This window comes from Oryctolagus cuniculus, chromosome 5 (genome assembly GCF_051225735.1).
Source record: "Oryctolagus cuniculus isolate XC-2025 breed Fujian yellow rabbit chromosome 5, ASM5122573v1, whole genome shotgun sequence".
NCBI classification, from domain to species: Eukaryota; Metazoa; Chordata; class Mammalia; order Lagomorpha; family Leporidae; genus Oryctolagus; species Oryctolagus cuniculus.
The window spans coordinates 120069424-120213602 of NC_142871.1; the positions used below are offsets into that span (position 1 = coordinate 120069424).

Sequence of the window (144179 nt, forward strand, 5' to 3'; positions counted from 1 at the left end):
TTCCTTATTTGAAACCTCATGACTTTTTTCTCTATAAGAGGGGAATTGACTAGACATGTCTGTGGGCACCTATAACTCTAGTAATTTTCATATGAACATAGCTTTTTAAAATAGAGTTAATTATAATATTTTGTCTGTTTCATTTTAATTTTAATTAATTTTAATAGATTCCATATGATTTGTAGATATAAGTCTATGAGCATAAGGGTACTCCATTCTTCCCTCCCTCACTCTTCTACCCTCCTTACTTCTACATTTTTTCATTTATTTTAGTTTTTAAGATTATATATTTTAAATTTACATAGCAATAAAAAGGCTTAATAGTGTTTTACTTGTTAAGCTTATTCGGTGTGGTAATATTTTTAAAATCTTAGTTAGGCCTTAACCATCACATGTTTTCCTCAGAAATGTCTTGAGCACTTGATCATAACAGGTATCATGCCCTTACTTTCATCTCTACACCTGAGCACTTTTGCTTTACAATATTAATCTTCATTGATGGAAGATATGTGTGAATTTCTTTATCACCTATCTCATTAGACTATTTGGCCTATGAGGATGGAGGCAGGGATTTTTTTTTTCACTATTTTATGCTCACTATCAAAGAATTACTTGGTATAGCTATGCATGCATACATTATTTTCCTAATTTATTCAGTATTTACATGATTGTGCTTCATTTCTGGTTTCAGATGATAATAATTACAATTTATTGGTAGTAAATGCTGTATAACCTGTGAAAAAAGCTTAAACTCAGATTCCTAATAGCCATGATAACAACCAAGCTCTTCTCTAAGTCTGAAGTTACAAATCTTTCTAAGATATATGTACAGCTAGATTTGTAAATAGACACTTTTTGGGGGGCTGGCCCAATGGCACAATCGGTTAAGCTGCAGTCTGCATTGCCAGCATCACATATGGGTGCTGGTTTGATTCTCAGCTGCTCCACTTCTGATCCAGTTCTCTGCTAATGTGCCTGGGAAAGCAGCAGAGGATGGCCCAGATGCTTGGGCCCTTGCACCTAGGTGACAGACCCAGAAGAAGCTCCTGGCTCCTGGCTTCAGCCTGGCCTGGCACGTCTGTTGTGGCCTTTTGGGGAGTGAATTAGCATATGGAATCTCTCTCTCTCTCTCTAACTCTGCCTATCAAATAAATAATAAATAAATAGGGGCCAGTGCATTGGCGTAGTGGGTAAAGTCTCTGCCTGTAGTGCCAGTATCCTATATGGATGCGAATTCCAGTCCTGGCAGCTCCATTTCTGATCCAGCTCTCTGCTATGGCCTGGGAAAACAGTAGGGGATGGCCCATGTCCTTGGGCCCCTGCACCCATGAAGGAGACCCAGAAGATGCTCCTGGCTCCTGGCTTTGGATCAGCCCAGCTCTGGTCATTGTGGCCATTTGGGGAGTGAACCAGTGGATGGAAGATGTCTCTCTCTCTCTCTCTCTCTCTCTCTCTGTGCTTCTGCCTATCTGTAACTCTATCAAACAAATAAGTAAATATTTAAAAATAAATAAATAAATAAATTGACAAGTTTTTTCTCTCTTTTTTAAAACTCTATGGTACTATTTTTAGTATCTTTATTTTATTATTCATTATGTGGTAGATTTTAAAACAATGGTCTTCACAATACTTCATAGTTCTTCCCAAAAGAAGTAGAATCTGTTTCCTTACTCCTTGAATCTAAGAGATCGTTGAGAATTTTTATGATAAACAGAAACTGGCAATAATTAAATTATACCAGTTCTGTGTCTAGAGAGCATGGAGGTTTACAAATTTCCTCATTGCTTTCCTTGGGGAGTAAGCCCAATCATTTTGTTACTCTCCCATAGAGCTGTCACAAATGTGAATAGGATCATTTGGAATCTACCAGTCCTAGAAAACATGCCAGCTACTTACAGATTTGTGGACAAGACAGGTTAATGTAGGTAAGTCTGGCCAGACCAGAACTGCACAGGAACACCACAGGCTAAATGAGTGGTGTTAATTTCCAGCCACCCTGTTTTGGAGCAATTTTGTGATATTTTTAGTCATTCATTTCAATCCACAAAGCAGAGAACACAAAACTGTTTTTAATTTTGGTTCTGTGTTTTGTAGATTTCCTTTTCTTTGTCTTTATCAGAGTTTATACAAAGTCAGGGGGTCTTTCTCCAAATAGACATTGTCAGTGTGCAACATAACATAGTTTTGTTGTTACATATTTTATAAAACAAAAATAAATTTAAGATTATTTAAAAGGTTCACTTATAATTCAATTTGATTTGTGTGTACATAGTTTTTGTGCCATTTACTTTATATGAATGGAGTAGTTTTTTTGGTTTTGTTTTCTTTCCTCTAAATTTTGCCTTTATTCAGTGTACTTGAGGTTATATGAAATATAACATCAAGGTGTATAAATTGTGATCTTAGCTGGCATCAGGTGCTCTGTGTATATATTTCATCAGATTATTTCAACATTTCAACTTCCCATTGATGAGTGCAGAGTGAACTTAATTTTGTATACCCTTTGAACAAAGGGATTTATTAAATGGTTTTCTTTTGGTTTGGAAGGTATACTTTATGATGTATTAGCACCAAACCTCTAATAGATGAAAAAAATGAATAGACTTAGCAAAGCCATAAATAAAATAAATACATTAAATTCAAATTATGAAAGCGAATGAAAGAATTATCCTTCAATTGTAAACCATATTAATTCTGATGCTTTCTAGTATTACTTTTTTCTTTCTTTTTAAAAATTTATTTTTTAAAGATTTATTTATTTATTTGAAAGGCAGAGTTACAGAGAAACAGAGGCAGAGAGAGAGAGGGAGAGAGGTCTTCCATCTGTTGTTTCACTCCCCAGATGAGAGCAACCGCCAGAGCAAGTGGGGTGGGATCATAGGTGGGATGCCGGGCATGGTGGGAAAAAATCACCGTTTTCCTAAAGTCATAATTATGAAGAGTATGAAGGTTGTCACTGTAAAACTGTACATTTATTCATACATTCCTATAGACTTACTTCTAAGGGTAAAGCTTAAAAACTTGCTAAAGGATCCCAAGTCCCCTTAAGATTGATGATAAAAATACCATCTAAAGTGCCAAAGTGACCAAATGGATAGGATTAATTATCTAGTAATAATTAAAGATAGAATTAAAAAGAAATAAATGCTCCAACATGGAAAGCAGTCCACACAGCAGACTCAAAGAATGACAATTGCTATAAGGAGCACTCTGACCTCAGAATCAGACCTTAAAACATTCTGGTCAGGCTGAAATGCCCACAAGAGCATTTCAGGCATGGAAAGCAAAAAATGTCCTATATGAAGGATCTTGTAGGGTGAGACCCCAGTGAAAAGAAGTAGTCACCAAAGAAGGATGTACTTTCTCTAAAGGGAGGAGAGAACTTCCACTTTGCTTATGGCCTTGTCTAAATACTGACCAGAGTTTGTGGATTCAAAAGGGTCCATAACCTAGGCAGCTCATGTCAAGAGCCTCAGGTGGTCACTGATGCCATACATGAGTGTTAATTGTTAAATTAACAACAAGTGTCACTGTGCACTAACTTCCCATGCAGGACTTTTTAAGGACTTCCTTAAAGAGTTGTATTATAGTTAAATCTAAGTGCTCACAAAAGATGTATTATTATTGGATGCTTCTTAAATTAATCAAGTTTCTAAAAAAGAAAAAGTGAATTAACTTCAAGATGCAATGACTCTGAACAGCCCTTGTCTTGACTGTTGAGGAACAGGGGGTTTTTTCATGCAAATTGTTGAACTCTGTACTTAGTATAGAATTGGTCTTCTGTGCATAAAGTTAATGGAAAATGGATTTTAGTGGAGAATGGGACTAGGAATGGGAGAGGGAGGAGGAGGAGGGTGGGAAAGTGGGTTGGAGGGCAGGTATGGAAGGGAAGAACCACTATATTTCTAAAGTTGTACTTACAAAATACATGAAGTTTGTATTCCTTAAATAAAATGCTTAAAATTATTATTATTTATTTCCAGTTTATTTAAAAGAAAGAGACACAGATAGATGCCATCTACTGGGACACTCTACAAATGCCCACCACAGCCAGGGCTGGGCCAGGCCTAAGCCAGCAACCTAGAATTTAAACCTTGTCTCCCACATGGGTAGCATGGATCTTCCTGGTACCTCCGAAATGGGCAATTGGTACACATTATGGGCTGATGCTCACACTAATATGCATTGGTAATGCCATCTGTATTACATAACATTTTTAAATGCAGGTCTCAGCAAGCTCACAGCTTTTCAAATTCTATGACAGATATTTACTCTGACAGCTGACTCCAAGATAAACTCAAGAAAATGACAGGATTTCTATTAATACTTGGATACAGAATTCATAAGGGAACACAGTAGGTCAGGAAGAGACTCCTAAAGTAAGAAAACTTTGAGAATAGTCTCAATCAGTTTGATTTGGTCAAAACTAAAGGAAGAGATTGAAAAAAGAAAAAGAGTTGAATAGAAAAGATTAACACTGACATTGTTAGGAATTTCACGGATGAAGGAATACACTAAAAAATGGTGATTTCATTTGAAACTCAGGAGAGGAGAAGCATCTAGGTGGGAGATGGAGGTGAGGAGCTTAATGGATGAAGTTCAGAGGGACTGAAAGAGTGAATGAGCAGCCACATACAGAGACATGAGGAATTGTTGGCTGGATATGACTTGGCCAGAACTATGTTTAGAACCTGAAAGGCTTTCACTTCCTGCTAATGATATAACAATATTTATTTATTTTTCTCTCAATTTGGATGTGTCAGTTTGTTTGCAGTCATGATTGTGGACAAGTACCTTATCTCATAAGGCTGTCGTGGCATAAGGTAATAAATATAATTGAATATGGAAAATATAAACTGTTAAAAAGATTTTATACTAAATATGGCAAAAATAAGTGTTCAAATTGAAATTTAAGCTCTAAAAATAAAAAAACCCATGGTAGATAGAGTTTCTGCATAAGTGAAGGAAAACAAAATGCAGTCAAATAAGACAGTGACTGCTCTGTCCAGGTGACAGAGCAGACTTCCCAGCTCTCCGTACAGAAGACCTTGCCAAGTACATGTGTTCAAGTACTGAGCATTACATTTTTGTTTATGTTCCTGAATTTTGTGAATTATTTCCTCAAACCACCAATCATAAAAACAGACACTACAGAGATAGATGCTTTCATTAAAAAATAATTAAAATCTGTTTATTGCTCTAGGCATCTTTTACATTGCAATTCTCTCTCTCACTTTGGTGGTTCATATGTAGTGGTTGCTCCATTAAGACTGTGACTTAAAATAATGATGAACCTGATGGAGGGGAAAGAAGTTACCCTGATATGACTCTAGTATTTGATGCTATACTGAATGACAGCATACTTTTGTTGCAACTTCTGTGAATGAAGTGGGCACATAATAGTGCTTGGTGATGACTGGCATATTCAACAGTGGCTGTGGCATTACTTCGAAGTTGGTTATAAGCATTGTTTCTAATTTAATTTTTTTACTTTTCTACTTTAGAGGTAGAAAGGTATATAAGAGAAAGAAAGAGCTCCTATCTTCTGGTTCATTCCTCAAATTCCCTTGAAGGCTGGGAATGGGACAGATTGAAGCTAGAACTCATTTGAAGGTCTCACACATGGGTGGGCAAAATTCAGCTACTTGAACCATCACTGCTGCCTCCTAGCAGCAAGTTAGAGCCAAGAGCCAGAGCCAGGCCTTGAACCCAGAGACTCTAAAACGTGAGTATCTTAACACTAGAACAAACATTATCTCTACTTTAAAGTATAAAAAATATTTGCCCCATTATCTCTACTTTAAAGAAAAACATCAGCCATAGATAACTTAGTAAAGGCCATGCAAGAGGTAAATTGGAATGTGTAACTCACTGAAATTGCACCATTGCACCTAGGATCTAGATTGCCAGATGGGAAGTCTAGATTCCCTTGGAATTCTTTGTGCTCATATGATCTTTAAGGTTTCTCTCTGGATACAGAATATTCTCACATATGAATTAATTCACTGTATATCCTGAAGTTTAATCTTGAGCTTTGTGGAGGAACCAATCTTGGCTGCTCCACTTTTGTTACAGCTCCCTGCTAATGTGCTTGGGAAGTAGCAGAGGATGACCCAAGAGCTTGGCCCCTGCACCCACCTGGGAGACCTGGAAGAAACTTCTGGCTCTTAGCTTCAGGTTGGTCCAGTCTCAGCCATTGTGGCCATTTGGGGAGTGAACCAGAGGATCGAAGATCTGCCTCTCTCTCTCTCTGTAACTCTTTCAATAAGTAAATAAATAAATATTTTATAAAATATAAAATGATATTATCTTTATTCCTCCCTAATGTATGTAAAGTAGGATAACTATTGTGTTCTCTAAACGATATAGAATCAGGCATATCTGTTTGGTAACCTTCATTGCTTTGAATATTTCTGTTTTTCTCCATGTATGCACACTTCAAATACTTAATTTTGCCAATTCTCTCCACCTTTCTATAGTATGTATCTACAATGAATCTATACAATAATTGATTATCACAAATATTCCTTCATTTAAAGAATTTCATATCTTAGAAAAAGCTAAATATTGCCCATCTATCTTGATATTATTGCATAGTCCCTTAGTACTTTATACAGATTGAGGGCTTTCTTAAAAGTCCTGAGATAATGAATATTATGAAACAATTATGCATGGATTTCAAAATAGTTTTGCACTAAAACATCTTTAATTCCATTTCCTACATTTTGAAATCCTTTATGTATAATTTCTACATTTTACCCACTTACACCTTATTCATGTATACCATATTAGCAAAATTGCGTATAAAAATTTGCCTTTTGATTTCTTATCTTACCTTCTCCATTTCTTTTCTTTTTAAAAAAAAGATTTATTTATTTATTTGAAAGGCAGACATACAAAGAGGCAGAGGGAAAGAAACAGAGAGAGAGAGAGAGAGATCTTCCATCTGTTAGATCACTCCCCAAATGGCCGCATCTGCCGGAGCTGCACCGATCTGAACCAGGAGCCAGGAGTTTCTTCTGGGTCTCCCACGTGGGTGCAGGGGTCCAAGGAATTGGGCCATGTTCTGCTGCTTTTCCAGGCTGTAGCAGAGAGCTGTATCAGAAGTGGAGCAGCCGGGCTTGAACCGGCACCCATATAGGATGCTGGTGCTGCAGACCAGGGCTTTAACCTGCTGAGCCACAGCACCAGCTCCCATTTTCTTTTCATCTTCCCTTTCCTTCTCTGCTTCTCATTCCCTGTGGGTTTCTGAAAATAGGAAATGATGTATTCTGATGAGAAAATGTTCTTTAAAGTACAATATTTTCAGATAAATCATAAGCAGTTCAATTAATTTTTTAAGATTTATTTGTCTATTTGAAAGTCAGAATTACACAGAAAGAGAAGGAGAGGCAGAGAGAGAGAGAGGTCTTCCATCCACTGGTTCACTCCCCAGTTGGCTACAACAGCTGGAGCTTCGCCGATCGGTAGCCAGTCTCCAGGAGTTTCTTCCAGGTCTCCCAGGTGGGTGCAGGGGCCCAAGGACTTGGCCCATCTTCCACTGCTTTCCCAGGTCACAGCAGAGAGCTGGATCTTGAGTGGAGCAGCTGGGACTTGAACTGCACCCATATGGGATGCCAACACTGCAGGCAGAGGCTTTACCTGCTATACCACAATGCCAGCGCCTTGCAGTTTAATTAATTGAACTGATAACTTCTTGAAAAATGGAAAGTTTAAAGGACAGTGAAGTTACCCTGTGTCCAGAATTTCAAAATTTCAAATAAAAAAAGACAAAAACCTACTTCTGTTCAGACACTCCTAAATTTTCAAAGGGCTAATTATTCCTAACACATGACCTATACCATTTCCAAGTATCCAAGTGTTTTCTCATGCTGTTTCCTCTCTATAGAATACCTTCATTCTGCATTTTTGCTTGGCAAAAGTCCAATAAAAGTTTATTTACACAAGCAAGGTCTAACACATGGTTCATAGCTTGCCAACTTGTTTTATATTTTATTTTATTTTATTTTTTTATTTTTTTTACCTTTGAATTTTTTTTTAAACTTTTATTTAACGAATATAAATTTCCAAAGTATGACTTATGGATTACAATGGCTTCCCCCCCATAACGTCCCTCCCACCCACAACCCTCCCCTTTCCCACTCCCTCTCCCCTTCCATTCACATCAAGATTCATTTTCGATTATCTTAATATACAGAAGATCATCTTAGTATACATTAAGTATGGATTTCAACAGTTTGCTCCCACACAGAAACATAAAGTGAAAAATAATAGATGAATTTTTTTTTAAATGATGATGAAATCAGAGCAGACCTATTGCCATGTTTAATCCCAGTGAGAGTCAAGTTGGGAGTTGATAATTTCTTTTTTTTTTTTTTTACAGAGGATCAGTTTAGTATGCATTAAGTAAGGATTTCAACAGTTTGCACCCCCATAGAAACACAAAGTGAAATATATTGTTTGAGTACTCGTTATAGCATTAAATCTCAATGCACAGCACATTAAGGACAGAGATCCTACATGAGGAGTAAGTGCACAGTGACTCCTGTTGTTGACTTTACCAATTGACACTCCTGTCTATGGCATCAGTAATCTCCCCATGCTCCAGTCATGAGTTTCCAAGGCTATGGAAGCCCTCTGAGTTCTCCAACTCTTATCTTGTTTATATTTTATTGTATTCATTATTATTATTTTTAATATTTTATGTATTTATTTGTGAGCTTGAGTTACAGACAAAGAGAGGAAGAGACAGAGGGAAAGGCCTTCCATCTGGTGGTTCATTCCCCAAATGGCTACAACAGCTACAGCTGAGACAATCCGAAAGCAAGAGCCAGGATCTTCTTCTGGGTTTCCCACATGGGTACAAGGACCCAAGCACCTGGGCAACTTGGCTTCCCCAAGCAATAATTAGAAAGCAGATCAAAAGAGGAGCAATGGGACACAAACCAGTACCCACATGGGATGCTGGCACTGCAGGTGGAGATTTAGCCTACTATGCCACAGTGCCAGCCCTTGTATTTATTATTTTTTAAAGATTCACTTATTTATTTGAGGTGCAATGAGAGAAACAGGGTGACACTGAGAGAGAAAGAGATCTTCAATCTGCCGGTTCACTCCCCAAATGGCCACAATGGCCAAGGCAGGACCAGGTTGAAGCCATGTGTCTGGAACTCCATCCAGGTTTCCTATGTGGGTGGCAGGAGCCCAAGCAGTTGACTCATCCGCTGTGGCTTTCCCAGGCACATTATCAGGCACACTGAATCAGAGCCCAGCGGCAGGGACTCAAACTGGAGCTCTGAATACGGGATGCTTGGTGTGGTAGGTGGTGGTAAACTGCTGCTCCACAGTGCAAGCCCCTGACAATTTTTTTTAATAGTTTTTTTTTTTTTTCATTTGGTCTTCAAAATGCAAAGTGATTGTTGCCTTGATATATGTTGCAGTGGAAACTCCTTGCCTATCAGCAAAACTGGACTTTTTTGATAAGTGACCTAAAAGAGTTCATTGAAGAGAATATTCACTAGACATAATTATTGCTCTCATCATTACTGCTGGACTGAATCAAAGGACCTGGAAAGTCAGGACATTATTGCTTAGAGAAGCTCTGGATGGTGGAATTACAAGGACTTCATCTGAGTGCTTCCATATGTATGAAATGAATGTGTTTATAATTATCAATTACCATAGGGTGAGCTCAAAGGAGATAGAATTTTATGGAATGTAGTATTCTTATACTTTATGAGTGTTTACTTTCTTTCTAATTTTACTCCCTTGTTATATATATTATTGAGGAGTTTTGTGCATGTCATTGAGGAGTTTAATTTTTTGCGTGAGCTGTGTATTAGCTACAGAGTTTCTATGTAGTGAGCAGTCTCAATTTTTGTGTGTTGCGATTTCCAGGGCTAAACATATACAACATCTATATTTAAGTGGTTTTCCACTAATTGAAGAAAGTCTTACCACAGTTTGTATGATAATTCCTCATTTCCTAAAATTGTATATAAATATATATTAGATAACAATATTTTAATAATAATGCATCATAACAATGTTCTTGTCATGTAAATGTTGAGTGAAGTCATCTTCATACAGCCTTAGTCTCTTTGTTGTGAATTGTAAAGGTTCATTTATGTTTAGGTATGTTAACATTTTGGCATTCATTACAAACGAAATATCAAGTTTTTCTCTTTTATTTTAATGTAGTGTTACTTTTGTTTGATGGAATTTATGCATTGAAAATACAACCACATTTCTGTTGTAGTCTTTTGAGTTTTAAAAAATTAGTTTTTTTAATGTTTTTTATTTTTAAAATGTATTTATGTATTTGTTTATTTTTTAATTTTTTAAGGTAAGCAAATTTCAAGTATTTCATATATAAAGATTTAGGAACATAGTGATACTTCCCACCCTACTTTCCCTCCCACCCATGATCTTCCTCCTCCTTCCTCTCTTATTCCCTCTCTTAATATTTACAATGATATACTATCAGTTTACTTTATATTCATAAAATTAACCCTACATTAAGTAAAGACTTCAACAAATACTAAGAAGGAAATAAACACTGTTCGTCAACAGAAGAGACAAGGACTTTAAACAAATAATTTTTTGCATAAGGAAATTTGTACTACTACTTTAAAGTTTTCACCTACAGAGAATGCCTGAACCACTTTATCTTCATCCTGTCCCTGCCACTTATCTTTCAAAATCTATAATAAATCTCATCCGGTATTCTCAAATGAAAATAATTATTCCTTTTCTTAAAATTTCATACTTTTTTCTATGCTTTTCTAAACATGTTTATTACACCATGAAGTGGTTATTTGATTTTCCATCTACACTTTTGCATATAAAAAGAAAAAGAATTCTCATTTATTTCTGTACCCCAATATTTAACACATTCCTTAAGCCATAGTGGGGGCCGGCACCGCAGCTCACTTGGCTAATCCTCCACCTGCGGTGCTGGCATCCCGGTTGGGGCGCCAGATTCTGTCCCGGTTGCTCCTCTTCCAGTCCAGCTCTCTGCTGTGGCCCAGAAAGGCAGTGGAGGATGGCCCAAGTGCTTGGGCCCTGAACCTGCATGGGAGACCAGGAAGAAGCACCTGGCTCCTGGCTTCGGATCGGTGCAGCGCACCGGCCTTAGTGGCCATTTTGGGGGTGAACCAATGGAAAAGGAAGACCTTTCTCTCTAACTCTCTCTCTCACTCACTGTCTAATTCTGTCTGTCAAAAAAAAAAATCGTAGTGGGAGTTTTACACGTTGACTGCATGAAAGAATTAATGTTCAAATCAAGGTGAAACAATTAAATTATGTCGGGTGCTCTATCATATACAGCTGTAATAACTGTACAGTTTTATAGATCATTGCATCCCACAGTAAAGATATTTTAAGTGATTTGGGGGCAGAAATCATGTCATTTATTTGTTGGTTTTTGCATAAAACACCACCAAAGCAATTCTGGAGTTTGGATTAAGCATAAAACTATGAGACAGTGACACCTAATGGGATGAAGGTCAAACTATTCAAAAAATGATTTCTTTTAAAATTTTATTTTAAAGGAAGAGAAAAAAAAAGAGATACTGACAGAGAGAACTCTGACACATTGATTCCTTCTCCAAATGCCCAGGAACCAGGAACTTAATCTAGGTCTCACAGGTGGGTGGCAGAGACCGAACCACTTGAGCCATCAACACTGCCTTCCAGGATGTGTTTTAGCAGGAAGCTGCACTAGGGAGTAGAGCCAGAATCAAACTCAAGCATTCCAAAATGATATGAGGGTCTGTGAACCGGCTTAAACATTAGACCAAATGCCTGCTTCCAACTGTTTTGAATCCCAATTGTTAAAAAAAATGGTGACAAGAATGATAAATTAGTCCTCAGACAAAAGGACCATATTCACTTTCAACTCTCTGGCTCCTAAAATGTGGTTTATGTACAACCATTTTTTATAAAGATTTATTTATTTATTTGAAAGTCAGAGTTATACAGAGAGGAGAGGCAGAGAGAGAGAGAGAGAGAGGTCTTCCATCTGATGGAAAGATATAAAAACAGGATGTTGGGGGCCAAAAATACTATGAGCTCTAGAAATTGATATATGATTTTCCATGGGGCTTTCTTGAAGTGATATTTCAACAGAGTTGAAAGACGTGATCATGGAGCTCTTCTGAAATTCCTCCCAGTGAGGAATTCCTGGGAGTCAAGGGCTGCTAGAAAACAGTGGCCTAGAAAGAGAGTTACAGTGAAGAGGTTGAGACGAACTGTTTTGAGAAAGTACCCTGGCATTTTTTTAAAGAGTTATTTATTTATTTAAAAGCCAGAATTACACAGAGAGAAGAAAAGGCAGAGAGAGAGGTCTTCCATCTGCTGGTCACTCCCCAGATGGCCACAATGGTAGGAGCTGCGCCGATCTGAAGCCAGGAGCCAGGAGCTTCTGGTTCTCCCACGTGGCTGCAGGGGCCCAAGCACTTGGGCCATCTTCCACTGCTTTCCCAGGTCATAGCAGAGAGCTGGATTGGAAGAGGAACAGCTGGGACTAGAACTGGGCACCCATATAAAATGCAGGCGCTACGCCACAGCACTGGCCCATTTTACTAATCTTAAACATAGTTATTGATTGGTTTCAACATATTGTATGTTCAATGGGTGTTGTATTTTTATACTAATAAATATTTACCATTTTATAATCAAATGCAAAAATTTGGAAAACTGCATCTTTATACAGATTTTTAAGTAGGAAGTAGAAATTCTTATAGGAAGTGTTTGAGAGATTTTTCTAATTTGAAAGAGGGAGGGAGTGGGGGAGCTAGAGAGGGAGAGAGAGAGAGCACTTCAATTCATTGATTCACTTTCCAAATGCCCACAATGGCTGGGGCTGGACTGGGCCAAAGCCAGGGCCTGGGAACTCTCATGTGAATAGCAGGAAGTAAATTATTTGATCAATCAACTGGTGTCTCCTAGGACCCACACTAGCAGAAGCTACAATTGGGAACCAGATGCAGAACATGAACCCAGGCACTCTAATATGGAACATGGAGATCCAACCAGTGTCTTTACTGCTAGGCCAAATATCTACTCTGAATTTGAGATCTTCACACAGGTAAATCCAGAACAAACAAAAGTGAGAAGCCATTAAATACAAAATATATGATTAATAAAAAACTTGAGCTTCCCAATCAAGCAGAGGTCTAGAAATAATCAGGTTTATCCTACAAGTTTGGCAAATTTTTTCCTAAATTTTAATCTAACAAAGTCCACATATCTTGCTCTAAAATCCCATACAGAACACTCAGAGTTGAATGATGAATGATTTTTAATAGCCACAAACTTCAAAAACTCAACATTATTTCAACATTAAAACAAATAGTAGTATATTTATACATATAAGAGTTTGATTTAACAACTTAGTGCTATTCATAGTTATATGATGGGATCTCATAAACATGTTAGATGAAAAGAAATCACACTCTAAATATTGTATAATGTATGATTCTTCAATTATGAAATTATAAAGCCACAAGGCTAATATGTATCAATTACAGTCAAGTAGTGGTTAGTTTTTGTAGAACAGATAGGGTATGTCTCGGATGCAAATATTGCCTATTTTTGATGTTGTTAGATGGGGTCCATTTATCAAGGTGCACATACAGGATTTATTAACTTTTCTATTCTCAATATTACAAAAGCAACAACAAAATCTATTTATTAGCTATAAGATAAAATAGATTTTTCTCATATCCCTTCATACACATAGCCTTCCTTGAGCCCTCTACCTGTTATATTTTGTAGACAGGCACATGCTCATTTTACTCTTGTCACATGAAATAAACATCCTTTCTTACAGCAACTTCAAGCTCATATTATTATAAATAGGTGGGTCTGAATTCATTACTGTCAATAATTCAATTCATTCTCACTTTTCTCCCTCTCATTCCAGCTCTCTCTAGCTTCTCTCTATATATATCTCTGTCTCTTTCATCTCTCTTTCTCTCTCTCTCTCACACACACACAATATAACATAAAATTTTTAGTATTCAAAATTCAAAAAAGGAAAATAATTTTTTCTTAATGCCCTTTATAAACTTTAGTCATTGCATGCATATGAAAAAAGTGGTATAACTCTTTCATGCTTAATTTAAGAAGAAAATCTGTAAGTGATTTTAGAATAAAACTTTTGCTGATATGATAAGATTGCATTAATGCCAACCTAAAAAGTTCTTTCTTAAATCCCAGGTAAATCCAAGAGGGGAATATGTGAATACTATAAGCAGAAAGGATAATGGGGCAAGTCTGGAAAGAGGGTTTAGCATTGACAGATGATTTTGTGCCTACATAATTATTCTAATGCCATTCAATTTTCATTCAGGGTGAAGATTTGGGTCAGTTGCTCATTAATCCAATCTGGCTTTCACTTGTAGACTACTATTATTAACTCTTTTATTCAAATGTTATTCAAATGAGTTTCTCTATTAAAAGAAATGAACTGATGCAGGCAAAACATATTGTTAGTAAATCCTCCCCAGTTTGGCAACACATTAATGATAGATCTGGCATTCACAGTGTCAAAAACTCTATCGGCATCTGTTACAACAGAATTAAGATAAAATGAGCGAAATGAAAACAAGTGGAGGCGGGGAGGGAAAAGTGCTATGAAATATTTGAAATGCATTGTGGATGCTTTGTCCTTAAAAACTATCTCAGCTTTCATCACATTGATCAAGAACTTTGTACCATTTCCTGGAGTAACTTTCCTGCAGAAATACAGAGGAGTAAACTAAAATTTGTGTGGTGAAACTGGGGGACAGACAGGTGATCTCATCCTTATGCGTGAGAAAATTGTCCTTGAAAGACCTCTAGTGTTTTTCATTTTTAAATTATTTTTAAAGATTTATTTGCTTACTTGAAAGGCATAGTTATAGAAAAGAAAGGGAAAAGGAGAGGGAGAAGGAAAGGGAGAGGGAGAGTGAGAAGGAGTGGGCGAGAAGGAGAGAGAGGGAGAGAGAAAGAGAGAATTTTCCATCCACCAGTTTACTCCACAAATGACCACAAAATCCAGGGCTGAATTAAGCCAAAGCCAAATGCCTGGAACTCCATTCAAGTCTCCCACATAGGGAACATGGGCCCAAACCATTTGGATCATCATCTACTGTTTTCCCAGGCACATTAGCAGAGCAGTCAGGACTTGAACAGGCACTTGTACTGGATGACAGTGTTGTAGGTGGCAGTTTAATCTGTAATACCATAAAAGCAATCCCTGAACTTCTAGGTTTATGACTATTCTGCCTCCATTTATATGTGTTTATGAAAAGATTTATTTATTTATTTGAAAAGCAAAGCAGTGAGAGGGAAGGAGGGAGGAAAGAAGAGAGAGAGAGAGAGAGGGAGAGAGAGAGAGAGAGAGAGAGAGAGAGAGAATGTCACATGTGCTGTTTCACTCTCCAAATGCAAGTAATAACCAGGTCTGGGCCAGTCCAAAGTCAGGAGCCAGGACTTCCCTCTGGATCTCCCAGGCAGCCCAAGCACTTGGGGCATCTTCCACTGCTTTCCTGGGCAAATTAGCAAGGATAGGATGAGAAGCAAAACATCCAGGGCTGGAATCTGTGCCCCAATATTGGATACCAGCATAACCAGCAGCAGTATAAGCTGCTGCACCACAATCATCCCTTATTTATATCTCTTTCACCAAACATGTGTTGTCCTTCTCTGTGCCTAGATGTCCATCCAACAGCTTCCCAGGGTCCTCACCCAGATCCTCATCTGGACATTAAGTAAGCTCCACCTCTGCTCTGAATCCCATTTCAGAAAAGCCTTACTCTTTAAGATAATGCACTTATCAGACAATCTGACTTCTTTAAACAATCCATTAACAACTCATCCCAGTTAAAAAGCAAATAAAGATTAATGGTAATGAATATGGACTCCTGCTACTACCGGTGGAACCTTGAGGAAATCGGTTTTCCATTTTTTCCTCTTCTGTAAAATGGATGACAAAAATGGTAGCTACTTAGAGAGTTTTGCAAGAAACCAAGATAGGGGACAGCACTGTGGCATGGCGGATGAAACCGCTGCTGGCTGTGCCAGCATCCCATATGGGTTCTGGTTCGAGTCCTGGCTGCTCCACTTCTGATCCAGCTCTCTGCTGTGGCCTGGGAAAGCAGTGGATGATGGCCTGTGTTCTTGGGCCCTGCACCCATGTAGAAGACCTGGAAGAAGCTCCTGGCTCCTGGCTCCAGATCAGCTCAGCTCTGTTTGTTGCGGTCACTTGGGGAGTGAACCAGAGGATGGAATACCTCTCTCCTCTCTCTGCCTCTTCCTCTCTGTAACTCTGCCTTTCAAACAAATAAATAAATAAATCTTTTTTTAGAAAAAGAAACCAAAATAATTAAAATATGCAAATTGGTTAGTATGGTGTCTGGCACTTATGAAGCAATATTGATTATCAACTGCTATTATTATTTATTAAAAATCTCTAAGAAAATTTGTTTTTAAGAGGGATTCTTGCAAATCCCAACTATCTAAATCAAACAAGGACTTGCTAATTGAGAAAATGCCAGGGAGCTTATGAGGTACTTAGAGAGAAAAATGTAGACACGTATTTTAAAACATCTCAGGATATGTCTTCTTGTTCACATATGGCACCTGCTGTGTTACAAGGTAACTGTAGCCCAGCAAAATCCAATTGTGTGACTAAGAACAAAGATTTAACAGGAGAAGGTAGTCGAATTTGTAGTGATAGAGATAGTATGTGTGCACAAAGGATCTGGAACACAGAACTGAGTTGCTAGTTCCACTTCAACACACTATCAGCATCTGTATTTCACACTCAGTGTTTCACAACAGTCCAGTGTGACATATTCTATCCACATTTTGTGACTGGGCTACTCGACATGGGTATGGCTTTTCACGAGTAAATACTACTAAATACCCGTCTCTCTAGAACTGACACCAAGCCCGGGTTGTTTCAGATGGAGAAATTGGTAAATTCCATACTAACAAGGGGCATTTGTTTATGTTTCCTACTCAGTCAGTAACACGCTTCCTCCTTTCTGCCACCAGTTAAAAACTGTTCACATTGGAGGCATCAGGGAGCTGACGTTCGCCTCAGTGATTAATATGCCACTAGGAAGGCCCACATTTCATATCAGAGTACCTGGGTTTGAGTCTCAGCTCCACTGTGATTCCAGCGTCCTGCTAATGTGCACTCTGTGAGGCAGAAGTGACGACCAGGACACCAGACTGAGTTCCTGTCTCCTGTTTTTGGCCTCACTCAGCTCTGGCTGTTGCAGGCATTTGTGGAGCGGAAGTGAGGTCCAGCGGATAGGTGATCTCTCTCTCAATCTGTCTCTGTTGTGTTGCCTTTCAAATAAATAACAACAAATAAATTTAAAAATGTTCTAAAAACCTCAGATAAACTCACTTCTGCTTCAGAAAATATTTCTATATATTCCCTCAACATTCCCTGTCCCTTCTGAGTATTCTCAAAATCTGAGTTCCCACTTCTATCAAAACATCTACCATGCTTCATTAAAGTCTTGATGTTTTCTCTTTTCTGTTTCTTGCACCAAATTATAGTATCTTTAGGCAGGTGTCTCAGGGACTGGCTTGTGGTGCAATGGGTTAAGCTGATACCTGCAATGCTTGTATCCCATCTGGGTGCTGGTTCAAGTCCTGGCTAATCTACCTACAATACAGCTCCCTGGTAATGTGCCTGGCAAAGCAGCAAAAGATGGCCTAAGTGGTTGGGCCCCTGTACCAACACAGGAGACTGTATGAAGTTCTGGGCTCCAGGTTTGGCCTGGTCCAGCTCCAGTCATTGTGGCCATTTGGGGACTGAACCAACAGATGGAAGATCTCTCTCTCTCTCTCTCTTTCCCAATCTAACTCTGCTTTTCAAAAATAATCATCTATAAGAAAAACAGATTTTCTCTACTTAGCCTTTCTAGTTCCAGCTTGGATTCAGTCTCCCAAAGGTGCCATGAAGGCTCCATAGTAAGAGCATCTTTCTGCCAATGTATGCTGGAAGGACTGGTGTGACCCCCTTGGCTGCTGTCTGCATGGGGCTGGTGTCCTCCTGTGCTGTTTGTATAAATAAACCTGAGGTGGGGGATGGGACAGGGAGACGGGGAGCACCATGTCTTTATTTGTGTCTCTGTTACAATATTGTAGTTCAATACCTGCCCATAACATATACTGAAATGAACCCAGGAGGTGCATACTGAGAATGAAACTGTCAGTTTTCAAATCACTCCCAGTGAGGTGTCTGCTTTGCTCCCTTTCTCCCATCAAAGTGCACCTCTGGGATATTTTTCTCACAGCTAGATTCAGTGACTCTGTCATTTGAAAAACCTCCTCCTCTTCTTCCTCCCTGTGTCCCTAAGCCATGGCAAGCAACTGTGGATATTGTCCCTGTGGATATGGTTATTAGAGAGTTGGCCCCTTGCCAAGTAAGATATAGGCAACACCCCAGGAAGGACAAACTGCTTCTGCTGTTGCTTCTTCTTTAAAGATGTATTTCTTTATTTGAAAGGCTGTGTTACAAAGAGATAAAGAGAGAGAGAGAGAGAGAGAGAGAGAGAGAGAGAAGAGAGAGAGAGAGAGAAAAGAGAGAGAGAGAGAGAGCGTGAGCGAGGTCATTCATAAGCTGGTTCACTCCTCAAATGGCCACATTGGCAAGGGCTGGGCCAGGCTGAAGCCAGGAGCCAGGAACTTAATCCGGGTCTCCCATGTGAGTACAGGGGCCCAACCACTGTTTCCCCAGTCTTATAAACTGGCAGCTGGATTGAAAGTGGAGCAGCCGGGAGTTGAGAACCAGTGTCCATATGGGATGCCAGCACTGCAGGTTGTGGTTTAAACTGCTGTATCACGGTACAGGCCCTAGGACAAACTTCTTCCTTGATAACACCTCTGTTCATGGTGGTCCATCCCCACACTTAAGGCCAATGCTCTTGTCTCAGGGTACTGTAATCATCTAAGAAGACTATCCCTTTCCAAATATTTAGCATCTATGCTCTTAGATTAATGACATTCTAAGTTTTTCTTAGAATTTTCTCCTTGCAAAAATAGATAACATGAAAAAAATCTTCACTATCCAAAATTCATAGTAAATAATTATATTTCCTTTAGAGCCATAACATAGCATACTTTTCAGCAAATTTGACATATCTTTGAGTTCAATTTTTTATAGGAACCACTTTAGCCTATGAATGTGAAATAACTCAGGAAGTTAAGATATTGTTAAAAAATAGGAAATTTTCTGATATCCTATACATTTGGAGGATGTAAGCTGCTTGGGCATGAGTTTTCCTTTCCCTTGGCAAAAAATAAATAAATAAATAAATCATATATCCCCACTGCTTGACTATTAGGTACAGGTATCTGTATCTGTCTTGGGCATATCCTAATAGGGCTAGCTGTTTAGACTTCTAGTTATCTAATTTAAACTATAGGAAAGCCTGAGTAGATAGCATCTATCTATTTCTTTTTGAGCATTAGAATCTAAGACAGTGTGAAAAAGAATGATTATAATAGTAATGTTTAACATTTAACAAGCATTTTGCTTGTCCCAGGTATTACAATGCATGCATTCCTCACTCCAATGCAGTCATTCCTTAGCACCATGGAGATAAAATTGAGGCAGAGAAAACTTCCCCAAATTTGCATCACAAGGGAGTGACAGATAAGAGATTGAAGCCACCATATTTGTATTCCAGAACCTACCATGCCTCCAAGCCTAACGTGTGCCTTCCTCCTATATATTGTGCCTGTGAGTCTCTTGAGAAGGCCTCTAAGGTTCCCCATCATGATACATTTATATTCTGTCTATATCTGGAAATGAAATTTCTGAATAGTAAACACCACACCTTTGCCTGTGTTTTTCCATAAAGTTCTTAGCCCAGAGCCTTGTCATTCTAAATTATATTTTTATGTCTGAAGTGAAATAATTGATGGCAAATATTTTGAAGGTATTGCCATATACTCTATGTCTTATAAAGTACTAGAAATACCCAACTTTAAAAAGCATTAGATTTTTAGAAAGCATTAGATTTTACTGAAACAGTATGTTCAAAGGAAAACACTTTTAAAAAGGTACTCATCATTAATGACAATTTTGCTAAGAATACTTTGTTCAGAATGGGACAGCAGAGAGAACACTGTAATGATAGCTAGCATTTTCTAATATGTAATATGAGCCAAGATATCCATGATTTATCTCTTGTACTGATTACAATAATACACAGAGCCAATGGCTATTATTATCCCCAATACACAGATGGGGATAGTATCACAAGATTTCTTTCTTATTTGCAGAGCTACCAAGTATCAGAATAGATATGCATACTAAGAAGTCTGTTGTCAGAGCCTGTGCTTTTCATCATAAACCACAATACAACAGTGAGTTCCTTTTAATATGAAATGTCAGACTTCTCTTTAATTCATTTTATGTACTCTGTAAACTATACAATAAATTCCTGTGAATATGGCTGAAAAACTCAGGATTCTGGTTCTGCCTTGGCAATCAATGTACATATTCTCTGTTGACCACAAGAGGGAGACTGCCATGTATGTAGGGTGAACTAATTACAAGCTGAAAAGACTATTAGACCTAAAGGGAGATATAGACTTCAATGCAATAACAGTGGGTGAATTTAGCACACCAGTCTCATCAATGGGTCATCCAGACAGAAAACATACTATCCAGTTGAAACATACTATCGAGCATACTATGGACCTAACAAACAGAATTTTACCCAAAATTACAGAATACACATTCTTCTCACTATCACATGGAACATTTTCTAGGATAGACCACATATTAGGAAAATCCATTTAATTAGCTATGGTTTCAACAAATTTTCATGTGCCACACTGGAGATAAAGATAGAGGCACTATATATCCAGGAAAAAAATATATGTGGAGAGAGAGAGAATAGCTATGAAAGCATAGGAAACAGCTATGAAAGCATACTAAATAAGTAGATAAGTAGTGTGAATTTAGCATTTGTGAATTTAGAAGTAAATGTCATGGGGCTGGGACGGTGGTGTAGTAGACTGGGTCTCTGCCTGCAGTGCCATCATCCCATATGGGTGCGGTTCCTATCCTGGCTGCCCCTGCACCTGCATGGGAGACTCAGAAGATCCTGGCTCCTAGCTTGGATTGGCCCATGTGCGGCTGTTGCAGATATTTGGGAAGGGAGCCAGCAGATGGAAGACTTCTCTCTGTCTTTCCCTCTCTCTGTCTGTAACTCTACCTCGCAAGTAAACAAATAAAATCTTTAAAGGAAAAACAAATGCTGTTAACTAATGAAGTAATATTGCATACTAATAAAACTGTTAAATTTTCCAAACTCTTAATTCACTTTCTTTATTTTCACATCTATACATGCAAATATATAATCATTACCACCTCACAGATGATAGAGTTGAGACTTGAAGGTTAAGCGACTTGCCCCAGTCTTTGGTTTACTCTTTATTAACAGTTGTAAGATTTCCTCTTGCATCTTCAAATCCACTACCATACCATTGTTCTTTCTATGTTCGCAGAAACTATATATATATATATATATTTTTTTTTTCTTTCCATTTGTCTCAGGATAGTTTGGTGCATTTTTTGTTGTTTGCAGAGTTAAAACATAAAATGGCTGAATAGATCAAACATATGTGTGTGTGTTTTTAATTTCAGGAAAAAAAATAATAACCTAGTCCTATGCCTCCGACCTTGTTTGCCAAGTTTATACAAGGAAAGAATTTTTATGGTCAGATTATAAAACTCTGAAAATAGGACTTTATAATGGAAATGCTGATACAACCGTAACTATAGTATTGCAATTGCATCACTATAAGAAAATTGGTTTAGATAATATACCCTTCTGGAATGAATGCCATTCTAAATGATTGTGCATCTCCATAAATCTAAGCTAACTCAGTAATTCAAAATTACTAAGATTTAAGTTTAGTACCAATAAGCAATAAACTTATGGCTACTGCTATAATAACTGTTGGTCGCTACACCCTTATTTCACAGCAGGTGGTCTGCTCCATGCTGGTAGCAGACTGAATGAAAGCAAGCAACACTTTGAAACTAATTCTTGAGGCTGATGGAAGACTCTAGAGCCATTTCAACTGGTGAAATCGTGTTGCTCAGCTTTGTGGATTTTTTTTTCCCTTTTTAAATTAAGTGCTCTGAGACACTTGACCTTTTTGACAAAGCAAGGGCAAACATAGCTTTACTCTGATTTCATGTCACAATTATGAGTCTCTAGATATTTAAAACTGTCTTTAGCAGGTTGTTTTTAGTTCCTAAGCCATTATTAAAACACTTTCCCTATCAAAAAGGGAAAGTAGCTCATTTGTCATGGCAGAGATTTCTTTGAGTCAAGAACACTTACAGGGAGCTTTTGTAAATCCATCCCTACCTGACTCTGGATCCCTTGTTACCCATCTCTTTATAAAACCATAACATAATTTGCTTAAAACTTTTACATCAACTATCTAAGATCTTACAATGTAGAATGTCAAGTTTTCAATGATGATGCAGACAGTTGGAAAGGCCTTTCTTTATAGCTTTCTCAATATGGGAAATAAAATGGTTTCATGTAAATTGAGAGGTTTCAACCCTCCTGATTTTTGGTTCTGGTGCTTCCTCTTGAATAATGAAAAGTGCAGTTCTGAAATATTTTAAAATGTATTAACAAGTGCTTTTAACAACCATAGTTTACATGAATTAATGGTTAGTCTCAGTGCCTTCCTTCTTTTTTGTCTACAACATTGTCTATACAATATAACCTTACATAGAACAGCCACTGAATACACCTTTTACTTTTTTCCTGACTTTCCATAGATTGAAGAACAATGAAAGGAGAAAGCAATCTAAAAAGGAAAGAGATGATTGGCACAATATGGTGTCATAACTGAAACTATGGAAGAACATATGTTAAAAAACTAAATGAACAATACTATTGAATATGAAACAGTCATTAAGTAATATTAAATAAATTATTTTTAAGCATCATCAATACCATGAAAGCACAAGTATAGTGTGAAATAAGTTGAGAGAAACCTCAGTTGATATGATGTTCTTTTTAGAGTTTCCATTTTAACTATCATCTATTATGCTTTCTAAATCATTTCCAAAAATATAAAATGCATATTTTCCTGGACAAGGGAGTATATTTTTATTTGACAACAGTACTTTAAATGCAATAGTCATAGCAGTCTTTAACTTTTGAGATCTCAGACTTTTGAGCTATGTGTGGTTATAAAGCAATTTTCAAAGTTTCTAAACTTCAGCAGTTCGTTGGCCTGCTTATTATTGTGTTACAGTCACTCATTTACTCACACTGAATTAAATATATACATATATATATATATAAGTATAATACACATAGTGTATTTTCATCATATTTTATTTAGGAATTGGTGAGCACCGTTCTCCTGGATGATGAACTCTAGTTTGTGCCAATCCAATTAGGTAATTCAGCTCTGTACAGCAATTTAGAATGCCCTTTTTACCCTTTTACTCTTTCAGAATAACATTTGCTTTGTTTCATCACATTTTCAAATCCACACTGAGAATATGGAGAAATGAAGCAGACGTTAGACAACTAGTGGCCCTGAGTTTCACAGGGCATCCTCTTTTCCCTAGGTACCATTGGCATAGTAGAGCCTCCGAGATATAACTGCAATTGTCTTTTAATATTAGGGTCTGACTATCCTTGAGTTCAGAATCACTTTGCTCCTCTAAGTGCTGCCTTTTCAGATTCTCAATTAACTTCATTTTTCCCCTGAACACTCCCAGGTACGTGAAGAAAATTCTGGGTCTGAGATTGGCGTGGCAGCTGAGCTGCCTGAGGAAAGCTGTGTATAGCTCATTCTTGGAGTTAACTAGCCTATGCTTTGTTTATCATTGCCCCCTGGTTGACATGAAGATCACCGTGGTGTGATCTTCTCCTTAAGGTCTGAAGGGGGAATAAAATGCCTGTGCTGTTGATTGTGTCATTAATCCAGTTTGTTCACATTCTCTCTGCCTGTATTGGAAACTCAGGAGGGAAGTTTGTGACTTAGGCATCCCTTTTTGAACTGCTCTACATTGTTTCCCTTCCCACATTTTGTCTGGTGCCAGAGAGTTGACTTGTCTCTTTCTCCTCTTGCCTGGATGAGATTCTTTTGTACATCATATTCTTTGTTCTTGCAGGGAAAACACTGCATTTTTTAAGACATTAATTCATTGCAAAGTAAAGTATAGCTTAAAGTTAAGAGAACAAACATTATTTCCTTTCCTTGTTTCTTTTTTAGCCACTCAAATATAAAATCATGCATTATCAAGAAGACTAATGCAGGTCTGGTGCTGTGGTGCAGCAGGTTAAGCCACCGTCTGCAGCATTGTCATCCCATACAGTCCCGGCTGCTCCACTTCCCATCCAGCATCCCTGATGATGTGCCTGGGAAAGCAGCAAAGTTGGCCCAAGTCCTTGGATCCTTGCACCTACATGGGAGACCTGAAAGAATTTCCTGGCTCCTGGCTTTGGCCTGGCCCAGCCCCAACCATTGCAGCTATTTGAGGATTGAACCAGTGGATGCAAGATCGCTCTCTTTCTCCTCTCTCTCTGTGGTCTGACTTTCAAATAAATAACTAAATCTTTTTTTTTGTTTGTTTGTTTTTGACAGGCAGAGTGGACAGTGAGAGAGAGAGAGACAGAGAGAAAGGTCTTCCTTTACCGTTGGTTCACCCTCCAATGGCCGCCGCAGCCGGCGCACTGGGGCTGGCACACCACGCTGATCTATAGCCAAGAGCCAGGTGCTTCTCCTGGTCTCCCATGGGGTGAAGGGCTCAAGCACTTAAGCCATCCTCCACTGCACTCCTGGGCCACAGCAGAGAGCTGGCCTGGAAGAGGGGCAACCAGGATAGAATCCGGTGCCTCCACTGTGACTAGAACCCGGGGTCCCGGCACCGCAGGTGGAGGATTAGCCTAGTGAGCCACGGCGCCAGCCTAAATCTTTTTAAAAAGGGGCCTAACGCTCATACTCCATTGGCATATATGAATATAATTTTTAAAGGTTTATTTATTTATTTGAAAGTCAGAGCTACAGAGAGAGAGGGAAAAACAAAGAGAGAGCTCTTCTATCCACTGGCTCACTCCCCAGAAGACCACATTAGCTGAGAATGGGCCAGGCTGAAGCCAATTGCCAGGAGCTCCCCCTGGGTCTTCCACATGGACAGCAGGTGCCAGAGCACCTGGGCTATTTTCCTCTGCTCTTTCCAGGCCACTAGCAGGGAGCTATTTTGAATGGAAGCAGCTGGGACATAAACCGCACCCACATGGATGCTGATATCCCATGCAACAGCCTTACCCACTATGCCTCAACCCGGGGCCTTGAATATGATTTTTAAAATATTACATTGATTTTCACTTTATCTTTTCAGTTTAAAATTTTATTAATTTAACATGTTTACATTGAAGGTGAAAGTATATAGACTCCAGGTAACGTATACTACACTACATTGTCCATTTAAAAATATCCTTTCTTTAATAAGAGTGGTAAAAGTAGACATCCTTGTTCCAGATCTGAAGGGAAATTCTTTCAGTTTTTTTCCCTTTAAGTATAATATTTGCTGCTGGTTTGTGATATATAGCCTTTATAATTTTGAGGTATGTTCTTCCACATGTAATTATTGGGAATTTTTATCATAAAGTGATATTGAAGTTTCTCATATGGGTTGTCTACAAATATTGAGATGATCATATGGCTTTGGCTCTTCATTCTGTTGATGTGATTTGTGACACTTATTGGACCTGGGCATCCCAAGTATTGACATAACCACCAGGCCAAAACCCTGCCTCTAAAATGGGATTTCAAGCTATCTCTTTTGGTAAGGCAGTGTGATTGCTCTAAATGTATGACAAAGATTTTAATGGATATTTGCTGACCAGAGACATTGATTTTGCATGAGACTGCTAGCTAGTTTATAATCCATTTTTTTCCTCTTGAGAACACAATCAGGAAGATTTTCAACATAAATTGTGGTATAACTAAAAACAAATTATGCTTGTGACCAAGCCTTTTTATTATTTTCCTGGAATTAATCTGTAGTTAGCAAAAGAAGAAAAGCCTTTGGCAAACATCTTCCTTCAATGCATATGAAGAAACTACTTTCCTATCACTAGTGATATGGTTAACGGGACGATAAAGAAAGTTGATCCTTGTTGTGGCTCTTCTACTCTGAATAATTTGAAGTCTTGTGTTGGTGCATAATTCCCCTGTCAGATGCTTCTGTGACCATGAGGTGAGTGGATTTGAGGCAGTAAGTGAGGGGAATGAGGATGGCTCTCAAATAGACACTAGCTGCATCCTCTAGAAGTTCCAGGACTGCTCACTACCTTAGTGTACAGTCAGATTCCCTTTACTGATAATGTAAATATGAATGCATATATCAATTAAAGAGGTTTCATAAATGAGAGTTTCGAGCAAATTTTTTCTTTTTATTAATATAAAAAGTACAGATTTTATGTATTTCATGGATAACTTTCTAAGAATATGACCATATTCTGTCCCTCTCCCTCCTTAAATTCTCTTCCTTCCTTTCTTTTTTCTTTAACTTTTGCTGAGAAAAAATTTCAATCTCCTCTAGTCACCACTGTCCATAATATTCAACAAAAAATAAGGAAAACCACAGCTCCACATGAGTTTAAACAAGGTGTCACTCCCCGTCTTCGTGGAGGAACGACACAGGACCCTGCGCTGTTCTTTCGTCTGCTCGGCCCTTCCCGGGTTTGCTGCTGGTTCTTCCCGGGTTGGCTGCTGGTCCTTCCCGGGTTGGCTACCATCCCTTCCACCTCCGTGGAAGGGCGGTTCCCCCTGCCACATTCCCCACTTCCGCAGGGGAGCGGCACACCGCCGGCTGGCTCTCTCGGGGGCTGCACAGGTGTTCCCCTTAGATGTTCCTTGTGCATGCCGTCTCTCTCCTCCTTTATAGTCCTCCTCCGCCAATCCTAACTCGGCTGCCCACACGCCGAGTACGCTGCTCTCCTCCAATCAAGAGCAGGTCCTGCAGCTTGTCAAGTTGGTGAGAGGCAGCTGGGTAGAAGCTGTTGCCTCCTCTCCCAGCACCATACTGTGGGAGAACAGATGCATAGAATAAGTCTTAATTCCAGTAACTCAGTTCAGTCCGGGTTGCTCCCCACAGATCCCCCTTTCTTTTTATTTTTTTTGGCATTGATACGCGCCTGTCTTCGGTGTCCCGCAGCACACACTCTGCTCTGCTTGCTAGAGTTGCCACAGGTGCTTACAAGCCCTATAAATCAGGCAAACCGAATCCGGGTCCTCTCTTCGCCATGTTGTGAGGAGGTTTTTAGGCGCTGATGTGTGCCTGTATTCGGTGCCCTGCAGCGCATGCTCTACTCTGCTAGAACTGCATGCAGGTACTTACAAGCCCTACCAATCAGGCAAACTGAATCCAAGCCTTCTCATTGCCGTATTGTGGGGAGACTTATTGGTGTTGATAACGTGCCTGTCTTCGGTGACCTGCAGCCGCCCACAGGTGCTTATCGTCTTACTAATCAGGCAGACCGAATCCAAGCTCTCTCATTGCTGTGTTGTGGGGAGGCCTTATTTTTCTCTATTTCTCTACCTCCGGGCATTCCTATCTCTCCATTTTACTTCTATCTGCCAGCATTCCTATTTCTCTCATTTTACTTCTAAACTCTGTTTCTCTTATCCCCGCGGCTTCATCCTCCCTAACATATTTTTCTCTACCCGGTATGTTTCCTAACTTTTCTTCCAACAAAATTCCCCTCTCATTTCTCCTGGCTACTCCCCACAGTCCGTATCCGAGTCTAAGTTTTCTTCTAGGTTTCACTTTCACTTTCAACCTGCAGTCCGTATCTGGGTCTAAGTTTCTTCTTGCTTTCACTTTAAATCCTAGCTTCTTTCCCACAGTCCGTATCCGAGTCTATGCCTAGGCTTTCAATAGCTTCTTCTGGCACCTTTTTCGTCCGGCTTTTCCCTAGGCTGTTTGCTTAGTCTCTCTCTCCGGTATTTTCCCATTTCTTCCCTCCTAAGTTTCCTATCCGAGTCACGGCACCATTATGTCGCTCCCCGTCTTCGTGGAGGAACGACACAGGACCCTGTGTTGTTCTTTCATCTGCTAGGCCCTCCCCGGGTTTGCTGCTGGTTCTTCCCGGGTTGGCTACCGACCCTTCCACCTCCGTGGAAGGGCGGTTCCCCCTGACCACTTTCCCCACTTCTGCAGGGGAGCGGCACACCACCGGCCGGCTCTCTCGGGGGCTGCACAGGTGTTCCTTCAGATAGATGTTCCCCTTAGATGTTCCTGGTGCATGTTGTCTCTCTCTTCCGTTATAGTCCTCTTCCGCCAATCCCAACTCGGCTGCCCACACGCCGAGTACGCTGCTCTCCTCCAATCAGGAGCAGGATCAGCTCCTGGAGGTCATCACTCAAGTTGGCAATAGGCAACTGCGTAGAAGCTGTTTTCTCCTCTCCCAGCGCCATATTGTGGGAGAGCAGACGCATAGAATAAGTCTTAATTCCAGTAACTCAGTCCAGTCCGGGTTGCTCCCCACACAAGGACTTAAGAGTCATATCACAAAATGTCCATTTCATTCCTATATATTTTTTGTATTCTATATCAACTGCAACTTATTACAAAAGATACAATAATTGTCTTTTTTGGACAGGCTATTTCACTAAGCATAATGGTTTCCAGTTGCATCTATTTTGTTTCAAAGATAGGGTTTCTTTCATTCCTTTTTATGACTGAGTGGTATTCCAGTGTGTGTGTGTGTGTGTGTGTGTATGTGTGTGTGTAACTATATCTATATATAATCTCACATTTTCTTTAGAAAGCCAGAGACATCACAATACCAGATTTCAAGGCATTCTAAAGGATAGTTATAATCAAAACAGCATGGTGCTGGCACAAAAATACACATGTGAACCCCAGAAGCACAGGCAATAAAATCAAATATAGAAAGATGCGGTTTCATCAAGTAAAGAAATTTCTGCACCACAAAGGAAATGCTCAGCAAAGTTAAGAGGCAACTGACAGAATGGGAGAAAACTATGCAACTGATAAAAGGAATAATATCCAGAATCTATAAAGGGTTCAAGAAACTCAACAACAAGAACAAAATGAACAATCCAGGTAAGAAATGGGAAAGGGATATAACAGGCATTTCTCAAAGTATGAAATTCAGATGGCCAATAGATATATGAAAAAAAAACTCAGGATCACTAGCCATCACAGAGATGCAAATAAAAACTACAGTGAGGTTTCACCTCACCCAAGTTAGAATGACTGTCTTCCAAAATTCAAAACAATAGGTACTGGCAAGGATGTGGATAAATGTACCCTTATACACAGTTGGTGGGAATGTAGGCTAGTAAAACCTCAGAAATCTGAAAACAGATCTACCATATGACCCAGCAATCAAATTTATCCAAAGGAAATGAAACCAGCATATGAGTTATCTGTACTCCCATTTTTGTAGAAGCCCAATTCATAATAGCTAAGATATGGAATCAATGCAGATGTCCATCAACTGATATCTGGATAAAGAAAATGTGGTATACATACACTATGGAATACTAATCAAGTAAATATTTATATTTTCTACTTTTTTCTGTGCCTTTGTGAACTGCTCGTTTGACTTATTTTTTGTTTTTGTCTTATACAATATATATATAGCTTTCATTATTCCCACTATGTAATAAAATCTTACCACTTGTCTAATGACTAATACTATTGAAAATATCAATAGTTCATAGATTTGGATCAAGTGGAATATAGCATTTTAATGAACAATTTATTCTGAAGTGCCCAGGGGGCTGGGTTGAAAAGTTGCATGCTGTTTCATTTTTTATGAATTTCGTTTTCTGTTTTGGGTCTTACATAATGTTCTTGGGCCTTCAACCTTAGCAATTTCATCTTGTACTCTGTGTGAGTGTAGATTCCAATTTGGAGATAAAAGGAAAGAATATAATTTCAAAGTCATCTAAATTATACTTTTTCCTGCTATTAATTCTAGGCAACTCCTTTGCCTTGAACTTAGTTTGGTTACTTTTTCGCTGTATTAACTTTGCTATTGCACAATCCTCTCCCATCTGTTTTTTTTTACACATTTGTTTATTTATCTGAAAGTCAGAGTTTTATATATATATATATATATATATATATATAAAAGAGAGAGAGAGAGAGAGAGAGAGTCTTCCATTTGCTGGTTCACTCCCCAGGTGGCCACAACAGCCAGGGCTGGGCCAATCCGAAGCCAGGAGCCAGGAGCTTTATCCAGGTCGCTCATGTGGGTGCAGCGGCCTAAGCACTTGGGCCATCTTCTACTGCTTTCCTAGGTGCATTAGCAGAGAGCAGGATCAGAAATGGTGCAGCCAGGACCTGGTAGGACACTTACACTTATATGTGATGCTGGCACCACAGGCGGTGGCTTTACCAGCTGTTCCACAGTGTCAGCCCCCAGCCCTGTTTTTTTTTTTTTTTTTTTTAAGACTAATTTATTATTTGAAAGTCAAAATTACAGAGAGAGGGAAAAAGAGAGAAAGAGAGAGAGAGGGAGATATCTCCCATCTGCTGGGTTACTGCGCAGATGGCCAAAACTGGGGCTGAGCCAAGCCAAATCCAGGAACCAGAGCTTCACTGAGGTTTCTCATGTGAGTGCAGGGGCCAAACACCCGGGCAATCTCTTGCTGCTTTTGCCAGGCCATTAGCATGGAGGGAGCTTTAGCTTACTCAAGCAGTTTATTTCTCACTCATTTAAAGATTCAGTGATGTTAGAAGTCACCTGTATTTTGTTAACATTTAAGATTTTTAGCTAATACAACCTAATACATACATCTTTTACTCTATTTATTGTCTTTTTCTTTGAAAACACTCTCATATTCACCTAAACCTCAAAATACGGAGCATAATCATTTTTGCACCTTTTAATACTGTTGACTGAAGAAACTAATAAACCCCAGCTATCATCTGTTCCTTGAAGAAGACATTTCTGGGTTGTAAAACTGTCAAGAGTCTGGAAGAGCATTTACACCTCAAAGGGACAGATAATAAACATCATTATAAGTTTTCTAAAGTGAATGCTCCAAGGAAAGAGAGGTTAGGGGCCTAAGGTAAGAAAACAAAACAAAACAGCAAGTTTATATAAAGTTTGGTCGTGGTGAGGGGAACACTACAACCACCAGTCAAGTATCTTAGTGCAGGAAGAACATGACCTCTCTGATAGGTCAGAGCTAACTATGATAGGATACGTATTTTCTCTTGGGTGGGTTAAGTATTGTCCTCATATAAGGAGTGTTTCCCATCTCCAAACTAACTGTCTTATGGGTTACTGAACAGAAAGGACCCCTGACACACAGTTTCTCCCCAGCAACCCAGTGGTTATTGTTTATGAAATTCTGTACTAGATTCACACATTTCTTTGGTGAAAATAGGTTTTGAAGGGGAAAATGTGTAAGAAACATGTGGAAGGGATATGGGTGAGTTCCCAAAAGCATTCAGTACATTGTTTTCAAAATTAGTTTTGCATAAATGCCAAGCTTGTGGCAAAGATGTTTCCAGACCACCACAGGGGTAGGGAGATTTGAAAGATCCGCCATTGTTCTCTCTCTGTAGCTTGTTTTTGTTTAAGGTAACTTATGAAGGCACTTCATCAAGTTTATGAAAAATGAAATTATAACAGAAATTTATTTTGGTACAAAAATGTGAAATCCATGCATATTTCTTCATAACACAATTTCATAAACTTTTTCAAGATGACTATATATACATATATATGTAGCCTGCATATAAACCATAAGAAGCCATGCACATATTTCAAAGTTTTTGCACCAAAATTGTTTCAATTCCATTTTTTATTAACTTTTTGAAGCACCTTCATAATCACTACTATACTATTAAATCATAAGATAGAGTGACACAAATTCAATCTATCTCTAAAATATATAAGTCTACACAGCAATAAATTTACATTGAACTTAGGTAATGATGAATAGTCTGGATATACAATATGTATTTAATATATAGGACATGATTGCTATTATAACTAAATACATTTATTATGTGTCTGGGATGTGATAGTCTGACTATAGCAAAATGTATATTTTATATGTAGGCAAGAATTAACAGAATGAGTAAACAAAAATATGTTTGGGCTGGATAGAGCTTTATAGTCTTCTAGATTTACCTCTTCATCTTTTAGATGAGATAGAAAAATGAGATAAGTAAAAAGGCAGTCTGAAGATCATGTAAGTTTTTATAGTTGAATTGAAACTGATTTCTTATGTGACACATTTTATCTGGATGCCTTGTATGGGACACTAAAATGTGGCCTATGAAATCTAAAAATTATAGAATAAATCATATTTTTATTATTTTTAAAGTCTTTAAAAATTTTGATTACCATGTAATATTTGTATATTTTATGGGGCACAATATGATATTTAAATCCATGTATAAAACATAGCTGATTGAATCAATGAATCTACATCCCCATCTCCCCAGTGTGCCTCCTTGTTTGGAGTCTACCAGCCCCTGCCCAACAGTTACATTATATAGATTGCAGCTGCCTTTTTGTTCTATGAAACACTGAAACATTTTGTTTCTATCTGCATTTTGGTATCCATTTCCCAACCTTCCTCTATCCTGCCATTCTCCCACTTTTCTCAGGTTCTGGTAATTATTATCTATTTTCAGATCTACTTTTCTTTGTTGAATCACACAAGTGCTAATGAACACGTATTATTGGTCTTTGTGTGTCTGCCTGCTTTCATTTGAAATAATTCTTACTTTGACCAAGAAGTGACTCTTATAAAAGAGACCTTTTTATCCGTGTTTTTTTCTGTAGTCAGTCTCCAGCTATAAACTGCAATCTGAAAATATTAAATAGAAAATTCCATAAATCAGTGAATTTAAAATTGCATGCTATTCTCAGTAGTGTGGTGAAATCTCATATTATCCTGCTCCATCCAGCCTGAAATGTGAATCATCTCTTTGTCCAGCGTATCCTTAATTATACATGCTACTTGTCTATTAGCCAGTATTTCTGTCATCAGAAAGATTGCTGTGATGTTCCAGTGCTTATGTTAGAGTATCCATTGTTTTTCATACTACTGTTCCTGAAGTAAAAGATGCAAAACAGAAGCTATAAAGTGCTTCCATTATGAGTCATCTCATATTATCACATGAAGAACCATGAATACAATATTGTGGGAGACAAAAGGAGGCAAATGTAAAGGGAGGGAAAGAAGGAAACAGAGAGAATGGTGGAAGAGAAATGCACGTAATTTTTATTATATCTTTAATTGTTCTATTTTATTTTCAGTTACTGTTGCTAAACCTTTTTCTGTGCCCAATTCATAAACTAAACTTTATCATAGGAGTACATGTATAGGAAAAACATGTTTTAACCATGAAGAAATGTTAAATGTTTACCCTGCTTAGATATTATACAGTATATACATGAACCAAAATAACATTGTGCTCCATAAACTTTTACTATTCTTAGGTATCAATTAAACAAACTAACATAGTGTATATAGGGTTCAGTTCTATCCATGGTTTCAGATATCCCCTAAGGAAGTATTGTATTTTGCACCCAACAATTGAGCATCAATAACTTTTTAACTTAATTTATCACTAAAAGAAAACAGAGTGACATGTTACTTCTGAGTGTGGAAATCAAGTTAAAGCATTTATATTAAACAGGAGAATAATTTTCTTTTCATTTTAAAGAAATCTCAATTCTTTATTGCTAAGAATTTTCTAGCTATAAAAAATCCATCAAAAGATGTTATTGAGAATCCTATCCATAATAATGACAAAATTGCTAATATGTATTGAATACTCTGCTAAGTGTTTTTCATGTGTCAGTTCACTATTCTTTCAATAGTCACATGAGTATCTCTATTAGTAAAAAGATCACTTATGTATTTAATCATTCAATTGTTCATTCAATACACTTTTAAAGAATTGTGTACTTCTTTTTAAGGTATATTGGGGAACAAAGAGACATTGACTGAAGATACATACATTCTATTACTTCTACGAGCCCATTTTCCTATACTTCCAAATTGATTCATATTCTTTGCAATGAGTTCATATAAAGCTGCTAGAAAACTCAAGCCAGTAGGGGCTGGTGCATATGGTTGGAGTACCAGCTGCTCACTTCCTATCCAGTGGCTGGGAAAGCAGTAGAAGATGGCCCACGTGCTTGGGATCCTGCCACCCTCTTGGGTATCACGGAAGAAACTTCCAGCTCCAGGCTTCAGATCAGCCCAGCTTGGCCATGTGAGGAATGAACCAGATGATGGAAGACATCTCTCTTTCTGTCTCTCCCTCTCTCTGTATGTAACTCTGCCTTTCAAGTAAATAAATAAATCTTAAAAAAAAAAGAAGAAGAAGAAAGGAAACTCTTGCCACTCTCTTGGCAAGCCAAGAAAATTCTTAACAATCATTGTAAATAAGTGTAGAGCAGGCCGGTGCCGCAGCTCAATAGGCTAATCCTCCACCTGCGGTGCCAGCACATGGGGTTCTAGTCCAGGTCAGAATGCTGGATTCTGTTCTGGTTGCTCCTCTTCCAGTCCAGCTCTCTGCTGTGGCCCAGGAGTGCAGAGGAGGATGGCCCAAGTCCTTGGGCCCTGCACCCACATGGGACACCAGGAGAAGAACCTGGTTCCTGGCTTTGGATCAGCGTGGTGCACTGGCCACAGCAGCCATTGGAGGGTGAACCAACGGAAAAAGGAAGACCTTTCTCTCTGTCTCTCTCTCTCACTGTCCACTCTGCCTGTCAACAACAACAAAATAAATAAATAAGTGTAGAGCAAATAAAATGAAAAGACACATGATTTCCTCTGGGATGTTTACCAATGCATAACATCAAAAATAAACAAAAATATCAATTATTATGCTGTCTCAATAGTGTAATTTGTCCATAGGGTTAGAAAAAATGTAAGAATTTCAAGTGTGCATTTTATGCTTAAACTTTTGTCTTAGTACTTCTTTTTCTTTATTTTTAAATATAGAAAGAATGGATTTATGTATTTCATAGGTACCATTCCAAGAAGATAACCATATTTCCCTCCCTCCCCTCACCTCTTTACCTTCCTTCTTTTCGTTAGAGTACAAAATTCTTCATGCAGTGTGAATTTTCAAAGTCAAATTATATGTCTTATGAAGAAATATGTCTTGTTTCCTACCCTTATTTTTTTCTAAAAGAAAAACTTGTTGGCCATTATTCTTACCATCTTTCTCATATAATAAAGAGTTCAGTGTTTACCCACTTTGAAGTGAAGTTTTTTTGCCTTTATCCCTTTATCTTTTGAATGGAAAAATACTTTCCTAACAGTCAATATTTTTATTATTTTGGCATAAACATTGGATACCAAAAGATTGGTATTATGAAGAATGAATTGCCAGGATATTTTTGCTAATGCTAATAGTGGAATAATAATGATAACCTGAAGAAATAAACTAAGTGACAAAATAAATGGAGTGACTAAAATCTAGACTGCTAGAAAACATTAAAGGAAGAACTATACCTTATTCTGGTATTAATCGCACTCAGGACTGGAATATCATTTAGAAGAATTTTCTCTCAGTTCATAGTGTTACACAACATATACGAATGACTCAAATTAAATGTGAGGGGGGAAAGGGGCAAAATAATTTTTATGGGAGCTTTCAGACAAGGTTATACATAGGATATGACTGAGCAAGTTTTACGATCACAGAACCACTTGAGTTCTGGACAGCAAAGTCCACAATGTCTGAGGTGTAGTAAAATACGTATTTTAAGAAATGAGGATATCAGAGCTGGCATTGTGTTACAGTGATTTATGCCACAGCCTGCACCGCTGGCATCCATATGGGCACCGCTGTAAGTCCTGGCTGCTTGACTTCCTATCCAGTTTCCCTGCACCTAGGAAACAGCAGAAGATGGTCCAAGTGCCTGAATTAATGTAGATTCATAAATTAATCTACATCCTCTGGACATAAATGTTAAGATATTTGTCTTTGTGATTTAGATAGAATTAAAGTAATAGAATGACTCATATATGAGAACCAAACAGGTAAGTCAGTCTAATGTTGTTAGTTTGTAGTTTTAATCTTGTTTATAATTAATCAAATGTAAGTATGGGATTGGAAGCAAAAAAGAGGCAAACATTGCATAAAGAGCTAGGAGAAATGACAACTCAGCATAATCACTTTTTAAAAGATTTATTTATTTGAGAGGCAAAACCACAGACAGAAAAAAGGAGAGACAAAAAGAGAGGTCTTCCATCGCTGGTTCACTCCCCAAATGGTTGAACTGTGCTGGTCTGAAGCCAGGAGCCAGAAGTTTCTTCTGGGACTCCCGTGTAGGTTGCAGGGGCCCATGCACTTGGGCCATCTTCCACTGCCTATCCAGGCACATTAACAGAGGGCTAGATTGAAGGGGAGCAACCAGGACACCAACTGGTGCGCAAAAGGGATACCAATGCCACAGGATGAGGCTTAACCTACTAGGCCACAGCACAAGCCCAACATAATTACTTTTTCCCAAAGATTCAGGAACACTTTTTTAAGCAGTACATATGCTAGCAAAGTTGAATTGAAAGAATACATCTGCTGTTTCATGTAGACATTTTGGTAAAGAACTGAGAGTCCAGTCTGCATTTAGACTAGTGTTTTTAAAGATTTGGTTATTGCCCGCCATTTCTTCCCTACCCACTTCTGGTATGTTGCTGGCTGGAGGCTTTCTGGGTGTCAGACTCAGGAACTTTGGGTCCTACTAATAATAGTATTTTAGTCTTGGGTATAACCCTACGTGAGGAGTTAACTTGAGGAAGGAAGGAGGAGGGACCATTGCCCCATAGAACTCTTCCTTAGTTGCCCTCAATGCTGCTCTGCTTTGAGAAGCTGTATTATTCTTCCGTAAACACTCTCAATAGCATATCTGTTCCTTATAATTTTCATTCAAAGTGATATTTAATACTCCCTGTAACTATATAGAAACATCAGCTAACTAAGCAAGTGAATGCAAATCAAGGATATACACTTTTGATCTTTGAAAGGCACTGTGAAAAGAGACAAGACACAGATTGAGAGAAAATATTTGAGAATTACAAATCAGATAAAGTACTTGTACCCTAAATACAAGTGTATAAACAATATTCACAACCAGTGATGAGAAAAGAATCAACTCAAAAAGAAAATGGACAAAAGATTTGAACACTTTTCTGAAGATAATTTATGGAAAGTAAATAAGTGAATGGATAGATGCCATGTAGCATTAGTAATTATGGAATTGCAAATAAAATCATGAAATTTGCTACTTATCTATTAGGATGATAACAACTTAAATTTTTTGTTTATAAAAATGGAAACATTTCATGTATTTCATGTACAGTTTTAGGAGGATAATTACGCTTCCCATCCTACCCTCTCTCTCCCTCCTTACCACCCTTACTCCTTCTTCCTTTTTTATTTTTAAGTTTTACAATGACTTGCTTTCAATCTACTTTATAATCAAAGTTTAATCCTCGACTAAATAAAGAGTTCAACAAGTAGTAAATAGAAAAATCATTGTTTCTCAAGAATATAGAAAAGGTAGAAAAATAGCTTTATAATTTCTAAAAATTAGGACCATTCACCCACTTATGTTCCACTCTTAGGTGTGAAAGACAGCATAGTTATACATAAAGATGCATCCACAATTAATAAAAACTGCTTTAACTGGAGACAACACACATGTGCATCCACAGTGAATGGATTAGCAAATTACAGTATATCCATAATGGAATATTACTTATCATTAAAAAATGAAGTATTTATCCCCACAATATGAATGAATCTCAAATATACTGTGTGAAAGAAATCACATGAACATAATGAAGAAAAACAGCTAAATTAATTCAGAAAACTTAATACAATTAAGTATCTATTTCAATATTGATAATAATACAAAACCGCTTTAAATAAATTAAGAGTAATTCCTTGTTTTAAATCATCTAATAGAAATCCTATAGCTAATATAAAACAAAATGGTAACATTTTGAAGGTTTTTGCTGTGCTAACCTGAGACCAGAAATAGAAGTGTGCCCATCATTGTTCTTTCTATTTGGAAATAGTCTACAACTTTTGCCAGTGTATTATCAATAAAAAAGGTATAGATATTGAAGATAAAATGTATTTATTGAGTATCTACAAATCCAGTAAAATTTACAAACAAGTTATTGTCATTGCTTTATGGATAAGGTAATTGCAAATAATCTCCAATGGAAATTCATTATATTTTTATACATTAGCAGCATAAAGTGGAAAATTAAATTTTAAAAGTTCTATTAATGAATGCATAAATACTCAATTTCCTGGAAAGAACATTATGCAATATTTCTAAATGTAACTTGCAACATATTACTATGGAAAGTTTTTTTAAATATCTAAATTATATTATCACTATTACATACTAAATACTAAATATATGTATCAGAAGACATAAAATCTTGCTATCAGTTCTCCTTAAACATGTCTATAAACATAATTTGAGTAATTTAAGAGGATATACTTTTTAACTTCAGGAGACTTAGTTTTAAAATGAGAAGAATCTTGGCCGGCGCCGTGGCTCACTAGGCTAATCCTCCACCTTGCGGCGCCGGCACACCGGGTTCTAGTCCCGGCTGAGGCCCCGGATTCTTTCCCCGTTGCCCCTCTTCCAGGCCAGCTCTCTGCTGTGGCCAGGGAGTGCAGTGGAGGATGACCCAAGTGCCTGGGCCCTGCACACCATGGGAGACCAGGATAAGTACCTGGCTCCTGCCATCGGATCAACGTGGTGCGCCGGCCGCAGCGCGCCGGCCGCGGCGGCCATTGGAGGGTGAACCAACTGCAAAGGAAGACCTTTCTCTCTGTCTCTCACTGTCCACTCTGCCTGTCAAAAAAAAAAAAAAAAACATATAAAATGAGAAGAATCTAGCTTTGACTTTACATTTTCATGATCACAGTGACCAAAAAAACCACTGAACACAATTCACTGGTCAAAGTATTTTCCTCTATGTAATATTTCTTCTCCAGTGCAATTATGAATACATGCAATATAGGTTCAGTATAGGGCAATGAGGGCAAATAATATGTCTGCATTAAAACGTCTTTCCCCTTAATCCTCTTGGGGTCTCTTGCCTCTTTATATTTTCCTGATATATTTTCACTTCTACCTTGATATTGGCAGCTTAGAAAGTCCTGGAAGATTCCCCAAATACCAAGAATATGACTTCAGATCTGTTTTTCAAACTATAAAATTTTACTATCTAGGTGATCTTAAGTGTTTTAATTTATCCTTTCATGCTATATCTGTATTTTTGGAAGACTTACAGTATCTACCTCCCAAGATAGTGTTTTTTAAAAACTACCTGGTACATGGTAAGTGCTCATTAAAGATTATTAGTAGTAGTCCTGTACGTGAAGTTATTTTTTTAAAAGATTTATTTTAATTACTTGAAAGTCAGAGTTATACAGAGAGAGAAGGAGAGGCAGAGAGAGAGAGAGAGAGAGAGAGAGAGAGGTCTTCCATCCATTGGTTCATTCCCCAATTGACTGCAACTGCTGGAGATGCTCCAATCTGAAGCCAGGAGCCAGGAGCTTCTTCCAGGTCTCCCATGCCAGGGCAGGGGCCCAAGGACTTGGGCCGTCTGCTACTGCCTTCCCAGGCTAGAGCAGAGAGCTAGATTGGAAATGGAGCAGCCAGGACTTGTACTGGTGCCCATATAGGATGCCGGCACTGCAGACAGCAGCCTTACCTACTAAGTGACAGAGCCAGCCCCTGTACATAAAATTATAAAAGTCTATGAATTTTTTTCAGATTTATAGGATTCTCTCTACTACTAACATGATGTGTCTTATGTAATCTATAAATCTACTGAATTTCTCTATAATATCATTTTCAGTTACAAATGAGTATATCAAACACAGATGGAAAAGGACTTTGTGATTCATGAATTTATATATCATGGAGTTGATATTCCTCACAGTGATCATTCAAATTAGGTTATATGGAAAGAGTATCTGATCATTGTCTGGGTACTGCTCTTCACAGAGGATTATGATATTACTCAAGTTTAGATGATAAGTGACAAGTAAACAAATGACCATGTAGTTAACAGAGAAACTATTCAAATAAAAGTATAAGTCTGAGTGTATTAAACCTTTCTGCTTTCATATTCTTTACTAAAAACAATGTGGAAAAATTGAAATTATCTCTCTTGGGCAGTGAAAATAATAAAACAATTTCTTGTGAACAAAAGCAACTTAATGGGGAAAATTTTGTTCATGAAGAGGGAGTCTCAGTCACCAAGGGAGAGTCATTCTTTCTCCTTATTAACTGGCAAGTAGATGATAAATACGTTTTGTGAATTTTCATTATCCAGGGTGGTGATATTTCTCATAAACCTAAATGTCGCAGATATCAAATCACTAATTATAATAATTATATGTAGTATAATTAAGAAGATACTTTTTAACTTAATTTCCACAGTCTAGGTAATAATATGCAAACTTCATTGTTGGTCTTTGTCATATAGGAAGAAAATTGTACACTTAGAAGATATGAGAATTGTGTTCATGCAATTTTTATGATATTTAACCTATTGGTTTATGATAAACTCCTTTGTGTTCACAAAAATAATTTGAGTTTCTTAAGGCCCTGAAAAGACCTCATTTATCTTTTCTCTAGTGATGAAAAAATGATCATGTGATCAGTATATCCAAGTATTTCTGAATAATCCATTGCTTATGTTTTAAATATTCAACATGTGTAAAACAAAATACTTCAAATAATATGCATTCTCAAATCTAAATAATAAGTACTGAAGTAAATAGTCCACTAGAATCTACTTAGCTGTGTGGTATTGATTTTATAGAATGAGCTTAACATGATGGACATACAGAATGAAAACCTGAGGTTACGTTTACCAGCTCAAAAAGGAACAGTATCATGTATTCCATGTGATTAGACTGGGTTACAAAGAGTCCTAAGTGAATCAGCCATCACATTTTTGTGTTGCTGTTTGAATACCTCCCTTCAAGTTTGACAAAGTATCTAAAAGGAATGTCCAAACAACTCCAATCGTCAAAATAAAGTGATTTCATTGCATCCTTGGCATTTCTTTGAAAGGATTACAACAGAAAAGTCAATGAGACTTTATTTCTTTTCTGCTCCTTTTTCATGTGTTTTTTTCTTAAAGGAAATTGATAAGTTTTTTAAGACATATTTATTTATTTGTTTATTTACCTGAAGGATGGAGTGACAGAAAGACACATACATAGCCAAACACACACACACACACACACGCACACAACAGGGGAGCTGGGAGCAGAGAGGGAGAGAGATATATTTTGCATTCAGGTTTACTTTCCAAATGGCCACAACAGCCATGTCTGAGGCAGGAGTTCTATTATGGTCTCCCACATGGGTGATATGGGGCCAAGCAATCTGGCCACCTTCCACTGCTTTATCAGGCACATTAGCAGGAAAATAGACTTGAAGAGAAACAGCCAGGACTTGAACCAGCACTCTGACAGGGGATGCTGGCATTCCAAATGGAGGCTTAAGCCACTGCACTACAATGTTTGCCCCAATAAATTGTTTTTAATGGAATTTGAATTTTGGTTTTGGTTACCAACTTGTATTTTTCTCCACAACAATAAGAAACCATTTCTTTGCATTTGGGTCAAGCAGAATATAATGGGTGCTTAGTTACCATCTGTTGAATTAGTCTTATTCAGAGATGGGTTTAACAGTTTTAGTTGATGTCAGATGACAGCAAAATTCTTGACTCTGAGCTTTCTAGTATAAATCATTCAATTTTTTGAATAACTTTTTTACTTGAAAGACAGAGTTAACACACACAGAGAAAGATAGAGAGATAGAGACAGAGAGATAGAGAGAGAGATATAGAGATCTTCTACTCATTGGTTTACTCCCCAATGTCAATAGACAGGATTGGACCAGAAATGCCAACTGGATCTCCCATATAGAGGTCAGGGACTACAGCACTTAGACAATCATAATTTGCTGCCTCCCACATGCACTAACAGAAAGTTTATGCTGAACTGGAAATGGGCTAGCTAGGATTTGACCTTGGTACTCCATTAGGGATGTTGAAATCTCAAAAAATGGCTTACTTTGCTGAGTTACAAGGCTGCTCCCTAAATCCTTCACTTTTCATTTATATTTTTTTAAGATTTTATTTATTTATTTGACAGGAAGAATTACAGAGAGAGAGAGAGAGAGAGAGGTCTTCCTTCCTTTGGTTCACCCCTGAAATGGCCGCTATGGCCGGAACTACGCCGATCTGAAGCCAGGAGCCAGGTGCTTCCTCCTGGTCTCCCATGCGGGTTCAGGGGCCCAAGCACTTGGGCCATCCTCCACTGCCCTCCCAGGCCACAGCAGAGAGCTGGACTGGAAGAGGAGCAACCGGGATTAGAACCCGGAGCCCATATGGGATGCCGGCGCTGCAGGTGGAGGATTAACCAAGTGAGCCATGGCACAGACCCTCATTCATATTTTTTAAAAGATTTATTTATTCATTTGAAAGTCAGAGTTACACAGAGAGATAAGGAGAGGCAGAGAGAGAGATAGAAAGAAGTCTTCCTCACTGGTTCATTCCCCAATTGGCTGCAATGGCCAGCGCTACGCCAATCCTAAGCCAGGAGCTAGGAGCTTCTTCCAGGTCTCCTACGCAGGGGGCCCAAGAGCTTCCTAGGCCATAGCAGAAAGCTGGATTGGAAATGGAGCAGTCCGGACTCTGGCACTGCAGGTGGCAGCTTAACACCACAGCGCTGGCCCCTTCCATTCATATTTTAGGGAGTGAAGAATTTGGCTCCATGCGGAAAGAATTACTAGGCTCAGCATGCTTTGCCAGGATTCTGAATGCCTATGTGTATACTAATTGCAGATATCTATAAATAATATCCACCATAGCTATGGAATAAACATGAATAATATTCACTGGGATGGCTTTCCACTCATGTTCTTAAAGCCGTCTTTGTGTGTAATAATAGAGAATCAATGGGCCCTTGCTCATTTTGGGTTCTGGGTAACAATTTTAGCACTCCAGAATCTACCATAATACATTTTAGGGAACTTATAAATGAGCTCAGAAGTAACTCCAAGCTACATAGAAAAAACAATTAAAAATGATTTCTGATTTGTAAGAAATTAGTGTTTATGCATTGAAGTTAATAAAACCTACTTGTGGACAGAACTTTCATCAATTACAACTTAGCCAGATAGTGTAATAAACACATATATCATTGTACTGTTCATATATATTTTTAAATAAAAGTATGGATTTTTAAATCATCTGATCAAATTGGATCTCAATAACTATCTATAGAAAATTAAATATTCTCATGGATGGCACTGTGTTGTAATGAGTTAAGCTTCCTCTTGCAACTCTGGCATCCTCTATGAATGCAGGTTCATGTTCCAATTGCTCCATTTTGGATTGAGTTCCCTGCTAAAGCACCTGAGAAAGCAGTGGAAGATGGCCCATGTCCTTGGATCCCTGAACCCACATGGAAGACCTGGATGAAGTTTCTGGCTCCTGGCTTTATCCTGGGCCAGTCCTGGCCTTCCTGGTCATTTGGGGAGTGAACCAGTGGATGGAACATTTCTCTCTGTATGTAACTCTGCCTTTCAAATAAATAAAATAAATTATTTAGAAATTAAATGTTCTCAGTGATAATTTTTCTATAATTTTGTAACTTGAATTCCTCATTATATTGAAATTCACTTTTAATACAGGGGAATTTAAAATAGCAAATTTGCAAATATAAAACATGATTTCTGGAATATCAAGTGAATTGCTGCAAGATTATTTGCACTCATAAATTTATGCTCATATTCTTACAACTGTTAAATTTCTAAAGAAACTAAAGAGAAGAAAATCAGTAAATGTTTTTTTTGTGTGTGATAATGAACCAGTTTTTTCTAACCACCAACTATTTGAATCTGGAATTATTCAACCAAGCATAGAAATGTTCCCAATAAATAAGCCTCAGTAATCAAGGCTATGCAGAGTCAATAAATGAAAGGGTTCTCTTTTTCCTTGTTTCATCTACACTGAAAATCTGTAGACTGTTTAAGAAATCAGTTACAATGAAGATCTTTTTCTTTCCCTCCATGTTTCTCTTCTTTGGTGTCCTCATTCTACCAGGTAATGTGAATACTGTTTCCAGAGGAGTCAGCATTAAAGAAAGCAAGGGTCAGAATTGTTTAAGCAGATATCACTGACATCATAAAACACTGCTACCATGTCACATTACTTGGGTGGCGAAGATATTTGAATACTCTTCCAAGCATTGTATAATATTAAAGACGTTGAGTTCATGAATGTATAAAAACGTACATGTATGTGTTTGTGAAAATTATTGGGTAAAAATAATGTATCAGTTTAGTCAATATATTGATTTAGTTAATCCATTAAATGTGTATTATCATTATCTAAATTAACTGAATTTACTATATTAATAGGCATGAAACAAATTGGGAATGAGTGAATATGTGTGGAAATAATGCATCCCTATATTTAGTGTTGATAACAGAGGTTAAGTAATACCTTGTTGGTATTTTTAATCTTAATTATGTTCTAAACTGAGATTAGCTGCACATCAACCTATTTCCATTTAAATTCTCCTTCTTTATTTACTCAACTACATTTTAAACACATGCATGCTTATCATTTATAAAACCTCTTATAATGTATAGGGCCATGAAATAAAAATAAATCTATTAGTATTAGTCCTCATTTCTGAAAACAAACATATTTTAAAATATTTTCATTTTCTTTTCCAGTGGGCTCTAGACTTCGTTTTACCATCCCTGGTACCATTCCTACAGGATTGACAACAATATGTATTCCAAACCTTCGAATATTAGAAATGAAGGCAACTTCTTCCCCAATATCTAAAAGCAAACAACTTGAGAAAAAAGAATTCAGCACAGGTAAAATATAAGAATAATTTTGACTTGAACATTCAATGCCTGTTAAATGAAATAAATTTCTTAGGAGTGTACTCTGTTCCAAACCTCATTTATATCATTGTTCTTGTCTTTCCTCTTCTAGCTTTATAATGGATGAATTTCAATTTCAGAATGACAAAAAATCTTATTTAAAATCTTAGTGTCTGAATAATTGATAGAATCCTGACTAAGCACATGCCATTGTTATTTTCCTGAAGGAAATTTCTCTGATTATTATTCCTGGCATCATTATAATCTTTTTAGATGTAGTTAAGGCCATTATGCTTAGTCATCATATAGTTGACACAGTTTCCCTCCTATCTGACAGCTGGCAAAACTTATTTTGGTCACACACCACTGTCCAGAACATTGAAATCTTTGGATCATTCTATCAAAAGAGTGATTAAGATGTTATTGCTATTTCAAAGTATAGAGTTCTTAAGATAACTTGAAAAAGCAGTTGAGTAGCAAGAATCTAGAATGGGAATTTGGGACCTAGTTGAAAAGATGAATTCTTGACTAAGTTGAACCAGTCATTAGCAAGATGAAAGAAAGGCATTTCAAGTACTCCTCCCTGCTACAGAAATGCCACTGTATGACTATCAACATGTTTTCGCAATAGTTAAGGCAATCAAAGGAATATTATAGCTCCTTGTGTAGCAAAGAAATTAAAAAAAAAAAAAAAAGACAGATTGCAAAGGATTGCAAAGGGTAGGAAGAGAAGTTCTACCCTACTAGCATCACCCCTACGCAGTCCCAGGCATTAAATTGTGTAAAGAGATCTACTTCTCATGAGGGAATCAGGCTAGCATACATGGACATAGGATTAGCCTTTCCCAGTGTCACACAGATCCCTATAGCCCTGTGCTTCAGCAGATCCAGGTACTAAGCCCATGCCAATAGACAACAATACTGGTCTGGCCCTGAGTGACCCAAGTCCCAGACAACCTCTGTGGATTCAAGTTCCAGGTTGGCCCTCACAGTCTTAGTCTCCAGTCCAGGCTCGGTGAATCTAGGTATCAGACTGACATCAAGAATCCCAGGGCCTAGGCCAGCTACCATGACACAAAGCTCCAGCAGACTCAAGTCTGGATCTGCTTCAGCAAGCACAATATTCAGGATCAAAAGAGCAGTCCATTTTGGCAGGCCATTCCTGTTAACCCAGGCACTAGCTCAATTCCAGCAAGTGTGTGTTTCCTGCACACTCAGGCTCAAAGCCTATTCCAGCACAAGTTAAGCCCTGGGGACTCAACCTTCCTGCCAAGTCCCTGGCGACCAGGCTTTAGACCTGAACTCATGGATTCAGGCCCACATCCATATCTGTGGAGCTTGTCAAGCTCTACTTTAGCAGAATCAGGCTCCAGACACAACCCAGTAGATCTACTATCAGGTGTGCCCATCTGCTGACACAGGCACCAGACTAGTCTATCAAAGGATTCCAAAAACATGAACGGCTGTAGACCACACAAAGAAGCCATGCAAAAGTCTCTGAAAGGGCTGAAGGATAAAGGAATTTACCAGAAAGCACCAGTCTTCAAAGCCTAGAATTAATCTGCACTACAAATGTACAGACACCAACATACAGTCATAAGGGTCAAGAACAATGACGGAAACATGTCACTACCAAAGGAACAAAAAAAGCACTTATGACACCCTCTAAAGAAATAGAAGTATGTAAACTCCCTGGAAATCAATTCAAAATAATCATTTCAATGAAATGAAAAGAAACTGTTCACAAAAGATAGAAAAGAATAGATGATTAAAGCAAGAAATGTAAAAGACAAGGGGAAATTATTTTAAAACTCAACAGGGGCCAGGTAAATGTAATGTGGCAGGTAAAGCGGCAGCCTATAAGGTGGGCATCCCATGTAGCACAATAGGTTAAAGCCCCCGCCTGCAGCACCAACATCTTGTATCGGCACCAGTTCATGTCCCAGCTGCTCTATTTCTGATCCAGCTTCTTGCTAACGGCCTGGGAAAAGCAGTGGAAGATGGCCCAAGTGTCTGTGCCCCTGTCACCCACATGGGAGACCTGGAAGAAGTTCCTGACTTTTTATTTCAGCCTGGCCCAGGCATGACCATACAAGCTATCTGGGGAGTTAACCAATGTACAGAAGACTTCTGTCTCCATGTCTCTCCCTCTCTCTCTGTAACTCTGACATTTAAATAAATAAACACTCCTGAAAAAATCAAACTTTGTAGAGTAGAAAAATAGAATGAAATAAAATTCAATAGAAAGAACATAAAAAATGCATGTACTCTGAACAATACTATACAGCAGTAAAAAAAAAAAAAAATGAAATCCGGTCATTTACAACAAAATGGAGGAATCTGGGACACATCATGCTGAGTGAAATAAGCCAGTCCCAAAGGGACAAATATCACATGTTCTCCCTGATCAGTGACAACTAACTGAGCACCAAAAAGGAAATCTGTTGAAGTGAAATGGACACCATAACAAACAGTGACTTGAGCAGCCCTTGTCCTGACTGTTGATGAACAACTTAATACTTTATCCCTTTTAGTATTTTTTTTGTCCTACTTAATACTATGGGTTGAACTCTGTAATTAACATACAATTATTCTTAGGTGCTTAAACTTAACTGAAAAGTGATCCCCGTTAAATATAAGAGTGGGAATAAGGGAGGGAGGAGATGAACAATTTGGGACATGCTCAATTAGACTTGCCCCAAATGATAGAGTTAGAAATGTGCCAGGGGATTCCAATACAATCCCATCAAGGTGGCATGTACCAGTGCCATCTCACTAGTCCCAGTGATCAATTTCAGTTCATAATGGATCATAATGATAGGTCTAAGAGTCAAAGAGATCACATAAACAAGAATAGTGTCTGCAAATACTAACTGATAATATTAAAAAGGAGAGAACAATACAACATGGGAAGTGGGATACACAGCAGACTCATAGAATGGCAGATGTCCTAAACAGCACTCTGGCCTCAGAATCAGCCCTTAAGGCATGCGGATCTGGCTGAAGAGAGCCCATAAGAGTATTGCAGGCATGGAAAGCCAAGACACTCTGGCAAAAAAGCAAACAAACAAACAAACAAAAAAAACGCCACACACAAACAAACCTAAATGAAAGATCTCTGTGAGTGAGATCCCAGTGGAAAGAATGGGCCATCAAGAAGGAGGTACCTTTCTCTGAAGGGAGGAGAGAACTTCCACTTTGACTATGACCTTCTCTAAATAAGATCAAAGTCGACGAACTCAAAAGGCTTCCATAGCCTTGGCAACTCATGACAAGAGCCTAGCCTCGGGTGATTACTGACGCCATAAACAAGGTGTCAATTTGTTAAGTCAACAGCAGGAGTCACTGTGCACTTACACGTCATGTAGGGTCTCTGTCCTTAATGTGTTGTACAATGCAAATTAATGCTATAACTAGTACTCAAACAGTACTTTCTACTTTTTGTTTCTGTGTGGGTGCAAATTGTGGAAATCTTTACTTAGTATATACTAAATTGATCTTCTGTATATAAAGATAATGGAAAATGAATCTTAATGAAGAATGGGATGGGAGAGGGAGTGGGAGATGGGAGGGTTGTGGGTGGGAGGGAAGTTATGGGGGGGAAGCCATTTTAATTCATAAACTGTACTTTGGAAATTTATATTTATTAAATAAAAGTTAAATAAATAAATAAATAAAAATAAATAAAAATGCAATAGAAAATATCAACAGAATTAATTAAACAGAAGAAAAAAACTGTGATACCAAATTCAGGATATTTGAAATTATACTAAATATGGCTGGTAAATGAGAGACAGAGTGGAGATTGGCCAACCCATGTTCAATGGTTCCAGGGAATGAGTGAACCAAATAGAGGAAGGTATTAATAAATTGTGTTCCCTTCAAGTGTTGCTTTGTGAGTCACTATCTAATTTGCTGAAATAGGTAGTGGTGGATCTTCTACCTTGGGAATTGGATACTTGCTGATTTCCTTGATCTATTCTGCTACAGATAGGGAAAATATCTCCCAGTGTAAAAATGTGTTTCCTTTATTTCTCTTCTGTTTTTCTGTGCTTCTTTGAGCATCTTCTTTTTAAGTCTCAACATTTTCTACCTTGATTATTAATTGTAGCCATTCTTGCCTTGTTTCAGCCAACCGTATACAGATCCCGACGGAAATCAATTGGTGGCAAGCTTGTTTATATATTGGTGGACAATGTAGACCTCAGTGTGGTAACAAAGAGTTTAGACTTTCATTCTGTGAAAGTCCTAAATTTGCTTGCTGTTCAAGAGAATGTGATCCAAACAACAAGGTATAATTGAAGAGACACAGATGCAAGAAGCAGAGACATCTTAATTAAGTCTTTCTATCATTGCATTACTTCATTTATGGTCTAGTATTTCTGTGCATGTATATCTATAAAGAATTAAAAAAATTAAACAAAATATTTGTCAACCTTAACCATTATTGTGCTTTGTACCTACTTGGAAGAAAGAAATAGAATAAAGACTGGGACTTTGAGTTTATGAATAGAAGCATAGAAGAGAAAAAAAATCCATAATTGGACTAGCAGGTTTAGTGAGATGCTGGAACTATTCTTTTTTTAGTGTGAAAAGCATGTTACATTCTGTTAGGAGAGTTAGGAATGAGGAAAGAGTTAAAAAGAAATGTTGTCTTGGGACTTGTGAGAATTGTTGGAAGAATTTTGAAGGATTACGGAAGCCTCAAACTTTCTCATATTGGTTATACTTTTCTTCCATATATTGGTCAATTTCCTAAAAAAAATCAAAATAATCCAAGTGTTTAGAGCCATCATTTTGAGGAAAATAACCTAAAGGGTAAAATAGAGGGAGACTACTCAAAAGAAGAAATAGAAACTGAATCCATGTAGCTTATATATTTGCAATACAATTCTTACAATTCATGAACAGGAGGCCGGCGCCGCGGCTCAATAGGCTAATCCTCCATCTAGTGGCACCGGCACACCGGGTTCTAGTCCCGGTTGAGGCACCGGATTCTTTCCCCGATGCCCCTCTTCCAGGCCAGCTCTCTGCTGTGGACAGGGAGTGCAGTGGAGCATGGCCCAAGTGCTTGGGCCCTGCACCCCATGGGAGACCAGGAGAAGCACCTGGCTCCTGCCTTCGGATCAGCGCGGTGTGCTGGCCACAGTGTGCCAGCCGTGGTGGCCATTGGAGGGTGAACTAACAGCAAAGGAAGACCTTTCTCTCTGTCTCTCTCTCACTGTCCACTCTGCCTGTTTAAAAACAAAACAAAACAAAACAAAACAACAACAAAAAAACAATTCATGAACAGGTAATATCCCTTCATTTATTTATATTTAAGTTTTCTTTTTTTTAAAATTGACAGAGTTAGACAGTGCCTTCTGTTGGTTCACTTCCCAAATGGCCACCATGGCAGGCAATGCACCGATCTGAAGCCAGGAGCCAGGTGCTTCTTCCTGGTGTCCAATGTGGGTGCAGGGCCAAAGCACTTGCGCCATCATCCACTGCCCTCCCGGGCCACAGCAGAGAGCTGTACTGGAAGAGGAGCAACCTGGACTAGTATCCGGCACACCAACCAGGACTAGAACCTGGGGTGCCGGCGCTACAGGCAGTGGATTAACCAAGTGAGCCATGGCACTGGCCCCAATATTTAAGAAATAAATATTAAGCTTTGGAGAAAACCCTCATATGCACAATTTAATTCTTTTTTAAAACTTTTATTTAATAAATTTCCAAAGTACAACTTTGGGATTACAGCGGATTCCCCCCTCCAAAACTTCCCTCCCACCCGCAACCATCCCATCTCCCATTCCCTCTCCCATCCCATTCTTCATTAAGATTCATTTTCCATTATCTTTATATACAGAAGATCAATTTAGTATATACTAAGTAAAGATTTCCACAATTTGCACCCACACAGAAACAAAAAGTAGAAAGTACTGTTTGAGTACTAGTTATGCCATTAATTCACATAGTACAACACATTAAGAACAGAGATCCTACATGGGGAGTAAGTGCACAGTGACTCCTGTTGTTGATTTAACAATTGACATTCTTATTTATGATGTCAGTAATCACCCGAGGGTCTTGTCATGTCATGACCTGCCAAGGCTATGGAAGACTCTTGAGTTTGCCAACTCTGATCGTATTTAGAGAAGGTCATAATCAAAGTGGAAGTTCTCTCCTCCCTTCAGAGAAAGGAACCTCCTTCTTTGATGACCCGTTCTTTCCACTGGGATATCACTCACAGAGATCTTTCATTTAGGTTTGTTTTTTTTTGTTTTTTTTTTTGCCAGAGTGTCTTGGCTTTCCATGCCTGCAATACTCTCATGGGCTTTTTAGCTGGAATCCGAATGCCCCAAGGGCTGATTCTGAGGCCAGAGTGCTATTTAGGACATCTGCCATTCTATGAGTCTGCTGTGTATCCCACTTCCCATGTTGTATTGTTCTCTCCTTTTTAATATTATCAGTTAGTATTTGCAGACACTATTCTTGTTTATGTGATCTCTTTGACTCTTAGACCTATCATTATGATCCATTATGAACTGAAATTGATCACTTGGACTAGTGAGATGGCATTGGTACATGCCACTTTGATGGGATTGTATTGGAATCCCCTGGCACATTTCTAACTTTACCATTAGGGGTAAGTCCAATTGAGCATGTCCCAAATTGTACATCTCCTCCCTCCCTTATTCCCACTCTTATATTTAACGAGGATCACTTTTCAGTTAAGTTTAAGCACCTAAGAATAATTGTGTGTTAATTAAAGAATTTAACCAATGGTGTTAAGTAGAACAAAAAAAGTACTATAAGGGATAAAGTAGTAAGTTTTTTCTCAAAAGTCAGGACAAGGGCTGATCAAGTCACTGTTTGTTATGGTGTCCATTTCACTTCAACAGATTTCCTTTTTGGTGCTCAGTTAGTTGTCACCGATCAGGGAGAACATGTGATATTTGTCCCTTTGGGACTGGCTTATTTCACTCAGCATGATGTGTCCCAGATTCCTCCATTTTGTTGTAAATGACCAGATTTCATTTTTTTTTACTGCTTTATAGTATTTTATAGAGTATATATCCCATAATTTCTTTATCTAGTCTTCTGTTGATGGGCATTTAGGTTGATTCCATGTCTTAAGTATTATGAATTGAGCTGCAATAAACATTAAGGTGCAGGCAGCTTTTTTATTTGCCAATTTACTTTCCTCTGGGTAAATTCCAAGGACTGGGATGGCTGGGTTGTATGGTAGGGTTATATTCAGGTTTCTGAGGAATCTCCAAATTGACTTCCATAATGGCTTTACCAGTTTGCATTCCAAATACAGTCAAGAAGAGGCATTGTTACATTTAAAAGAGCAAACTTGGCAAACTTTGTTTATCAGACATCAAAAAACCTAATATAGTAATTAAAAGTGTATGGTGTTGGTGCACTAACTATTAAAAAAAAAGATGGTCTAGAATGACAGCTAGTATATTTAGCTGAACTTCCAGAGCAGTGGCGAAATCACCTTTTCAATAAATGATATTGCTTTACTTGAATACCGTATAGAAACAGTTGAATCTTGATCCCCTCATTCACGTCACAGAAAGAAGAATGTATTACCAAGTGGATCACATATATAATGTAAAATGTAAATCAATGAGCACAGACCTACAATAGCAACTACTAAAAACTCTCAAATTTGCTACCTAAAAATGATTAATTGTTATGTCTTAGAACTCTCATTGAGTATATTTATGAGTGAAAAATGCAGCATATAAAGTGGGTAGGGATTTTAGATGTCCATTTATCAAAAATGATTTATTAAGAATATAAGGAAATCATATTAAATGAAACAAAGAAAAAAAAAACTAAAAATTGGTGAATGACTTTCACAGACACCTCACAAAAGAGAATATACAAATGTTCAGTAGATATAACAACTTTCTCAAACATATTAGTTAATGAGTACAGATTATCACAATTCACATATTAATTGGTTAAATTAGAAAAGAAGGAGCATAAGCAAGTGTGGGTTAAGATGTCAACAACTGGAGACATTTAGTCTTAGCAGGACAGAGTATTAAGGCCATACCTCCTTCACCCCAAGTTGATAGTCAACAGAATTATGAAGTAAGTTCATCTAAATGCAAGTTTAAAAATGTTCATGGCGGCACTTTCACAAAAGTTTCAAAGTAAGACTACAAATTGCCAGTGGGGTGGAAAACTGTACTGTGATATTTAGAAAATGATAGACCACACCAAAACATTGAATAGTAAATGACTTATACACGTAGTATGAAGAAGCTTTACAAATACACTACGTAGTAAAAGAAATGAGATTCAGAAAAGTACGTAAAAGAACGCATCTCAATTAAAAAATAAAACTCAGGGAGCCAGCAATGTGGTTTGTCAGGTAAAGCCGCCTCCTACAGGGCTGGCATCCCATTTGGCCACCAGTTAGAGTCCCAGCTGCTCTACTTCCGATCCAGCTCTCTGCCATCGCCTGGGAAAGCAGAAGATGGCTCAAGTCCTTGTGCCCCCTGCACCCACATGGTAGACCCGGAAGAAGCTCCTGAATCTTGGTTTCGGATCAGCACATCTCCAGCCGTTATGGCCAATTAGTGGGTGAACCAGTGGATGGAAAACCTCTCTCTCTCTCTCCCTCTCTGTCTCTCTCTGCCTCTCTATCTCTCTTTGTGTAACTCTGACTTTCAAATAAATAACTAATAAAATACTCTCATGGGCTCTTCAGCCAGATCCGAATGCCTTAAGGGCTGATTCTGAGGCCAGAGTACTATTTAGGACATCTGCCATTCTATGAGTTACCCCTGTATATCTTGTACATTATTCTGTGTAAGCACATTTTACTTTATTCTTTTTAATAGCTACATGCTATTCCATTTGATGCTTTTGCTTCAGGTTATTGATGAACACTTTGATCATTAAAAAATTTTGTGATGGCTGGTGCCGCAGCTCACTTGGCTAATCCTCCACCTGCGGTGCCAGCACCCCGGGTTCTAGTCTTAGTTGGGGCGCCAGATTTTGTCCAGGTTGCTCCCCCTCCAGTCCAGCTCTCTGCCGTGGCCTGGGAAGGCTGTGTAGGATGGCCCAAGTGCCTGGGCCCTGCACCCACATAGGTGACCAGGAGGAAGCATCTGGCTTCTGGCTTGGGATGGGTGCAGCGCCGGCCGTGGCAGATATTTGGGGGGTGAACCAATGGAAGTAAGACCTTTCTATCTGTCTCTCTCTCTCTCGCCTTCTAACTCTGCCTGTCAAAAAAAAAATACTGTGACAAATGTTAGTTTCAAGAACACCATAATAGATAAGGTGTGATGATGAGTGTATCAACATTTATCACAAAACACCTTTTTTATCCTGGTTCAATATATGGAAAACATATCCTTTATCCTTAGAGCCATTTTAAGTGTACAGTGTTGAAGTATTAAGCGTATTCAAATTGCTCTGTTACCATCATCACCATGCATCTTCAGAACTTCTTCAACTTCCCCAACTGAAACTCTTTTTTTTAACTTTTGTTTAATGAATATAGATTTCCAAAGTACAGCTTATGGATTACAATGGCTTCCCCCCCCCATAACGTCCCTCCCACCCACAACCCTCCTTTTCCCCACTCCCTCTCCCCTTCCATTCACATCAAAATTCATTTTTGATTCTCTTTATATACAGAAGATCAGTTTAGCATACATTAAGTAAAGATTTCAACAGTTTGCTCCCACACAGAAACATAAAGTGAAAAATACTGTTTGAGTACTAGTTATAGCACTAAATCTCAATGTACAGTACACTAAGGACAGAGATGCTACATGAGGAGTAAGTGCACAGTGACTCCTGTTGTTGACTTAACAAATTGACACCCTTGTTTATGGCCTCAGTAATCACCCTAGGCTCTTGTCATGAGCTGCCAAGGCTATGGAAGCCCCCTGAGTTCACTGACTCTGATCATATTTAGACAAGGCCATGGTCAAAGTGGAAGTTCTCTCCTCCCTTAAGAGAAAGGTACCTCCTTCTTTGATGACCCGTTCTTTCCACTGGCATCTCACTCACAGAGATCTTTCATTTAGGTTTTTTTTTTTTTCCCACAGTGTCTTGGCTTTCCATGCCTGCAATACTCTCATGGGCATTTCAGCCGGATCTGCATGCCTTAAGGGCTGATTCTGAGGCCAGAGTGCTGTTTAGGACATCTGCCATTCTATGGGTCTGCTGTGTATCTCACTTCCCATGTTGGATCATTCTCTCCCTTTTTGATTCTATCAGCTAGTATTTCCAGACACTAGTCTTGTTTATGTGATCCCTTTGGTTCTTAGTCTTAGCATTACGATCAATTGTGAACAGAAATTGATCACTGGGACTAGTGAGATGGCATTGGTACATGCCACCTTGATGGGATTGAATTGGAATCCCCTGGTATGTTTCTAACTCTACCGTTTGAGGTAAGTCAGCTTAAGCATATCCCGAATTGCACATCTCTTCAATCACTTTTCAGTTAAGTTTCAGCACTTAAGAATAATTGTGTATTGATTACAGAATTCAACCAAAAGTATTAAATAGAACAAACAAAAAAATACTAAGAGGGATAACATATTAAGTTGTTCATCAACAGTCAGGGTGAGGGCTGATCAAGTCACTGTTTCTCATAGTGTTCATTTCACTTTAACAGGTTTCCTGTTTGGTGCTCAGTTAGTTGTCACCTATCAGGGAGAACATGTGGTATTCGTCCCTTTGGGATTGGCTTATTTCACTCAGTATAATGTTTTCCAAATTCCTAACAGAGATCATTTTCAGTTAAAATTTAAACACCTAAGAATAATTGTGTGTTAATTACAGAGTTCAACCAATAGTACTAGAACAAAAGAAAGAGAAAATACTAAAGTGGATAAAGTATTACATTGTACATCAACAGTCAGGACAAGAGTTGATCAAGTCACTGTTTCTCATAGTGTCCATTTCACTTCAACAGGTTTCCCCTTTGGTGCTAAGTTAGTTGTCGCCGATCAGGAAGAACATATGATATTTGTCCCTTTGGGACTGGCTTGATTCACTCAGCACCAGATTTCAGGACATACTACAGGGCAGTTGTATTCAAAACAGCATGGTACTGGTACAGAAACAGATGGATAGACCAATGGAACAGAATTGAAACACCAGAAATCAATCCAAACATCTACAGCCAACTCATATTTGATCAAGGATCCAAAACCAATCCCTGGAGTAAGGACAGTCTATTCAATAAATGGTGCTGGGAAAATTGGATCTCCACATGCAGAATCATGAAGCAAGACCCCTACCTTTCACCTTACACAAAAATTCACTCAACATGGATTGAAGACTTAAATCTACGACCTGACACCATCAAATTATTAGAGAGCATTGGAAAAACCCTGCAAGATATAGGTACCGGCAATGACTTCTTGGAAAACACCCCAGAAGCACAGGTAGTCAAAGCCAAAATTAACATTTGGGATTGCATCAAATTGAGAAGTTTCTGTACTGCAAAAGAAACAGTTAGGAAAGTGAAGAAGCAACTCACAGAATGGGAAAATATATTTGCAAACTATGCAACTGATAAAGGGTTAATAACCAGAATCTACAAAGAAATCAAGAAACTCCACAGCATCGAAACAAACAACCCACTTAAGAGATGGGCCAAGGACCTCAATAGACATTTTTCAAAAGAGGAAATCCAAATGGCCAACAGACACATGAAAAAATGTTCAAGATCACTAGCAATCAGGGAAATGCACATCAAAACCACAATGAGGTTTCACCTCACCCTGGTTAGAATGGCTCACATTCAGAAATCTACCAGCCAGCGCCGCGGCTCACTAGGCTAATCCTCCGCCTTGCGGCGCCGGCACACCAGGTTCTAGTCCCGGTTGGGGCGCTGGATTCTGTCTCAGTTGCCCCTCTTCCAGGCCAGCTCTCTGCTGTGGCCAGGGAGTGCAGTGGAGGATGGCCCAAGTGCTTGGGCCCTGCACCCCAGGGGAGACCAGGAGAAGTACCTGGCTCCTGCCATCAGATCAGCGCAGTGGCCATTGGAAGGTGAACCAACGGCAAAGGAAGACCTTTCTCTCTGTCTCTCTCTCTCACTGTCCACTCTGCCTGTCAAAAAAAAAAAAGAAAAGAAAAGAAAAGAAAAGAAAAGAAAAGAAAAGAAAAGAAAAGAAAAGAAAAGAAAAGAAAAGAAATCTACCAACAATAGATGCTGGAGAGGATGTGGGGAAAAAGGGACACTAACCCACTGTTGGTGGGAATGCAAACTGGTTAAGCCACTATGGAAGTCAGTCTGGAGATTCCTCAGAAACCTGAATATAACCCTACCATTCAACCCAGCCATCCCACTCCTTGGAATTTACCCAAAGGAAATTAAATTGGCAAACAAAAAACTGTCTGCACATTAATGTTTATTGCAGCTCAATTCACAATAGCCTAGACCTGGAATCAACCTAAATGCCCATCAACAGTAGACTGGATAAAGAAATTATGGGACATGTACTCTATAGAAACTATGCAGCAGTCAAAAACAACGAAACCTGGTCATTTGCAACAAGATGGAGGAATTTGGAAAACATCATGCTGAGTGAATTAAGCCAGTCCCAAAGGGACAAATATCATATGTTCTCCCTGATCGGCGACAACTAACTGAGCACAAAAGGGGAAACTTTTTGAGGTGAAATGGACACTATGAGAAACTGTGACTTGATCAGCTCTTGTCCTGACGGTTGATGTACAATGTAATACTTTATCCATTTTCATATTTTTTTTGTTCTAGTACCATTGGTTGAACTCTGTAATTAACACACAATTATTCTTAGGTGTTTAAATTTTAACTGTAATTTATTATTAAAATATAAATATATATACATATGATTTAATTATTATAAATTATATATATAAATATCTATTAGTTGTAAGAATAAAGCATTCTTTCTCCAATAAGTAGTGAAGATAATATAACTCAGATATAAAAAGAATGAAATTCTGACATTTTCAATAAAATGTGTGCAACTTGAGATCATTATGCTAAGTGGAATAAGCCAGACACAAAAAGAAGAATATTGAATTTTCTTTTATTTGTGATAGTTAATATATATGTAGAAATACTACTATTGTTTTAATAATGGTGTGATTAATTTGAAATTTACTATATATGCATGAAAGAGACATCATTTCATTTCATTATTGTTTATACTCTTTGCCTATTTCCTGCTGCTTTATACTCTTTTTAATATCCTCTTTGTTGAATTATTTATTTCATGAAGCATTAGGAGTTTGTAATTGAAGGAAAGAAGGAAACAAGGAAAGAAGGAAGAAAGGAAGGAATGAAGGTAAAAAGTAAAGAGAAAAAACATGGAGGGAGAGAGGAATGAGAGTATCATAATATTCTTAGAATTTTATCTACGAACTGAACTGCATCTGTTTTATTTGTATTATATCACATTAACATAAGAATTAATGAAAATTGTTTTATAGTATCATGCACTTGATGTGACCCTTAGAATCCGATGTATTAATTATTCTTTAAAAAATAAGTAGAGAAGTGAATCTAAACTCTGCTATCAAATCTATTCCTGATAAAAAAGACTGAGGATTAAAATGAAAACACTTCTTTTTATTTTAAGAATTTTTATTTGAAAGGCAGAGTTAGAGTTCAGGGAGAGACAGAGAGAGATCCTTTATGTGTTAGCTCACTCCCCAGATGGCCATAACTTGGCCAATCTGAACCCATGAGCCAGGAGCATCCTCTGATCTCTCATGTGTGTACAGGGGTCCAAACATTTGGGCCATCCTCCACCTCTTTCCTGGGTGTATCAGCAGGGAGCTGGATTGGAAGTGAAGCAGTTGGGACTTGAGTCCACGCCCATATGGGAAGCCAGTGCTGCAGACAGAGGCCTAACCTGCAAAGTCACAGCACAGGTTCCAAAAACATCATTTTCATTCTAATTATATTTATTTATTTATTTATTTTAAATTTTAATTAAGTTAAACAAATTTCATGCATTTCATATATAGAGATTTAGGAACATAGTGATACTTCCTACTCAACCTTCCCTCCCTCCCATGCTCCAACCCTTCTTCCTCCTCCCTCTCCAATTCCCACTCTTAATTTTTACAAAGCTCTACTTTCAGTTTATCTGATCATAAAGTTAATACTTTCTTGAGGATGTTTGAATCTATGTTCATCAGGGATATTGGTCTATAGTTCTCTTTCTCTGTTGTATTTTTTCTGATTTATGAATTAAAGTGATGCAAGCTTCATAGAAGGAGTTTGGGAGAATTCTTTTCCTCTCGGTTGTTTTGAATAGCTTGAGAAGAACTGGAATTAATTCTTTGTTTTTTTTAACTTTTATTTAGTAAATATAATTTTCCAAAGTACAGTTTATGGATTACAATGGCTTTTTCCCCCCATAACTTCCCTCCCACTCTTACCCCTCCCATCTCCGCTCCCTCTCCCATTCCATTCACATCAAGATTCATTTTCAATTATCATTATATACAGAAGACCGATTTAGTATATATTAAGTAAAGATTTCATCAGTTTGCACCCACACAGAACATAAAGTGTAAAATACTGTTTGAGTACTAATTATAGCATTAATTCACATTGGACAACACATTAAGGACAGAAAATATCTGATAGAATTCAGCAGTGAAGCCATCTGGTCCTGGGCTTTTCTTTGTTGGGAGGGTCTTTATTACTGATTTAATCTCTTTCTTGGTTATTTGTCTGTTTAGCTTTTCTATGTCTTCTTGACTCAAGTTTGGTATATTGTATGTGTCCTGAAATCTATCTGCTTCTTCCCGTTTTTCCAATTTATTGGCATACAGTTCTTTGTAGTAGTTTCTGATGGCTCTTTTTATTTCTCTAGTGTCTGTTGTTACATTTATTTTTCATCCTTGATGCTATTGATTTGTGTGTTCTGCCTCTTTTTATGGTTAGTTGAACCTGTGTGCATCAATTTTGTTTATTTTTCCAAAAAACCTCTTAATTTCACTGATCTTTTGTATTGTGTTTTTGGTTTCAATTCTATTTATTTCTTCTCTAATTTTAATTATTTCTTTCTTCCTACCAATTCAAGGTGTTATTTTGTTGTTTTTCTAAGGTCCTTGAGATGCATGGATAGCTCATTTATTTGGTACCTTCCCAATATTTTCATATAGGCACCAATTTCTATAAACTTCCCTCTTACCACTGCTTTTGCTGTATCCCATAAGTTTTGATTTGATGTATTGTCATCTTCATTCATTTTAAGACAATTTTTGATTTCTCTTTTGATTTATTCTATGACCCATTGTTCATTCAGGAGAATGTTGATCAGTCTCCATATGCTTGCAAATGATCTAGAGATTCTTGAGTTGTTGATTTCCAGATTCATTTCACTGTGGTCAGAGATGATGCATGGTATGATTTTGATATTTTATGTGTGTAGATTTACTGATACTGGCTTTATGGTCTGTCCTAGAGAAAGTTCCATGCACTGATGAAAAGAATATGTATTCTACAACTGTGGGATGAAAGGTTCTGTAGCTATCACTTATGTCCATTTGGTCCATACTATAGATTAGCTCTGTTTGTTAATTTTTTGTCTGGTTGATCCATCTATTAATGAAAGTGAGGTGTTGAAGTCCCCCGTTTCTATTGTATTGGAGTTTATGTCTCCCTTTAGATCCATTAACATTTCTTTTAAATTGTCAGGTGCCCTGTAATTAGGTGCATATATAATTATTATAGTCACATCTTCCTGTTGAATTGATCACTTAATCATTACATAGTGCCTGTCTTCAACTCTTTTAACAGTTTAATAGTCATACAATAGTATGACTATTGGTAAATAATGACTTGGCCCTGCCATTTTTTTCATAAATATTCATATGTTTACTTTGGATTTCTTTTGTACTTTTACTTTGGGATTTTTCTGCTTTTGCATTCTTTCATAATGATGGCTATCTTTCTGTATAACACATCCTTAAGCATCTTTTGTAAGGCTGGTTGAGTGGTGACAAATTCTTCCAGTTTCTGTTTGTTATGGATGGTCTTTCTTTCACCTTCACTCATAAATGACAGCTTTTCAGGGTATAGTATTCTGGGATGACAGGTGTTTTTTTTTTTTTTACTTCTGACTTGTATTATGTCTCACTGCTCTCTCCTAACCTGTACTGTTTCTCATGACAAGTCAGCTTTGAGCATAATTGGAGATCCTCTGAAAGTAATTTGGCATTTCTCTTATGCACATTTTAGAATCTTTAAGTTATACTGTGGAAAGTTTGACTACAAGGTGTCATGATGAAGATCCTCTCTGGCGATGTCTATAAGGAGATCTATGTGCTTCCTGTACTGGATGTCCCTTTCACTATCCAAAGTGGGAAATATTTCTGTTATTAATTCACTAAATAGGCCTTCTAGTCCATTCTCTCTTTCCAGAAATTCAGGAACTCCTAAGACCTGTATGTTGGGTCATTTGGTAGTATCCCATAAATTTATAACACTGGTTTTTGAGTTTTTTAATTTCTTCCTGTTTTCAAAGATTTGTCTTCTAGCTCAGATATTATTTCTTGTGCCTCACCAAGTCTGCTGTTAAAGCTTTCCACCACATTTTTTATTTGATCTACTGAATTCTTCATTTGTAATATTTGACATTGATTTATCTTAAAAATCTCAATTTCATCAGAAAAATTTCATTCATTTCATGTATGGCTTTCTTTAGTTTGTGGATTTGCTCTGATTGCTTTTGAGTAATCCTATGATTAATTTTTAGAATTCCATTTCTAGAATTTCATCAATCTCATTTTTATTTATTTATTTGACAGATAGAGTTAGACAGTGAGAGAGAGAGAGAGACACAGAGAGAAAGATCTTCCTTCCATTGGTTCACCCCGCAGTGGCTGCTACGGCCAGAGCTATGCCAATCCAAAGCCAAGAGCCAGGTGCTTCCTCCTGGTCTCCCATGTGGGTGCAGGGGCCCAAGCATTTGGGCCATCCTCCACTGCCATCCCAGACCACAGCAGAGAGCTGGACTGGAAGAGAAGCAACCGGGATTAGAACCCCATGCCCATATGGGATGCTGGTGCCGCAGGCGGAGGATTAACCAAGTGAGTCATGGCGCCGGCCCCTCATCAATCTCTTCATCTTAACATTCTAATTTTGGAATGTTGTGTTCTTTTGGAGGAATTAATGGTGTCTTCCTTATTCATTTTTCTTGAATTTTAGGCAATTGTGAAGTTACTTGTTGGTTTTCCTCTGATGGCTTTTATATTTGAACCATGCTTCTGTGGTTTAGTGGAATCTCTGTACTTTCAATGAATACCAAGAGGTGTGTTCTCAGTGTGGCTAGGGAGCTCTTGTCAGTGCTCCAGGGTGTGGCAAGTATCCAAGGTAACATCCAAGTTGGGTGAGAGAGATCTCTTAACAGAAGTAGGGAAATGATCACCTCTGTTGGTGTAATCACCCCCTCACCACCTCTCCTCCAAGCTGAGCAATGCCTAGATGTTATTCTCCAGTGAGTTCAGCACTCATATACACTGCCATATGAACTGCACAAAGGATCTGCACAGTTCTCCCTCTGAGCATGGTTCTTACTGCAATGACCTGGCCCAGGCAGCCAAAAAGCTCTGATCCTGTGGAGCCACACCCAATGATTTCTCAAAGACCTAGCTATACCCTGCACCCTCCTGTTTAGCCACTGAGTTCCCACAGTTATTGGGTGCAGAGTTTCCACTCTGTCTTGCAAGCCTATGCAGTGAACAGAGAGGCAAATTTTCCCAGAATCAGCTCTGCATAGGCAGCTTGAGCCTGTGTTATATTGTGAGACTGGAGGAGCCTCACGGTCCTACATGGGTGCCCCGGCCCTGTCAATCTTTCCAGGCAGGTTCAGAATCAGTGGGGACTGTGGCTATTTCCTCCTGCTAGAATCTCTGGATCATTGCATACACAAGAGCCACTGGATGAATGTTGCCCTCTCCCTGCCACTGCTGCCACTAATGCCGAGAAGATGGTGCACTGTCTCAGCAGTTGCTGTTCATGGGCACAAAAGCTGCTGCAGCAGCCTCCCAAGCCTTAAATGGTGGGTTCCATTGTGGAGAGGATGGGGTGAGATAAATGTACCACTTTTAATTTCACTGGGTCTGTGGGTAACCACTAGTAACCGCTAGCCCCTAGGGCACCAGTCTGGACTCATGATGTGCTCTCTCTCCAGCTATATCACCACGGGTTCCTGCAGTCTGGTTTCACCTCCATCTCCAAACTGTTGCCTGCTCTCAACAGCTGAAGTCGTGTGTTGTGTCCAGGTTTGTGCTCTACATCTGCACCTTCCACACAGGTCCACAGTACTTCTCTTCCTTTTGTAGAATTTCCAGTGTAGTTTTCTAATTCTCCCCTGGGAGTACACTTCCTACACTTTTTTTTTTTTTACTATTTATGCCTAGCCTACAGCAGTACATCATTCCCTATTCTGCCACCCTGGGATCTTCCTCAATCTAATTATATTTAACGAGACCAAACAATTTCTAAATCTTTTATAGTTCTAGAGTATGGATCTTAAATTTGAATGAGATTCTTTTTTGTCTTTCTTTTTCATAAAAAAATTATATGTATGCACAGAAGATTTACTCATCCTCAAAATATCTTGAAGAAAGAAAAAATATATATTCCTATAACTAATTCTTTTTAGAAAAGATTCATTATTTTGAAGGCAGAGTGACAAACAGAGAGACTGTGCAAAACACAGAGGTCTTTGATCTGTTGGTTCACTTTCCAAATGGCCACAACAGCCATGATTTCATCTGGGTCTTCTACAGGGAGGCAGGGGCCCAACTACTTTGACCATCCCAGGCTGCTTTTCCAGATGTATGAACAAAAAGCTGGACTGGAAGCAATGTACTTGAGTTTTTAAGCCAGAACTCTTTGTAAGAGGTGCCTTAACTAGTTGTCACACAATTAACCTTCCTATGGTTAATTCTTTAACCTCTCTTTCACTTATCAAAATAGTCATATTTGTGCTTTTTTGACACATTTCCAACACTTTCAGAAAGGTCTTATTCTTGCTACAATCATATCCAGTCTGGGAAGCAGAAGTAATATGTAGGAGTGTTTATTTCTTCCAGAAAAATTTAGAGAGGCATAAAGTAAAATAGAAGAAAAATGCATGCAAATAGCACAAAATGGTGCCCTTTATAGTATAATTCATAAATACATGTTGGTAGAAATTAACTAAGTAAAATAAATGTTATAAATATTAGCATTGTGTCAATTTGTTTAGGAGTGAAATTTTATTTCATCTTCTCTGTCATCTTACAAAATTTCCATATGTTCATCATAATTTTGTGTAGCCTTGGTAATTTTGTGTAGCCTTGTGTCAGGATAAGATGTTTAGATGAAAAGATTGTCATAATTTCCCCACCCTGTTGAAGGACAATACAGTTATTAAACCTGAAGGAGAAAATGTAGATGAGAAACAAATCAAAATTTTTCACTTTAGGGGAAGACATTTGGTGCAGCAGTTAAGTTGCTCCATGAGATACTTGAATCTCATTTCAAAGGGATAAGTTTGAGTCCTGGCTACTGTGATTTTGATTACAACTTTCACTTGATGTACATCCTCTGAGGCACCAGAAGATGGGTCAGATAATTGGATCCTTGACATCTACATGGAAGACTCAGGTGTAGTTCTTGGCTGCTGGCTGTGGCCTAGTCTAGCCCTGGGTATTTGGCAGGTGTACCAGTGAATGGAAGATATATATACATCTCTGTGTGTTTCCACCTTTGAAATAAAAAAGTGAAGCTATATGCTTTCTTTAAATTAAAATATTTAAACCATATAATACTTTATACATTAAAATCTTGTTTTCAATTAAGATTTAGAATATTATTTTAAAGAATTCCTAATTAATAAAAATAATACAAAACCCAAATGAATGAACTAGGGAAGCAAAGCAGAAGATTCTATGAAAAATTTCACAGAAGAAATAATACTGGAACAATCAACTTGGCTCCCATTCAATTTGTCTTCTGTGAAGCCTGAAGCCAAGATTAACATTTGGTAGGTTCTTAATAAGTTGTGTCAAATTAATAATTCAGAAGGAAAGAGGAATTCAGGGAGGAATACTGTAGAGAGAAAAGTTAAAGTAATATCTTGGAATATGATGCTGTAGAGCATATTTAACACAAAAGCCCAAATCAAGGACTGGCAAAAATTTTGTAAAGGGTCAAATAACAAATATTTTAGGTTTTGCAAACTACTACTACCTCTGCTGCAATTACTGAACTTTGCTATGGACAGAAACATTCATGTGCAGTGATAAATGTAATACTTTTTGTGACCGCAACCTTTAGTGGTATTATTCAACCATGCATACAAATGTTCCGGCTCTTGATAAGCACTAGTAGTTAAAACTGTTGCCCAGGAGAATCTATAAATAAAGGTGATCTTTGTTTCCTTATTTCAAGACATCTGACTTTGTAAAAGAAGATTTGTTGACAACATTTTTCCTTAAGAAACTCTGCAATGAAGATTCATCTCCTTTTCTTTATTCTATTCCTTTTGGTCACAATTTTACCAGGTAATATACAAATATTTATGGGACTATTTTACTAATCACTTTGAGGAGACAACTGTTGTTTCTTGCTTGAAATGTGATAATAGCATAGTTATTAAAAGAGTATTACACTACAGGTAATATGATATTTTGGAACAGAACAAAGCAATATTGTCTAAACTGGTGAGTAGTAAATAAAGTACATAATTTTCATAAATAATATTTTGTAGTTTAGATAAAAATTACCGTGGTTATTTGAAATATAAGGTAAGAGGGAGGTAGTCTCTATTACCTTTGCAATTCTTCTGTAGATGTAAAATTTCAAAATTAAAAAAAATTACATTAATCCTATCACTTTCATATACCATCAGTTATTTAGAATTTATTCTTGATGGGTCCTATATTTTGCTTGGAAGAATATTGCCCAATCAAGTAGTAAAAGGTAAGTGGATCCGTGTTATAAATCTATTTATCTTCTTCTTTTTAGCCTAAGACAATAGACTGCTTCCCATTAGTAGAAATCTTTTCTTAGTACTCTCTTCTCAGTCTTTCAGGAAAACTACATCCATTATTACCCTTTCTTTAAATAGTTCTTATCATTAGCTGACTTTGAGTGCTAGAGATCACATGAATGTTGAATCATACCTATGCACAAGCTATATTTTTATGCAACTTGCCTCTCTCCAAGAACTATCCCTACACTCATGGTATATAACAAGCTTCTCTTCTGTTGAATTAGTGTGTTGGCATCAATTTCACAGAAATAGTAAGTCCTGCAAATGTAGAGATCATTGGGTCTGTCTCCTTCTTCTTCAATAGCTTGGAGTGAAAGGATGAGCTAAATCTAGCCAGTTTGTGTTAGTGGCAATGAAATCAGACTCTTATTCACTAGTCGTCAGACAATAATCCTTTTTAGTATCTGGCTGTTTTTTTCTAAGCTCACCAGAAATCATATAGAGGATCAGGAGATAAATTAACTTGTCCTCTTACTTTGAGTATTATGAAATCCATAATGATAATCTAAACATTCATACATAACACATTTAAAAATAACCATTTAAAACTTATCAGTAAATAAAGTTCTATGTTGAGAGCAAACATCAGTGAAGATACAATGTAAATACACCCATACATATTTACATACTGTTTGCAGTGTTAAGATGACTAAAGTTAAAAGATAAGGATGACCCAAGAAACCATGCCACAAGAGACAGTGTAAGGAAGGTTTTCCAGAATATACTTCAAGTTCTGTGTGTCTTGGTAAAACATAGATACATAAAGTTTAGTACTAAATTACTCACTATATAATCAGGATATATATTTTCTCCTCAAAATTAAAAAAGATTGAACTAGATTTTTTAAACAGAAATGAGCAGTTAGAATAGTGTACCTCGCCTGGTATTGCAGTCACATTTGGCAGTTGAACTAAAGTGAATAAAAATAAATATCAATTGTTTTTAAATTTCATCTTCAGTCTTTTAGATGATGAAAGTCCTCACTTAATCTTGAGAGTAAAATTCAATTCTTCCTACTCAGAAAATTAGACAGAAAATATGTCTCGGTAAAAGTCCCTAGAATTTTACATACAGAGAAATATCAATTCAAGTAACTTAGCTTTCTTCTTCATTTTCTAGAGCTTGTAAATGCACAAAAAGTCTAGAAGAGAGAGTCTTGCATTACCTGGCCATTCCTTTCATTTTCCCTGCTAAATTGGAAAATGCATTATTGCCAAAAATGTCATCTCTTTAAAACTTCCATGTTCTTTGTATGTAGGATAGCATAGTATTGTAGTGAAAGGATGCCATGGTTTTACCTTGATTCCAGGGAAGTTAATGGAAGCCCAAGAAATAAGAAACAGATGAGTGAAAATAAAAATAACTCGTAAGTTGAATATTTGTATTAGGAACTTTTTGCCCAGTTCTAGATTCCACATTAAGTTGAACTTTATATAATGTTTAAACAAATTCCCTATCATGTCTGAAGGTTGTAATGTATTATAATTGATACATATGAAGTGTTGTAAGAGAATTGGAGGAACAGAGTACTTCTCTCTACAAGATATCAGAAGAGACATCAAAAACAAGATAGTATTTGAATAACATATGAGAGTGGAGATACTACTGGTTTGGTTTATCACTAGGACAATGGTTAATCAGTGATGATTGTACACTAGAAAACATTAGGCAATGTCTGGAGATATTTTAGGTCATCACAACTGTGCTACTGGTGTTTAGAAGTAGAGGGTAAGTGATACTTCTAAATGTCTTACAATGCAGAGACAGCCCTCCAGAGCCACAAATTGCCTAGCCCAAAAGGTCAATATTGTGTGGAATGAGAACTCTGACCTAAAGCTTGGCTTAGAATTTGACAAGATTTTATTTATTTATTTATTTATTTATTTATTTATTTATTTTTGACAGGCAGAGTGGACAGTGAGAAAAAGAGACAGAGAGAAAGGTCTTCCATTGCCATTGGTTCACCCTCCAATGGCGACCGTGGCCGGCGTGCTGTGGCCGGCCCACCACGCTGATCCCATGGCAGGAGCCAGGTGCTTCTCCTGGTCTCCTATGGGGTGCAGGGCCCAAGCACTTGGGCCATCCTCCACTGCACTCCCTGGCCACAGCAGAGAGCTGGCCTGGAAGAGGGGCAACCGGGACAGAATCCGGTGCCCCGACTGGGACTAGAACCCGGTGTGCCGGCGCCGTAAGGCGGAGGATTAGCCTGTTGAGCCGTGGCGCCAGCCAAGATTATTTTTAATAAACATTAGTCATAGTTTTACTCTTCTGAATATGGGAGAGAAGTTTGTCCTACGTGTCAATCTTTACAACATTGTAAGAATATCCTCATGACTCCAGTTACAAAATCATCACTCATTCTTTTGTGATTGATGGAAAAAGAATCAGGAGCAGTAGTTAATAACATTTTTCTAATAATTAGTGAAATAATAGTTTAGGTTTTATAAATCCTGTGCTGTTAATTGTGTTATCGTAAAGCAAAAGCAGTTGCAGACAATATGTCAGTAAGTGGGGATGGTTCTGTATCAAACAAATTTTATAAAAATAGAAGGCAGTCTGAAATTGGCACCATGTCTACAGTCTTTTGCTTCACAGTCAAGAGGATTAAGACACTAACAATGATTGGAAGAAATTCTTTTTAAATCACTATTATTTCAGAAACTGATGAAAATGAGAAACAGTACCAATGGTAGTTTTAGAAATCATGTAATGTCTAATAATGGTTGAACATTTTACCACTCTTACTTTTTTTTAACTAATGTTATCATCAGATGTGTATCTAAATCAAATCATGTTATTGAGAAAGTAAATTCTAAAATATTGAGAAGAGTTTTGGGAATTCAAACACGTTGACTAACATTCAACATTTTAGTAAATTAAAATCAAGCTATAGTAGAAATCTGTGGCAAGCTCATAAAGCACATTATTAATTACATAAGTGTTCTTAGAAAAGAACAGGGCAGTCCAAATCCACCTAGTTGACTGTAGAAATAGCCTGATAGATGACAAATTGTATTTACTGTTTTACTGTACACCTAGAGAACCATCCTTGAGTTAGTCTTCAATTACTTGTAAGACAGCAATTTGAAAACTCAAGTCCAAGAACAATTTCTGATTTTTAGGACATAACTTATACCAAATGGCAATAAATTCACTTACACTCTGTGCTGTAGGTTATTTTCACTCTTTTGCATATTGGAATTTCTCCTTTTAAAATGTAGGCATGTCTCTGTCAGGGTACTAATTCTAGTCATTCTTTCCTCCTTACAGCCAAAAGGAAATATCCCCAATATGGTAGCTTGGATTTGTCAAAAGAGTGCATAGATGGTAACGGTCGATGTAGAAATTATTGCCCTGAAAATGAGGTTAGAATCGCTTACTGCATCAGGCCAGGAACTCATTGCTGCCTGGAGTCTGAAGGATGAGAGAAGAAAAGAGACAAAGGCTCCAAGAGAAGATAAGTGTTATGAAGTCTTCCCAGCATATCCTTCAAGGCCTGTGTGTCTATAAAACTCAGAAAATTAAATAAATTTAATTCTGAGCCACTAATAAAGGGTTCCATTTCAGACATATGTCTGGTTACTTTACACTGCAATTTTCTCTTGATTTCTTGGTACCAGAAAAAAAGCATCATTTATTTTATGGAAGTTCCTCAATAATTACTCAAAGTTCTTTTTGCCTTGTGTTACTCAACATAAGTAATGTTGTTGGAAACCCCAGGTCAAAGAATTGGAGAAGCATATGTCTGAGACAAAAAAAAAAAAAGTGCCATTTTTAAATTATGCTACTCTTGAGATTAAGCATATGAAACATAAATACACTGGGCTTTGCAGACTAGGCTTTGATAGTGAAGATGTTTTGCATGAGAGAGAGTTGAAGTGAGAGGATGACAAGAGTGTAAGAATGGACGACCAAAGGAAAACCACAACTAGCTGCAATTTCTTCTCTGATTTTTTATTTAGTAGGGAAGAAATGTGCATCAGGAAATAGGAGAGAGGGTGAGAATGGAAGAAAAGAATTTTCAAAAGGACAGGAGACTAGCTAATTAGAAATTTTTTTCCTGGTAGTCAGAAACTATAGCTAACAGTTTCAGAGGAGATAAAAAAAAACAAAGGAAGGGAAAATAATCTTCACATTGCATTTTATTTGCTCCAGTTTCTCTCCTACTGTCTTGATAGCCCACATAGTACCCTTCCTTACAATCTTATCAATAATATGAGCACAACTATCACACACAGTTTCCATACAAAATGCTAATTCTTGAAATTAGAAATACAACTTAGTGATTTGTATTAATTCAAAATTAAAGGAATATCACTAATACCATAGCACAAAAACAAAATAGAAGTTTTCCATTTCTTCAAAAGGTGATTAAGTTCCCCAAAAGATAATTAATTTCTGGAAAATCACCTAAAGAAATAGGAAGCTTATTGAACATATATGCATGGGATAAGATAAGAATCTAGAAAGACATGAGAAATCAAAAAAACTCTTGATATTTTATGATGTTATCTCTATAAATTTATTGTTTTCCAAATGCAAATATGAGATTTAACCATTATCTATAACATTGTAATGCACGGAGAACTATTTTCCCCTATTTAGATAAGATATATACACAAATATATTTCTATCATAAGGGATTGATTTTTTGGTTTTTTATTTAAAAGAATATATCACATACACTACAAAACAATTATCCAATAAGCACATATTAGACCTTTACATGCATTACATGTATTACCTTTCACAGATTTTAATAACTTAAAATAGTGTTTGACTACTTAATGTGTTCCCATGTAATACAGATATCTTCATATGGGCAGAGTTGCAAAGAAAGAGGGATAGAGAGAAGGAGATCTTCCTTCTTCTGATTTACTTCCCAAATGGGTGCAATAGTCTAGTAAGCCAGGATCCGGAACTCCGTCTGAATCTCCCACATGGCTGGAAGGTACCCAAGCACTTGGGCCGTCTTCCGCTGCTTTCCCAAGTACATAAGCATGGAGTTGGATTGGAAGTAGAGCAGCCAGTACTTCAAACAATGGTCTTAAGGGATGCTGGCATCATAAGTGGCAGCTTAACCCACTGTACCACAATGCTGGCCCCTGAAATACTTTCACAATATTCATTTATAACAGGGTTTTCAGTGTTGGCAACAACTGATATTTGGTCTAATTCTCTGCTATGGGGGCTCTCCTGTCAATTATATGTTTAGTAGCAGGATGTTTCTCAGCATACCTGGCCTCTGCCCACTAGATAGCACTCTTTCTTTTGATTGTGGTGAGTGAAAGTCTAGTGCCATCTCAAATATCCTCTTTAGAGGATAAAATTCACTTGTTGCTAAGAAATATTGATTTCTAAAGTAAAACACTTATTCTCATGGAAATTTAAACTTAAAAATGGAAATTATTACATCAACAGTAACATTTTCTGGTAGCTAATAACATTTTCTGTACCTTATGAGAATAGCTACCTATTCAATATTTTTATATATTATTTTCTGTGGGCTAGAGATAATATGCAGATGACAGAGGAAAGACAACTAGACCATGTTGAGAAGGAGACAAGTGAAATGAATTACTTGATGTGAAAGCTTGGTTTTATATTTATTTCACCTAACTGGAAGCTGAGCCATCACTATACCAAGAGCTCTAAGTATAAGTGAGAGTTTTAATACACTGTTAATAAGGAGAAAATTCAACTTGAGAATATAAGGAGCCACCAAGAAATTAGAGGTGGTAATAATTCTAGAAAGCCAGTAACAAGTTGGAAATGATGAGCACTCTGTTAGAAAAGCCACTGAGAAATCTGCCCACAAACAGGACTGTGACAAGACTATTGATATGCCTTCTATCGCTCGGTTTTCCACAGAGAAAAACAAAACCTTCTACACTTCTGAACTAGTCTTTTCTTATGTGGTAATGTATACATTCAAGCCATCAGCCTCTGCCTTAAGTTCAAAATCAAAAGATAGAAATTTGAAAGACAATGTGAAGTTATGTACATCAAGTATGAAATTAATATGCTCCCTTGAGGAAATTTTTAAGTGTTTTATTTATTTATTTATTTATTATTTTTTGACAGGCAGAGTGGACAGTGAGAGAGAGAGACAGAGAGAAAGGTCTTCCTTTGCTGTTGGTTCACCCTCCAATGGCAACCGTGGCCGGCGCGCTGCGGCCAGTGCACCGCGCTGATCCGATGACAGGAGCCAGGTACTTCTCCTGGTCTCCCATGGGGTGCAGGGCCCAAACACTTGGGCCATCCTCCACTGCCTTCCCGCGCCACAGCAGAGAGCTGGCCTGGAAGAGGGGCAACCGGGACAGAATCCGGCGCCCCGACCGGGACTAGAACCCGGTGTGCTGGCGCCGTAAGGCAGAGGATTAGCCTAGTGAGCCACGGCGCCGGCCTTAAGTATTTTCACATGTGACGTCAAGACTAAAAAACTCCAGGAACACCTTTGATGAAGTTCCTCAAACTGTTCCCTTACACAGATTGAGGTATTAGTAATTATTCTGTCTCTAGAACTTACACATGTTATCTAATTTTGTAATTTATCAACTACACAATTAAAAGGGAAAGCAAATAATTAAAAGGAAAAAAAAAAAAGATTTGTCAGCTTTCCTACTAATTTGCTGTGATTTTTTGTTGTGTAAATTGACAAATAATCTGGATAATGTTTCTAAATATTATTATTGTTATTATTATTATTAATAGGTTGGAGGGGAAACAGAGACAGAGAACAAGCTCCTTTCTGCTCGTGGACTCTACAGATGCCTGCAACAGTTAGGGCCGGGCCAGGCCCAGCCTGGGAGCCAGGAACTCAATCCATGTCTTCCATACAGTGGTAGGGACACAAGTACTTAAACATAATCTGCTCCCTGCTAGTATGTACATTAACAGGAAGCTGGAATTTGCAGCTGAACAGGATTCTGGACAAGGTAGTTCAACATGGTTGCAGACATTTTTTTTTTTTTTAAGATTTGTTTATATCAGAATCACAGAGAATGGGAGAGACAGAAAGAGTAGGAGGGAGAGAGAGCTTCCATTCACTGGTTCACTACTCAAATCGCAGCAACAGCCATTCCAGACCTCCCGCATTAGTGCAGGGACCCAAGCACTTGGGCCATCTTCCAAGTTACTTTCCAAGGCACATTAGCAGGAAGCTGGATTGGAAGTGGAGCAGCCAGGACTCGAACCAATGGCCATATGGGATGTCAGAGCTGCAGACGGCAGCATAACTGCAGCACCACAGCACTGGTCCTGGATGCAGACATATTAATGAACACACCAAACATCCGCCCTATGCTGGATAGTTTTAAATTAAACTAGTCAGTTTTTCAAAACTTAAGTTTTGTGTTTTATCTCCTTTGAACCAGCATACTCATAAATTTTTATGTTGCTGCATTTTCTTTTGTTTTTAGTTATCTGGGAGTCTTTTGTTATTTTTGTTGTTAATATTTATTTTATATATTTGAAAGGACGAATGACCAAGAGAAAGAGATCTTTCATCCACTGGTTCATTCCCCAAGTGGCCAAAATAGTCTGGGCAGGGTCAGACCAAAGCCAGGAGCCAGGGATATTATTTGGGTCTCCCATGTAGGCAGTGGGGGACCCAAGAACTTGGGCCATCATCCACTGTCTTCCTATGCACATTAGAGTAGGGAGCTCAGTCTGAAGCAGAGCACCAGAAACTTGAACTGGCACTCTGATATGGGATGCAAGTATCACAAGTGGCAGCTTAAACAGCTGTACCACAATGCCAACTCCTTCCATGAGTCTTCATTGACAGTTACCCTGATGAGAGTGCTGAATATGTTTGCTGTTATTTGGGAGCTCAATACCTATGTGAATCAGTTAAAAAATTACATTAAATGAGACTTTATCACCATCAAATTTCAGCACAGACTAGGAGCAAATAGGAATCCTGACATCATTTTCTCTAATCCAATCTATTTCAAGATTTGCTTCAGCTCTGTGTTTTTGTTAGTATACTAATACTAACTAATTTTGATAAGAACTTTATTGACTCAAGCAACATAATTAATGACTCACTTCTTCTCAGGTATAATGTCATAGTGTTGGATTTAGAGATCAAACATTTCAACTCCTGTGTTAAGAGATTGATGCCCAGGGGCCAATGATGTTATAGTAGGCTAAGCCTCTACCTGCTGAGTTGGCATCCCCTATGGGTGGGGCTGGCATCCCTTATGGGGGGCGGTTCATGTCCCAGTTGCTCTTCTTCCAATCCAGCTCTCTGCTAATGGCCTGGGAAAGCAGTGGAAAATGATCTAGGTACTTGGGCCCTTGCACACACATGGGAGATCCAGAAGTTCCTGGCTCCTGGCTTCAGATTCAGTTCCAGCAGTTGGGCTATTTAGGAAGTGAACCAGCTGTTAGAAGAGCTCTCTCTTTGTCTCTCTCTCTCTCTCTGTCTGTAACACTACCTCTCAAATAAGTATATAAAATCTTGAAAGACAGAGAGAGAGATTGTTGTTGATTAACCACAAGCTGAGCTTAATATAACATCCAATGTAATAGCTAAAAATCAGTAAGATATGGGTTATTTCATCCAAATAATCAATGTTAGCTTATAAAGGCTGCTAGAAAACAGTGGCCTAGAGAGAGAGTTACAGTGAGGAGATTGAGAGAAACTGTTTTGAGAAAGTACCCTGGCATTTTTTTAAAAGATTTATTTATTTATTGGAAAGCCAGAGTTACACAGAGAGAAGGAAAGGCAGAGAGAGAGGTCTTCCATCTGCTGGTTCACTCCCCAATTGGCCCCAATGGCCAGAGCTGCCCTGATTCAAAGCCAGGAGCCAGGAGCTTCTTCCAGGTCTCCCATGTGGGTGCAGGGGCCCAATGACTTGGGCCATCTTCTACTGTTTTCCAAGGCCATAGCAGAGAGCTGGATCAGAAGTGCAGCAGTCGGGTCTTGAACTGATGCCCATATGGGATGCTGGCACTGCAGGCGGCAGTTTAACCCAAAGTGCCAGCCCTACCCTGGCATTTTTAAGAACCAGATGATATCTCGACTTTTATTCTGTGAGGAACCTAAAGAGGTTTAACCAAAGGAAACAGATTACCTGAATTTTGTTTATAAAAAGAACCTCTCTGAATTGTTAATACATTAGGGGGTAATTGACAACAAAACTATGAAGAATAGTAGGATAAGATGAAGACAGAGTTAGCTCAATTGCCTGAGAGATTGTGGATTGTGGCTGTAAGACAGACATGAAGCATAAGAATGACTCCAGTATTTATTGTATGAGGAACTGGAAAGATGAAGTTGTACCATTGATCAATATAGGGAGCATTTCAGGTGGAGCAATCTCGCATTGAAAGATTAGTTGAAATTTGGATGTGTAAAGTTTGAAATTTCTAATATAGTCCTTAGTGAGTATTCAAAGAGAAAAGATCAGAGTGGATATAATGATTGTTATGGTTGGAAAAAGGGGTTGGCATCTCTTGTACAGTTGGAGGGACTAGCCCTTCTTTAGAGCAAGAAGGTGGTCTCTTCACTGTTAAGAAAGAGATGCAGGCTGGCGCTGCGGCTCACTAGGCTAATCCTCTAACTGCGGCGCCGGCACCCGGGTTCTAGTCCCGGTTGGGGTGCAGGATTCTGTCCCAGTTGCTCTTCCAGTCCAGCTCTCTGCTGTGGCCCGGGAAGGCAGTGGAGGATGGCCCAAGTGCTTGGGCCCTGCACCCACATGGGAGACCAGGAGGAAGCACCTGGCTTCTGGCTTGGGATGGGTGCAGTGTGCCAGCCATAGCGGCCATTTGAGGGGGGGAGGGTGAACCAATGGAAGGAAGACCTTTCTCTCTGTCTCTCTCTCTCACTGCCTAACTCTGCCTGTCAAAAAGAGAGAGAGAGAGAGAGAGAGAAATAGAGTATAAAATGTTGATATTGACAAGTGGGTTAATTTGGTGGTAAAAGTCTGTAGAAAGTCTCTTCAGTTGGAGTTGGATCATTGAAGGGGGTAGGGTACTTGTTAAGAGTGTAGGTGAGGAAGGAGACTTTGGTGAGGAGAGAAGATGATTTTTAACAGTCTTCAAGGAGAGCAGAAGAGTGAGTAGAATACAGTCGTTCTTTGTCACTGTACTGGTTCCTGTATCTTCATCCCCTCTTTGTTGGAGATTTTTTGTTTTATACATTGGCCCATATGACTCTGCCATTTTTGAGTTAAAAATCACTTTAAATGTCAGTGATTTATAAGGTTCCTCTTAGTGAACACAAATATTTGTGAGTCTCTTTCATATTCACAAAATAGACTCCATTATCTTTTGTTTTTATTTCCTTCAAGCTACCTTCCAATTTCTTATTATACTTTTCTAAACTCCTTACAAAATAACTTAGACTTTTATTTTCCACTTTTTATCAAATCATAAGTTATTTACCCACTATATTCATCCATATTAATCAGTTGAAAATCTTGTTAGTGATATGTTCCCCCCCCCCAAAAAAAAAAACCCAAAGGCCTATTTTATTTACCTTGTTGAATTTCTGCTGAACACGTATTATAGTCAAACCATATTTGGCAATTATTATTTGAATTTTCTGATTTTGATAGTCTCCTAAATTCCATTGTCCTCCTTTGTTTTGTCTCTGAATCTCTTTTACTTTTGCTTTTACATACTTTCCCTGGGCTATCTTGTTAACTCTAGGAACTTCTGCAATAAAAGACATATTCTCCATAATGCTCCCAAACCACATTATTATTTATAACTACCTATGGGACTTACACTGATAACCTACAAATCACTTGATATCAATTCTACTTTACCTCCCTTATTCTCTAACCTCCTCCCCCACATCTCAATTCTTAAACTTTCCAAATGTGGATGCTTCTTATTCAGAATCATCTTCTAGAATTCACTCTCTCATTTTAATTTTCAAGTCTATTAATTATCTTTTTATTCATTTCTTAGACTGTTGTAATTACCATCTGCATATATTTCCTGATACAAAGTGCTCTGTTCGCTCTCCTTGAAAGAGAAAAATAGTACTTGAAATCTCATTTCATCAATGCATTCATGATAACATTCAGCTCCTCAGTTTTTTAGAGACTTTGTCACCTGCTCCCATTTTGACTTACCTGCGTTTTCTGAACTACATGTCCAAATTATTTCTATCACAATAAAAAGTCACACCATTCTACATAGATAATGATTTCCTTGAAAATGTCATGCCTATGTTTTGTATATTCCTTTTTGCTTGCAAAGCTTCACCAGCAACTCTTTAACAATAAGCTATTGGCTTTTCATGATACAACCAAAAGTCACCTGGGTGAAGCAATTTTGTATCCTACTACTTCTATGCCTTCTGAAACTTGGTGTCCTCATGAATTAAATGGGAAAATTAAACCTTTTTCACAAGATTGCTAGATAATGTAAATTGCTTATTAATGGATCTGAAACCAACTGAACACTTAATAACACTACTTGAAGTAGTTGTAATAGCAGTATTTGATATGGTAATGATAGTAAGGGAAACTTTTCTAAAAATGCCTCCTTATTTTGTGTTGTGAGTACTTTTTAATATCTCAGACTTGCTTTTACATGTGATACTGCGTTATTTTCAATACGAATGTCATCATTTCCCAATAAACACATTATTTTGAGGGCAATGAAGAACTTAAATATCATTCATTTTTTTCCCTACCTACCTCAGTACACAGCATACATAGTTACTTACCAAATTTGTGCTGTGTGAATAAGGCAGGGCATTCATTTCAGTAGTGAACCAGGAGAATGTCAGTATGTTAAGAAAGGATTATTTTAATTGGCCACAAATCTACAAATCATTCATACTAACAACACACTTCATGATTTATGACCTAAAATATTTCTGCATCTAATACCTCATTTATTTGTCACACAACCCCCTGAAATGGGAGATTATTGTTAAACACATTTCACAGTTGAAGAAACTAACATAAGGCTTAAATCACTTTCTCAGTTGACATAAGAAATAACTGATGGAAAGCTTAGAGTAAAACAGAAATAATATTTCAATATTCAACATGAATAGGATTCCTTTGATAATAGTCATTCCACTTTTTTCAGTCATTTGACACATTTATTTTTACTGAGATCAATCTAAAAATTTTTTTTTTTTACAGGCAGAGTCGACAGTGCGAGAGAGAGAGACAGAGAGAAAGGTCTTCCTTTTTCTGTTGGTTCACCCCTCAATGGCCGCTGCGGCCAGTGCACCACGCTGATCTGAAGCTAGGAGCCAGGTTTTCTCCTGGTCTCCCATGCGGGTGCAGGGCCCAAGGACTTGGGCCATCCTCTGCTGCGCTCCCGGGCCACAGCAGAGAGCTGGACTGGAACACATTTTATTAAGTATGTTGCTTCAAGAATCTTTATATGTGTTGAAATAAATCAGTGATTAAGGCAAATAGTTGGCCTGGCATACTGGAGTTTTAAGATTAGAAAATTGTGTTTACACTAAAAACTAAACACACACACACACACACACACGTGCATGCATGTACATAAGTATATGAAGGAGGACATAAACATTGATTGGGTAACAATACTTCACCTTGGGTTATGTTTTTGTGTGAATCCAAAAGAAAAGGAATAAGAATCAACCAGATTTTGAACATTAATTTTTTAACACTATAAGGGCAATTTATATATTTTACATAATTATGTCTTTTGAAATTTCACTAAAACATCAGCTTAGGGGCTGGCACTAAGTTTCCCCCTGCAGTGGTGGCATCCCATATGGACACTGGCTCCACCAGTTTGTATCTTGGCTGTTCCTCTTCCAACCCAATCTTTGTTCCTCTTCCAATCTTTGCTACGGCCTAGGAAAGCAGTAGAAGATGTCACAAGTGCTTCGGCCCCTGCATTCATGTGGGAGACCTGGAAGAAGCTCCTGGCTCCTGGCTTCAGATTGGCCCAGCTCCTGCTGTTGCAGTCGTTTGGGGAGTTAACCAGCAGATAAAGACCTTTGTCTCTGTCTCTCCTCTCTGTCTGTAACTTGACCGCTCAAGTAAATAAATAAAATCTTAAAAACAAAAAAGTCAACTTAATGAGGAAACTGAAATTTAACAAGCTTAATTATCTAATATAGTACAAATAATGAATAGAATATCCACCATTGAAATTCACTACTGATTTGTAATGATCCTACCCTTTTGAACTCCCAGCTGAACCACTGCCTTGCTCCTAACTTCCTTATCAAATTCTATACAGCAGGGGAAGACATCCTCCAAAACCTACCCTCCCCCCTACTTAAAAATCTGCTTGTGTTTGTCAAGGGAGTGTTATGAACTGGGTTGTAGAAGTCACCTGAAAAAAAAAAAAAAAGATTTGTTAGGAGGGTTGGACATACATGTCAGACTTTTCCCCAAGACAATAAAGACCTTTGAATAAAGCTTGGGAAAACTCACATTGAATCAACTATATGGATGCCATGAAGCTTTAAAAAAACTATAGTAGTATAACACTCTTAACCATTGGTTTGACAATGGTATAAAACAAAGATGGACAAAACCATATTTGCAGCAATACCAGAATTTCCTTCTTTTATTTTTAATTGATTTTTTAAAATTTTATCTATGTGTAATGAATGACTTATGATAGATTACTATCACAGTGTATATCCACCATGTTTAAAGAGCTCTTCTCTTGCTGAGATGTTGGGAACTTTTCTGAAATACATTCCCCTTATCAAGGCCCCAAGCACAATTTCTGTTTTCATGAAAATTAGCAGTCATGGATGTCATTTTTTGGTGAAGCAAAAAATGGGCAGAAATATACATGAATGAAGGAGTTGCTATGCTATGTGTCCTTTCTCCACTCACTTTTGTTTTTATGTAGTATCCATCAATTAGTATCAATCATTTCACATAAATAATCAGGCACTCATAGATGACATTTGTATAGTACTGTACAATTTAAAAATTGTTTTCATACACATTTTATAATCAATTTTAATAATGCTGAGGTGTTAGCCATATTTTACATAAACTATGATTCTGTAATGAATCATAATTTTTGAATAAGAATGTAATTTTGTGGTGTCAAACAATAAAACGCTAGAATAACACAATTTTTCTCAGCACTTACTATAGTTTCATGAACCAATGTAGAGATGTGATTTTGGAATCTCAGACCATCTTCATTTTAATTGCCTTTGATGACAAAAAACTCGAAGACTCCAGCACTGTAGCAGAGTGGGGAAAGCTGCTGCCTGTGGTGCTGGCATCCCATAAGGGTGCCGATTCGAGTCTGGTGGCCTGGAAAGGCAGTAGAACATGGCCCAAGTGCTTAGGCCCCCCCTGTACCCATGTGGGAGACACAGAAGAAACTCCTGACTCAGAAGAAGCTCCTGCTTCCTGGCTTCAGACAAGCCCAGCTCCAACCGTTGCCTGCATTTTGGGGAGTGAACTAGCATATGGAAGACCTCTCTCTGTCTCTGTGTCTCTCTATAACTATTCCTTTCAAGTAAATAAATAAATCTTTTTAAAAAAACTAGAAAACTAATAATGGGCTTCTCTTTTAACTAGATTTGTAACATACAGCAAAAGTATTTTTCTGTGTATATCTAAAGTACTTTAGTTTTCTCAATAAATGACTCTACCAGTAAAAATTTGCATGACCACTATGTTCCAGTAATTGGAACATACTAAGACAATTAGAAAAAATCATAGCTGTCAAATATTGATTAAATTTTGACTACAAGAACATAAGTACAACAACAAATGATCAAAATTGTGTATCACTGAGTACTAAATTATGTTATATTGTTCATCCATGAAGTATTACTGAAGACTGATGAAAGAGACCTATCCTAGTAGAGTGAAAGAGTGTCTTAATTAGGAGTAAGATCTAGAATTGAGAACAAAGAATTGAATGAGGAATACTTTGAAAAGTAGTGAGATTAAGCTTAAAATGTGAGAAAATATGAAAATTAAAATTGCCGGTTTTTACAAAACCATAAACATTATCTTAATGAAAGATTTGAAAGTCTGATCTTTATAAACTGAGAAAAAAAAGAACATGTCAAGAACCCCCAGAAGCTACCTGAAGTTTATCAATGTGTGCTTCAAGACAAGATCAAACACATTTTGTGCATGTAAAATGTATTATAGCTTCATGACTGTCTTAACCAACAAATTGTGCTGCAGTATAACTGGACGTTCGATATTCTCCATCTGGCACACTCATTATCTCATGACTAGAACAGATTTTGTCTCTCCTTTGTAAAATGACTTCCAATGGAGAATGTACTGATAACTTTAAATGTCTTTCCTGTTTGCAGCCAGAAGTAACTTTTCACCAAAATATAGATTTGAGAGATGCCAAAAAGTGAAAGGAATATGTAAAACATTTTGTGATGATGTTGAGTATGATTATGGATACTGCATTAAATGGAGAAACCAGTGCTGCATATAAACTCTGGAATACAGAAGTAATATCGACCATCAGATCTGAAACAGATGCATCTTATTTACTCAAAAGTACGTAAAAAGAAAAGATTTGTAAGCTTTAATGGAAAATGACTGTTAAATCATAAACGTATCTATATATATGTGTGTGTGTGTATAATTATAGCTTTTTAAGCTTTTCATGGAATAGAAATTTCTACACAAATAATTATCACTGAACATCTGGTCCTTATCCACAGTGCTGAATCAGAATAGCAAGGACAAGGTTTGAGGATAAAGGAAAGAGCAAGTTGAACCTATCAATGGATGATGAGGTAACAGGCTGATTTCTCAAGGAACTACCATTCTCCCAAGCTAGGGAAGTTCAGGTTTATAAGGAGTTTGGGAAGTTAAACTGTACTTGAGAGGACATGATTAATAGTACAACAGGAATTACAGATAAGGTCTCAAGAGTAAACAACCAAACACTGAAATTGGTTACAGTTCCAATGACAAGATTTTTGTTTTAGAAACCTCAAATGTCCATGCAATTTTTTGAGAAACATGATGAAGGAGAATTGATGGACTGATTTTAACACAAATGGAACATAACAGCGTGTTCTATATGGATGAGTAGCTGCAAAACTGTATTTGGCTGGAATTGGAAGGAGGCAAAGCATTGTGTTAAGAAATTCTTGTGTTGAGGCCAGTGTTGTGGCTTCTTGGGTTAAGTCATCACTGTGACATCAGCATATGGTATTGGAGTGCCAGTTCAAGTCCCAACTGTTCTGCTTCCAGTCCAGCTGCCTGCTAGTGTGCCTGGGAAGATAGCCCAAGTACTTCAATCTCTGTCACCCATGGGAAACCTTGAGGGAGTTTCTAGCTCCTGATTTTCGACTGGCCAAACCCCAGTTATTGTGGCCATTTGGGGGAATGAACAAGCAGATGGAAGATATTCTCTCTCTCTCTCTCCTCTCTCTCTTTCCCTCTCTCTCTCTCTCTCATTGTGTCTTTCAAGTAAATAGATAAATCATTTTGTAAATGAGGCCCATCATAAAGTCTATGATTAGTAAGGTTTACTGTACCTTTAGTCACCTCTACCTCATTACACTCTGTTACATAATGGTAATGTTTCTGTTCTGTGTGTATCTCTCTTTCCCCCTCCTTCTTCCCCTCCCTCTCCCTCTCCTTCTCCTTCTCTCTTTTTCTCTGTATCCAATGAAGATAAAACTCAAAATATTTAGAAGTGCCAAAACAAAATATCCTACTAACATTTTTCTTTAACACTGATACATGCTTTGGTCACACAGTGCTTTTGCAGTGTTACATTGAATGTGCTGTCCTGATCAGGTTCTCAAAACTGATAATGGTCAACTGGAAGAATATGAATCAGACTGTCTTAATGCTATCCTCAGCTTTGATTAAATTTTAGATGAGTTTCTTTCTGACCATGCGGTCCTTAAGCTCCATTGTCTTATTTACTTATGTTAGAAAAATTGCAATTGTAAATCATTTTTTCTGCCTATTTAATATGTAAATAAATCTTCTCTCAGCCTCTTGTCAGCTGCTATTACCCAATACATGTCTTTATCAAGGACATGGGACTATTACTATGAAATTTACACATCAAAAATATAACATTACTATCTCCCAGTCTCCACAGGTGGCTAAGAACCTAGTTTTAGTTGGTACCAGTTGTCAAATAGATGACCTATTCAGAGAAAAGCATTGGAAAACTCGGGAATAACTATGTATTCAATGTAGTGCATTGGTAAACTTTCTCACTCCAATGTCCTCCAAAAGTTTTTTACTGACTCAATGCACCCCTCAACACTTCCAATTTTTAATTCATTGGATTTGAATTCCATCAGTCTCTAATGCAATAATCATAAAATCTTCCACTCTAACTTAGTCTACTACACTTTTACTTTGGCAAATAAAAGGACAAAATTTGGGATGGTAGACCTGATGTGTTTAAGAACTATTCTCCTCAGTATGGTTTTGAAATGAATCAGAACAAATATTGCTGGAAATCCACTTTATGCTAAGAATGCTGAAAATATAAACTACATGTAGGAGTGCTGTGAGAAGGAAGTGAAAATTAAGATCAATTTTATTGGAATGGTCAGGGAAGACTTCAGGAAGGAGAAGCCATTTCAGGGTAGGAACTACCCTGTAAGCGTGGTTTTTTTTAGCTGTCCTTCGAACGTGATGGAGCCCAATCAGGTGTAGATCCTCAGTATATTTTTAGTGACTGAGTGGATGCATCCATAAATAGTGTGGATCTAAAGAATCACCTTGCAGAAAACTCAGACTTAAAGGCATAACATGGAAAAGAGGAAGACTGGGAGATTTCAAAGACTTTTAATGGAATCAGGTTAGAACTATAAAACACATTTTTAAGGAGGAATGGTGACATTTAATACTAAGTAATGTAGAGTGTCATGGAAGATGTGGTGTTTTAGATAAAGTGATCATAATTTAGTTTATTCTCAGTGAGATGATTCTATGTTGTATTGATTATATGGTCTCCTAGAACTAAGTGGTTGGGTAGATTAAGGTATTTCATGAAATTTAAGCTGTACAGCAATATGTGATATTTGTCTTTTTCACCAGTATTGTCATATGCTCTCTCTCTTCAGTTATTGGATAAGAAAGTATATATGTACAAAATAAGACTATTTTTGTTGTTCCCAAAATATACCTGAATTTGAATCTGTGAATTCATTAAGAGGTTCCACTCCTCCCTGTTTGAAATATTGACAACATGTTAAAAAAAAAAAAAAAGAAACAAACTTCTGAGTTTCATGAGGTTAAATTGGAAAATCCAAATATAGGTAGCAAATAAAAGAAATATTTATTATTTTGTTATGACAGGTCTAAAATATTTAGGTTTGGGTCCAGCATTGTGGTGCAGTGAGCTAAGCTGCTGCCTGGAACACCAGTATCCTGTATAGGTGCTCTCTTGAATTCTGGCTTTTCCACTTCCAGTCCAACGTCCTGCTAAGGTGCCTAGGAAGGCAGCAGAGAATGACCCAAATTCTTACTTCTCTGCCACCCATGTGGATGATCTGGATGGGTCTCTGGGCTCCTGGTTTTGGCCTGGACTGGCTCCAGCTGTTGTAGCAATATGAGGAGTGAACCAGTCCACTTCACCTCAATATTTAGATTACTCATGATGATACACATAAAAATTCCCTTTTTTTTAAAGATCAATTTACTATGTATTTATTTGAAAGATAGAGCAACAGACAAGAAATAGGAGAGAGGGAAAGACAGGGAGATAACTTCCCTCTGCTGATTCACTCCTCCAGTGGCCACAACAATCAGGTCTGGGTCAGGCCAAAGCCAGGAGCCAAGAACACCATCTACAATTCCCACATGAGTGGCAAAAGCCCAAGCTCTTAGTCCACTCTCCAGTGCTTTCCCAGGCACATTAGCAGGAAGCTGGATTGGAAGTGGAGCACCTGAGATTGTAACCAGCACTGATATGAAATTCCAGTGTTGCAATCAGTGACTAACCCAATGTGCAGCAGTGCCAGCCCTTCCCTACTATCTTTTTATTGTTTGTAGAATCCATAATGATAAAATTTCAGATATTATTTATATTGGAAACTGAGGATGTTTTTCCTCTTTTGTACCTGAGTCTTCTCAGTAAAAGGTTTACCAAATTTGTTATTGTTTTATTGATTGTTCTTGGATTAAAAAACATTGTTTCATTAGATAAATCACTGTTATGATGTTAATTCTTCTGTTTTATTTGCTTTTAATTTACAATGCTTTTTCTAGTTTACTAAGATGGAAGCCAGCATCACGCAATACTATATAACATTTCTTCTTTTCTGGTCCAGGCTTCCAGCCTTGTAAAATTCTCTCAAAGTTCAGTGTAGTTACATTACATCTATTTTTTTTGTTTTGTTTTTTAAATTTAATTTTTTTAACTTTTATTTAATGAATATAAATTTCCAAAGCACGATTTATGGATTAAATGGCTTCCCCCACATACCGTCCCTCCCACCCACTACCCTCCCCTTTCCCACTCCCTCTCCCCTTCCATTCACATCAAGATTCATTTTCGATTATCTTAATATACAGAAGATCAGCTTAGTATACATTAAGTAAGGATTTCAACAGTTTGCTCCCACACAGAAACATAAAGTGAAAAATAATAGATGATTTTTTTAAATGATGATGAAATCAGATCAGACCTGTTGTCATGTTTAATCCCAGTGAGAGTCAAGTTGGGAGTTGATAATTTCTTTTTTTTTTTTTTACAGAGGATCAGTTTAGTATACATTAAGTAAAGATTTCAACAGTTTGCACCCCCATAGAAACACAAAGTGACCTCAATAGACATTTTTCAAAAGAGGAAATCCAAATGGCCAACAGACACATGAAAAAATGTTCAAGGTCATTAGCAATCAGGGAAATGCAAATCAAAACTACAATGAGGTTTCACCTCACCCCGGTTAGAATGGCTCACATGCAGAAATCTACCAACAACAGATGCTGGCGAGGATGTGGGGAAAAAGGGACACTAACCCACTGTTGGTGGGAATGCAAACTGGTCAAGCCACTATGGAAGTCAGTCTGGAGATCCCTCAGAAACCTGAAGATAACCCTACCATTCGACCCAGCCATCCCACTCCTTGGAATTTACCCAAAGGAATTTAAATTGGCAAACAAAAAAGCGGTCTGCAGCCTAATGTTTATTGCAGCTCAATTCACAATAGCTAAGACCTGGAACCAACCTAAATGCCCATCAACGGTAGACTGGATAAAGAAATTATGGGATATGTACTCTTTAGAATACTGTACAGCAGTAAGAAACAACGAAATCCAGTCATTTGCAACAAAATGGAGGAATCTGGAACACATCATGCTGAGTGAAATAAGCCAGTCCCAAAGAGACAAATACCATATGTTCTCCCTGATCGGTGACAACTGACTGAACACCAAAAAGGAAACCTCCTGAAGTGAAATGGACACTATGGGAAACGGTGACTTGATCAGCATAGCCCTGACTGTTAATGAACAACTTAATACATTATCCCTCTTAGTAGTTTTTTTGTCTGTTCTACTTAATATGACTGGTTTAATTCTGTAATTAATACACAGTTATTCTTAAGTGTTAAAAATTAACTGAAATGTGATCCCTGTTAAACATAAGAGTGGGAATAAGAGAGGGAAGAGATGTATAATTTGGGACATGCTCAAGCTGACTTGCCCCAAATGGTAGAGTTAAAAACATACCAGGGGATTCCAATTCAATCCCATCAAGGTGGCATGTACCAATGCCATCTCACTATTCCAAGTGATCAATTTCAGTTCACAATTGATCATAATGAAAGGACTAAGAGTTTAAGGGAGCACATAAACAAGTCTAGTACCTGCTAATACTAACCGATGGAATAAATAAAGGGGAGAGTGATCCAACATGGGAAGTGAGATACTCAGCAGACTCATAGAATGGTGGATGTCCTAAATAGCACTCTGGCCTCAGAATCAGCCCTAAAGGCATTCGGATCTGGCTGAAAAGCCCATGAGAGTATTTCAGGCATGGAAAGCCAAGACTCTCTGGCAAAAGATCTCTGCGAGTAAGATCCCAGTGGAAAGAACAGGTCTTCAAAGAAGGAGGTACCTTTCTCTGAAGGGAGGAGAGAACCTCCACTTTGACTATGAGCTTGTCTAAACAAGATAAGAATTGGAGAACTCAGAGGGCTTCCATAGCCTTGGAAACTCATGACTGGAGCATAGGGAGATTACTGATGCCATAGACAGGAGTGTCAATTGGTAAAGTCAACAACAGGAGTCACTGTGCACTTACTCCTCATGTAGGATCTCTGTCCTTAATGTGCTGTGTATTGAGATTTAATGCTATAATGAGTACTCAAACAATATATTTCACTTTGTGTTTCATTACATCTATTTTAATAAGTTCTGTTACATTTTACTTCAGTATAGCTTATAACTACTATAGATACATTTTTTACATGAGCTTTAAGAAGTAAGTTGTTATTTAAAGTGATTTAAGTAGTAGGAAAAAAGGCTTTTTGTGGAAAATAAGATTTCTGCCAATGCACTACTATTGAAGATATTTACTTCCTAGAACACAGAGTGTGACTGCAGGGACTGATTAAGGATATTTTATGACCTACTAACTAGAAGAGTTCCCATGTCTTGTCTCTCCTTTCACTTGAGCACTGCATCTGGTGCCTGGATAGGTAACTTTGGCACAATGTGCAAGGGATGGCTCACCAGGCTGGGCAAGGGTTACAGAAGCATCGCTCATCTTTTAGAGATCCAGGTATCACGAAGATGGGGAAGTCCATGTCACTGGCACAATGGAAACACAAGGCTGAACTGCTTTATCTCCTTCAGAAAGAGGGACACTCTTTATCAGAAAAGGTAATTGGATTCTTGCTGCAAAAGAATTAATAGTTGCTGCCATTGGTACCTGATGGAGGCACTTTAAAGAAAATCCATTACAAGTTACATAAGGAGCCTCGAGTTCCTATTCTGGTTTTGCATGTGTGGTATCTCTATTGGAATGCTATTAGCAAGGTTAAGAGCCCCTTGGTGTCCCTCCCTGGCCAGGAGGGTTGGTCAATGGGCTGGGCCCCACCACCTCACAAAGAGACCTCTGCACTTTCTGTGCCTACTGTTGTGGCGATGGCATCTGAGTCCCCTTCAGTTGTGTCTGCAGTACAAGGTATGCTTCAGAAAGCCAAGCAGCATGGAGAATTACCAATGTTAACCGTCCTGTTGTTCGATCTCAAAATGCATCTCCCTGGCATGAACATCTTCCTATAACGTTTATAAAGAGTTAAAAAAGAGCTTAACAGAGTACAGAGATCTTATCCAGTGGGTATATTGGAGGGAATTGGAGGAGGATATGAGATGGTGCCATGGGACTGGAAAACTCTAGCTAAAATGTTGGTTACCCTAGCCCAGTACTCTGGGCTCAAGAATATAAAAATTTGGCTTCTGTACACGTCATAAATAACTTAAATCACAATGTCCCCATCAATTTGGAGCAGTTACTAGGAGAAGGAGTCTGTTCAGATCTTGGTCAACAAGTTACTTATCCTCAAAGAGAGGTCTCCGTGCAAATTTCCAACATAGCATTAAAAGCTTGGAAAAAGATTCCTGATGTTAAAGACCCTTCCACCTCCTTTTCTATAGTCCATCAGGGGCCTACTGAGGGTATATGTACTTTTGGATAGGCTAGAAAAACTATTAGATGTCAGGTAGATAATCAGGAGGTAGCAAAAATATTACTAAAACAAATGGATTATGAAAATGCAATTCAAGATTGTACAAAAGTTTTTTATTATTATTTTTTATTTATTATTTATTTTTTAATTTATTTTTTGACAGGCAGAGTTAGACAGCAAGAGAGAGAAAGACAGAGAGAAAGGTCTTCCTTTTTCAGTTGGTTCACCCACCAAGTGGCCGCTATGGCTGGTACGTTGTGGCTGGCGCACTGCACCGATCTGAAGCCAGGAGCTAGGTGCTTCCTCCTGGTCTCCTGTGCAGGTGCAGGGCCCATGGACCTAGGCCATCCTCCGCTGCCTTCCCAGGCCACAGCAGAAAGCTGGACTGGAAGAGGAGCAACGGGACAGAATCCGGTGCCCCAACCAGGACTAGAACCCAGGGTGCTGGCACCCCAGTCGGAGGATTAGCCTAGCAAGCCACGGCGCCGGCCATGTACAAACGTTTTTAAAAGCTGTAGTCTCCAAACCTGAAACTACCATGGCAGAAATGATGAAATTATGTCAAACAGTAGGAACTGAAACTTACAAAAATAATGTATTGGCTGCTGCACTTAAACCTCCAGATAAAAAATGCTTTGGCCATGGGAAGCAAGGTCATTTCAAAAGAAACTGTCGGTCACTGCCAAAATCAATTACTTGACCTTCAAAAAAGTGTCCAAAATACCAAAAAGCATATCACTGGGCTAATCATCGCTGTTCTGTTCTTTCAGGAAACTTGAAGTCAGTCCAGCCCTCTCCCAGGTCAGACAGAGGGTGTTGACTGCCCAACAACACAATCCCCTCCCACAACCTTCCAACAGTCCTTTCATGCTACTGCCCACAGTGTCTGGATAGATTTGTATATCAAGAGCCAATCTCCCTCGAAATTCCTGGCACTGTCTACAAAGCTCCCACACAATTAACAGGTCCCTTACCTAAAAGGACATTTTTGTCCTTCCCAAAGTAATAGAAGCTGATTATACAGGAATTGTTTATGTTCAATTGTGGTCAATCTTACCCCAGAAACTTTCCTCTCAAACTTCTGTTGCTCAGCTACTTGTTCTGCCATATATTTCTACTTCTAATAGTGATGCTTCTCAGAGAAACTAGGACTTTCAATTTGCATTGTTGGCTGCCTGGTTAGCTCAGTTGGTAGCGCATGAGACTCAGGGTCTCAGGGTCATGGGTACGAGTCCCATATTTACATAAACAAAGGAAAAATACTCTGGGACAAATTAATCAAATAGTGTCTATTCTTTTATTTACACTTAACCATTTATCTTACATTTCAGGAAGTTTTGGAGCAGAATGCTCCATGTCCGTTATCCAACATGGAAAGGACCAAAACCACTACTACCGTGGGGGCAAGGGTATGCCTCTGTCCTCTCTCCCACAGGACCTGTGTGGATTACTGCTCATTGTGTTCGCCCTGTATGTAATCATGAGTTGATTTCGAGGCCTTCAAGACCCGATCCCTCAGGTCCACCATGGGTTTGAGAAAAGAGAGATGACATCTTGCCATCGGAGACCTCCTCGCCCTGACCGACAGCCAGTTACCTGGGGAGACCTCAAGTCCCTGGTTGCTTCAGTTCAGTGATTGCTCCAAAAAATCACCAAAAAGAAATCCCTGAGACTCTTTTGATAGCCATAATCAACTCAGTTGACAAGAAACTCATTGCTGGTATCATGTTGTCTTATGTTGCTTTTTCCCATTCTTTTTCAATAACATCAGTGAAAACAGCTCTTTGAGGAGCCTAGATTACTTGCAGCAGCAATCCTAGAACTTGAATAGGAAATGAACTGGCAATCACTTTGTATAGTCAATGAAAAAAGTAGAAATAGAAAATATTTTCATCAGATACAAGGCAAGCATGGAAACTGGTTGAAACACTTATTTTTCTTTGGTTGCCTTGCCCTGGCTGCACTGATCCTGATATGCTGCTTCTTTCAGTGCGTTCCATCATTGATCAATACTTGCAAAGATTGTAATCCCTGCTTCAAATAATAATATTACTGACATTTATAAATTTTAAAAATGGGGGGGATGCAAAATATAGAGAACAAGAATTCTGCCAAGCACTCTCAGTGGAGAGCGCATCTCTCCTGAGCGCAGAGTGTGTGGCAGCAGAATGCAAAAGGCAAAGTTTCTGCCAAAATCGTATTGCTAATAAACATTTGTAAAACAAGTAAGGGGGGAATGTGGAGAATAAGATTTCTGCCAATGCACTCCTAGTGAAGATATTTTCCTCCTAGAACACAGAGTGTGACTGCAGGGACTGATTAAGGTTAGTTTATGACCTACTAACAAAAAGAGCATTGAGCCCTTGGGGGAATGTTGTATTTACAAGGACATGCAGCTGATTTCCCAGGCATGCTTATCTAATATGTCTTGCTAAACATGTTTTCAAGAAGCCTAAGAGTTATGTGAACACACACATGTGCTGTACAATAGGCTGTTGTTTGCTTAGACCAGTGTACATACAGCTAATCACCTCCTAGAATTAGCCTAAGGAAGACATTCATGCATTGCAAAGAACTTCTGAGTCTGACCAGCAAGAATATAAATGTTCCAACATTTATTTTCTCCTACTGCTACCCTCTGGTAGCTCTGGGTCAAGGTGAAAGCCAAATGGAGAAAGTTAATTAACTAGAAAGAGAAAGACTTACGCTTTAAATATTTTCCTGGGATTATGAATCATATCACACATATTGAAATTACATGGGATCAACTGCATAGATGTGGATTTTTTTAAAGATTTATTTTATTTATTTGAAAGACAGAGTTACAGAGAGAGGTAGAGACAGAGAGAGGTCTTCCATCCACTGGTTCACTCCCCAGATGGCCGCAATGGCCGGAGCTGCGCCAATCCAAAGCCAGAAGCCAGGAGACTCCTCCAGGTCCCCCACGTGAGTTCAGGGGCCCAATAACTTGGGCCATCTTCCACTACTTTCCCAGGCCATAGCAGAGAACTGGATCAGAAGAGGAGCAGCCAGGACTAGAACCGGTTCCCATATGGGATACCGGTACTTCAGGTCAGGGCACTAACCTACTGTGCTACAGCATCAGTCCCATAGATGTGGATTTTAAATGTGATTCAAATTGCATAGAATCAACTGTAAATGTGGATTTTAAGGATGAAATATGTAACATGATTTTCTCTATGATTGAGCATTAGGAAGCTGTGTAGCATGTAACAGTGCATGTCTCACACTAGCTTCAACTCGCAGAAGCCTTCCGATTCTCATGCTCTTATTTTGAATACTATTTTTCTAAGGACTATCTATTATGCTAAGGTTAAAATGCAAGTATATGTAAAGCATGCCCTTTCCACAAACAAGTCATATAGTGAATCTTGACCTCACATGCATCTGTTATTACACATATTTTAAATAAACACATGCTTATTCACACAATAATAAAGTAACATTGATGTAATATTACTAATTGCTTTCACAAAAATGATCTTACTGAATTCCTGCATTTATAAAGTTGATTTTAATCTGATTCCAAACTTGCATCCAAAGATTCCAAATGAATATATCACTCATAGGTAAAAGAGGCAGACTTTATTTTGCAACATATCTACGTTGATAAAGAGCACATGTATTTTGTACAATGTCTTACTCTATGACTGAAAACTTGTCCACTGTCAAGAAATAATATATCTAAATAAATGAAAATTATTCTCATATTTTTTGTTTCCATTTTCATGTTTTTGATTTGATAATTATTCAATATTTCCTCTTTCGGAATCTAGTTTACTTAAAACAAAGTTTTGAGGTGTTGGTGAGCTTTTTAAAAACTGAATCCCATAAAAATTTTATTTCATAAAAAATAGCAAAAATGAATTGATTGAGATTTAGATTTTTCAAATCTCTTGGGATGTCTGCATTCTATTGAAGTGCCTGGGCTCAAATTATAGCTCCATTCCTGACTATAGCCTCCTGCTACTGAGCACCCTGGGAGGGGGAAGGTGTAGCAGTAAATGATGGCTCAAATAGGGCTCTGCCAGCCGTGTGTTCATACGGGATTTCTGGATTGAATTCCTGGCTCCGATCTTCAGCCTGGTCCAGCCCTGACTGTTGTGAGCATTTGAACAGTGAACCAATGGGTGGGAGACCTCTCTGTCTCTGTCTTTCTCTCTCTCTCTCTTTCCTGTCAATTTTTCAGATAAAGAAAAATAGAAAAAAAACCTGAGTCTTGGCTAGAATAAGATAATACTTTTTAAAAGATTAATTTATTTTATTTGAAAGTTAGAGTTACACAGAGAGGAGAGGCAGAGAGAGAGAGAGAGAGAGAGGTCTTCCATCCGATGATTCACTCCCCATTTGCCTGCAATGGCCAGAGCTGCGTCAATCCAAAGCTAGGAGCCAGGAGCCTCCTCAGGGTCTTCCACGTGGGTGCAGGGGCCCAAGGACTTGGGCCATCTTCTACTACTTTCCCAGGCTATAACAGAGAGCTGGGTCAGAAGTGCAGCAGCCAGGACACTAACTGGCACCCATATGGGATGCCAGTGCTTCTACAGGGCGTTAACCTGCTGTGCCACAGTGCTGGCCCCAAGATAATATTTATTCAGTGGTTTTCAAAGTGTTGTCCTTCATCAGCAACAGTAGTATTCCCTGGGAACTTAGAAACATATATTCCTAGTCTGCACCCCAGACCAATGGAATGAGAAATTCTTCAGGTGGGGCATAGCATTCTGTGTTTTATTCAGTCCTTCAGGTGATTCAAATGCATGCTGAAATCTGAGAAACTGTATTCCAACTCCAATAAAAAAGCAATAAGAAAGACATGTACCCTCCTAGAAGTTCTAGGAACATCTTCTAAAAATTTCAAAGAGCTGAGTTCACAAAATTATGAAATGAAATTGTCACTTTTTACTTCAATTACTAAACTTAACCATATCTAATGGAAACATTTCACTGGTTTGGAGATACTCAATTTAGAATGTTTCATTGCTTATTAAAAGTTTTCCACTGTTAGGTAAAGGAGCTCAGTGAGGAGTGTAGGAAGGTAATCACAGATACATAGTACTTGAACTTGAGTTTTTGACTTTATGTTGCCTATATTAAAGCTCCTACCAGGTGTATTAAAGGTTAACACAATAATGTGTTGGATCCTTTATAAATAAAAATGAATAAAAGACAGACCCTCTTTTAATGGTCCATTCAATTGGGGAACTTAGTTGAGTCCCCTAACTTAAGTAATTTCTGTTAGTAGTTTCATTCATCATATGTATTTATGATGCCAGTATCCATTTGATCAAGAGAACAGAAAAATTGAAAGTTAAATATATAGAAAGCAAGATCCATGAAACTAAACCAGTTTATGTTTTACATGCACCTCTAACATTCAACTTAACCTACATCCTACTTCCCTCTGCCCACAAGCAAATAATATGAAAAGGAAGGAATTCAATGGAAACACTGTAAAGTAATTCAAACACGGACAACATTTCTCATATATGAAAGGCACTGGAGCATCATTGTTGTCTCTGCTTCTTAATATGTAAAATGAAGGCAACAATTCCTTTTTGTCTAAGCTGAATATAGATTTAATTCTTGCTGTGCATCATAACCCTTTTCAGAATTTTCAATTAATTCCTAGTCTCATGATTTAACTTTCAATATTGTACTGTAAATCTTACTCATTGACAATAATGATGATATGTACTGGATCCTTGACTCATTTTCCCAATCGATTTTTCCTCAAGATTATCATCTGTCTATCCATGCAGTCAACGCAAAGGAGATTTGGAGCTTCCATCTACTAAATAATCCTCCTTATTCTCAAACATTCTAACACGTTAGATATGGACAAATATGAAGCCCCCTTGCTGAGAAGCATGTACTAGAGTAACTGAGGAAGAATGTTACTGGAAACAGGTCCATTTACAGTTTTTTCTAATGCAAGTTATACCATTGTTTTCCCTATTTTGTTTGGTTTGGTACTGAATCTTTAAAATTCCATATTTATAAAATTCCACACATATATGAATGACTTTCAATGGGTATCTATCACATTCAAATAAAACCTAAAACTCAGAAATTTTATTGGAGGGTATTAGAGGATGACACGAGGGTCTATAATAATTGAAAATATTTTGGAAATATTTAAAAATAGTAACTTCAAAAAATTTCTAAGAACTCATTTTAGTGTTTTCATCTTTAAAATAAGGAAGCAGAAATAATTTTTCTTTGCTATTGTAAATTGTTTTATTTGTTATTCTATTTTTAGAAGTATAGTTCATTTTCTAGTTTTATGTTCACAGAAAAATTAAACAGAAAGTATGGAGAAAACCTTTGATGATTTATTTCTGTGTGTGTGCATATATGGTTTTCACAGATGGATTACCCCATCTGATCAATAAATAGCACACAGCATATACTCAAGATGTGAAAGGTGGGTGAGCATTTCCTGTAGCAATTAAGATGCCTTTAAGACATCCATATCCCATTTCAGAGTGTCTGGGTTTGAGTTCCAACTCTATTTCTGATATAAGCTTCTTTCAAATGTGCACTGCACCCTGGAAAAGACACTGTTCAAAGGCCAAATCATATAACCTTTCAAGTTCAGCTCACAAATTTGAAGATAAAGACACTCTGATATAAAAAATTTAAACAAAACAGGCTCAGGCAGTATATTTAGTGTTTTGACTTCAAGTTGATATATTTGTCAGTAAAGAAATATACAAATTCTTTCTTGCATTTCAGAACATTTTCATAAGCACATGCTAGCTTTTAAGTGAATTTCTTTCCTATACTACTGTTTGAGGTTTCATTTCATTGACCAAAATCACACTTGAAACAAACACAAAAGCACCTCAGAGATAGCTGGTTCTGATAGCGTGGCAGAGGGAGATGTCAGACATTTCAGTGCTATGAACACACTGAAATTTTGGAAAGGATATGATTTTTAAATAGTTTGGTATATAACTATGTTCACTGGAATAAGACAGATGTGTATAGTAGACAAAGAAAGAAACAAAAATGGATAGGAATTAGGAATTAGCCTAATATATGTGGTGGTGAGAAAGGATAACCATATGCAGCAAAGGGCTTAAGATTTTACCATACCCATGCAATTGAGAAAAAGTCATTGTTCCATTGAAGACTGAGAGTTTGAAAAAACAAACACTGCTTGGGATAGAGAAAGACAATACTGCATATGCCATATTAAAAATATATAAGAAGATAACAGTGCATGGAAATCCTATTTGGGGACCTTGAAAAATGAGTCATTAAGTCTGTCATGTGAAAGGGTAGATTTCACTTAGAGCAACAGTGACAACAATGGAAGAATGGAACAGGAATAATCTCCATCATGAGAAGATGGAAAATGCAAAATAGTTATAATAGCAGTGAAACTCAAAGTCATGAATGCAGAGTAGAGTTTTAAGTTAAGACACAAGGTAATGAAGCCATGTGAACTAGCCACATCAAAGGAGAACATGATGGCCATGAAGTGGACCACAGAACGCGTGGTGAGACTCTACAAGAGATAGAGGAGATGTGGGTTGACTGTCAAAATGTAGAAATCTGTGGTCAGAGAAAAACTATTAGACAACTCACCCACATAGTTTTTGCTGTATTCCCACAGACAGCTATGGAAGTTGGAGGATACTTTAAAAGCCGTGTGACTAATCTTTTATAAATTAAACCTGGAGATTCAAAGTGGACTCCTGCAGAATCATTAATAATAACATTCTTGAAAACTAACATACCTTGAAGAGTAACATGCAAATGGTCTTTAACGTTTAAAAAAAACATGCTAGTGAACTTAGTCAGTTACAGTCCTTTTCAATGGAGGCATAGTTTCAATGAGGTTCTAAGATTTGGGAGAACTTAGCTGTGTGCCACCCAAGAGTAATCACTAATATGTCTGTCATCTCAAAATCTAGAGAGCAACCTGGTTATTTTCTACTTTATGAAACTTCATTAGTTATGGGAATTTGTATTATTGATGCTTTTGACACATATTTCTGTAAGTAATTATTATGTACAAATTGAATTTTTTCTTGAAAGCTACAGAACTGGGTTCTAGAAGTTTTCTGGGTTACAACGCATGATGCAAGTAAATATAGAGCTGGCAAGGTAGGGCTTCTAAAATTATGATTAATTTAGCAGAATGTTGACTTGATTGTGGCTAAGAACACTAAGATTGAGAGAGGCTTGAAATAGTTTTTTGTGGCTTTAAGATTAGGGGGAAAACAGTAATCCTTTATCTTTTTTTATTTCTTAACAGTAAATGGAAAAATAAATTTAAGCCATTCAATTTTATTTATAGCAGTGGTTAGCTCTTCTATGAAATATACTCTTGTTATGCATTTTCTTTTGTATCTTACAGAGAAAATACCTGAACAGATCTGTATCTTCCACTATTTTCTTGTCCTTTCTGAAATGCTACTCAGTTCATTGGCTGGAACAAAGACTAACAGCAGAATTTCATTTTTCTAAAAATTGCATCCTCATCTTTTTTCCTAATTTCTAACACAGCAAATACAGATACTGAAGATTGATAAAACAATAGCCATTGTAACAATAACCCTGTGTTGTTGTCATCACACCCTTAGGGTCTCCCTTCCACATAGTGGCACTAGTGAAAGAACCAATAACACAAATGATTAAAGTACCTAGTTAGATTATGTGTGGTAGGGCCTTGCTACACAAAGCGTGCTTCACAAACTAGGGACATTTACACCACCAGGGTACTTGAAGGATATGGAGAATCTCGACGTTGCTCCATATCTATTCAATTAGAATCTGTATTTTTGCAAGAAGCCAAGTGATTCACTTGCACAACAGAGTTTAGGAAGCACTTTTTTAATGAGACACCAGAGCTACCTCCACAAATTAATCTGTATCTTCTTTCCTATCTTCCTCTCTTTCCTTCCTTCTTTCTTCCCTCTCTCTTCCTCTCCTTTCTTCTCTCTTCTCCATGTATTGTTTCTTCTCACCATCATACCTTTCTCAAACATTTACTCTCACTATTTTTCTTTTTCAACTGTATTAATCAACTCTGCATGGGAGTTTCTGCTTGTATTCTTTTGTTGGATGGCATCATGGGTTGATAATGTGAATATCCTCTAAAGGACACTAATCTCATGAGATCAAAGGAAACCCACTGCTCTAAACTCCCACCTGGTTCATTATGACATAGTGTGGGGCTATTACTTCAGAAGGCACGGAACATCCAATTGAAGGCTGACCAGATGTAGGAGGGGAGCCAAATACACATTAGTGATCAATGATCTGTCACGGACTCAGAACATGAGGACAGGTTCTCCTCAACTGTACTACAACCTAAGAGGTACAAGTTATTGCAGGTTCAAAATGAGAAGAAGCAATTAATAGTAAGAGCAGAAAGAGAAATGGATAGATCAGAAATGCACCTTAATCTCACTTCCATCTTTTGCCTAGTAGAAAACTACAATTGCTTCCCTCTCTGACTCTACTTACACTTGTTTCCAAAGTGTTCTCCAATTAAGGCCTAGAGTGGTGTACACTAAAATTATAGTGAAGTCCATCACTTCACCCTGAAATGCTCTGTGGGATCCGTTCTCTGCCATTCATTCCCTAATATCACCCCATCACTTGCTCCTTTGCTTGCTAGACATCATCTTACTTTCCTGCTCTTCACATACCTTGTGTTCTCAGGAACAGTTAATTTGGACCTTCTGCATGAGATCCCCTTGGTTGACAACCCCTTTCTCAGGCCGTTAAGAGATTACCATTGATTACTTATTACTATTACAAAACTTCTTTACATAGGCACTCTCTTTTCTAACATTAAATGTAGTGCAGAGAAGTTCATATCTAGAATAATGTATTTGTTTACACAATTACCATGTATCTCATTCCATTGTGCGTAAGCTCCAAGTGGGATACATCTATCTTGCCTACTATTCTATCCTAGAGTCTTGAGTTGTCCTCAAGGACAACAAGCAAGAATTCAGTAATTTTTAAAATTGCTAGTGAATGCCCCTTTTTTTTGACAGGCAGAGTTAGACAGTGAGAGAGAGACAGAGAGAAAGGTCTTCCTTTTCCGTTGGTTCACCCCCAAATGGCTGCCACGGCTGGCGTGCTGCACCAATCTGAAGCCAGGAGCCAGGTGCTTCCTCCTGGTCTCCCATGTGGGTGCAGGGCCCAACCACTTGGGCCATCCTCCACTGCCTTCCCTGTCCACAGCACAAGGCTAGACTGGAAGAGGAGCAACTGGGACAGAATCCGGTGTCCCGACCAGGACTAGAACCCTGGGTGCCAGCACCGCAGGCAGAGGATTAGCCTAGTGATCTGCGGTGCTGGCCAATGAATGCCTTTTGTATCAGGTTTGTGCATATTCCCCCTTAATAAGGTAGTACAACTCAAAAAATTGATAGTGTACTTCTCATTTTATAGATGAGAAACTAGGTTTCAAAAAGACCACTTAGACAGTAAAAGCATGCCTGAGATTCTAACCCAGGACTGTCTAAGCTTGCAAAATAAGCTAATTCTGAACCTTACATTGTTGGTCTTGTTAAGAGATAGCCAATAGCAGTGATTTCTCACGAGTATGAATGCTCAGAAGCATGAAATTGTATTCAGTGTACTTTGGAAATACCTTATAAATATTTTAAAATTTTATTTATTTCATAGGGGAAGGCAGATGAAAAGAGAGACAAGCAAGGGGGTCTCATTCACACTCCTACCACCCCACATACCTGCAACAGCAGAGGCTGGGCCAATCTGAAACCAGGAGCTGGAGACACAATCCAGGTCTTTCTCACAGATGGCAAGAACACAATTAATTGAGATATCACTGCAGCCTTTCAGGGTCATCAATAGTAGAAAGAAGGATTTGAAGATGGAACTAGGACTCAAACCCAGGTATTCTGATTTGGGACATGGACATCTTAACTGTTAGTCCTGGATCACATTCCTAGCTCCCAGCTTCGGTTCTAGCTATCGCAGACATTTAGAGTGTGAAGGAGTAGATGAGAGTGCTCTCTATCTCTTTCTCTCCCTCATTCTCTTTCTTTATTTCCATATTGCTGAATCTCAATAAGTAAATAACTTTTTAAAAATTAAATTGACACAGCATTGGATCATAAGTAACATATATGAATTGGCTATTTAATTATTATCATAATTCTAACTTTAAAAGTCAATCAGGGCCAGCGCCGTGGCTCAATTGGCTAATCCTCCGCCTGTGGCGCCGGCACCCCGGGTTCTAGTCCTGGTTGGGGCGCCGGATTCTGTCCCGATTGCTCCTCTTCCAGTCCAGCTCTCTGCTGTGGCCCGGGAGTGCAGTGGAGGATGGCCCAAGTGCTTGGGCGATGCACCCGCATGGGAGACCAGGAGAAGCACCTGCCTCTTGGCTTCAGATCTGCGCAGCATGCCGGCCATGGCGACAATTTGGGGGGTGAACCAATGGAAGGAAGACCTTTCTCTCTGTCTCTCTCTCACTGTGTAACTCTGCCTGAAAAAAAAAGTCAATCATATGTAAGAAGAGGCCAATAAGTATCATAGTACATAATCATTACTCTGTGTGCAAAATGAAAATTTTAAACTATAATTATCACATGATTTACTTTGTCTGAGATTATTCACTGAGTACATAATACCAGAAAGTGATAAATCTATTTTTTTTATTTTTTTTAACTTTTATTTAATTAATATAAATTTCCAAAGTACGATTTATGGATTACAATGGCTTCCCCCCCATATTGTCTCTCCCACCCGCATCCCTCCCCTTTCCTACTCCCTCTCCCCTTCCATTCACATGAGGATTCATTTTTGATTCTCTTTATATACAGAAGATCAGTTTAGCATACATTAAGTAAAGATTTCAACAGTTTGCTCCCACACAGAAACATAAAGTGACAAATAATAGATGATTTTTTAAATGATGATGAAATCAGATCAGACCTATTGTCATGTTTAATCCCAGTGAGAGTCAAGTTGGAATTGATAATTTCTTCTTCTTTTTTTTACAGAAGATCAGTTTAGTATACAAAAAGTAAAGATTTCAACAGTTTGCACCCCCATAGAAACACAAAGTGAAATATACTGTTTGAGTACTCATCATAGCATTAAGTCTCAATGTACAGCACATTAAGGACAGAGATCCTACATGAGGAGTAAGTGCACAGTGACTCCTGTTGTTGACTTTACCAATTGACACTCCTGTTTATGGCATCAGTAATCTCCCTATGCTCCAGTCATGAGTTTCCAAGGCTATGGAAGCCCCTTGAGTTCTCCGACTCTTATTTTGTTTAGACAAGGTCATAGTCAAAGTGGAGGTTCTCTCCTCCCTTCAGAGAAAGGTACCTCCTTCTTTGAAGACCTGTTCTTTCCACTGGGATCTCACTCACAGAGATATTTCATTTAGGTTTTTTTTTTTTTTTTTTTTTTTTGTTGTTGTTGTTGTTTTTTTTTTTTTTTTTTGCCAGAGTGTCTTGGCTTTCCATGCCTGAAATACTCTCATGGGCTTTTCAGCCAGATCGGAATGCCTTTAGGGCTGATTCTGAGGCCATTCTATGAGTCTACTGAGTATCTTGCTTCCCATGTTGGATCACTCTCCCCTTTATTTATTCTATCAGTTAGTATTAGCAGGTATTAGACTTGTTTATGTGCTCCCTTTGACTCTTAGTCCTTTCATTATGATCAATTGTGAACTGAAATTGATCACTTGGACTGGTGAGATGGCATTGGTACATGCCACCTTGATGGGATTAAATTGGAGTCCCCTGGTATGTTTCTAACTCTACCGTTTGGGGCAAGTCAGCTTGAGCATGTCCCAAATTGTAAATCTCTTCCCTCTCTTATTCCCACTCTTATGTTTAACAGGGATCACATTTCAGTTAATTTTCAACACTTAAGAATAACTGTGTATTAATTACAGAATTAAATCAGTCATATTAAGTAGAACAGACAAAAAAACTACTAAGAGGGATAATGTATTAAGTTGTTCATTAACAGTCAGGGCTATGCCGATCAAGTCACCGTTTCTCATAGTGTGCATTTCACTTCAACAGGTTTCCTTTTTGGTGTTCAGTCAGTTGTCACCGATCAGGGAGAACATATGGTATTTGTCCCTTTGGGACTGGCTTATTTCACTCAGCATGATGTGTTCCAGAGTCCTCCATGTTGTTGCAAATGACTGGATTTCGTTGTTTCTTACTGCTGTATAGTATTCTAAAGAGTACATATCCCATAATTTCTTTATCCAGTCTACCATTGATGGGCATTTAGGTTGTTTCCAGGTCTTGGCTATTGTGAATTGAGCTGCAATATACATTAGGGTGCAGACCGATAAATCTATTTTGACAGTTACAAAATATCGTCTCCCCTCAAACCACCAACTTGAGGCTGTTACACAAATTTTACGAAGTACAAGTAGCAGTGTATACAATTTTTTTTTTATTAAATAAGCATTACTAAGTACCTACAAAGCAGTGGTTACTAGATAGAGTTTCAGATTGATATTTTAAAACTGCCATATAAAACGTTAAAGCTAGTGTGCCTTGCCTACAGCTTTCTTTTATATTCTATTGAACCATATATTAATCTGTGTGTTTCAAAGTCTCTCCCTTTATGCTCCCCTCCTATTCCCATCACTCAGTCTTCATTTTCATCCCCAAATCTATAGTTTAAAAGCCTTTTTGGCAGGCACCATGGCTCAGTAGGCTAATCCTCCGCCTTGCGGCGCCGGCACACCGGGTTCTAGTCCCGGTCGGGGCACCGGATTCTGTCCCGGTTGCCCCTCTTCCAGGCCAGCTTTCTGCTGTGGCCCGGGAATACAGTGGAGGATGGCCCAAGTGCTTGGGCCCTGCACCACATGGGAGACCAGAAGAAGCACCTGGCTCCTGCCTTCGGATAGGCACTGTGCACCGGCCAAAGCGCGCTGGCTGCGGTGGCCATTGGAGGGTGAACCAATGGCAAAAGGAAGACCTTTCTCTCTGTCTCTCTCTCTCACTGTCCACTCTGCCTGTCAAAAAAAAAAAAAAAGCCTTTTTGAAAGCACAGGAAGTAGACATATTACACATGATAAGAAGTAATTACTGGAATGGAATAATGTTGATAAATGTGTCTGTTGTAGTGAGATTTTATTATTATCACTACGGATTAAACAGCAAATGTTGACTATATTAGCACTGTTGAATAACTGATGTTTCCATAGACTGTACATCATAGTGGTTAGCTCTAAATTTTCTTTAAAATTTAGTTTTTGTATCATTGCTTTTGAAAGAATACCCAGTCTTGTCATAGTTCTTCCTGAGAATTTTTTTTCACTTATCCTCACTGAGAATATGTAATATGCAATTGTTTCCTGTGTTTCTTGGAATGTCAAGGAAAACACAGGCTGGATTAGAAAAGATCTTTGTTGTCACAAGGCAATGTTGTGGGAGATCAAATTAAAGCTGCCATATACAATACGGACATTCCATATTGGAGTGCTGATTGGTGCCCTAGCTGCTGTGCTTCTGATTCGCTTCCCTGTTAATGTGCCTTAGGACAGCAGCAGGTGATGTCCCAAGTACTTGGGACCCTGTCATTCACGTGGGAGACCCAGATGGAGCTCTAATCTCCCGGCTTCAGGCTGGTTCTATCCTGGTGGCAATTGCAGCCATTTGGGGAGTGAACAAATGGATGGAAAATCTCTCTCTCTCTCTCTCTCTCTCTCTCCTTCAAATAAATAAATTGTCTTAGGATGAATGGAAAAATGAGGAACTATTATGGTCCAAGTTTTCTCCAGTTCTCCTTAAACATATAAACTCCCAGCACTGGTTTCTGAAAGATTATGTTTTCTGACATGTCCCTTAGCTGTAAAACAGACAAATAAAAAAAATGAGGACATATGAGTTATAATATTCCTTTTATCGTGGAAACCATGTTTCTATTAAAATAGACATTTCCTTTGAACTATAAGACAGCTATTCCAGGAACTTTGGTATGTGGTTCTAAAGATTAAGAATGAGGGCCCTGACAATGTAGTAAGTTTAATTCTTATTTCACCATTTATCAAAAAACTGATTGATTTTGTGGAAATTACTTAAGTTTCTTTGTTTCAGAGACCAAGATTTATTCTCTCTATCTAAATTCATTACATTTTAGACTCTAAATATGCTGCTTTTCCACTATGAGTGATATAATCTCATGGATTATTATATGGTATGTAAAAATTGATAGTAATTATTGCCTTTTTTAAAAAATAATTTATTAATTAATTTTAAAAGTAGAGTGACATAGAAACCTGAAAAGACAGAGACAGAAAAAGATATCTTCTATCCATTGGTTCACTTCCTAAATGTCACAACTGCTGGAAATGGCTTAAGCTGAGGCAAGAGTCTGACTTTATCTTGGTCTCTGATGTGGATGGCAGGAATGGAAGCACTTGGGCTACGTTCTGCTGCCTCCCCAGCTTTCTGAGTCAGAGGTCCAATAGTCAGAATTCAAATGAACTTTGATACAGGATGCAGGTGTCCCAAGCAGTACTACAAAGTAATACCCCAGATAGTAATTATTATTTTAGGATGACAATGATAATTTTTAATGTAACAGTACAAGAACTGTGTTATACAGTTTTTTTTTCATTTATACAAAAATGAATCTATCAGAAACAGTATGTGGCCTAAACTATGTGTGCAAAAAATAACTTCACACAATGGAAACCCACTATTCTGTTGTGGACATGAATGACTGCATGGCCCTCCTATGTTATAGAATCCATTAAGAGGATAAACTAGTTAATCCATTTAATGTGATTAGAACAGAGCCTGGCACAAAATAAACACTTAATAAATCATTGCTGAAAATGTGAATGATATTGAGTGTACTTTCAATTAATTAGTAACTAAGAATACTTTCAGCCCATTGTTTGCTGGAACAACTGAAAATGAGTTCATGCTTGGTTCATTGAGATCATAATGGAACTAAGTCCTCAATTATATTTATTTTCTATTTCACAATGCTTACATAAATATGTGCTCAATCTGGAAAGACAGCATTTATCAGAATTGCAATCATTCTGAAAAGGCTATAAAAACCAGAGTCTATCTTTCTGTTACCAAAGACATTTTGAGCTCTTTCCCAACTCCAGTCAAGTGAATCTATCAACAATGAAGATACTTTGCATTTTTATGGTCTTTGTCTTCACTGTGTCTTGTGGTCCTGCAGGTAATATTTATTAATATGGAAAAGATGTGAGGGACAAAATGTTTTCCTAACTACTTCATTCTGAAATAAAAAGGCAAATTATTGTTAATGAGACTCCATATGAAATCCTATGAGACAATCTCTGTCTCATGGAAGAAGGAATGGAAAGAGTTGATAGTTGAGAAAACAATGCCCCCCCCACTAGGATGTTGCCTTGGACTTATTTTATTTTATTGGTTTGTGATAAAACTGTGAACTAGGTGATTCCTACTGCCTTCTATTTTAAAATACAATTTGATGAGCTGACAGCTATTTTTAAAATTGAATTGGTAGCTGTTTTCATAATAAAGTTTTTAAAAGACTAATTCAGTAACTTAAGGATTGGAAGGGGCCCAGTTGGAGGTGCATGTTTATTTAGGACACAAAACATTTTGACTGTTTTTTCCATACCTTTATTCTCTTTACTCTGAGGAAAAATACACTAATAAAACATTAATGATGTTCTATTTACCAAAAACCACAAAAACCTCAAAATGATAATGGCAATGGAAATACTGCTAGATAAATGTTATATGTATTGGACCAACTTACAGGTGAAAAGATCTTCAATCGATATGTCTGGGCAGGACTTCAGGAACAAAATGTTTAAACTCTATATGTTGAAAGCTCTATCTATGTAATTATCTTTCTATCTCTTAGTATCAACCTGGATTTATAATCATAGTTATTTTTTCTCAGATCCACAGAAAAAAATAAGAGAAGCTCTAGTGAGAAAACGAGAATGTTACCTTGTTCGTGGTTCTTGCAAGACTAAATGCAACACCTGGGAATACGTTTATAATCACTGTGATACTGAGCCCTGCTGTGTGGTACGGGAGTACATAAGACCACAGGAAGTCACAATGATCAGTACAACAACTCATAAAAATGCAAATTCTCATTCAAATATTTAACAGTATACTGTAACATTATGTTTGACTCTCTGGGATCATAATATTACTAATCTTCCATCATAGTTATCTGTTATTTTACCATATTCAAATAAATGTATGCTCAATTCGGGAAGATTGCTTATTAGAATTATAATGACTCTGAGAAAGTTGTAAAAACCGAAGTCCATCTTTCTTTTACTAAAGGCATGTCAATAAAAGCGAATTTTTACTTTCTATCAATCTGTTTTCAAGTGAGTGTCCTCTAGCCTTCTGGGTTGTGCAATGATTCCATGACTGAGTACACTGTAAAGTTAATGTGAGGAAAATAAAGAAGAAAGTATGTTAGGGTAGAGAAGCATCTGCCACCCAAGGAACGACTCCAAGAGACACTCTCATGCAATCAGCAGGGGGTTTATTGATCCAGCATGCTGGGGCTCTCTGACACACAGGAACAGAGCAGCCCCGGGAAGTCGAGGGTCAGGGTTTTTATACAATTTTCAGAGGCACTCCACACATCATGGTACTATTCAGCAAATCATCTCATCACATGGGAAATTCAAAGGATATCTCCCAAAATGGGATGGCTTTGGGGTTGATGCCCTTTGAATTGATTGGCCGAAGCATAGGGTCTGAGCTGCTGGGGTGTACGTGCCAAACTGCAGGGTCCTCCACAAGATTACGGGAAGGTTTGTGGCTTATCTGGGAACTCGGGGACAGGGAACTGGTTGGGGGAGGCAAGATACAGGAAAGGGGTAGGGAGGGGCTTTGCGCAAACAGCGGGTGAGGCAGAGGTTACAAAGTTTGTTTCTTTTTTTTTTTTTTTTTTTTTTTTATCTTTATAGCTGCACATAGTTTCAGTTTTGGGGGAGGAGGCTTAGGCCTGTAACTTTAAATCCCGCTCCCCACAATCAAGTTTTACAGTGAAGAATTGAGCTTGCAGAATAGGCAAAATCAAAGAGAAAAGCAGACAGCACAATTTTCTATTTAACTGCTGACACATAGTCAAGAACAAGCTCAATTCTTCAAGTACAGTAGCCTCTTCTCTAAGCTGCCTGAAGATTTTCTCCACCAATGTGAAAAAGTACAACCATCTTTAATGTTTCACTTCATTTGTGATCTATTTGTTTGCTTTGTGGAGAAGCTTACTAATTTTCATATTATCTTTGGTTATCAATAGTCATGGCTTATGCTACCTTTCCATTGTTTAATATAAATGTGTTTTTCTTGGACACAAAGTAGATACATATCTTAATCATATAATAAGACAACATTAATAAAAAATACAATAAAGAATAAGCAACAAAACTCAGAAGGAAGTAAAATGAAAAATATTAAGGTCTCACCTATGTAAAAATACACCAAGAAAATAGGAAGAGGAAATATACTGAAACTTAAGAGTAATTACTAATTTAAAAAAAATTATTTTTTAATGTGAAAGTCAGAGATACGGAGAGAGAGGGAGGGACAGAGAGACAGAGAGAGATCTTTCATCTGCTGCTGTACTCCCCAGTGACCACAATTTCCAGGGCTGGGTCAGGCCAAAGGCAAGAGCTCCATCCAGGTCACCCTTGAGGATGGTGGGGGCTGAAACACTTGGACCAGTTCTGCTGTTTTTCTCAGGCCATTAGCAGGGAGCTGGATCTGAAGTGGAGCAGAAAGGACACGAACTGGCACCCATATGGGATGCCAGCATCACAGGTTGAGCTTCACATACTACACCACAATGCCAGCCCCAAGAATTATTATTTTGAAGTGATGGGTTCATGATCTATATATTTTCTCTTCATAACATGATGTTGTTTTATGAACAGAATTAAAGCAATGTAAAAACAATTTAAGGGTCTATTTTTCCTTAATCTAAAATAATATCAAATTTGGAGCAATTCAGAAATACTCAAACATATAAAGAAAAGTTACTTTTAATTTCTCACCCAGAGCTATTATACTAAATCATGAACAGAGGTTGCCAATCCAAGGATCTACTCTCTCAAGAATCTTACTTAAATTCTATCATTTTATAATTCAAAATTGAATGCTTCTGTCCTTTTCCCTCTCTTCAGTGAACTCATATTTCAGGTTTCCACATTCCACATTAATTTCTACTATAATGGTGAATTAATTTTAACATATATGCTTTTATACATTACAAAGCATCAGTAAAAACTTAACTCAGAATTTAAATGTAACAACTAAATGTGATTCTTTTTTTTATTTTTATTTTTTTTTTTATTTTTTGACAGGCAGAGTGGACAGTGAGAGAGAGAGACAGAGAGAAAGGTCTTCCTTTGCCGTTGGTTCACCCTCCAATGGCCGCTGTGGCCAGCGCGCTGCAGCAGGCGTACCGCGCTGATCCGATGGCAGGAGCCAGGTGCTTTTCCTGGTCTCCCATGGGGTGCAGGGCCCAAGGATTTGGGCCTTCCTCCACTGCACTCCCTGGCCACAGCAGAGAGCTGACCTGGAAGAGGGGCAACCGGGACAGAATCCGGTGCCCCGACCGGGACTAGAACCCGGTGTGCCAGTGCCGCAAGGCAGAGGATTAGCCTAGTGAGCTGCGGCGCCGGCCTAAATGTGTTTCTTATTTACACAATATTATACTGATCTAGACAACATAACAATTTAAGGCAGATTTCTGACTTAGAGGAAATCAAATTCAGTGAATTTGTGGGATAGCGTTATTTTACTTGAATAATTTGCCTAACAATGTGATCATTCATTAGGAAATATAAAATAATATTAGATTTGAAAAGAAACAATTATGCATGTTAAATTTGGATATTTCTGCTGTGTGTGTGTGTGTGTGTGTGTGTTTATGTTTGAAGTTCAGGAAATAAAAGTATATTTCCAATATAGATTACCTAAAGCAATGTGATAAAATTATCCAAGAAATTTAAAGAATAAAATACCTCAAATTCCAAGGAATCACATTTAACTTATGTGAAGAAAATCTAGAACCCACAACGTAAGGTAAGAAGAAGATAACCAGTTGAATTCATATTCTCCAAAGTCAGGTTGCAAACATAGAAGAAAATAGGCAACTCCTTCCCCATTACATTTTGTGTGAATTTCATTTTGTTTCACGTCATACTCGAGCATAATAAAATGGTTTCTTGAGTGTATCTGTGTGTTTTAATTCACCAAATTTCAAAATAGTTTATTGCAGAGAAATATGAGGAAACTTTAAAATGTTCATGGAAAATGGAATTGAAAAGTAGATTTTTCAGAATCTTCATTTTTCATGAACTTTTTGAAGTCCCTTGGTAGTAGTCACAATGAATGTAATAGTCAAACTATAAAAGATTTTTAAAGTAACAATGCCTTATCGGTAGGACTTCCAGAACAATGGAGTAAATACCCTGAAAAATCTGTGCTTTCAGAAAAGCAACACAACATTGAAATAACATTTTTCAAAATTAACTATTTAAGATCTCTGCAACATAATTAGGCTTACAAAATATCCAAGGAGCCTTTACTTTGAAAAAAAAAAGCCCAACTTTTTAAAAAAGATTTATTTATTTATTTGAAAGGCAGAGTTATAGAGAGGCAGAGGCAGAGAGAGAGAGAGAGAGATCTTTCATCGGCTGGTTCACTCTCCAAATGGCTGCAACTGCTGGAGCTGAGCTGATCCAAGGCCAGGAGCCAGGAGCCAGGAGCTTCCTCCAGGTCCCCCAGGAGGGTGCAGGGGGCAAGGGACCTGGATCAACTTCCACTTTTTCAGGCCATAGCAGGGAGCTGGATCAGAAGAGGAGCAGCCAAGACTCAAGCTGGTGCCCACATATGCTCCCAGCACCGCAGGTGGCAGGTTTACCTGCAACGCCATGGTGCCAGCCCCCAAAATGCAGAATCTTGGAAAGAACAGTGAGATTTGTGATTTTTGTTTTGACTGATACTTAAAAGCCATGCATATGGGACCAGAGCTGTGGCACAGAGGGTTAAAGCCCTGGCCTAAGGCATCGGCATCCCATATGGGCTCCAGTTCTAGTCCCGGCTGCTCCTCTAACGATCCAGCTCTCTGCTATGGCCTGGGAAAGCAGTAGAAGATGGCCCAAGTCCTCAGGCCCCTGCACCTGCATGGGAGACCTGGAAGAAGCTCCTGGTTCCTGCCTTCGGATCAGTGCAGCTCCGGCCCTTGCGGCCATCTGGGTAGTGAACCAGTGGATGGAAGACCTCTCTCTCTGCCTCTACCTCTCTCTGAAACTCTGTCTTTGAAAAAAAAATCTTTAAAAAAATTTATGCATATTTATGGGGTACCATGTAATGCATCCAAACATGTATACACTTTGTGTGATTTTTAGTTTAGTGTAAACAACAATGTCACCAAAGTTTCTTTTGGTGAAAATATTTAAATCATTTCTTCTAGCTCTGCCTTTCAAATAAATAGGTAAATCCTTAAAAATAAATATTTGAAAGTAATCTATAAAAGTTTTTAAAAATTAATATAACTTTCAAATACTTGAGAAGGGTAGCATAAGAAAAAGTAAACAATCTAAGTCCATATATTTAGAAACAAAGATATATTCTGTTGTGGGGTAAATCAACAGTATACAAGCTAGATTACATTTTTTGTATCAGTATTCACCAGAAGACTTGAAACTAGGGATATTGAGTTGGAAAGTTACTGCTATTCATTACAAAATTTCTTCTCATTATTTATTCTTTGAATGCATTCTGAATTAAAATAATTTAAAGATTTTTATTTATTGATTTGAAATCAGAGTTACAGAGAGAGAGACAGACAGAGTGAGAGAGATCTTCCATCACCAGTTCATCCCCAGATGGCTGCAACAACCAGTGCTGGGCCAGGACAAAGCCAGGAGCTTCTTTCAGGTCTACCATGTGAATGGCAGGAGCCCAGATACTTGGACCATCTTCTGCTGCTTTCCCAAGGACATTAGCAAAGAGCTGGATAGGAAGAGGAGATGCTAAAACACTGGACAAAAATTGGCACCCATAGCGGTGTTGGCATTGCAAGCGGTGCCAGCTAAGCCACAAGGCTGACCCTGAATAAGAATTTTAAATAAAAAATGACTATTTGGACTTTCCTGAGAGAAAAGAGAGTTTCATAAATATTTAAGTTTCATTTGAAAAGTAGAGTAATAAAAATAGAGGCAAAAAAATGAGGCTTAATATTTAGCCCTTGTAAATGAATGGAGAGAAATTAATGAGATAATTGCATATAATTAAGGATTGGGATATGTGGACATATTAATGAGTTTGCATGCCAGATTAGTGAACAAAATGTATTTGAAAAATAATCAATCCTTTAACATACAACATCTAGTTGTTTTGTATCTGAGATGGTAAATTAATATTTTTCTTAAATTCACTTCATGTTTGCCCTTTTGTATTGGTACTTACCTGAGCACCACTGATAAGAAGATATGTTTACACCTATCATTCACATCAAGATTTCCCACTAAAGCTCAATTTATTTCAGATATTTTCTACTTCAGTAATTCTGCCCACAGCCCTAGTCACTGGAGCAGAGACAGGTACATAAATTAAAACAATATCCGGTTAAAAACAGAGCCTCATTTATTAGAAAAACTATAAATAGTTAAAGTCCCTTGGCTTTTTTAAAAGTTCTAGATTCCATTATAAACCTTTCAACTGATCTTTCCACAGAATGAAGATACTATACTATCTCTTCCATTTTCTGTGTTACATGACCTTCATTCTACCAGGTAAAAGAGATATTCTTAGTATTTTTACATATACCTTATAGCTAGAAATAGAAATATTGGATTCTTTGGAAAATGAATGTGCTTAACACAATCATGTCAATTAAAGTGTTGTCACTGTTGAATTTTGGTATCCTCATTTAGAATACCACCATGTTAATTCACCTACTTAACTTTCAAATTCAGTATGCAGATAAAACATGAAAAAGATGAGATCCTTCATCTTATTTGTATCTTGATTTTAATGTTTAGATATTGAAATGATTAGGAAAGCAATAATTTATTAAATTCATTTTTTTAACTTTTATTTAATGAATATAAATTTCCAAAGTACGGCTTATGGATTACAATGGCTTCCCCCCCATATCATCTCTCCCACCTGCATCCCTCCCCTTTCCCACTCCCTCTCCCCTTCCATTCACATGAGGATTCATTTTCGATTCTCTTTATATGCAGAAGATCAGTTTAGCATACATTAAGTAAAGATTTCAACAGTTGCTCCCACACAAACATAAAGTGAAAGATAATAGATGATTTTTTAAATGATGATGAAATCAGGTCAGACCTATTGTCATGTTTAATCCCAGTGAGAGTCAAGTTGGGAATTGATAATTTCTTCTTTTTTTTTTTTTTTTACAGAAGATCAGTTTAGTATACATTAAGTAAAGATTTCAACAGTTTGCACCCCCATAGAAACACAAAGCGAAATATACTGTTTGAGTACTAGTTATAGCATTAAGTCTCAATGTACAGCACATTAAGGACAGAGATCCTACATGAGGAGTAAGTGCACAGTGACTCCTGTTGTTCACTTTACCAATTGACACTCCTGTTTATGGCATCAGTAATCTCCCTATGCTCCAGTCATGAGTTTCCAAGGCTATGGAAGCCTTTTGAGTTCACCGACTCTTATCTTTAGACAAGGTCATAGTCAAAGTGGAGGTTCTCTCCTCCCTTCAGAGAAAGGTACCTCTTTCTTTGAAGACCTGTTCTTTCCACTGGGATCTCACTCACAGAGATATTTCATTTAGGGTTTTTTTTTTGGTTTTTTGTTTTTGTTTTTTTTTTTTTTTTTTTGCCAGAGTGTCTTGGCTTTCCATGCCTGAAATACTCTCATGGGCTTTTCAGCCAGATCAGAATGTCTTTAGGGCTGATTCTGAGGCCAGAGTGCTGTTTAGGACATCCACCACTCTATGAGTCTGCTGAGTATCTCGCTTCCCATGTTGGATCACTCTCCCCTTTATTTATTCTATTAAATTCATTTTTAAGACTCAGAAGTGTAGGCTTGATAGTAAATAGGACCCACAGAAAATAAATGGACTGAGAACAACAGTATATATCTCATGGGATATCAATAGCATAATCTATAATGTGATCCAGGATATAGCTAGAATATGCTGGGCAATGAGGAACAGTAGGAATAAAAGGACAAATAAAAGATGTAGGACCTCAAACATCCTTGTTAAATTAATCAATGTATTAATAAAAGATTTAGTAATGTCCTATGAACCAATTTAAAAGAAGTAATAAAACATGTATTGCTGTGAATACCTGGATGGTCAATCTTAAGAGGTTTAGCCACTTAACCAATGAACTATTTATAACAATGGAGATATAGGTTCATATTCCTATATGTTCCATTTAGCCCTAGAAAAAATGGGATCCTAAAATGTACATAATATAGCAGATACAAAATTGGGATCAATTCAGAAGACCTAGATTTTTTGACTAGCTCATTACCTAATAATAGCTTTGTGTACCTTGCCACTCAGATTTTACAGAATTGTCAACATCTGTAAAATAATACAAAGAAAATACAAGTATAACTAGTAATAAACTTAAAAAATTAAAACCTGACATATTGTTTTATGCCTATTGATTATATTTACCTCAAAAGAATGCAGTATTAATTCAGTGAATAAAGTATTAGAATATAATCCTATAAACTAAAATTTGTCAATTTAGATGTTTTTATTTTGATAGAGTTGTTGGTGTTGATACAGTCATTATTAGTAATGAACAGAACATGAGGAAATGAGGGTCTGAAATATGATTAGGAAAGGCAATCAGGCATATAAGCTGGCATGTCAATCAATTACCACATAATAGTGTTATTTACTAAGCACAATTCTAGACTCTGAGATAGCATAAATAAATTCACCCTCCAGTGGAATAAAGAAAATTGATCTGAGTTAGGTTTGTATAAGTATTATTTAAACAGCAAGAATAGTGAAATTATAGGAATGGTGCAAATTTGAGGAAATGTACTGAATTCCCTAATAAAGTGCTTTGAAATTTAGAGTAACACAGAGAGGCAATAGTAAAAGCAAATAGATGTGTGTTTACTGTATGCAAACAGCTTTCCATATTTTTTCACATAGACATATGATCTGATCTTCCAGATAACATTGTGAGATGACTATTATAGACTGTTTATAGAAGAGGAACATAACATAAAAGAAAATTTTTCAAGGTGACACTACAATGTGTCACAAGTGGAACACAAATGTAGATTTTTCAGATCCTAGCGTATTTTTTTTCTTTTTCATCATAATGCTTCTGATAGTAAACACTGAGGTTAAATAAAAGGCTGAGGGTTTGGCATTGTAGTGTAGTAATAGTAGGTAAATCCACTGCCTGTGACATTTGCATCTCATGTGGACGTAGGTTCCAATCCCAACTGCTCCACTTCTGATACATCTCCCTGCTAAAGCACCTGGGAAAGCAGCAGGAGACAGAATATGGCCCAAGTGCTTGGGTCCCTGCACCCAGGTGAGAGACCTGGAAGAAGCTCCTGTCTCCTGGCTTCCATCTGGTCCAACCCTGATTGTTGCAGCCATTTGGGGAGTGAACCAGCAGACAAAACACTTCTTTCTCTGTCTCTCTTCCCTCTCTCTTTGAAACTCTGCCCTTCGAATAAATAAAATAAATCTTAAAAAAAAAAGAAAAGGCTGAATAAAAAAGCACAAGGTCAAATGGAAGAAAGCTGCACTTCAGATGTATAGGGTCTGTATATCATCAAATTCAGCATTGACTGAGAACTATAGAAATCTTTAAACAAGGTTTTGAGGACATTTGATTTGAGAATAGTGACCACAAGCTTACTTTACCCTTTGACTCTGTAATAAATACTAAGTTATGAAATATACAGGAATGCACAAAAAGCCATCTTTTTTTCTTTACCATTAGCAGACCAATGAAACAGGAAGGGTAATACAAAATATCAGAGCAGATTGCTTGGAAGCAGTTCACAGAATAATACATATGCGTTTTACAATAGTGTCTTTGGCTACCGATAAAAAGCTAAAATAAAGGAATGAAAAGAGTTCAGTCTAAGTGATTATTCTGACGGAAAAACAGTGTTTTGTCCAAACAGGGTGACATTATGCTGGAGAGGTCAGTCACAGAAAATCGATAGATTAGTACTGACAGTGGTTGAAACATGAAGGAATTGAGTACAACATAATCAATTCATAAAGACAGTCAAGTCAGCATACTATCATGGATTACAGAGTGTGATTGCCATTAAGTAACCCTACAAGAGCTATACTGGCCGGCGCCAGTGCTCAATAGGCTAATCCTCTACCTAGCGGCGCCGGCACACCAAGTTCTAATCCCGGTCGGGGCACTGGATTCTGTCCCGATTGCTCCTCTTCCAGTCCAGCTCTCTTCTGTGGCCCGGGAAGGCAGTGAAGGATGGCCCAAGTGCTTGGGCGCCTGCACCCGCATGGGAGACCAGGAGAAATCACCTGGCTCCTGGCTTCGGATCTGCGCAGCGCACCGGCTGTGGCAGCCATTTAGGGGGTGAACCAACGGAAGGGAAGACCTTTCTCTCTGTGTCTCTCACTAATTCTGCCTGTCAAAAAAAAATAAAATAAATAAAAAAAGAAGAGTGAAGAGATGTTCATTTGTGGTGAATTGTTAGCTAGAAAACAGTGTCAGTTCTGGTGCTAGACTAGGTTTTACTAAATTTAAGATCAAGGCAACTAAATTTCTTAGATAATTTGTTTACTCGGGAAATTTAAAGAAAGGAAAATATCCCCAAATCCCAAAAGTGTGAGGAACTTCATGATAACAGTGGACAATGGGACTATACCTTACTCAATTAGAGTGGATACAAAGCAAAACATATAACAAAACACATGTTAAAATATGGAAGATTAAAATATGAAAGTTAACAAATATTGATTTCAAACAAGAAATTTCAATGAACATCAGAAAATATTATGGTGACCAGCGTTGTGGTGCAGCTGGTTAAAATTTCTGTGCTGACAGCACTTCACATCAGAGCATCAGTTGAATTCTGGCTGTTCTGCTTCTGATCCAGTTCCCTGCTAATGTGCATGGGAAAACAGTGGGAGATGTCCCAAGTACTTTGGTCCCTGCTATCCATATGAGAGACCTAGACGGGGTTCCAGGCTCCCACTTTCAGCCTGACCCAACCCTAGTTATTGCAACCATTTGGGGGAATGAACCAGAAGATGGAAGAACTCTTTCTCTCTGTCTCTCTGCCTTTCAAATAAATAAGATAAATCTTTTAAAGATAAATAATATTATTAATTGAATGTAATAAAAAGATACAGAGACAGGCATTGTGGTATATGCATGTTAAGTATCCGCTTGGCTGCCTGCATTTCATGTTCAAATCCCAGCTACCCTCCTTGCAATCCAGGTTGCAGTTCCTGCCTATGGGAGGTAGAAGATGATGGCCCAAGTATTGAGCCTCTGCCACAATTACAGGAGATCAGGATGTGAGTTCCAAGTTCTTGCTACAGCCTGGCCCAGATCTGGCTGTTGAGACCATTTGGGGGAAGAACTAGTGGATGGAATCTCTCCTTCTCTACCTCCTCCTTCATCTCTGTGTCTCTGTCTTTCAAATAAATAAATATATATTTTTAAATATTCTTTTGAAAGAAACCCAAAACCTAGAATCCAAGTCTAACAGCATCAGAAGTTTGCCTGAATTTCAGGATTTCAAGGTTAATATAATAGTCTAAAATCAATGTCACTACATGAGATTAGAGAAAGCTAATTTTAATAAGTCAATAAGAAAAGATGATTTGTGTAAAAGCAATTACTTTTAAGTGACTCTTTTTAAAAGTTTTTTTTTTAAAGATTTATTTGTTAATTTGAAAGTCAGAGTTACACAGAGATAGTGGTCTTCCATCTGCTGGTTCACTCCCCAGTTGGCTGCAATGTCCGGAGCTGTGCTGATCCAAAGCCAGGAGCCAGGAGCTTCTTCCGGGTCTCTCACCTGGGTGCAGGGGCTCAAGCATTGGGCCATCTTCTACTGCTTTCCCAGGCCATAGCATAGAGCTGGATTGGAAGTGGAGCAACCAGGACTTGAACTGGCACCCATATGGGATGCTGGCACTGCAGGCAGCGGCTTTACCCTCTACACCACAGCACTGGCCCTTTAAATGATTATAAGTGTTTGAAAGACTGCAATAGAAGAAAAACAGTATCATTATTCACAATATATGATGTTTTTTGTAGAAAATCAAAGGGATCCATAGTAAAATAAAAATAATGCATAGGTGAATTTAGCAAAACTGTTAGATACAGATCAATGTAAATATATATATACCTGTATATTAATGCCTAAATATTATATAATTTCAGTATCATTTAGAATAGCATTGAAATATCAACTACAAAAGGAATAACTCTACAGAAAGATAATGAGATCTCTACACAAAAAAACTAAAACATATCAACTGATTAAATAAAATCTAAATTCATGAAGGGATATGCTGCATTAACAGATTGGAGTACTCATTGTTGTAAAGCTTGGATATTTCCAATCTGATTGACAGAGTTGATGTAATCTTCAAAACAACTTAAAAATTGCTTGATTTTCTGTTTTATTTTGTTTTGCTATACTTGATGTAGTAATTCTGAAATTTATATGGAAATGAAAAACACCAAATAATAACAAACATAGTATTGTGGAAAGAAGACTGAGATGGGAGAACTTGATCAACAAAACAGTGTTATATTGAAAGGAAAAATGTATCAATGGAGTAGAACAGAGAGTCCAGAAAAATCCACACACTACAGACCTTTGATTATTATTATTTTTTTATTTGACAGGTAGAGTTTACAGACAGTGAGAGAGAGAGAGACAGAGAGAAAGGTCTTCCTTCCATTGGTTCACCACCCAAATGGCCGCAACAGCTGGAGCTACACCGATCTGAAGCCAGGAGCCAGGTGCTTCTTCGTGGTCTCCCACGTGGGTACAGGGGCCCAAAGAGTTAGGCCATCCTCTGCTGCTATCCCAGGCTGCAGCAGAGAGCTGGACTGGAAGAGGAGCAACCAGGACTAGAACCGGTGCCCATATGGGATGCCAGCCGTAGGTGGAGGATTAACCTAGTGAGCCACGGAGCCGGCCCCAGACCTTTAATTATTGATAAAGATGGTACCACAGGACAACATAGCAAATAAACTTTTCAATAAATGGGGCGATTTCCTTACACAACCTGAAAAGTAAAAATGAAACTCGACCTCTACCTCTTACCATAGCTAAATGTAAGAAAAAAATGCATCACACAAGTAAAAACAGGACAATTCACTAATGATCTTATCACAGAAGGGTGATATTTATTCATCAGTAATTTTTTGCAAATTAAAAACATCATTGAGTAAAAAGACAAGTTTTATATTGAAAATCATATCTGTAGTATGTTTATAATGCAAAGGATACATAAACAGAAAATATGAAAAGTGAGTACAAAACTATTTAAAAAGACAAATAACTCTGTAGCAAAATGGTCAGGGATTGATCATTTTCTAAAAATAGATATCTATTAACTCAGTAAATATAAGAAAAGATGTCAAACTTCCTCAATAGTTAGAAAAATGAATTTTATGGTGAAATATGACATGGAGTGTATGAGCTTTCATTACATTCATTTCAGATAGAATTACAACTTTTAAGCAGTGATTGGTTTTGAATGTCTGTTGCAATTATTATACAATGGTACAAGAAGTTTAAGTTATCATAACTGATTTGGAAACATGTTTGGTATTATTTATTAATGTTGAAGCCATGTACACACATTACCTTTACATTCTACCCTTGGGAATATTTCTAATGGAAACACATGAAAATGAGCCCCAAAAGTTAAGTTCTAGAGTATCCCAAAACTGTAAGCAATTTATTTGTCAGGAAATAAGTTTTAAATTAAATACATTGACATAACAGTGTGTATTCTGATAATTAAAATGTAAGAATTACAATATGCAATTTGTGAATGACTTTCAATAAAAATTTGAGTGAATGAAATGTTAAAAAAGTATTTGTACTGTATAGTTGCATTCACACAAAATTTTAAGTGTGCAAAAAATTACAAATCAAGAAATTGATGTCTTAATAAATGAGAAATTGGGATTTGATTATGCTTGTGAAGAAGCACAAGTGGCATGTTGATCATGTTCTATTTCTTAATCTGGGTAGTGCTTATGTGAGTACTTAACTTTTGAATTATACTCTTATTTCAACATTTATGTTTAGACACTTCTACAAGTTTGCTTTTCCTTTACAGAGTATAGAAATAAAAGAAATAGAAGAAATAAACCATATGATTTTTATTATACATTTCTATAACTAAAACTTATTGTTTTGTTTCAAAAACAGAATGTATCTATATAATATAATATACAGACCTCAAGAAGATCTAGAATTTGTACAAATTTAGGATATAGCAGCATTGATACTAAACTGAAATCATTTCAAAGGCAGAGAGGGGTTTTCAATAGTGTGAAACAATAATTCATTAAAATTGAAAACTTTTGCTTTGCATTTCTGTATGTCAACATTATAAGAATTTTTACATTTTGGAAAGTAAATATGCATTTGTCTTATAATAAAATTGCTGTTGCCTACAACTATAACTAACAAAAACATTAAGTAAGGAAAAATGATTTGGAACAAATACGGCAGATAAAATCATTATTTTTTTTTTTTTTGACAGGCAGAGTGGACAGTGAGAGAGAGACAGAGAGAAAGGTCTTCCTTTGGCTGTTGGTTCACCCTCCAATGGCCGCCGCGGCCAGCGCGCTGCGGCCGGCGCACCGCGCTGATCCAATGGCAGGAGCCAGGAGCCAGGTGCTTTTCCTGGTCTCCCATGGGGTGCAGGGCCCAAGCACCTGGGCCATCCTCCACTGCACTCCCTGGCCACAGCAGAGAGCTGGCCTGGAAGAGGGGCAACCGGGACAGAATCCGGCGCCCCAACCGGGACTAGAACCCGGTGTGCCAGCGCCGCTTAGGCAGAGGATTAGCCTAGTGAGCCACGGCGCCGGCGATAAAATCATTATTAATATATTAAAATCTTTTATCCATTGAACACTTGAAAAGTCACCCCAGGACCAATGTTTTGGCCTAGCAGGTTAAACCATTGCCTGTGACACCAGCATACTTCACTTTCAATCCAGCTCCCTGCTAATGGCCTGGGAAAAACAGCAGAACATGGCCAAGTACATGGGTCCCTGTACCCACATGGGAGACCCAGAGGAAGCTCCTAGCTCCTGGCTTCAGCCTGGCACAGCCCTAAGCAATACAGCCATTTTGTGAAAGAATCAGCAGATGGAAGATCTTCCTCTCTGTCTTTCCTGGTCTCCTCTGTAACACTACCTTTCAAATAAATAAAAATTTTAAAAATCTTTTAAAAAATCATCCTAAAAATAATCAGCAAAGTGTATGAACAATTAAGAAAGACAGAAAAATATTCAAGATAAATTATCTAAGACATGAAAATTAAAATTACAATGAGAATTCTTTATTTGGGGTAAAATTTATGGCCTTGTCAGCAGCAGCATAAGTTAAAACCTTAGAATCTTACTCTTTTAAACCATCTTAAGGATACATCAAATAAGCCCTAAATGTTGTAAAACACATTTGTCATAATCTGAAGTATCAAAACCTTGGATAGGAACTGATTTATCCAGAAGTATCTGAAAGATTAAATAAATTATAATATGTAATCCCAAGGAGATATCATGTAGCTCAAAATTAATCTTGAATCTTGTTAAGAAGAAAAATATGCAGCACAACATTTTAAATCATATATTAATTTAAAATATTTCAATTTTATACATACCTAGGATTCCAAAATAATAGTGTATTCATATCTTTTGGAATTTTCTAAATTTGGTACAATACACATACAATATTTTTATCAAAAAGTAATGTATACTTAAATAAAAGATCAATAATTTCAGATACTCTCTTGTCATTGTAGCCACATGCTCTTTGGTGGAGGCTGATCGCTGCTCAAGATATAAAGGTTTGTGTAGAAGAAAGTGTCACATGGATGAAAAGCAGGTTGATGTATGTTTCGCACCATTTAAGATTTGCTGTGTCGACAGGCCATCTATTGATGATTAATTCTGAGATGGAAAACATCCGTCTCAACAAAGAAGCTGAATGTGCACCAGTGCAGAGAGTTTTAAGATTACTTTTAAAGTCTCTGAAATAAATGATTAAACACATAAACCAATATTGTTACAGTTCTTTATAAGGTGTTAATATATTCACTTAAACAAAGAAATGAGGTAGGGACTCTAATTTTCTCTAAGATGGAGGTTTTATTAGATACATCTGGAGCTAATTTCTTACCACATGACTATCATTCAATTTAAGTTGCGTTGGTCACTTAAACTTCCAAAATTGCATGTTTCTCAACTTACTCATGATTTCATTAGAAATTTGACTCATGAAAATAAATATTCATGAATTCATCAATTTTCTAAAGATTACCATCAGGTCATTAGAGTCAAGATACACAAACACAAAACCAAAGCAAGAGATGACTATATGCTATAGAAGAGCCTGGATACACTCTTTCTCTGTCATCCCTCAGGATTTTGCTTATTCAGAAAAGAATACTAACTAAATACTATTTTACCATTAAGAATGAGTTATATACAATCTGATTTTGGGCTAAAAAATCAAAACTCAAGTATTAGCTAAGATTTTTGTTGACATTGCCATGTTTTTCAGATGGAATGGGGAAAGTCTATTATTTCAGCGTCAGTATAACTGCAAGACAGCATAAGTAATTTGTGTTTATTAAAAGTTGTCAGGGGGTGGTGAAATATTGAGGCCAGAATTTGTTTTCCAGCTAAAAAGGGTAAATTATTCTTGCATCAATGTTCCTATAGACACTCAAACTTTTTTTTTAATAACTACTGCTCCAGGATTTTTATTTTGTTTTGTTTTTAATTGAAGATCTTCTGAACCCAGTGGGAATGTCTACAATAGTAATTAAAATTAATTACTAGGACAGGGATTTTGTACCAAGACAGGGATCAAATAGCTATTGGGGTTGCTAGTGAATTATATCTCAAAAAGCAAGTTTAAGTCATAGAGTACACATGTTAGGGGAAAAGAGTATAACCAATTCCTGTAGTAGTGTAGGATCAGAAGCCAGATGTGAGAAACAGTTTTGAAGATTTAAGAAAAGAAGGAAGAAATATGTAAAGAGCTCCAGGGAAGAGGAATGAGTTCAGAAAACTGAACATAATAAGAAGTAAGGCAAATACTCAAAATTTACTTTAAACTTTGAAAGGCTAGGAAGATATTGACCACAAGACAGTTGTTTAACATGCAGAAACTAGTTATGATAACCAAAACTTGTAGAAAAATATATAATAAACTAGTCACATTATTCCCGACTGACTGGGCCTGTGTTCTTTCCTCCATTGTAATAACGGAATTCCAGGAAGAGCCAGTAGATAAAAGTCAGTAGAAAAGCAAGATCTTTTACATGTAAGGAGAGTGTACATTCAACAGTGTGTGTTGGTAATCCCAGGAGAGAAGTGCACTCAGCAAGGTTATGGGCTCTCCCTTGGCATGATGAACAGTCAAAGGGGGTAGTGTCTGAGGGCAAGGCTAAATTGAATATTCAAAGGGGCAGAGTTTGGGTGTCTTGAGCACAGCCCATTCTCTTGCCTATTTTTAGAAATCTTACAGTGCTGTGGTGTCAGCTGCATGACTAGAAGTGTTAGCCATGGAAACTTTATTACATTTACTTTACAATCAACTGAAGTTCATTGCAGGAACACAGCAGACAACCATATTGGATATTTGTAACTGGTGCCCATTCTAAACAGTGAAACCACAGAAAGTAGTGGTTTTCTGTTAATGGAAGTGAGGAGAGTTTGGAGGTACGTGGAAGGGGAATTTCTGCAGTGCAGGTTAGGAAGTCGGGTCAACTGAAAGAAAGTGGGACTTGGGCAGTGAATGGAAGAGCAGGGGTGGAATGGTGCAGAGAAGGGGGGTGATTTAAGCAGTATGGGTCATGCTATCACACCACTGGCCTGCTGCATAGGAGGAGGTGCTGTGCTAGCTATGACGCTGCCAGGTGCTAGTAACCCTTGTGCTACATCCCTGCCTACATCATCTACCCTCTCACTACTCGCCCTGCCAAAGATTTATTTTTCCTTTAATCTTTTTGGGAGATCAAGAGAGTTAAGCCTGTTTTCTGAAACTCCTCAAATGCTGTGTCAGAGCATTGTCTCTGCCTAGGTGGGAAATGTAATTTCTTGACAAGTGATCTAAAAATTCCATTTGAGGAGCTAGAGCTTGAACACCAGTTCTGGACAATGTCTGGAATCCCTGCATGATGGTAATTTTTACATGAAACTGTTATATTATGGAAGAGAAAAATCTAACAACTAGGATGAATAGACCTAGGTTAAAAAAAGGAGCAGAGCAAAAACCATTATTGAGAAGGGAGAGCATTTTTACTGCTTCTGGAATGGTGGAAGCTTAGGTACTTCCATTACTAAAATTGTGGAACCAATTGACTTGATTAAAATTTTTTATATCTTTTCCCGTGATTCCACTTTCAGAAATCTAAGTGCAGTAGATTTCTTTTAATCACCTCCTTGTTCTGCCAGTAGGCAATATAGGGTTAGCCAGCTGTGCATGGCTATTTTATCTAAGAAATCTGAAGAATCTCAGAGCTGCTTTAGGGCCTGGTAAGAATCTTGAGCTAAGTCAACCAGGGCAGTAAACAGGTTTCTTAAAGCAACTTGGTGGTATGTAAAAAGATTATCTCCTTCTGCCACTCTGGTGGATTTTCATGTCAATTGCAGTATCAGAAAAAGATAGGAGAAGAAATAGGAAGAGCATGTCAATAGGAAAGTATAGCAGGCTTCAACAGGCTTAATGCCTCCCCAGGAAGAAATGTAAGGCAAAGAACAAGAAATTACTTTTTGAATTAGCCTTTTGAAGGTAAACATGAGGTACTTAACTGGTGTACAAGCATAGCCAAAATTATTTCTGGTGTGCTTGTGAAGATTCAAGGCATAGAGATTGAATTTTTAACAGATGGACCTAGCTAGAGATTCTCTGTAATTTAACTTCAACAGTTAATATTTAAATATAATAATGCTGATAAGTAACATGTGATACTTCCTTTTCTATTTAGGCTACAAGTGGTCAGAGGGGGATCCCTGTGTCCAAGTTTTTAACAAAATTAGATTTCCTGAGTAAATTGGTTATTAATGATTTTTGGAATCTAATCCAAAATAATTCTGTTGCTATATTTTGTTAGAGCCAGCTGTATGTGACCTATTTTGATCATGTATTTTATTCAGTCTTTCATATGTGAATCAAAAAGGATGTCAAAGTTGAGGAAAGGATCCCAAGTAACATTTTGAAGGGGATAACATTTAAGGTAGTCTTGGGTCTCATTCTCATCATGATGGGGACAGTGAGGGATAGCTTAAACATTTATTGAGGACTCCAGGCTTCGTTAGCCAGAGCCCTTTTAAGACACTGTTGCTTCTCTCAACCTTGAGTGAGGACTGGAGCCTTCAAGAGGCAGGGAAATGGTGGGAGATTCTCAGAACACTGGTTATCTGTTAAGATTTAGTGACAACAGAGGGGGTGATTGTCACTCTGGAATGACATTGGGAATCTAAAACATTAGATTACTCCTTAGTATAGAGATTTGATACCTACCTTTAGAGTCAACTGTCTCTTGACAATGTCTAGGACTTTTGGATTCAACAAAGGATATTAGGCTACTGACTATTCACCTGAAGAGGAATGAAATCTTATCTCCACTTGTCACCATGCAGGGCCATTAACTGAAAATGGTTCCAAGGTCCAGATGTAATAGGTCAAAAAATAAACTCCAGAAGAAAATACAGGGGGAAATCTCCATGAATTTGGATTTAGCAATGGTTTCTTAGATATGATACCAAAAGCACAAGTAGAAAAAGAAAATAATTCCTGAAAAATAATTTTACCCAAAGTAATTTTTGAGCATAAAATGGCAGTATCAAGAAAGTGAAAAGAGGGACCGGTGCTATGGCATAGCAGGTTAACACCCTGGCCTGTAGCACCGGCATCCCATATGGGCTCAAGTTTGAGACCCAGCTGCTCCACTTCTGATCCAGGTCTCTGTTATGGCCTGGAAAGGCAGTAGAAGATAGCCCAAGTCCCTTACACCTGCTTGGGAGACCGGAAGAAGCTCGTGGCTCCTGGCTTCAGATCAACACAACTCTGGCCATTGTGGCCAACTGGGAAGTGAACCACCAGATGGAAGACCTCTCTCTCTCTCTTTCTGCCTCTCCTCTCTCTGTGTAGCTCTTTCAAGCAAATAAATCAATCTTGAAAAATAAAGAAAGTGAAAAGAAAACTCACAGAGTATAGAAAAATACTTGTACTTTATATAAGAATCTGTTATCTAAAATATATAACAAATTTCATAACCCAAAAACAAGAAGACAAATAATCCAATTCAAATATGGACAAAGGACCCAGATATGCATGTCTGCCAAAAAATACATACAAATGACTAACAAGGACATGAAGAAATGTTAAATATCATCAGCTATAATGGAAATGCAAACCAAAAATATAATGAGATACTTCACTCCCAAGATAAAGTGACTACCATTTAAAATAACTTTTATTGGCAAGGTTTGTAAATGTGAGAAAACTGGTGATGACACTAATATTGAACCACAGGTAGGCAAAAAGTCCCCATTCCATGAATCTAAACATCTGTTCAAACCCAAAGGCCAAGATTGAGTAATCAGTAGTTTTAAGGCCTGAAATTCTTCATTGCAAGAGTTAACTGAGAGTTGCCTAGTATTAGGATGCCAGTACCATTCTAGGAGCCAAATCTCTTCTTATTCTGTGCAAGAAATTTTGTGGCCAACAATAAGAGTCATCAACTTCCAGGCCTCCTGCTCAACCAGGGCCCTTGCTATGAGGTTTCTTTAGGAAGGAATCTCAGAACTTCATGAGACATGTGGTCAACAGAAGACATTGAGGAGAAAGTTCGAGGGGTAGAGTACTGCATAAAGGAAAGAAATGGCACCAGAGCCTACTTAGATTCAGTCAGAACTCAAGAACCTCACCCAAATAGATATGCCAGCCAAGACAAGTCTAAAGCAATAGAAGACAAGCTATAAAAAATAGTCAGAAAGTACTCTGAAGTACAAGGGTGATGAGGCAGAGCCTAATGAGCAGGACCCAGGACAATATCTTTCCTTTCCAGAATATCACTGTGGTTTTACATTCTAATGCAAGGATATATTAAGAAAAAACATGTCAGTTGCTATATTTAGAACATTATTTAATGTATGTCAGTATTTAAACCCTGATACTAATTTTCAATCTACATTTTTTGCATTCTATAAAATCCTTAATTTTAGGGCACATTATGAGATCTGAAATTAAGAAAAGCAAGAACTTGAGAGTCCAGAAAAATACCCCTACCTTTAGAGTCACCTGCTTTTTGACAATGGCCAAGACTGTTGAATTCAACGAATAATATTAGGCAACTGACTATTCACCTGAAGAAGAATAAAATACTTTTTATCTAGTGTTTTATGTTTCCATATCACTATCCAGATCTTTGGAAGGCAAACTTATATGTTCAAACACTGGAAACACAAAGTTGGTCAATAGGTAGTGGTAGATATTCCCTGGTAAATTGCTATGTTGGATGAATACATGAACAAATATTGTGCTGTTCATAGAATTTTTGTAAGGCCTCAAGTTCACAAAATACTGAAAATATTAAAAATGAATCTTTTAGGGTGGTGTTGTGGCATACTGGGTAAAGCAACTGCCTGAAATGCTGACATCCCATATAGGCACCAGTTTAAGACCTAGCTACTTCAATTTTGATCCAGCTCCCTGCTAATGCACCTGGGAAAGCAGTGGAAGATGGCCCAATTGCCATCTGTCCCATTGAACTTCATGTCTATTTTTGTGCCAGTATCAGGCTGTTTTGATTATAACTGCCCTGTAATGTGTCTTGAAATATGGTATTTGTTTCTGTTATTTAAGATTGTTTGAGCTATTTAGGGTCTGATGTATTTCCACGCGAATTTTAACATCGTTTTTTCTAGATCTGAGAAGAATGTCATTGGCATACTGATTGGGATAGTATTGAATCTGTACATAGCTTTAGAGTGTTAACATTTTGATGTTATTAACTCTTCCAATCTATGAATATGGAAAATATTTCCAATTTTTGGTGTATTCTATTTTTCTTTACATTTTCATTGTGGAGATCTTTCACCTCCTTGTTTAAATTTACTCCCAGGCATTTAAAATTTTTGTGGCTATTGTGAATGGGACTAATCTTACAAGTTCTTTCTCAGTCATGGCATTTTCTGTGTATACAAAGGCTATTGATTTTTGTGTGTTATTTTTATATCCTGCAATTTTACCAAACTCTCTTATAAGTTCCAATAGTCTCTTAGTGGGGTCTTTTGGTTCCCCTATATATAAGATTATATCAGCTGCAAACAGGCATAATTTGATTTCTGCATTTTCAATTTGTATCCTTTGATTTATTTTATTTATTTATTTATTTATTTATTTATTTATTTATTTATTTATGTCTGATGGCTACGGCTAAAATTTCCAGAACTACATTGAATAGTAATAGTGAGAGTGGACATGTTTGTCTTATTCCAGATCTTATTGAAATACTTCCAACTTTTCCTCACTCAATAAGATGCTGGTTGTGGGTTTGTTGTATATTGCCTTGATTGTATTGAGGAATGTTTCGTCTGTACACAACTTGCTTAAGGTTTTTATCATGAAAGAATGTTGTATTTTATCTAATGCTTTCTCTGCACCTATTGAGATAATCAGATGGTTTTTATTCTTCAATTTGTTAATGTGATATATCATATTGATTGATTTGAATACATTGAACCATCCCTGCATTCCAAGGGTAAAGCTTAGTTTGGCATGGTAAATGATCTTTCTAATGTCGTGTTTGATTCAATTAGCTAGTATTTTACTGAGGATTTTTGCATCTATGGTCATCAGTGATATTGCCCTATAATTCTCTTTCCATGCTGTATCTTTTTTCTGGTTTTGGAATTAAGGTGAGGTTAGACTCATAGAAGGAGTTTGGGAAGATTCCCTCCCTTTCAGTTGTTTTGTGTGGTTTGAGAAGCAATAGGATTGTTTCTTCTTTGAAAGTCTGGTAGAATTCAGCAGTGAAGCCATTGGTCTTGAACTTTTCTTTATTGGGAAGGTCTTTATTACTGATTCAGTCTTGGTTATTGGTCTGTTAAGGTTTCTATATATTCAAGACTCAATTTTGGCAGATAATGTATGCCCAGGAATCTATCCATTTCTTCTGGATTTCTAAGTTATTGGTATATACCTGTTTGTAATAATTACTGATGATTCTTTTTATTTCTGTGGTATTCATTGTTATGTCTACTTTTTCATCTCCTATTTTATTAATTTGGGTCTTCTACATCTTTTTTTTTTCACTGGACCAATGGTGTATTAATTTTGGTTATTTAAAAAAAACAGTTCAATTCACTGATATTTTGTATTATTTGATTGATTTCAATTTTGTTTATTTCTTCTCCAATTTTAATTATGTCTTTCCTCCTACTAATTTTGAGTTTGGTTTGTTGCTGTTTTTCTAGGTCCTTGAGATGCAGTGGTAGCTCATTTATTTGATGCCTTTCCAATTGGTTGCTATAAACTTCCCTCTTCATATTCCCTTGATATGATTGATAAGTTTGATATGTTGCATTGTCATCTTCATTCATTTTCAGGAATTTTTTTATTTCTTTTTTGATTTTTTCTATTTGTTTTTTTTTTGATTTTTCAAGGCTTTAATTAGACTGAAACATTTTATGAGATTTTTTTAAACTTTTATTTAATGAATATAAATTTCCAAAGTACGATTTATGGATTACAATGGCTTCCCCCACATACCGTCCCTCCCACCCACTACCCTCCCCTTTCCCACTCCCTCTCCCCTTCCATTCACATCAAGATTCATTTTTGATTATCTTAATATACAGAAGATCAGCTTAGTATACATTAAGTAAGGATTTCAACAGTTTGCTCTCACACAGAAACATAAAGTGAAAAATAATAAGTGATTTTTTTTAAACGATGATGAAATCAGATCAGACCTATTGTCATGTTTAATCCCAGTGAGAGTCAAGTTGGGAGTTGATAATTTCTTTTTTTTTTTTTTTTTTTTTTTACAGAGGATCAGTTTAGTATACATTAAGTAAAGATTTCAACAGTTTGCACCCCCATAAAAACACAAAGTGAAATATATTGTTTGAGTACTCGTTATAGCATTAAATCTCAATACACAGCACATTAAGGACAGAGATCCTACATGAGGAGTAAGTGCACAGTGACTCCTGTTGTTGACTTTACCAATTGACACTCCTGTCTATGGCATCAGTAGTCTCCCTATGCTCTGGTCATGAGTTTCCAAGGCTATGGAAGCCCTCTGAGTTCTCCGATTCTTATCTTGCTTAGACAAGGTCCTAGTCAAAGTGGAGGTTCTCTCCTCCCTTCAGAGAAAGGTACCTCCTTCTTTGAAGACCTGTTCTTTCCACTGGGATCTCACTCACAGAGATCTTTTGCCAGAGTGTCTTGGCTTTCCATGCCTGAAATACTCTCATGGGCTTTTCAGCCAGATCGGAATGCCTTTAGGGCTGATTCTGAGGCCAGAGTGCTATTTAGGACATCTGCCATTCTATGAGTCTGCTGTGTATCTCACTTCCCATGTTGGATCACTCTCCCCTTTATTTATTCCATCGGTTAGTGTTAGCAGGTACTAGACTTGTTTATGTGTTCCCTTTGACTCTTAGTCCTTTCATTATGATCAATTGTGAACTGAAATTGATCACTTGGACTAGTGAGATGGCATTGGTTCATGCCACCTTGATGGGATTGAATTGGAGTCCCCTGGTATGTTTTTAACTCTACCATTTGGGGCAAGTCAGCTTGAGCATGTCCCAAATTATACATCTCTTCCCTCTCTTATTCCCACTCTTATGTTTAACAGGGATCACATTTCAGTTGATTTTCAACACTTAAGAATAACTGTGTGATAATTACAGAATTAAACCAGCCATATTAAGTAGAACAGACAAAAAAACTACTAAGAGGGATAATGTATTAAGTTGTTCATTAACAGTCAGGGCTATGCTGAGCAAGTCACCATTTCCCATAGTGTCCATTTCACTTCAGGAGGTTTCCTTTTTGGTGTTCAGTCAGTTGTCACCGATCAGGGAGAACATATGGTATTTGTCTCTTTGGGACTGGCTTATTTCACTCAGCATGATGTGTTCCAGATTTCTCCATTTTGTTGCAAATGACTGGATTTCATTGTTTCTTACTGCGGTATAGTATTCTAAAGAGTACATATCCCATAATTTCTTTATCCAGTCTACCGTTGATGGGCATTTAGGTCGGTTCCAGGTCTTAGCTATTGTGAATTGAGCTGCAATAAACATCAAGGTGCAGACAGCTTTTTTGTTTGCCAATTTAAATTCCTTTGGGTAAATTCCAAGGAGTGGGATGGCTGAGTTGAATGGTATATTCAGGTTTCTGAGGAATCTCCAGACTGACTTCCATAGTGGCTTGACCAGTTTGCATTCCCACCAACAGTGGGTTAGTGTCCCTTTTTCCCCACATCCTCGCCAGCATCTGTTGTTGGTAGATTTCTGAAAGTGAGCCATTCTAACCGGGGTGAGGTGAAACCTCATTGTGGTTTTGATTTGCATTTCCCTGATTACTAATGACCTTGAACATTTTTTCATGTGCCTGTTGGCCATTTGGATTTCCTCTTTTGAAAAATGTCTATTGAGGTCCTTGGCCCATCTCTTAAGTGGGTTGTTGGTTTTGTTTTTGTGGAGTTTCTTGATCTCTTTGTAGATTCTGGTTATTAACCCTTTATCTGTTGCATAGTTTGCAAATATTTTTTCCCATTCTGTCGGTTGTCTCTTCACTCTCCTGACTGTTTTTTTGCAGTACAGAAACTTCTCAATTTGATGCAATCCCAATAGCTAATTTTGGCTTTGACTGCCTGTGCCTCCCGGGTCTTTTCCAGAAACTCTTTGCCTGTGCCAATATCTTGAAGGGTTTCTCCAATGTTCTCTAATAACTTGATGGTGTCAGGTCGTAGATTTAGGTCTTTAATCCATGTTGAGTGGATTTTTGTGTAAGGCGTAATGTAGGGGTCTTGCTTCATGCTTCTGCACGTGGAAATCCAGTTTTCCCAGCACCATTTATTGAATAGACTGTCCTTGCTCCAGGAATTGGTTTTAGATCCTTGATCAAATATAAGTTGGCTGTAGATGCTTGGGTTGATTTCTGGTGTTTCTATTCTGTTCCATTGGTCTATCCATCTGTTTCTGTACCAGTACCGTGCTGTTTTGATTACAACTGCCCTATAGTATGTCTTGAAATCTGGTATTGTGATGCCTCCGGCTTTGTTTTTGTTGTACAAGATTGCTTTAGCTATTCGAGGTCTCTTGTGCCTCCATATAAATTTCAGCACTAATTTTTCCAGATCTGAGAAGAAGGTCTTCGGTATCTTGATTGGTATTGCATTGAATTTATAAATTGCTTTTGGGAGAATGGACATTTTGATGATATTGATTCTTCCAATCCATGAGCATGGAAGATTTTTCCATTTCTTGGTATCCTCTTCTATTTCTTTCTTTAAGGTTTTGTAATTTTCATCGTAGAGATCTTTAACGTCCTTGGTTAAGTTTATTCCAAGGTATTTGATTGTTTTTGTAGCTATTGTGAATGGGATTGATCTTAGAAGTTCTTCCTCAGCCATGGCATTGTCTGTGTATACAAAGGCTGTTGATTTTTGTGCATTGATTTTATACCCTGCTACTTTGTCAAACTCTTCTATGAGTTCCAATAGTCTCTTAGTAGAGTTCTTTGGGTCCCCTAAATAAAGAATCATGTCATCTACAAAGAGGGATAGTTTGAGTTCTTCCTTCCCAATTTGTATCCCTTTAATTTCTTTTTCTTGCCTAATAGCTGTGGCTAGAACCTCCAGAACTATATTGAATAGCAGTGGTGAGAGTGGACATCCCTGTCTGGTCCCAGATCTCAGTGGAAATGCTTCCAACTTTTCCCCATTCAATAGGATGTTGGCTGTGGGTTTTTCATAGATTGCTTTGATTGTATTGAGGAATGTTCCTTCTATACCCAATTTGCTTAGAGTTTTCATCATGAACGGGTGTTGTATTTTATCAAATGCTTTCTCGGCATCTATTGAGATAATCACATGGTTTTTCTTCTGCAGTCTGTTAATGTGGTGTATCACATTGATTGTCTTGCACACATTAAACCATCCCTGCATACCAGGGAGAAATCCCACTTGGTCTGGGTGGATGATCTTTCTGATGTGTTGTTGTATTCTATTGGCGAGAATTTTATTGAGGATTTTTGCATCTATGTTCATCAGGGATATTGGTCTGTAATTCTCTTTCAGTGCTGCATCTTTTTCCGGCTTAGGATTTAAGGTGATGCTGGCTTCATAGAAAGAATTTGGAAGGATTCCCTCTTCTTCGATTGTTCTGAATAGTTTGAGAAGAATTGGAGTTAGTTCTTTAAATGTCTGGTAGAATTCAGCAGTGAATCCATCTGGTCCTGGGCTTTTCTTTGTTGGGAGGGCCTTTATTACTGTTTCAATTTCTGTCTCCATTATGGGTCTGGTTAGGTTTTCTGTGTCTTTCTGGTTCAATTTAGGTAGGTTGCATGTGTCCAGGAATCTATCCATTTCTGATAGGTGTCCCTGTTTGCTGGCATACAAGTCCTTGTAGTAATTTCTGATGATTCTTTTTATTTCTGTGGTGTCTGTTGTTACATTTCCTTTTTCATCTCTGATTTTATTGATTTGGGTCTTTTCTCTTCTTTTTTTAGTTAGTTGGGCCAATAGGGCATCAATTTTGTTTATTTTTTCAAAAAACCATCTCCTCGTATGGCTGATTTTTTGTAATGTTTTTCTTGATTCAATCCTGTTGATTTCTTCTCTGATTTTAATTATTTCTCTTCTCCTACTAGTTTTGTGTCTGATTAACTGCAGTTTTTCTAGATCCTTGAGGTGCAGTGAAAGCTCATTTATTTGGTGCCTTTCCAATTTCTTGATGTAGGCACCTATTGATATAAACTTTCCTCTTAACACTGCTTTTGCTGCGTCCCATAAGTTTTGGTATGTTGTGCTGTTATCCTCATTTACTTCCAGAAAGTTTCTGATTTCTCTTTTGATTTCTTGAATGACCCAGTGTTCATTCAGGAGCATGTTGTTCAATCACCATGTGTTTGCATATGCTCTAGGGATTCCTGTGTTGTTAATTTCCAGCTTCATTCCTTTATGGTCTGAGAAGCTGCATGGTATGATTCTAATTCATTTGAATTTGCTGAGACTTGCTTTATGGCCTAGTATGTGGTCAATCCTAGAGAAGGTTCCATGTGCTGCTGAGAAGAATGTAAAGTCTTTAGCTGTAGGATTGAAAGTTCTGTATATATCTGTTAGATCCATTTGGGCTATAGTGTCGTTTAAATCTACTGTATCCTTGTTGATCTTCTGTCCTATTGATCTGTCTATTTCTGAGAGTGGAGTATTGAAGTCCCCCAGTACTATTGTATTGGGGTCTAAGTCTCCCTTTAAGTCTGTTAACAAATCTTTTAGATAAACCGGTGCCCTGTAGTTAGGTGCATATACATTGATAATTGTTATATCTTCCTGTTGAATTGATCCCTTAATCATTATGTAGTGTCCCTCTTTGTCTCTCTTAACAGTTTTTGTGGTAAAGTTTATGTTGTCTGAAATTAAGATGGCTACACCTGCTCTTTTTTCATTTCTGTTGGCATGGTATATCTTTTTCCAGCCTTTCACTTTCAGTCTGTATGCATCTTTGTTGGAAAGATGAGTTTCTTTAAGCAGCAAATAGATGGGTTTTGTTCCTTAACCCAATCAGCCAATCTGTGTCTTCTAACTGGACAGTTCAGGCCATTCACGTTCAATGTGACTAATGATAAGTGGTAACTTTGCCCTGCCATTTGCCAAAGATAAGTTCTAATATATGCTTTGAATTCCCTGTGATCTTTTGCTGTGAGCTTTCCTTCCTTGGTTTCCTTCCTTTACCTTCTTTCATATTGATGACCGTGTTTCTTTGTTTCTGTGTGTAACACATCTTTAAGCATCTTTTGCAGGGCTGGACGAGTGGCAACAAATTCTTTCAATTTCTGTTTGCTATGAAAAGTCTTTATTTCACCTTCATTCACAAATGATAGCTTTGCAGGATATAATATTCTGGGCTGGCAGTTGTTCTCTCTTAGTACCTGGGCTATATCTCGCCATTCTCTCCTAGCTTGTAGAGTTTCTGATGAGAAGTCAGCTGTGAGTCTGATTAGAGATCCTCTTAGAGTAATCTGACGTTTCTCTCTTGCACATTTTAGGATCTTTTCTTTATGTTTCACTGTGGAGAGTTTAATTACAACGTGTCATGGTGAGGATCTCTTCTGGTCGTGTTTATTAGGGGTTCTGTGGGCTTCCTGTACTAGGATTTCTCTGTCCTTCTCCAAACCTGGGAAATTTTCTGCTAATATCTCACTAAAAAGGCCTTCTAATCCTTTCTCCCTCTCCATGCCTTCAGGAACTCCTAGAACCCGAATGTTGGGTTTTTTAATAGTATCCTGAAGATTCCCGACAATATGTTTCAGATTTCTAATTTCCTCGTCTTTTCTTTGGTCTGACTGTATCCTTTCCTGTTCTCTGTCTTCTAAGTCCGATATTCTCTCTTCTGCTTCACCCATTCTGTTTGTAAGGCTCTCTATTGTGTTTTTCATTTGATCTATTGAATTCTTCACTTCAGTCACTATCCCAGTTTCCTGTTGTACTAGTTGTTTCATTTCATTTTGATTCCTCCTTAATATTTCATTTTCACGAGAGAGATTTTCTATCTTGTCCATTAAGGATTTCTGTAGTTCAAGAATTTGTTTTTGAGAACTTCTTAATGTTCTTATCAATTTTTTGAGATCTGCTTCTTGCATTTCTTCTATGTCATCATCCTCATAATCTTGAATTGGGGTGTCTTTTTCATTTGAGGGCTTCATGGTGCCTTCCTTGTTTTTATTACCTTGGTTTTTTCGTTTGTTATTTGGCATATTGGAAATATTTGCTTTCTTCACTGTGGTGCTTTTTCTTGTTATACTATGACTCTAGATTAAGTGGACTATCTGTTTTTGATGGAGCCTTAGGGCTTGAGATGGGTGTGGCCTGAGAGCTCTGTTTGGTGTGCCAAAGGTGACACTCCCAGGTTAGGCGTGGTAAACCTCTCTCTCTCTCTCTCTCTCTCTCTTTCTTTTTTTTTTTTTTTTTTTTTTTGATTTAAAAGGGAAGTTATTCTGCACAGCTGAATGAAGTTGGAGGTAGTTAGCAGGCAAATGATATACCCACAGGAGCCAGAGATCAGAAGCTCTTTCCCAAGGACCACACAGGGAATCTGTTCGGCCCTCAGAGTGGGCTCAAATTCTCCTTCAGTCTCCCACTGGGTTGCCAAAGTTGCGGAATTATAGCATCTCTGGAGAGTGCTCACATGAATTCCATGAGTTCTCTCCCCCACCGTCTCTTTTTTCACAGTCTCAGTTCAGTAGCACCACAAATTTACTAGGTCCTAATCTCCTGTTAATTTGCCCTGCCCAGAGTCAGGTTTTTCTGCTAGGCTCAGGGCCTGTGCAGACCTGAGGTCGCTCTGCTTATGACGTATGTCCAAGATGGCGCCTGCTCTTTGTCTTGCTCGCCCTTGAGAGGTGAGCGGAGAGAGAGAAACCCGTGTCCGTACCAGTCACCTTTTTTTTTTTTCCTCTCTCTCTCTTCCAGTTAGCCTGGTGAAGTCCCCCCGACCCGGGGGTCGTTCCCTCTAGTCTCCTCTCTCCGCTTGCCTGCCGGTGTCTCGGGCTATTGAGGTTCGGCTCACCTCGCGTTCCAGCGGCTTGGTCCCGCGGCTCGGCTTGCGCAGCTCGGTCCCGCGGCTCGGCTTCCGCACGGTGGGCAACCTTGTTCTCCCAGTAGGTCCTCCGATTCACGACCACTCAATCCAGAAGGGTTTCCTCTGCAATATTTTCCTGGTTCTTTTTTCTGAGGCTACCGTAACTCCCCTTTTATTAAACTAAATTTTCCCGGACTATCGGTGCGTGCCCTCACTATTCCACCATCTTGGCTCTGCCACCTCTATTTGTTTTTTTGACAGGCAGAGTTAGACAGTGAGAGAGAACGACTGAGAGAAAGGCTTTGTGGCCTAGTATATGGTCTATCCTGGAGAAAGTTCCATGCACTGATGAAAAGTATGTGTATTCTACAACTGTCAGATGAAAGGTTCTGTAGATATCAGTTATTTCCATTTGGTCCATACTGTAGATTAGCCCTGTTGGTTCTTTGTTGATTTTATCTCTGGTCGATCCATTGATGAAAGTGAGGTGTTGAAGTCCCCCAAACTATTACTTTGAACTTCCTCTAAGTAATACTGAAAAGTAAGAATAATTCAGAGGATCCAATTACATGTCTTGCAAATATTTCCAAGGACTGCTTCCAGGAATTCAGTTGTTTCATACATAAAAGCTACTGAATAATCTTCTGTATATAAAGATAATTGAAAATGAATCTTAATGTGAATGGAATGGGAGAGGGAGCAGGGGATGGGAGGGGTGCAAGTGGGAGGGAAGTTATCGGGGAGGAAGCCATTGTAATCCATAAACTGTACTTTGGAAATTTATATTTACTAAACAAAAATTAATAAAAAAGCTACTGAATAATCTTGTAATGTACCAGGTTGCTTGGTTCAACAATGAAGCATAATGTGGTTTATTACATTTTTAATCATTAATAGAAGTACTTTTCCTACTCTGTACATCAGAGAAATTTCAAACCTATCAATTGGGAATTGTATTTTGTCTTTTCTTTAATGGACATTAGGACCATTCTTAATAATCATGTTATTATCAGACCTTTAAAAAGAACACAAAAAAGCAAAGGAAAGCAAACCATGAATTGGATATTTTGCTAAGCATTCACTTTGTATAACTATAACTAAAATAGCTGCTCACAGAAAATATCCTAATAACACACTTTCATATTAGAATGGGTTAGTACTTATCCCTGTGTTATCATTTGGCAACTTGCTCATACACCATCACATACAATTTTATCTAGCTATGTCTAACTGTATGTCTGCATTGTAAAATTGTCTCATAAATCAATCCCTCTAATGTCTACATTGTGTGTAAGCAACAGTAAGAATCATTTATTGGTGTCAGTGTTGTGGCATAGTGGGTAAAGCTGTCACTTGCAATGCCAACATCTCATATGGGTACCAGTTCAAGTTTTGACTGATCTATTTCCAGACTAACTCCCTGTCAATATGCCTGGTAAAGCCGTGAGAAGATGGCACAAGTTCTTGGGCCTCTGCACCCATGTGGGAGACCCAGAAGCTCCTGGATCCTGGCTTCAGTGTGGCCCAACTCTAGCTATTGCAGCCATCTGGGAGTGAACCAGTGGATGGGAGATTCTTTCTCTCTCTCTCTCTCTCTCTCTCTCTCTAACTCTGTTTTTCAAATAAATAAAACAAATATTTTAAAAAAGAATAGTTTATTTCTAATATGTTAAAGAGGATTTTAGTAATAACCACAGATCATAAAGAAAATATTGTATAGTAATTAAAGTAACAAATTTGGAAACATGGATTTCTACTGATTTTAAATTCAATAGTTTTTTTTTATTTTTTTAGGTATTTAAGAAAAATTAAAGAAAAGCAAAATTAAATTCTCATGTTTACATTCTTTGGATCTCTTGTAGGAAATTACCAGTGTCATTGGGATTTTGTAGATGACTAGTTATCAGAAAACATAATCATCCGCTGGGAGTATCATAAGATTTTATACTTCAAAGATAAAAGAAAAACAATGTCCAGCACTTTTGCCCCAGGCTCTGTAAACAGGTGTGTTAACTTTTGATAAACATGAATGACCCAATTCATATCATTACATGGAGAGAAATATAAAAAGATGCACTCTCTACCATCCTCTATTCAAAGACTCCACAGCTGTTGGTGTAGTTGACACTCTTCAATAATGAAGATTCCTATCCTCTTTGTTTTGTTTTTTATTTTTTTGCTGTCTCCACTGATACCAGGTAAAGTGAAATGTTAATTAAGAGGGTGAAATATATTTCTGGAGACTGAAATCTTGATTGATGTCAAAACTGGAGACAAAAGATGACTGAGTTACCAAAAGTGATATTTGTTTAGGTCCAAGAGTGAATCAGAAAAAAAGAACTTGTGATTTTACTCAAATTGAAGGCTCCCGGTGATGCATATCAATGTGGGAGACTAAAAATGTAAAGACTCAAATAATTATGACTGGTATAATCATCTGGATCCTTGAGAAATGATGGCCACAGTGTATATAATATTAACAGTTTGCTTCCACTAATTGAATGGTAGATTGTGCTATATTATTTTATAAGGTTTACTTTATGAACGTTAAATTAAAAATAATGTTTTCAACTGATTTAGGATCAAAGAATCATTTTAATGTTTCTAATATATCATGTCCAGTTACATAGCAAACAATGTTAATCAGATAACATAATGAATATGAAATTTGTTGCAAAACTGATGCCTGGATTCAGATTTTATTTCTACAATATATTGGCTATTTAAAAATTTGCAAGATGCAAGAATTTCTGCGGAATCAATATTCACATTTTTGAGTTAACATAGTAATTATATGCACTTCAAATTATAATAAGAATTAGTAATATTTAAATGTGCAAATTATTTAATATAAAGTATAACAGTCTTCTCAAATAGTATTATAATTACTTTTACATTGTATTGAAATATCTTAGAAACCAATAATCTCTAAACCCCTTATATTAGAAAAACTTTTCTCTTACATTTATTGCAGGACACAGTGGAGGCAGTATTTGCTATGTTGGATTTCACATTTAGACTTTGAGTCTCACTTTGTAAACCTTCATTGTGCACTTTATAGTTAGGTGGGATTAGAAGACAAAGGAAGCCATCATTTTTTTACCTTTTAAAATTTATATAAAGGAAACAAATTTCGTGTGTTCCATATATATGATTTTCAGAATATAATGATACTTTCTAACCTACCATCCCTCCCTCACTCTTATCCTCTGCTTCTCTTATTTTTCTTTTAATTATTACAATGGCATAGTTTCAATTTACTTTGTAATCACAAATTTTATTCTCTACTAAATAAATAACTCAACGAGCAGTATGTAAAAAAAAAACCTCAATAGTATAGACAAGAGCTAAAAACAATAATCAAATTTCAAAATGCCAATTTTGCTCACTGAGTACAAAAAAAATGTAAGGAACCCTATCTTGATGGAGATCATGGAAAGAGTTATTCTGACACATTTCAGGCTACTTAAGCAGCCGAAGTATTTTCATGTGTTTGAAAGAATAGTGCAAACACTTGGTATATACTTCCCCAAGAAAATAATTCTTTATCTTAAAAAGTAAAGCAAGCAAACAAAAACTGAACACCTTAAAAATCACCAAAACCAGTCACTTTAGTGTCACCTGCTTTAGAAATACTTTAGAACTTGAATAATTTACTCCTTAAACTCCAGCTCCATCCGTTCACAGCAATAATTAAGACAGGTCCTTGAAGCTTAAGACTATCTTAGTGTAAATTTTTAAAAATTTTAATATTGGAGAGTTTTGGGTAAAGGATACAAATAGTTTTAAGTCTTCAAATGCAAATAAAATTTAATGAATAATAATTATAAGTACTGTTATTACATCATCTAAACTCAGGACAATTAAATTTAGCATTTCTTTTTCTAAAATCAAATAAGAGTTTTCTTATATAGTGAAGACTGTTTTTTTTTATTTTACAGTAGAGTTATAGACAGTGAGAGAGAGAGACAGAGAGAAAGGTCTTCCTTCTGTTGGTTTACTCCCCAAATGGCTGCTACGACCGGCACTGCTCCAATCCAAAGCCAGGAGCTAGGTGTTTCTTCCTGGTCCCCCATGCGGGTGCAGGGGCCCAAGCACTTGGGCCATCCTCCACTGCCTTCCCGGGCCACAGCAGAGAGCTGGACTGGAAGAGGAGCAACCGGGACTAGAACCGGTGCTCAAATGGGATGCTGGCACCGCAGGTGGAGGATTAACCAAGTGAGCCATGGTGCCGGCCCCTCTAGACTGGTATTTAATATAAGTGTATTTGTATAAAAAATGTGTTCCTCATGTCATTTGCTCTGGAAAAAAATCTGAAAAACTCAATGACATTTTCAATATCTTCAGAAACCCAAGAGACATTGTGTATTTGTGTGCATGGTTTTACATAAAAGTTGAAGAATTTGCATTTTTTCATGTGCATAAAAATGAAATTTATATGACATAATAGCTATTATCGAGAGAAAAACTACGTGTTGTTTCTCTTACTGGTGGGAAAATGCTAATTTAGAATTCCCACTTAAATAATGCTATTCTTTTTCTCATGCTGGTTCTTGACAGCTGTCAACTTCCGTTATTTCTAAGTTCCAATTAAGTCAACATATATGCTTCACACTCTTCATGTAGGTTTGTAAAATTTAAGGATTCATTTTTAAGTTGGTGAAACAATGTTTTCCCCCTCTGGCATCAAGGGCAATAAATAGCTTATTGCTGGAATATACTAACAAAAAGACATCATTAATACATACAGTGGAAGAATGATCACACATGGCTTAAAATAAATGGTAAAATATTGATGAAAATATAGGTATAATTTTTCCCTGAATATCTAGTTACACAAAATAACTCAGATATTTTATGTTACTATAACCTCACTGAAGTTATATTCAAAGGGCATTATTATAATAGGTTTTTGATTTTATCAACTCCATTGTGATTTGCTCCATGTTGAGAAACTAAGGAAAGAAGGAAAAACACGGTTCAAATATGTTCTCTACTGATGTCTGATAATTCACTATTATGTTTACTGATTTTACTTTGGGAGTCACTCCATAAGTGGCTGTTTTAAAAATGCGAACATTTGTTGGAGAGGTGAAACATTAAGTTCACATATGAGTTCACTGGTTGCAATATACTCTGATAACGGAGGCTCAAGTTTTTTATACAAGGGAAGACTCCAAAAGAGGGAAACAGCAGGGATTGGCCATTTTACTCTTATTCTCATCATGTGGCTGAAGACAGTCAATTATGACAATACTACTACTCCTAGAAACCCATTCTTCTCTGCCAAAGCTGATTTCTGTGTCTATTCAAACACTACCTGTTATTCTAGAGTCTGGTGGGGTTCTCTGCATGCTTCCTATAAAAGAGAAACCTAAGAACACTCAATTAAGATAGAAGTGTAACCAACAATAACTAATTTAGCCACATTGGGTTCTAAATCCAGAAACGTTCAGAAGTTTAACTTCTTTTGAAGTTGGATATGTCTGGTAATACATCATGGATACATATGCCGTACCTCATAAAACTGTACACATTACATATTTGCAGTTCTTTCTCTATCAAATGCACTTCAATAAAGTTGGTAATAAAAATTAAACCCAGTAAATTGGTAGCCATAGAACTATTTGAAGTTCATTTTACAAATGCTTTGGATCTAATCATATAAAATTAGAAATTTTCATGGAAAACAAAGCTTTAGCAATTATGGGGCACAACCAAAAGTTGGAGAAAAAATTTACAATGCAGTAAAAACAAAAAAATTCACAAAACTATGATTACTAGAAAAATGTAGAACAAATGAATTTCCAAATCTCAACCTAGAGTGCAAAGCTATATTTGATTTTCATCTCAGCAATTGATTTAAGACTCAATGGTTTATGAGTTTTCTTTTCCTTTTACCAGTGAAATGTGCCATGAAAGACACCTATTTTTGCTTTGTCAACAGAGGCAAATGTAGACTTAAGTGCCAGCATTTTGAAAAACCTGTTGGTTTCTGCACAAAGCTAAATGCCAACTGTTGTATGTAGAAGTCTGAAATAAAAGTCAACATTCTTGAAGAATAAAGCACAGTAAAAATTGTTAATAAATGAAATTGAATTACCAACATTCCTGTGCCTTCTGTGTTCATTTCATTACATGGTATCATCTGAGAATTGGGTGTTCTCCCAAGAAATCTGACCTTACTGGGAGATACACAGAAATGGTCACTTTCCATCATTTTGGTTATCAGTTGCCTACTACTTGGAAGAAGAATGATAGATGACAGAAAGTTTTGCTATTATCAAGAATCTTCAACACAAAAATATCTAAATTATTAGAAGTAAGTTTACAAATGAGAAAGAAGTTGGGAACAACCAAAGTAAAGAAACAAATAGGACCTTCATGAGGTCATGATTCAAGGACCTGATTTTACTGCAAGTGCATCAGCACCAGCCCAACTTTTTGTGTTTGTTCAAAGACTTTTGTGTTTGTTCTCTTGAACAGGAAATTTTAAGAAACAAGACTTTAAAGCAAACAAATAAGGTCTGCGTGTATGGCAATGAAAATAAGCAACTGGAGAGGTCTACTTTAAGCTGAACTTTCCAAGACCAAAAATCTGGAGAACAAGGAAGAAAGAACTTTGTGATCAGTACAAAAATCACTAACACTAAACCTATTCAGAATTTAATTTTCTCAATAATTTTAAAACCTTCATAATTTATACTAATAAGTGCTTTCTTTACACACATTAAAACACAGAAATGTGTTTGATACTCACACAATTTCTGTGAGCTAGCTCAATGTCTATGAAATGTGTAAGGAGATTAAACATAAACACAACTTAAGTACAGAGACCCTGAAAACAAATTATCAAATGATCATTTCACAGATAAAATTGTAAAATGTTTATTAAATGAACCTGATTTATTAAATAATTTTAGAGAATTTGTGAGATCATACAGTTATTTAAATAACTATAAGAACTACAAATTGAGCTCTGTTTTATAAACAAACAGGAAACAGAAAGTCTGAACAGTTTCTGACTTTTTAAAACTTTTATTTAATAAATATAAATTTCCAAAGTATAGCTTTGGGATTATGGTGGCTTTTTCCCCCCAATAACTTCCCTCCCTCCCACAAACTCCCATCTCCCACTCCCTCACCCTTTCCATTCACCTCAAGATTCATTTTCAATTCTCTTTACATACGGAAGATCAATTTAGCATATCTTAAGTAAAGCTTTCCACAGTTTGCACCCACACAGAAACACAAAGTCTAAAGTACTGTTTGAGGACTAGTTATAGCATTAATTTGCATTGTACGACATATTAAGGACAGAGATCCTACATGAGGAGTAAGTACACAGTGACTCCCGTTGTTGACTTAACAATTGACACTCTTGTTTATGGCGTCAGTAATCACCCTAGGCTCTTGTCATGAGTTGCTAAGGCTATGGAAGCCTTTTCAGTTTGCCGACTTTCATCTTATTCAGACAGGGTCATAGTCAAAGTGGAAGTTCTCTCCTCCCTTCAGAGAAAGGTACCTCCTTCTTTGATGTCCCATTCTTTCCACTGGGTTCTCAGTCGCAGAGATCTTTCATTTAGGTCTTTTTTTTTTTTTCCCAGAGTATCTTGGCTTTCATGCCTATATAGTCTCATGGGCTCTTCAGCCAGACCCAAATGCCTTAAGGGCTATTTCTGAGGCCAGAGTGCTGTCCAGGACATCTGCCATTCTATGAGTCTGCTGTGTATCCCACTTCCCATGTTAGATCATTCTCTCTGTTTTTAATTCTATCAGTATTAGCAGACACTAGTCTTGCTTATGTGATCCCTTTTACTCTTAGACCTGTCAATATGATCAATTATGAACTGAAACTGACCACTTTGACTAGTGAGATGGCACTGGTACATGCCACCTTGATGGGACTGAATTGGAATCCCTTGGCACATTTCTAACTCTACTTTGGGGCAAGACCAATTGAGCATATGCCAAATGGTACATCTCTTCCTTCTCTATTTCCCACTCTTATATTTAACGGAGATCACTTTCCAGATAAATTCCAACACCTAAGAATAATTGTGTGTTAATTACAGAGTTCAACCAATAGTATTAATTAGAACAAAAAAAATACTAAAAGGGATAAAGTATTAAATTGTACATCAACAGTCAGGACAAGGGCTTATCAAGTCACTGTTTCTCATTGTGTCCATTTCACTTCAACAGGTTTCCTTTTTGGTGCTTGGTTAGTTGTCACTGCTCAGAGAGAACATATGATATTTGTCCCTTTGGGTCTGGCTTAATTCACTCAGCATGATGTTTTCCAAATTCCTCCATCTTGTTGCAAATGACCGGACTTCACTGTTTTTTTTTTAACTGCTGCATAGTATTCTATAAAGTACATGTCCCATAATTTCTTTATCCAGTCTACCGTTGATGGGCATTTAGGTCGGTTCCAGGTCTTAGCTATTGTGAATTGAGCTGCAATAAACATCAAGGTGCAGACAGCTTTTTTG

General features: G+C 37.6%; 5 protein-coding genes across 5 annotated transcripts; all 5 read left to right on the top strand.

Moving 5' to 3' along the window:
* The first annotated feature begins 44075 nt into the window (after positions 1 to 44075).
* Positions 44076 to 49429, top strand: LOC103349775 (beta-defensin 112). Its single transcript, XM_008263038.4, has 3 exons — positions 44076 to 44202; positions 44841 to 44990; positions 49131 to 49429. Exons 1-3 carry the CDS (start codon positions 44145 to 44147, stop codon positions 49295 to 49297), a joined length of 375 nt encoding a protein of 124 aa, XP_008261260.3. The 5' UTR covers positions 44076 to 44144; the 3' UTR covers positions 49298 to 49429.
* A 15933-nt stretch (positions 49430 to 65362) lies between these two features.
* Positions 65363 to 69596, top strand: LOC100350911 (beta-defensin 110). Its single transcript, XM_002714383.5, has 2 exons — positions 65363 to 65537; positions 69299 to 69596. Exons 1-2 carry the CDS (start codon positions 65483 to 65485, stop codon positions 69451 to 69453), a joined length of 210 nt encoding a protein of 69 aa, XP_002714429.2. The 5' UTR covers positions 65363 to 65482; the 3' UTR covers positions 69454 to 69596.
* A 3318-nt stretch (positions 69597 to 72914) lies between these two features.
* On the top strand, positions 72915 to 81495 carry LOC108177339 (beta-defensin 110). Its single transcript, XM_051854637.3, has 2 exons — positions 72915 to 72966; positions 81303 to 81495. The coding sequence occupies exons 1-2, from the start codon at positions 72915 to 72917 to the stop codon at positions 81434 to 81436; spliced, it is 186 nt and encodes a 61-aa protein (XP_051710597.2). The 3' UTR covers positions 81437 to 81495.
* Positions 81496 to 104676: 23181 nt separating this feature from the next.
* On the top strand, positions 104677 to 105973 carry DEFB113 (defensin beta 113). The gene is made up of 2 exons (XM_017344867.4): positions 104677 to 104822; positions 105540 to 105973. The coding sequence occupies exons 1-2, from the start codon at positions 104765 to 104767 to the stop codon at positions 105752 to 105754; spliced, it is 273 nt and encodes a 90-aa protein (XP_017200356.2). The 5' UTR covers positions 104677 to 104764; the 3' UTR covers positions 105755 to 105973.
* A 5351-nt stretch (positions 105974 to 111324) lies between these two features.
* On the top strand, positions 111325 to 120890 carry DEFB114 (defensin beta 114). The gene is made up of 2 exons (XM_017344866.3): positions 111325 to 111414; positions 120651 to 120890. Exons 1-2 carry the CDS (start codon positions 111357 to 111359, stop codon positions 120794 to 120796), a joined length of 204 nt encoding a protein of 67 aa, XP_017200355.1. The 5' UTR covers positions 111325 to 111356; the 3' UTR covers positions 120797 to 120890.
* Positions 120891 to 144179: the final 23289 nt, after the last annotated feature.

Excerpts from the sequence above, each read along its gene's own strand:
- LOC103349775 (XM_008263038.4), top strand. The coding sequence starts at position 44,145 with ATGAAGATCTTTTTCTTTCCCTCCATGTTTCTCTTCTTTGGTGTCCTC. Across the intron at positions 44,203-44,840 it reads TGGTGTCCTCATTCTACCAG|TGGGCTCTAGACTTCGTTTT; the intron begins GTAATGTGAATA and ends TTTCTTTTCCAG. Across the intron at positions 44,991-49,130 it reads GAAAAAAGAATTCAGCACAG|CCAACCGTATACAGATCCCG; the intron begins GTAAAATATAAG and ends GCCTTGTTTCAG.
- LOC100350911 (XM_002714383.5), top strand. The coding sequence starts at position 65,483 with ATGAAGATTCATCTCCTTTTCTTTATTCTATTCCTTTTGGTCACAATT. Across the intron at positions 65,538-69,298 it reads TTTGGTCACAATTTTACCAG|CCAAAAGGAAATATCCCCAA; the intron begins GTAATATACAAA and ends TCCTCCTTACAG.
- LOC108177339 (XM_051854637.3), top strand. The coding sequence starts at position 72,915 with ATGTACATTAACAGGAAGCTGGAATTTGCAGCTGAACAGGATTCTGGA. Across the intron at positions 72,967-81,302 it reads TGAACAGGATTCTGGACAAG|CCAGAAGTAACTTTTCACCA; the intron begins GTAGTTCAACAT and ends TCCTGTTTGCAG.
- DEFB113 (XM_017344867.4), top strand. The coding sequence starts at position 104,765 with ATGAAGATACTTTGCATTTTTATGGTCTTTGTCTTCACTGTGTCTTGT. Across the intron at positions 104,823-105,539 it reads TGTGTCTTGTGGTCCTGCAG|ATCCACAGAAAAAAATAAGA; the intron begins GTAATATTTATT and ends ATTTTTTCTCAG.
- DEFB114 (XM_017344866.3), top strand. The coding sequence starts at position 111,357 with ATGAAGATACTATACTATCTCTTCCATTTTCTGTGTTACATGACCTTC. Across the intron at positions 111,415-120,650 it reads CATGACCTTCATTCTACCAG|CCACATGCTCTTTGGTGGAG; the intron begins GTAAAAGAGATA and ends TTGTCATTGTAG.